We start from the raw sequence: 119,476 nt of genomic DNA on the forward strand, positions 1-119,476 counted from the left end.
GCCCTTAGTGTCTGGCAGTCAGTAATGATCTCTATCTACAACTGCTCCTGTTTGATTACAGTGCCAAGAAGTCACAAGTTTTAGAAATATGAACTATTGTTCTGGCAATAACAATTACACTATAAATTAGTTTCTGAAATCTCCATTACTGCCTAAGACTTTCAGTTAAGGATAGGATGCAGGAAAGGAAATGGCGTACAAACTCCTTTAAACTATAAAATACATAAAGGCCAAAGACTGAAGTGACCTCATTATAATCTTCTTTGCTGCATATGCCTACATAGTTAGACTACACCCTTCCCATTGTAAAATCCCTGGGTGGGCCTGGAAGCATCCCAAGCTTCAACTTTTTTTGTATTATAGGATTTTTTGTTTAGACAGACATTTTGACTCAAATCAATGCCCACAGTACCCCAGAAAAGTATTCTCTTAGAGAAAAGCAGGGGCCATTTCTACCACTCTCCTCTTGATGGACTGTGTTTGGAAAGGACAGCTGTAGTTTGCTTAAGGACCCCAGGTGGTAGAGACTGTTATAGGGATAAGCTGATTCAATACATATCCCAGTCATTGAGCTCCTCAGCCACAACAGCACCTTCTTTTCAGTTATGCTGGTATGTAGATGTCTGGTAAAAAGGAGGTTGGGGCCTCAGGTCCCTGCCAGGCTTGATGCAACCACAATGACGAGATAAACCAGGGGTCAACCTACCTGCATGAAATTAAAATACAATAAAATATATATTCTGCTAAAGAACAAGTGTAATAACAGGAAGAAATTAAAGTCAAAATCTTTTAGACTCTTTGGCACATGTTGGAGTAAAGACAGCAAACTTCTCCTTTGGTAATTAATACAGTGACTTACCACAGACTAATACACTTGGACCAGTAACTTAACCTGTAGAGTCTAACATCTTGGAGACCCACTGGTGGCAATTAAATATCTTTGAGTCTTGCAAGATAGGATATTCCAGAGATTAAGCTATTGATGTGAAGATCAGAGAAAAACTGCCAGACAAAAACCAATGTCGTGAGTGCCTGACGCCTCCTTCTTTGTTGCCATAATTCTAAACATCCCCAGAAGATAAACTGCGAGTAACCAACAGCAGCACAATTTGGTGGATACAAACTGCTGTCTCCAGTGGGCTTTGTAAGAAATCCCTCTTCACAGCTGTTATCTAGTTGCCCTAGTTTGCAATGTCAGGCACAGGGGCGGCTCTAGACATTTCACCGCCCCAAGCATGGCGGCATGCCACAGGGGGCGCTCTGCCGGTCACCGGTCCCGCGGCTCCGGTGGACGTCCCGCAGGCGTGCCAGCGGACCTCCGTAGGCATGCCGCTGAAGGCTGCCTGCCTACCGCCCTCCCGGTGACCAGCAGAGTGCCCCCCACCGCATGCCGCCCCAAGCACATGCTTGGCGTGCTGGGGCCTGGAGCCGCCCCTGGTCAGGCAGCAGAAAAAAAAAGAAAACCCATCACCACCTCATCAGCACTTAATCCAGACTTTATGAGGAATGTCATGTTAGACTGTGGTTTGGAATATGATTTTTGGATTAAATTCCACTCTGTGAGACACTCATTGAAGTCAATGGGATAAAGCAAGTGATTTCACTGAGGTTGCGTGGGTGTAACTAACAGCAGAATTTGACTCAATTTATCAAGATTCTGAAGCATATTTGTTAATCCAAATCCAGTTCAAATGTTTGCCTAGGTCTGATTTTGCAGTCATCATTTGCCTTCCTAGTGCTGTGATGCTTCCAATTGCTCCAAATTCCTCTTTGTTATGGTCTGTCATGACCTTATGGACATGCAACCACTTTCTTAATTTCTCAGTTCTCCACTGCTAGAAAACATTTTCATTTTTGTTTATTTATGCTGTTAGAACTTCTTTTCCACAGAGTTTAGTGGAGTTCCCAGGTTGTCAACATTCTCAGTAAGAACTTCGATAGAACTCTCCTAGTGAAGTTTTGTTTATGAATGTTCATGGAAAAGCAAAATTTCAAGTCTTTAAACAAAACTTGTTTGATCAGTACATTACATCAGTTTAAATGCTAATCTTACAAACCCTGGCATGGGTAAGTAATTTTACATCTGCGAGTACTCATTGATTTTTCTGGAACTGTTCATGAAGCTACTCACACAGTTTGCAGAATCTGGGTCTTGGTGACTAACTGAAGTCATTTTGGGAGGTAGCAATTTATAAAGGATAGGCTATCCAATCATGGAACATGAATACCACCATGTGACCAGTCAGACAGCTTGAACATTAATTCACAAGTATGCAATACTAAGTCTGCAAGTAACTATTGGGTAAAAGTGTTTCCACATAAAAAATTCAGACAATTTCAAAAAGCAAACAAATTCACAAAAAAGCAATGTCTTCTCACGAACAAAGGCTATTTTTCCAGGAAAGATGGTTTTAAATTGAATCTTGTTACTGAGCAACTGTGACACATCCCAAAATAGTAAACAAACTTCAAATTTAAAATGCATTTTAATAAATTAAGACTAATACTAACTCATAAAATCAGTTTTATGCAGTTATATAGACATCTGCCCCTTAGTCCTTTCAAGACAAAAATAGGATAGCAGCATGAAAAACTAATGTATAGAAATTATGAGTTTTTCACCAAACCAGTTTTCAGGGCTATGCTTTTGTCATCTTCCGTGCTGATTAACTCCCTGTGTAAACTCATTGAGCCAAATGTGGCCAAGGGTTTCTGTTATTCTCTTTCAACCTAAATTCTTCTCTTAAATATGCGGGTGATGCACAACTCCCATTGTTGTCAGTAAGGATTGCATGCCTATATCTTTAGGCAGAAGTTGGCCCTTTATGTTTGTGGATACTAATGTGTGTTTTAGGGTTATAGTGTGTTTTAGATTGGCCCCAAATTATTTCCAAACTGCACTTTTGGAGAAGACTAGCAGTTAAGTTATTTCTGCTCTGTGTGAATATTGAAAATTTCAAAGCACTTTTCAGAAGGGTGGAGGTTTTGCCCCGATGTTCTTGACTAAGCTTTTCCAAGCCATCCACTATTGTACAATGTGTTTTGTACCAATTAGTTGCCACCATTAACATCTAAGTGTGGCTGCATTTTGATGTTAGTATATTGGATAAAAATATAGATCTTTATTCTGACAAAGCCCCACTGATGTCAAAGGAATTTAACTAAGTGAGGACCTCAGGATTTGGCTCAATATGCACAGCTGTAAAGTACTTTGGAATTCATCACAAGGAGAGGTGCTAGAGAAATATAACATATTATTTTATCTCTAAAAAGCATATTTAGCATAAGAGCTATCACAGGACACACCACTCACCACCAGATTGGCATCTTCAGCTGATACTCTAGGGATCAGTTATAGGCCAACACTCTCTGTGTCTGCCCTTTTCTGAGTTCCAGCCCAGGAACCCTCAACTCAGCAGTCTGGGCCTTCTCCCTCAGGCCTCATGGCTCTATCCCTGGGCTTTTTCCTAACACTGGTTCCCATTTTCTTCCTGGGCCTACCAATTACCAAAGCTGCCTCCCTCTTCCCAGGGAGTGACTGCAGACTCCTCCCTCTCTCCTGAGAATAACTGACTTTTCCCAGCAATCTCTTCTCCTTTCAATGCCTGGGCTTTATAGGCCCCACCTACTCCTGCCCAGTCGACCCTCCTTAATCAGCTGCCTAATGTGTTAATTGGCCCATCTAGCCTGTATTGAACTTTGCAGGGTGATAGTCACCCCATCACAAGGACAAATAATGACAACCAGGAGCAATTGTTATTGTTCCATGTACTTGTTACCAAATGTTCAGTTAAATAATGTAGTTTTTGGCCAGACAACATTAAGGGAAGTTACAATTCACAGTAATACATGGGGTCAAACTACAAGCCTGTCATATCATTCTTGGGACCAGACACTCTCATTTCCACTGTATCTTCTTCATAATAAAGACTGTAGCACTGAAAAATAGTATGCAATTTATGCTTATTACAGAACTCAGTTCTGTATACATATATTGGCTCTCCCACCTCAAAAGTCCAATACATGCACACTTTGGCCCTGTTTATGCCCACCTGCTACCCAATTACACCTCATTAAGATGCACACCTGCAGCAACTTTAAACTCAGACCCTATGGCTTTTAACCCCCCCCATAATACATCAATTGTTTTCTTGTCATGCTCTCATTAACAACTGTCTTGTCATCAGGAGTTTTTCTAATATTATCCTTACTGCCAAAATTCTCTGACAAACCTCAAAAGTCTGATACCTCAGCAGGTTCCTAGTTATCAAATATTGAATATAATGAACACAGACAAGGAGACAGTCAATGATAATCCCAGTTCAGGTGGCAGGAATACATAGCCAAATGGTTTGCTCCAGAGTCTGAGGGCAGATTATGCTTTTGCTGTACAGTTGCATATAGTACATGTTATTTTTGTGTATCAAAAGGATGGGAAATATCAACTGAAATAATTTTCTATTTTTCTTTAATACCATATTCCAAACAGTATTTGATTAGTCATGTGATCCATCCCAGTGTAACACAGGGCTAGATCCACCATGGAACTTTTAGGCTTCCTGTCACCCAGTGCAATCAAGGGTCCCGAGTTAAGTGCCAAGGTCCCTATACAATGCAGGGGAAAGGTTAGTGGTGTGGTCCACAAATGTGTTAGGCATTTAAGTCCCTTTTTTAGGCACCCTGGTGATCCACAAAACTCCCACTCTGCTGCTTCCTATAGCTACTTAGATTCACTTTTACCTAAATTTTTGCAATAAACATTTTCTAGATGCCTATGTTTTGGCTTCTGAGCATGTGCACTGCTGCCTCACTGTAGGTATCTGAGTGCCTATGTCCTGCCTAATCCTCAAAGTGATTCACAGACTGGGGAAGATAGGCATTTGGCCACCTAAATTGTGCATGGGGGCCTGATCCAGTAAACTCAGAGGCTGCCCACCAGATTGGACCCCTGAGGTGTGTTCACACAAAACAGTGAGAGGGGGAGGGGCACTTACCTTAAAAACCTTTAGCCTACTGGATAGGGTACTCACCCAGACAGTGAGAGACCCCAAGTTCAAGCCCCCCCCTTCTTCTGAGAGGGAGAAGGGATCTGAGTGCCCTAACCACTAGGCTATAAAGTCATTCTCACTCTTTCACCAGCGTAATATTTAGTTATTCAAGTATTTAATTACAGTGGAACTATGAGAGAGATTGTGGGAGCTCCACATCAGAATATTCCACTGCCTAGGAGTTAGGGCACTCACCTGAGAGGTGACAGAGACCTGTTCACATTCCTTCTCCCCTCAGGCAGAGGGACCTGAACCAGTGAGTACCCTTTCCTCAAGGCTAAAAGTTATAAGGGAGCAGCTGCTCCTCTTCCCTGTCTCCCAGCTGTTTTGTTTCAGGCCCCTCATGAACAAAGGTGGCCTATCTTCCCCTGGTTTGTGGATTGCAAGCAGAAATAGGTACCTCCCTGCAACCTGGACTTAAGATGGGGCTTAGTACATACCCTTCTCTTTGGCATCTTCCATTGGCTAGCTTAGGCAGCTCTGTGCCTAGCATGTAGGCTTTATGGATTGCATTGTAAGGTGCCTATCTCTCCTCATTCATTGTAAAAAAGTCTAGGCCCCTAACTGAAGCTTTGTGGATAGCAGTGTTGTTTCTCTGCTTTTCTAGATGTTTAAAAGTTGGGCTCCACAATGCCCGGCATTGCAACGCCTATGTGTCTATGTGAATCTGGGCCCAGGTGCCTAAGAATGGGATCTACATAAATCAGCATGATAAGTGGAGAGCTGCCTAAACTAGCCAATAGGAATTGCCAAGGAGGGGTGTGACCGAAGGCCCATCTCTGTCAGGGAGTTAAGCACCTCTGATGTGTCTGTAACAGATATGGCAATTTCCTGCAATATCCTTGAAAAACCTTATTCTGTTAAGTTTAAGTATCTTTGGAGTCCATTGTACTGAATGCAAAGTTTATGTATTATTGTGGGCCGGGATTATATGTAACTTCTGTAGTGGGAGATGTGATGTAAAGCTTGGATGATCAAAGGACAATATTGAACAATGTGCCAGACACAACTGAACTTTTGGGACAATATATGTTAAGTGTTTTTCCTGAGAAATAACTGGGGGAGATGAATGCAAATTCTCCATCTCAGGTTATACAAATCCACAGCCCTTTGAAACTATGCCCTGAGGAGTGGGCCTTTGTCTGCTGATCATCTGTTACATGAGGCCAAGATCAAAGCCCCAAGCTGTATGAAGGAAAGACTGAACTCTTAATGGTTATTCTGGTTCCAAATCTGAGACAGTCATGAACCTGTAAGCAAGGGGAAAACCCAGACAAAATGATGACATGGACTAGCATAGTAGCTTTGAGGAGTACCCTATGGGGTACTTTCTTGAGAAAGTGTGTGTGTGTATGTGATGGGGTTCCCCCCTTCACTTTCTACAGAAGGAAAAAGCCCAGTTAGAGACATGTTTCATAACTGTGGGTGATTGGATAAAGATAAAGGACAAGCCAGTGCAATGCAGAGGGAGCAGTCAAAGGGGGTGTTAGAAGTGCAGATAAGTGCAACACCATGTCCTAACTCAAGGCGGCACTACCACAGTGAGTAAAACAGTCACAGGCTGCTGAAGCGGAGTGCACATAACTATTTAAAAGGGTATAGTAGTTCTTCTGAGTGTGTTCCGCTGGTATCTAGGGGTACAGTGCATCTGGCAGCAGCCACTCAGGTGCTACACTCTGCCCACTAGGCACTCATGGCTTTCATGTCCATAGTATTGCTTGCACAATGCAGTTGAGAGCTCATCTCTAGGAATTAGTTTGTCCAGGACTATTGCACTGTTTTCAGACCTCATTTTATATTGCCCATATAATTTATTTGCAGAAACAGTGTTAAAAGAATAACCCTGTCAAAGAAAGCTGTTAGGTTGGTTTGACACGATTTATTCTTGACAAATCCATGCTGACTGTTACTTATTGCCTTATTATCTTCTAGATGTTCCCAAATTGATTGCTTAATTATTTGCTCCATTATCTTTCCGGGTACTAAGTTAAGCTGACTGTAATTCCCTTGGTTGTCCTTATTTCCTTTTTTATAGATGGGCACTATATTTGCCCTTTTCCAGTCCTCTGGAATCTCTTCCATGACTTTTCAAAGATAATTGCTAATGGCAAGTTATCCTCCTCAGTCAGCTTCTTGAGAATTCTAGGATGTATTTCATAGGACCTTGTGACTTGAAGACATCTAACTTGTCTAAATGATTTTTAACTTGTTCTTTCCCTATTTTAGCCTCTGATCCTACCTCATTTTCACTGGCATTCCCTATGTTAGACATCTGATCACTACTAACCTTTTTGTTGAAAACTGAAACAAAAAAAGTCATTTAATACTTCTGCCATTTCCACATTTTCTGTTATTGTTTTCCCTCCCTCATTGAGTAACGGTCCTACCATGTCCTTGGTCTTCCTCTTGCTTCTAATGTAGTTATAGAATGTTTTCTTGGTACCTTTTATGTCTCTAGCTAGTTTAATCTCATTTTGTGCCTTGGCCTTTCTAATTTTGTCCCTATATACTTGTGTTATTTGTTTATATTCATCCTTTGAAATTTGACCTAGTTTCTACTTTTTGTAGGACTCTTTTTTGTGTTTCCGATAATTGAAGATCTCCTGGTTAAGCCAGGGTGGTCTCTTGCCATACTTCCTATCTTTCCTCTCAAGTCCCTTCCAGTCCTACGATTTTATGATTCTATGAAAATGAAATTCCTGTAATATTTAATTCAAACTTTCCTCTCACCACAAAGACTACAAACGTCCCTTTAATCATATCTTCAGTCCTGAAATCTATGCCAGTAATCAGTGGATTTGAACACTGAGCTTTGATAACTTTAGACACCAAGTTCCAAACAATTTTGTTCTAATTTATTATTAACATGCCACTAGAAAATGCCTTTGAAGTAGCAATATTCCGTATGATGCCCAGTATGCAAAAAATCTGCTACTGCAGCAAACAAATTAATATTGATTATCCTACTCTGAGAAGAATGAGGAAAATAATTAAAGTATAAAACTGCGATGAATCCTTGTATAACATGTAATTACTTCCATGTTTTATATACTTATTTTCTTAACATCCATGCAAATAAAGCTGATGTTAGGATACAGAAAAGAATTCCACTATGTGGTTTTGTAGCTATGCAAATGCAGGGAGGTGTTAAGTTATATGCAGGGTTTTAAATGTAAGGAGTCTTCCTGATCATCTGCTCCTGGCGCAGGGGTATAAATCGAGTCAAAATGGCTATTATAGAGTAGCAACCTATGCATATACAGTCTCTGTCTCATGCAGACTTGTGTTCATTCTTTCCTTTTAGTGATTTTCCTGAATATGAAATAAAAACTATGCAGGTTGAAAGCATACGTTGGCTCTTTGTGTGTGGATAACATAACATGCCACTTAATATTTAGCATGTAACTGAAAGGGAACATTTGAGTCTAAAATACATGCTCAAAATGAGAGATGGGAAGAATAAGCATGAGTGACTGTAACACGGTGACCGAAAGGTTTATTGCTCTGGATAAATCCACTATATTTCAAATAAATCCTAAATTCTAAATATGTTCGGCAGAGAGAGCTGAAGGGGCTAGGTGCTGATTGCTATCCAGGCACTAGAGGCCCTAAAAATCACAGTAGATTAATGATCAACTCAAATTTACATGGGAAGCTGCAAGAGCATAGGAAGCACATAACTTTGTTTTCAGACTGAAAGAATAAATCCTGGATAGAAAACATCATTAAGCTGTGTTAACTTTGTAAATATGTGCCATAACATAAAGAAAACCTTATGAAATGTTGCAATTTTATGACCAGCAAATTGTTAAAAGACTGGAAATTCTAAGGTATGATTAAACTCTGAAAAACCCAAATGTTTGAAAGTGCAGAACTGAGGCAAGTCCGCCAAAATAACTGTAACTCTGCCCCTACTTATGCACAGACATAAAACAAAACTTATACCCACACACCAGCATGAGACTGAGTATGGCTCATATAATCAGTACTGAATAGTGAATACCTTACTGTCCAGTATTTCAGGTACGAATATACACACTACACCCACTATATATGTACCAGCTACACAAGAAGAGAGATATCCTCTATTTCCCCTTCCCACTTTGAGGAAGCAATGAAAACATCTCCTCTTTTACATTGATATAAACACATGAAAGACTTGTCCAGTGCTCAGCCTGCGTTACCAATATAATTTGATCACACCAGACTTGTGAAATTTTACAGCCATTTGAAACTTGTAGGATCCCAGTACCTGCAGACATTGTAAACGTGAATGCCCTTGCCATTCAACTATGAACAACCTATTTTATTTTTATTTGTTTGTTTGTTTGTTTGTTTGTTTGTTAAGAACACAATGAAATTTGTTTCAGCTGTCCACAGCAACTGGCTGCAAGCTTCTTAAAGCCCCAAGATTAACTGTGTGGTATTTTCTAAAATGTTTAAATGTAATATTTCCCATCCCAACCATTCAAAAAGTCATGAAACTCGCTTAAAAATCATGATTTCTTCTTTAAATTATAAATCTGGAATTTTTTTTATTTGCCTTCTTTTTTTTTAACTTTAAGGATACACTTGGGTCATTTTATTTGTAATTTTTTCCCTGCAATTGCAAGGGTTAGAAACTTACCTTTTTAAATAAATGAAAGCTGAGAGTCTCATGTATTTACGTGGTTCCAGGAGTCAGGACTTCAGCGCCAAATATTATAACACTGTAAATGAGTTTGAGAAGTTTAAAGGAAAGCGCTGCTTTTTTCACCTCAACTTGTAGCAACATAATCATTATTTAATATTTATATGGTGATAGTGCCTAAAGTCCACAACCTATTGTGCTAGGCACTGGGACAACCTACTGTGCTAGGCTGGGACAATCTCTGCCCCAAAGAACTTACAATCTAAAGTAATATATTATGTAATGGTATTGATTTTCTTTTTTTAAACTAACATCAAAAGAAAGTTCTTCTCTTTCTCCTGGCAGCTGCCATCTCGCAGATCATAGAGCTAAATATTTTATCTTATTAATCCCTCCACACTCTTCTGGGAACACTGCTAACTTTCAGAAAGTGACATTCCTCATATTTCACAGCTGCTGGGTTTTTCCTCTCCCAGACCTGAAACATCTCTCCTGCTGTTGGAACATGATTTTCAGCTGACCTCATCTCCAGATTCTGTATGGTCTGTATGTCAAGGAGGAGCCTCTGTCTCACATTGACAGGGCACACAGAGAAAGTATACATTGAATTTTCCATCTGGACAGAACAGGGGGATTGGGAAGACTGGCCTTTCTGCCTGTGAGTGGAATAGCAGATGAAAGAATAGTGCTGTCTCTTGACTGTATATGGAAAATAAGATGGGATAGGAGTAGTTTCCTTACCAGAGTAAAAATTGACGCAGGGGAATGACATGGTAGTGGTTGTATAGAGAAGGCAGGAAGCGCAATGCTCATATTTCTGACCCATGCTGGAGAGGTCACCTAGGAGAGGTGACCTAGGAAATGGTTTGTGGATGGTAGATAATGTATGGGGGCTTGTTGCTTATATATTAGAAATGTATACTATGGTGTGGTGGTGTGTAAGAAATTTCTGAGATTAGAGACTGATGCTAGGCAAGGAGATAACGTTTTTTGGACTGTGCAATATGGTATTTTACCCAGGTACATTTTATTTACTAGACTGTGTGAACTGTATGAGCATTTTGAAATATCTATGTACAAACAACTTCCTCAATTGTTGGGTTCCATGGTTCTAAATGGCTAGGTTTACTTACCTGTTAGAATCTATGTGTTTCCACTTTAATTTTAACGGACAACCTTTAATTTAAAAGTGGAAAAGATATTTGTGTGTTTGCAAACAGGACTACTTTACCTACCACTGAAATGCAGCGAGAGAAAGATGAGCAGCAGCTGTTCAGCACTACACAACATTTCAGTAAAGAACAGAGTCATGTTATAACTCCAATTTCCACCAGCAGCATAGAATTATCTTGACCAGAGATATTACAGCACCATGTTATAACAGTTTACCTGCTAAATATATATATTAGAAATAAAATAAATGCATTTTGTTAGATCAAATGGGAAAAAAATCAACAATACTTCACCCACTCCCCGCTTCATTAATCCTTGCTTCTCCCTTCCTGTGAAATTGAATAGTCTGCAAGTTGCTGGTGCCAGCTCTTTGCAAATTGCCTGGGACAGGTCTCTTCATTTACAGTTCATTTTGCTTTTCTGTAGCTGACATGCATTGTTATTTCAATGAAGGCTTTTGAACTCAGATTTTTTTCATGCAAATCAGTAATGCTTCCCAGCTGAATTGAAGACATCACAACACTTTCTGTGAAATCCAGTAAAAAGAGCCATATTTTCTCATTAGACAATCTCTGAACTAACGGTGGCTAGGGATGTGACTAGTTCTGTGGGTAAAAGTGGAAAAGGTGCACACAGTGGTGATGCATCCAAAACATTGGCTATACACCAATTCTCCCCAAGATATGCTTTGGGCTATAGCATAGCTTTTAAAGCACAACTGAGATAGGGAAGGAGTCAAGATACAGCATACTAGTGTGTAACGGTGCTATGGGAGTGCACTCTGAAGTGGCAGATGGTACACAAAGAGCCAGCCTCCAGCCACTAGAGGATGCTACATCATATCTTCTTGTTTAATGGGACATCACTTATTTTAGTCCCGCAGCTATCTACATTCCATATAAATTTGGTGTCCCCTCATTTTTATTGTTGAAAATTATTTACATCTGAAACAAAGACTCTTGAAACAGTTATAACTTATAACAAAGAGGTTATTTAGACTAAAGGAATAATCTGGTAGCATTTTAAATGTCCTGCAGGAATACTTTTTCATGTCCCTCATTTAGGATCAGTCAGTATTGCAAACCCCAAGTGTTAACACATCATTAGTCAGGCCCCCAAAATCATAAGATTGGCTTAAAAGTCATGAGACTGTTAAAATAATATAATTTGGATTCTTTTTATTTTCTGTCTGGTTCCTGGACCTTAAAAAAAACTCGGTGTATGTTTTCAGGCTTTTTTCTAAAACTATAAGGCCTAGAAATATACATTTTCAAAAATTGAAGCAGAGATTCTCATATAATCACTTGCCTCCAGGAGCTGAGGCTTTAAGAAAATTACCAAATATCATACTCTCATTATAAAATTGTGATTTTGTCCCATATTTGGGCCTTGCCAGGTAGAAAGGCACATGATTCCACGGGATGTGCAGTTGATAGTCTCAGCCCATTTCCTATTCTCATCTCACAAAAACAAATGCCCCAGTCAGCACCAACTAGCACCCTTGTTAGTAGTATCAACAAAGAGGCCACAGAGACTCAGCTACCCTTTCATCCCCATAGGTGATCCTTTCAGATGAGTGTTGCAGCACACTGGTGGAAAAGCTTGCACTGTTGCTGCGCATGCAATATCTGATTTATGGACTCCAGTCTCCAGGTTTGATAATTCAGTACATTTTGCCAGCACTTAAATGACTAAAGACATAAATATTTATTACAAATAAAAATACCTATATATTCCAGAGTCAAGATGTTACTATGCAAACACATTTAGCTTTCAACATATCATGTGCATTCAACCCTTTGTTCAATTCAGTTTGTTATACAGGATATTCCGTGCTTAATAAGGATATTCTAAATTAGAATCATGTGTGCTTCTTGATTTCTTTTCCAAAACAGCATTTGCCTCCTTCTAGGGCACCTCTAACAGTTCCATGCAAAGTTTTGATTTGATAGGACAAGAACAGTGAGGGCATTAGGACCAAGAGAAAGACATGCACATTGCTTTGTATTATGTCTGGCAAAGGGTTCCTTGACTGAGTGCTATAGTTATGTGTGAAAGAAAGTCAGGGACTGAGTAGTTCTCATCTGTTGATCACAGTTAACTTGAAGCGTCAAAACAGGGGAAGCTGTCAGATCTGCTTGCAAAGATTATATCACTCCAGTCCAGACAGCAATTGGAAACTTTGCAGTGGCAGGAAATATTCTGGAAGGAAACTATGAAAAATGGAATTTATTTTTACTTTTTCTCAGAATTAAAAACGAAAATCAAAACTTCAACCACCTTTTAATGAGCTTTTTGGTCAACTAAATACATTTCATTCATAGACAATCTGGGATTCTGTATAACAAAGGATCTCCTTTATCTAATTGGATCTATGTTATCTCTTATAAGTAGGTATTTTTGATTTTGTCTACAAATATACGGGAAAGCATGGAACAACATCAGTGAAATGTGAGGGGGATGGGGGAACCTCTCAGCAGACAGTAATGACCAGTTTTTTGCTGCAAAGAAACCAGAGAGCTGGGCTGTAAGAAATAGCCAAGTGATATTTAGCGTGACCATCTGTATTGTTTTGTCACCAACAGTATGCTCTTAAAGAAGAGGTGCAGATATGGATCACGTAAGCTTCAGTTTCTCTTGTTGTTGCTGATGCTGAGTTTTTTGTTACTGATGGTTACAATCCTGACTCCACCATTCCGGGACCTGAACAAAGAGGGGACATCCCAGCCATTAAAGTTCAGTCCCAGAGAAGGGTATCAGCTGGACTTTCTGGAAACCCAAGAAATGTTGGAGACTCAGGAGAGCCAGCAGTACTACCCCATGGTGGGGTTATCCCCTTTCATTTCCCTCCGGGAGGATGAGCTGCTAGTGGCCATTGTGTCACCCACCGCCAGGAGAAACCACAGCAAGGCAAGAAAAGGATACCGAATGGTGAAGCAGCAGAGCAAAAGGCAGGAAGAAAAGACTGATGTCAAGCCAAGGGGAAACCCAGAGTCCCAGCTCATGTCCTTTCCCCTGCAGGATGCAGAAGAGGCTGCTGCGGGTGAGCAATTGGCAATCCTTGGCCTGGAAACTCATGGCTTTAATGAAGCGCTCAGTGAGCGGATTTCTCTGCGCAGGGAGCTGCCTGAGGTGCGGCACCCTTTGTAAGTAAAACATCCTAATTATTTCCTATGAGAAACCTGACCCCTCCCAATTGTTCCTCTAAAAAACATTTCCCTTGACCCCTGAGAAATCTGTCCCCTTTCTATCACATCATCTCCCTCAATTGGAACAACCAGCCCTCCTCCCCAAAAGAAAATGTATCCGTTCCCCCAAATTTATGTCCCTTTCCCAAACTCTATGCTATAAGCTAGGACCCTGAAACACAGATCAGAAATTGGACCTTAAACTAGCAAGACCCATCCTAGTTAGACAACACACACTCCTCTTCCCGTCTCCTTAAATAACTTAGGGTACAACAGCTTTCATTCCATTATATCATCCCCTGGGGATATTGAGAGCATAGCAAATGCTATAACAGGAGCCATGAGAGACCCTTGTCTCATTTTCTCCCTTTCTTAAATATTATAATTGTTTTCTTAAAACAATACTCTCAGACTCAAATCGAAAACACCAAGTGACTTTGGGGCTCTTGAGGATTGTGTGTCTGGTAAAAGAACTATAGGAAGTTATAGAAACTAGTAGGGTGTGGGGGGAATGGAAGGAAGAATGACTGCAATGTACCAGAGAGACAAGGTGGGTGAGGTAATATCTTTTGCTAGGCCAATGTACCAGTCACTCTGGGTGTTCCAGGCCCAGAAGAGGAGGACGAACAAGTGCACAATGAATTAGTGTACAAGGCTATGTTATTTGTAAAACTCTTTTGCTTCTTGTTTATGTACCGCTCCTGCCCTTTCACTCTCACTGGCAGAGGCAATCGTCCCACTTCACCCAGGTAGCCAACAAGTTCTGACTTTTCAACCTGTGAGCGCACTTATTTATTAGCCTGCTCATTTAATGAGGAGTATGGCGGCCTCTTCTGGCACATATCAGAATGGAAAAATGCTGCAGTTCTCTGCTTTATTTAACAGGTAGCAGGGTCAGTCAGTACTATTTAGCCATCTGTTGGAGTGTGAGAACTATGGGACTGACGGCAAGCCACACAGATGAATTGTGCTAGCCATAAGATGCCAATCTAAGGGCCTTATTTATGCTTGTTTAGGTGTCTTTTGTTAAGTAATCACATAACCTTATTTATTTACTGTATTCTATTCAGCTGATGTCATCCTTTGTTCTCAGAGTGCTTCATATGTAGGCAATGGCCCAGATTCTGCTCTGAGATTCACTTGTGTGAGACCACTGACTGCTTGGGACTGAAATAAGCAAAACAACTTAGGCCAAATTCAGCACTGAGTTACCCCTGTGTATAGTTATTGTGGGCTTGCTTGAGGGTCACTGTGGGCAGAATCTTGGTCTCAAATGACTTAGCTCCCTGACTGCTGAATATTTTGTAGTGCACTTGATGTGAACTTGCCAGGGCATTTGATGCATGTCCAAAGGGCTATAAAAGTGTTGATCTGTTGGGTGCCCATTGCCACTCAGTTAGTAAAGTGATAACATTATTTTCTATTATATTCTGTATTCGCAAGTGGATGGTTTTGTGTATTCCCTGCAAGAACTGAGGATACTACTAACACTGGGGAAAAGGAAGAGAATAACAGAAAATCTCTGGCCTCCTACACTTCATCTTGTTTGTTTAGATTGTAAACTCTCCTTTTTATGTTGTGGTATTCATATAACCTTCATCAACATAGTATCTGAATACCTTCCAGTCATTAATTAATTTTTATCTCACAACACCCCTGAGAGGTAGGGAAGGACTATTCCCATTTTACACCTAGGGGAACTGAGGTACAAGGTAGATTACAGGGCTATGGCCTGCTAAGAAGATCTAGTAAAAAGTTCACTGGTAGGTTAGTCTGTGCATCAGTTGGTCTTGATGAGTGAGGTTCTACCTGGTACCTAGCCAAGTAGGTAGTGGAGGACAAAGAAAGCATCAAGCCCCCTTCCTGCACAGATTCCTTAAGGCAGAATAGCAGCTCCGGAACTCACTCCTACTCCCATTATCATCGGGGGGGGGGAGACTCTGGAATGTGGTGGGGGTGGGGAGAGAAAAAGGTGGAGTAAGTGTAGGCAACCTATGGCACGGGTGCCGAAGGCGGAACGCAAGCTGATTTTCAGCGGCACTCACACTGCCAGGGTCCTGGCCACCAGTCCGGCGGGCTCTGCATTTTAATTTAATTTTAAATGAAGCTTCTTAAACATTTTAAAATCCTTATCTGCTTTACATACAACAATAGTTTAGTTATATATTATAGACTTATAGAAAGAGACCTTCTAAAAACATTAAAATGTATTACTGGCACGTGAAACCTTAAATTAGAGTGAATAAATGAAGACTCAACACACCACTTCTGAAAGGTTGCCAACCCCTGAGATAAAGCCATGACTCTGCCCCCCTCTGATCTGGCTAGCCACATGAGATGGGTTACGTAGCACATCTTAGAGGGATATAGCAGCTTCCATGCTCCCCAGAGCAATGGGGGAGCTCTGAGAGGGATTCTGTCTTTCTGAGGCAGACTATACTTTGAGTAGTGCAGCATGCCAAAAAGATAAGATCTGGCCCTACGCAAGCAACAGGTTTCACATAACATCTTTTGCAGTGGTCATTTTCACATGGCTAGAGACAAATGGTGGTCCATGTTTGAGGAGACAAACTTCAAGACTTGGAGGATGTTTTCCATATTTGGTAACAGTGTTTGATATGCATTATCTTTAATTTGTTTTTATTTCAGCTGAGTTACACTGAAGGAAAATTAGAGCAATGCAGGGGTAAATCAGGCCCTCTATAATTAACCAACCAAAACCAGCTAGAAGTATTCCAGAGAGTTATTTCTATAAAATCCCGCTTTGTTGCGGCCTGTGTGAAATTAGTTGGTAAACTGTTGTGGCAGGGACCATACCTGCTTATTGTGAGGCACCTAACACATACTTGCATGCTGCAAAATAATAATGATAAACCCCCACTTCTATATATTTCATCTACTAATAAATCAGCATTAAGATATATGGAGTTTGTCATAGTACATACTCTTAGAAGTGCTGTCCCTTAAAGCTGACAGTAAACCATTGCATTGTCCTTTGTATTAAAGCAGTGCACTGTAAAAACTAAATTCTTTTTATTTAAAGATTACATAGCTCGCACACAACAGAAATCAGTGCCTGCTGTTCACTGCAGCCTGCCACTCATGCGCTGTCCATAAAGTCCTGGACCTGACCATCCAATGTGGAAGGTGGCCCCTTTGACCTCTGCAGCCACACCCCACAACTTTACACATCAAGCATGGCTCCCTACAACCACTGTCTTTCCTGCCTATCCCTGGTAGATGTCGGTGGTACTTTTCAAAACATGTATGAATAGTCCTGGATCTCTGCCAGCATGCTCTCCACCCTTTCACTAAAACTTATTAATAGAACAAAATCATACTTCATGTAATCCCATTTACTTTTCTGGCTGGGGAGAGAGCATGGCCAAGTGACCACGCCTAACCCCTGGGAATCCTCCACTAATGGGGCCAATTGTACTTTAATGCTACTCTCGTTTACCAGGACCCTGAAGGTACAAATGCTCAACACCCTTCCATTATCATCCCCCAGAGGTGTATTTGCCACCTTTGAGAATGCCTGCTTTCAGCTTGCCCAAGTGCAGTTAGCATCCTCCTGGACATTGGGGGTGAGTCAAGCCTGTCATCTTGACTTTATGACAAGGCCTTGTCCACAAACCACAGTTCTTCTCTATTGGGATTAAATGTCAAATATTATGTACTCAGGCAAATGCAAACATACAAAATGTCCAAAAGGTTTTAAATTACCTCACAAAACTACAGCTCCCATTGAAGTGCTGCTGGGAATTGAATCTCAATAAGACATTTTTCTGGAGCCGAGCAGGAGTCTCCTTTGGCGGTGCCTTTGCCTTGTGTGAATTAATGTAGTGTTGACCACAATTCAGTATTGTTCATCAGTAAGATTAGACCCCTCTGTCCCTTATCAGTCATGACCTTTTCTTGTTTGAAATGATCAGCCAGTCATGGGCCCCAAAGTATAGAAAAGGAGTTTCATGTGCCAACAGCCCCTCTCATTTAACTGAAGACTAGTTATCTGTATTTTTATTCCTCGCCAATCACCATGGCAACTGAATGCTGCATCAGCTAGGCTTCATAGTCTAGAGCAGTCATTTTAAATCCTTTTCCAATCAACATCCCCCAAAATAGCATCAACTTTCTTGCCATGGCAACACTACTAGTTGCAAAGCATTATGGGATTGTGGAAAAAATCCACAGTTGGTTGTGTCAGTATTTGTTGCTCCTGGTTCAGAGGCTGTATCAGTTTCTTTCTTTCCCTTCCCTGTCTCTGGATATAATTGTTAAATCAGATACTTCTGCTTGGAAACACAAATTGCCCCCTTCAAGACACTAGGATTATCCCTTTTCTCCTATCTTAAGTGACAACACAAAGATATTTGAAAAAAAAACAACCTGGGCCAGATTGATCCCACTGCCTTTAATGAAATTACATCTTGAGTAGTTTGAGGAGAAGTAGAACTATATAATCTCCATATAATCTTTATGTAATGCTGTGGTGCTTCCACTGAGGATTTCTTTCTATTAGAGATTAAATTAGCTAGACAAATTAAAGGGAGTCCACATGGAAAACTGAATATTTTAGGCCAATTTTTCTTAGGTAAAACAAGTGCATATGCAAAATGTATGCAGACACACACTATCTGTAAAATATGTATTTGTGAACCCATGCTGGATAACTATGTTGCTGCCAGTTAGTGTGTGTAATCATCCACTTTCTACGAGACAAAATCAGCTTGTGTGTGCAATGGATGCATGAGTACTTATGTCTATCCACACATTGCATCCATTCTTGGAAATTTGTCCAATGCTTCACAAGATTTCATTAAAATGTTTGTGGTCCCTAAATACTCAGAGTTGTGTGAGGATGTAACCACCTAATTCTCACTAACTGTAATGCTATATGTGTGACTTCCATGAGTGGTAAAATTCCCATTAACTTCAATGGCATCAGGAATATACTCCATATCACCCCATGAGGGAATGCCACACCAGATCAGAACAGTGAGCCTAAGTCAGAAATCCTGTCTCTGAAACTGGTCAGTACCAAAAACCTGAAAGGAAAGAGCAAGAAATCTTGAAGTAGACAATTATGGAAACCTGCCCACTCAGGGAGTTTCTCCTTAACCCCCGTCCATCAATGGATGGCTTATGCCCTGACGAATAATCTTTTAGAAAAAAGTATATATTTAACCTATGTCATGTAATTATAAATGTTTTCATATATACTCTAGACAGTATTTGGTCCTGCCATGAGGGCAGGGGACTGGACTCGATGATCTCTCGAGGTCCCTTCCAGTCCTAGAGTCTATGAGTCTATGAGTCTGATCTTTCCTTGATCATCCTAAGTTTCAATAATATCTTGTGGCAATGAGTTACACGGGCTTATTAAGCATTGTATAAGTTAGTAGCATCCATTTAAAAGGTGTTGCTTTTCAATTTCTTTGGCTGTTCCTTGTTCTTGTTTTGTGAGAATGGGAAAATAGAAGCACCAGACTGATTTCCCCTATAGCATTAATTAATTAATTTCTATCTTAGTCCTTATTTACCACATCTTTAAAGTCTTTCCATGCTTCCAGTCCTCTTTGTCTGGACCCTTTCTATTTCAGCTCTGTCTTTTTCAAAGTAGGATAACCAGAACCAAGCACAATGTTCCAGGTGAGACCAAACTATTGTTTTCTATAATGCCATTATAATATTTTTGCTGTTATTCTCTATCCCATTCATTAGACAGCCTAACATTTTGTTTGCTTTTTTAACCATCACTTCACCCTGAGCAAAGATTTTGAGCTGTCTGCAATGAAGTTAAGGGTAGATTGTGACTTTCAGCCTCAGAGAAATGGATGTGTTCATAACAATAAGTAAACGAAAAAAAAGTGTTGCAACCTTCTATATTGTGCCGCTCTCATTCTATCACATACAGCTGTCTGCAACAGGACTATGACCCCAACCTTCCTACTGCTAGTGTCATCATCTGTTTCCATGACGAAGCCTGGTCTACTCTCTTGAGAACTGTGCACAGTGTAATGGACACAGCCCCAAGGGCATCTCTGAAGGAAATTATTCTTGTCGATGACCTCAGTCAACAAGGTAGCTCCCTTTTGCTCTCCCTAAATTCTATTTTCAAGCTCTTGGAAGGAAGTTGTAATACTGCATGGCAGGGATGGGGAGAATGGAACTATAAGAACCCTCCAAAATCAAGCTAAATATAGAGAAAACTGGTTGCCAAATTTTACTTTTCCTCCCCTAAAATTCAACTTCAGCCTAAGTTTGAAAGTGTTTATTTTTTCCTGTCATTTCCAATAGTTTAAAGCCTTTATTTTTAAACACAGTTCACCAGATTGCTATGCATGACTGTCCTCTCCTAGTCATTATGTCCCACTCCACCAATCTTTGTGTCAACCACAAATTTTAATCACCAGTGATTTTATATTTACTTTCAGATCAGTGATAAAGGTGCTGAACAATGGTGGACCTCAAACTAATCTCTCCACTGGAAATACCCCAATTTACAACTACTTTTTGAAATGCCTCATTTAGCCAGTTCTCAATCCATTTAATGGGTGCTTTTTTAATATTGGAAAGTGTTAATTTTTTTTAATGAAATTGGCATGTGGTACTAAATCAAACACTTTACAAAAATCTATTACAACCATGCAGTTACCATTATCAACCTAATTTATAATCTCAAAGAATGAAATCAAATTAGTTTGACAGGATCTATTTTCCATAAAACCATGTTGATTAATAAAGGATGGGAATATGATTAATGACAATCAGCTTTTCCACTATTTTTCCTAGGACTGATGTCAGGCTAACTGTCTTATAGTTAGCCAAGTCATCTTATTTGCCATTTCTGAATATTGGCACAACCTTAGCATTCTTCCAGTCTTCTGATTTAAAGATGTTTATCCCTAGTAGATGCTGCTTAAAGACTCCTTCGTTCCCAATGGAGTGGAAAGTACCGCCTTATCCTCATGTGACACAAAGTGCATCATCCTACTTCTTTCCAAATGCAGAACAATTTTTTTCCCAATGAAAGCTGAGATTCTTACAGAATTCCAGGAGCTGCAACTTTAAGAAAAAGAGCAAATGTCATGAGACTTGGGATAATTTGGGAAAGCTGGTGGTAACACTCAGAGATGACCTGTACTTGCTGACAGTGGGGAAGGCAGAGGGAGAGCAGTGACTTTAGCAAATGTTACTGAGCACACTCAGTCCATGTGAACATGCTCAGTACAAGCCAAGCAGCAAATCTGGGGGGCACATGATCCACGTTTCTTCCCCCCACGCATCATTTCTGATAACACTGGGCAGCACCCTTCTGCATGCATGGAGGTTTTCTTCCATAGATTGCTTCTGAGGCAACATGGATTCTTCACTGCTAGCAAATTATACTCTCACCTCAGAGTTTGCTCTTCCAGTCTATAGTTGAAGGACATATAAGTAGGCAAATATAAGAGAAGGTCACATTCTTTCTGGCTTGTCCCTATTGAAACAGAGGACATCGGTCTCCACAACTGTGTTAGTCCGGTATCTGTTACAAGTTCTAAATTCACTTCATTTTGCTTCTGTTTTTAAACTAACACCACATTAAAAATAAAATGCTAGATTGTGCCCTTAGCGCATAAGTTGGTGGTTAAGATTCACTGCCCAAGGAGTAGCCTCAAGAACTGTGACTGAGAAAGTCACCATTCCTTCCCACTTTCCCCTTTCACAATGATGTCATGTGTACTGCACTCTTTTCCAGGGGCCTGCACACACCTCCCAGTATGCCCAGCCAGTTCCCCTGGCTGACTTGTGGGGAGGCAAAACCGTGGTTCCATTGTTCCCTACACAATTTCCTTACAGCAGCGAGAAGGTTAGGGGGAGGGAAGGGGCAGCACAGCACATCCCCCATGCCCAGAACTGCAAGCTAGAAAGGTCTGACATAGTTAAATAGGAGCTGGAGGTGAGGCTCTGCTCCCCTTTACTCCCTGCATGACTGAGAAGGACAAATGCAAAACTAGCCCAGAAATCACTTTTCTAGCTGGGGAGTACCATTTTTGCCACAAACAGTTTTTTGTTGTTTGGGGGGGGCAGGTTTTGACAGATTGAATCAGCACTGAAATCTGAATGATTATTATATTTATTGCAGGGCATCTGAAGTCAGCCCTGAGCGAATACATCTCCAAGCTGGATGGTGTGAAATTGATCAGGAGCAACAAGAGGCTCGGGGTCATTCGGGGTCGTATGTTGGGAGCTGCACGGGCAACTGGGGATGTGCTGGTCTTCATGGACTCCCACTGTGAGTGTCACACAGGCTGGTTAGAACCCCTGTTGGGCAGACTAGCCACTGGCAGGTAAATATCCCTTTGGGCTTAGTGTACAAAATGTTTAGATGCTTGTTAGAAGGGAGTGGGTCACCATGAAGAACTGTGATCCTTGAACTATTTATATCGTTCATAATGCACAAGTTTATACTAATTCTTGAGAACAGGACAACACTCGTGATCTCTTAAAATTCATTTTTATCTTGGGTTTTCACGGTCTTTCATCCCTTTAGCCATACTGTGTTATTTTACTTTTACTCTATGTGCATTAACCTGAAAGTTAGAAGACTAGACAGACCAGGCATTTAATAAGACACACTACCAAACCCTTTCTCTCTAGAGCTGCCTTGAGGGAATACAGCCTGTGTCTGTAGTATCTGAAATACATTAGCATTGGAGCAAATGGTGGCCACCATGAAATGAATTGGCAATCCCAGACAGCGAGCAACGGACGACAAGCATCCATCAGAGAAACCACTACAACAGTTAGCATTATTTGCAGCACTTGCTGGCAGTCTCACAAGGATTGAATAGGCCCAGAGGCTGGATTATCTTCTCTTCCTGTGAGCTGCTCCTGTCACATCTGATGCACATTGACAGGACACTGTGGGAAGGGCTGCACTGCTCTCTCCCACGTTGTACCTGTGGCTGTTCTGTGGAAAAATAGAAGACTTTTCGGGCTGCCTAAATCCTAGCTATTTCACCAACACTAAGTTCACAAAGACAAACAGAGATACTGCATGGCTGTGCTCAGCATTCAGCAATCACCAAGCATCACAAAGAGGTTAGGGTACTGAAGTGTTTCAAGAATCATATGCAGTAAGTACATACTCTTTAATAAAGAAAGAATTCTGAAGCCACTGAAAAATAAATGTTTGAACATTAAATTATGTAACATTAATAGTAAACTAAAGCTGTTTGTAATACAATGAATTGCTGAGGGGGTGAGGGTGTATTTTGAAAAGAAAAGTATAATGCCTCCTTTAAAACACTTACTAGCTCAGTAAGTAACCAAAGTAAGAAGCTGCAAACAAGGTTGTTCCCAGGCAACGAAATGGGCTGCTTTTACTGCTGACAATGGCTGCTTTTAAACTCATTCATGTTCACTTTTAGAAATGATTGCATTGTTCAAATGCAAAATGAAAGATGCTGCAAGTATGTGGAATACAATACTGTTCTAGGTTTCCATGTCTGCCTTTTTCTAACAGGGTTTCCCAGTGAAAGCAGATTGCTTTGTCCTCTGGATTATTTGTGGTCCATGCTGCTGACGCTTCATTGCTGTAGTGACTCAAACTGGCTTTGATCTAGTATCCAACGTCTGCACATGCTGCAATCTTATCTCCTGATTGCAATGTAGACATACCCTAAAAGAGCTACAGAAAGCCTTAAAGGAGAGTCACAGTGATGCACTGCTCCATGGAAACTTTTTATATGCCACTTCACAGGAGAATTACAAGAGCAGGAGAGGAGGCATGGCCCATGGATCCAATGAAACAAATTCATGCCACACTGATTTACTGGCTAAAATTCACCATGGCAAGAGAGTGAGGAAGCCACCAATGCTACTGTCACCCTGAGGCTTCTATAGTGGTCATGGAGCAGCTTCACTAGTGCCTTGTGACCCATGGGAAAGGCTTCTGACACCTGCAGCACACACCACCAACCTTTGTGCAGAGCCAAAGTGTTCATTATTTACTCCTGTTTTGTACAGCGAGCCAGGATTTAGTCCTGAGTAAAGGCTGCAGGATTTCTGGCCCATGAATAGAAATGTAGCCTGATTTGAAAAACAGTGGAGGCCCTAATTATCCCTTTCTAAATACTATAGCAGAAGTGTTCCTACTCCAAGCAAAGGAGCTGTGTGTGGTAGTTAAGACCACAGGACTGTCAATCAAGTAGAGCTGGGTTCTAGTCCTGGTTCTGCATTGACTTGCTAAGACAGTTGGCAAATTGTTAAGCTCACTGTGTCTCACTTTTCCCTTCTGTAAAATGATGCTAATGCCATCTATCTGATGGTGAGGGTGTGGGGAGAGTTACAGCATTATTTTTCATAAAGTCTTTGAGATGCTATGGAAGTGCAAGGCATTAGTATAATAAACTTGAATTAATTAAGCAGGTGAGGAACTGTGAAATTGAATCCATATTCACCTTCTTATATAATAGTGAAGCAGAAAACAAAGTTTCACTGGCTCACGAAACACCCACCTCTCTTCTTCACTGTGCACTAAATAAGTTGTCACTCACTCACTTTAGCTGTAAAAGAAAGTGCTTTAGCGTAGGAGAGCACTTCATCAGCTACAGAAAGTGACTCAGCAACTGCCCAGGTTATATACAGCCTTTCTGATGTCTGAACCTTTGCATGAGTTCCAACCAACAACAATCCAATGCTCTCCCAGATCTAATGTTAAAAAGGGAAAGAAAGAAAACAAATTTATTATATATATAAAATAAAAATTCAAACTAACTTACTACAGGGAGACGGATGTGGTATTAATGTAATATACAACATGAAGGCAGAATCAGGTACTTTATCTACACAGACAGCTTCAACTCTAGTTAAGTTATACCTTTTGAAATACAAAATACAGGCTTCAGGAACAGCATCATACTTTTGGTCTTCTATTTCTGATATCAATGAAATAATCATAAGCAAACAATTTCAGATGTTTGTGAAAATCATGCAGTCTGCAGATTCAAAATACATTAGGAAATCAATAATGTTGCAAAAGTACATTTGAAGAATAAGCAGCAGAAAGATGTTTTAATAATACTTTGCACTTACAGTAGAACCTCAGGGTTACAAACACCTCGGGAATGGAAGTTGTTCATAACCGAACAAAACATCATAGTTGTTCTTTCAAAAGTTTACAACTGAACATTGACTTAATACAGCTTCGAAACTTTACTATGAACGCAGGTCTCCTGAGTTACATTTATTATCTTAACACAGTAGGAGCTGGTGAAATTAGTAACCTAATGCAGGCAAGCACAGATTTCTTGTCATATAAAATACTGACTAATTACATGGTAATCCCAAACCAGCTCACTTTCTGCACTGGAGTTTTAGACACCATTGTGACTACACTGTTCTAGCTGCTCTGGTGCAACAGAACAAGTTTCAAATCAGGAGCAAATCACAGTTTATGCCGGTGTAATACTTCTACATTGAGGGTTTGTATTAGTGTAGCTATATTGGTGTATCTACACCAGTTGATTAAACCTCAGAGTAAGATAAGGCCTCAGTCTCTTATGGAAAAGACCTATACAATTCAACAGGGATGAAACCAGTAGGGTTGTATAGAAATTATTCTAAAAAAAGCCATATTGAATTAAAACGTTTTCTGTAGACTTTTTAACCTTTAAAATAGAGAATATTGATAGGTTCTATCTATAGAAAGATTCCCATTCTCCAAGACTCCATGAGGATGGATGGCAGACTCCTAAGAAATACTTAGGTGCTCCGGGAAGTGGAGGTGATGAATCAGGCCGATTGTTTTCAAAAGTTCCCGCTAACTTTAGGATGCCTCAGTTTTTAGGTGCTCACCTTGGACACCTAGGGCCTGATTTTCAGACCTGCTGTGCACCTGCAGTTCCTACTGACTTGTAGGCAGTATGTAATTAATAGAATTATGCAGGATATCAGTGTTAACCTTATTTCTTGGGGAAAATGCCATGGGATCTTTAACTAAGACAAGTATATTTGTTTCATCCAAGATAAACTAATTTCCACAGTACAGTGCCCTCAGGTATCATGCTGGTAACTCTGCTTCCCCACACAAATGCCAGTGTCATGCTGCCCAGTGCCTGCCTACATTTCCCTAAAGATTTAGCTAGGTGTGTCATTTTCCAGTTCCTATCCTCAGATGTTGGGTAGTGTTACTGTGGGCCACTGAATTCCATCTCAGAGGGAGCTACATTTCAGTGGGGATCATCAAAGTGCTCCTTATAGGTAAGTTTCAATAGGAGAATGTTAGGCAAGCTAAACTATAGGTGTGACTGCCAGCTCTATCTATGAATGTAAAATATTATTTGCTGATTACATAGTTCTTCTCCCAAGGATTTCACAAATACCCATTTGAGGCAGATAAACACTGTTATTCCCATTTTGCAGATAAGGAAGTAGGGAAGTGAAGTGAATTTTTCTAAGGACACCTGTGGCAGAGCTGGGAATGGAACCCAGGGCTCCTGAGTCACCAGCCTATGGCTTACCGGGAAGAACATCCTGCCTAAAGTTATGTAGTCCTTTGGAATACCTTGTGATAAAAGGTGCTAGAGAAAGAAAAGATTATAGAATTCGTTCCATCCTTATTGAAAAAGGATCACTATACACCTTACTGGATTACTGAATTCACTTAGCAGGGACAGGGCTGCCCAGAGGATTCGGGGACTTAGGGAAAAGTGGGGGAGCTGCGGTGCTTGTACTCACCTAGCAGTGGTCCAGGTCTTCAGTGGCATTTTGGTGATAGGGAGCCCTTCAGTCGCTCTGCATCTTCAGCAGCACTGAAGGGCCCCCCGCCACCAAAATACCACCAAAGACCTGGAGCGACTGAAGGACCCCCCGCTACCGACATGCCACAGAAGACCCAGACCGCCGCCGGGCCACAGCTCATGGGGCATTTCAGCAATGGGGGGCCCTTCAGTCACTCCATATCTTTGGCAGCACTGAAGGGCCCATCGCTGTCGAAATGCCGGACAAAGACCCCGACCACTACCGGGCCAGGGCTCCCGGGGCTCCTGTGGGGCCCAGGGCAAATTGCCCCAATTGCCCCCCCGTCTGGGCAGCCCTAAGCAGGGGTACTTGACTACTTTGTGTTATTTTTTGGTTTTAGGGCTTTAGTTGATAAGCTTATCAAAATTCTTTTCCCAGAAACTACAAAATCTTCCTAAAATAATTACCATGTGCATACACCCTCAAGTAAGACTTGTTTAGGATGAATTCTTCTAACCATAAATATAGATTCACTGTGAAACAGTGCAGCAGTGAAAAGATAGGAGACAAAGGGTTAGAATAATGAGACTATGGTGAGTTTTTACCATTGAGAGAGGTAAATAGCGGGGTCCACCAAGGATCTGTACTGGCACAAGTGCAATTCAACATAAAATGATCTGGAAAAAGGGATAAACAGTGAGGTGGCAAAGTTTGCAGATGATACAAAATTACTCAAGATAGTTAAGTCCAAAGCTAACAAAACTAGGTGACTGAGCAACAAAATGGCAGATTAAATTTAATGTTGATAAATGCAAAGTAATGCACATTGAAAAGCATAATCCCAAATTATTTATACATACAAAATGATGGGGTTTAAATTAGCTGTTGCCACTCAAGAAAGAGATCTTGGAGTCATGGTGGATAGTTCTCTGAAAACATCCAGAGTGGAGCAGCAGTCAAAAAAGCTAACAGAATGTTAAGAACCGTTAAGAAAGAGATAGATAAGAAGACGGAAAATATCATATTGCCATTATATAAATTCATGGTATGCCCACACCTTGAATGCTGTGTGCCATTCTGGTAAGCTCATCTAAAAAAAGATGTGTTAGACCTGAAAAATATACATTAGGAGTATGGAACAGCTTCCATGTGCGGAGAAATTAATAAAACTGGGACTCAGAGTAGCAGCTGTGTTAGTTTGTATCCGCAAAAAGACTGTTCAGCATTGAAAAGAGATGACTAAAATGGGATACGATAGAGGTCTACAAAATCATGAATAATGTGGAGAAAGTGAATAAGGACGTGTTATTTACCCCGTCACGTAACACAAGAACTAGGGGTCACCAATGAAATTAATAGACAGCAGCTTTAAAACAAACATAAGTACTCATTCATACACAGTCAATCTGTGGAACCCATTGCCAGGGGATACTGTGAAGGCCAAAAGTATAACTGGATTTAAAAAAAGGATTAGATAAATTCATGGGGGATAGGTCCATCCATGCTATTAGTCAAGATGGTCAGGAATGCAATCTTATGCGCTGGGCATCCCTAAAACTCTGGCTGCTAGAAGCTAGGACTGGATAACAAGGGATGGATAACTCAATAATTGCCCTGTTCTGTTTATTCCCTCTAAAGCATCTAGCACTGGCCACTGTCAGAAGACAGGATAGTGGTCTAGATGAACCTTTGGTCTGACCCAGTATGGCCATTCTTATGTTAGCTACAATATATTGTCTTTCCTTGAAGAATGTGTCATTGATTTGTAAAGAATTTCTTGACAGTTGTTCAGGGATGACTAACAGAACAACCTGTACAGTGTTTTGGAAAACAGTTCAGATGCCCCTCAGATAGTTTCATCCTACACCAGTCTATATTTCAGTCTGCTTCCAGATCAATAATAATATATAGTTTAATAGCTATGTAATTGTGACTGTTTCTTGTGTATTGCACCTTTAAATCTCTAGGAGTCTGCTGGAGGCAGCTGCCATTTTGTATTCATATAGGTGGCACCCTGTTGCAGAGGGTGCACATACTGTGCTCCATCATGAAGATTTGGCTTTGGTTATTTCTTGTAGAAGAATGGATTCACTACTACTGTGCCCATTTGTGGCTAGCTGTGGCACAATTGCTTTCTTCTCTAGTACCCCTTGCTGACAGCTACACCAGTCCTGCCTCTCCTTGCAACTTGACGCTCCAGACATGTCATTTTAAAGTCTCTCCTCTTCCAGAGAACTCCTGTCCCAAGTCCACATAAAAAGATAACTAAAGTTCCATTCTCTTCCACCCCTCTTCCTGTGGAATTACTAAGCTCCACAGGTCCTCAGCTGGGATCCTCAACATAGACCATCCAAGGAAATCCCCATGCAAGTACTTCTAGTCACACTCAGCTGCCAGTACTTTGCTAAACCCTGTCATGAAGAGAGAACTCCGCATCTCCTGACATTTTGGTACTCCATCAGTCTCAGCTCCATATCAAACCCTTTTGGGGCCCACTGCAGTGAGAATCACCAGCTCTTGTAGTCTTTGCCATTTAACTGTCCACACACACGGTTTTCCTGGTCTCTGGTGGCCGGTCCTAACACCCTCAGCTTCCTGGGCTAACTTTCCAGGTCCCATGCCCTCCTTCCTCAGGACTTCCTGAAGTGGCTCAGCCTAATGACTGTGAAGTTCTTTTTTGCTCTTAATTCAGAGTGTGGGCTCTCAGATTTCTTCTTGGCTCAGGCCCCTCTAGTTCTGGCTGCAAGCTTCCAGCCTCTCAGCCATCTCTGTAGCCCAAGAGTGTGTCAAAGTTAGACTCAGGACTCATAGTTTGTCAGACCACTCTGTTTTATTAGCACAGCGCTCAGCTAATAACACCCAGATAATGTGAGCACCATGGAAGACATAAACTATCTTATTTATATAGATAAAAGGGCAAGCACTTAACAAGATAACAAAGGAAGCAGAATCTGATACGTTTACCTGGGCTAGGCATGCATATCTTATTTCCTTACTAACTATTACCGATCTTCTGTTAATGTTTCGCCATTAGTACCCTTGTTTATGCCTAATGTTTCTTTTCCTGGCACCTGTATTTCAACATTTCTTATTTCTGCTTAAAGGTACATACAACATTTCTTTAATCCATTCTTATTTTTACAATATAATTCATTCTACTTTCACAAGTGAAAACTCCCAACTTCCTCTCACCTAGTTATCCTCTCTGGGCCTTTTCCACTACTCTGTACTCCTTTCCTTTATGAAGGCCCAACTTCTCCCCCAGCTGGGCCTCCTCTTCAGTTGGTCCTAGCCCTCCCTCCAGGTGCAAGGAGGTGCCTTAGTTGAGCTCTCTAGCTCCAGGTAGCCCTTTCAGTGCGAATATAAAGTATATAGCCCACCTTAATCTAAAATAAAATTAATTCAGACTGAGAAGATATAGCTGCTTTTTTGCATATGGGAAAAACATATCAAGTAGGTTTGATGCTTGGCCCCTGAGAACACCAAACAAAGAAAAAATTAGCCTGGTTATTGTGGAAGGTTTGACTATAGAAGGGCACAGACTCCATCTTTAGAGTGTAGGAAGGCATGGTTTTCTCATCCCTTAGCAGTCAAAATGTCTCACACTACACCTCTTTCTGGATGCACCTCTCCCTCATCCCTTATTTTAGATTCAAATCTATCATCATGTGATATTTCCCTCTATTACTGTACACTATATATTAAAATACTGAATTAGGAACAGAAACTCAGATCCACAAAGGTACTTAGGTGCCTAAACACTAGATTTAGGCACCTATATTCAATTTTTAGACATTGCTGCAATCCACAAACCACCTGCTCAGCTACTGCTTAGCCTCGTAGGCACCCAAACTCACTAGCGCCTAAGCTTTTGCAGTAAGAGTTCCCTATGTGCCTATGTTTCTGCCTCTGGACATGAGTATTGCTGCCTCCCTCTAGGTGTCTGGATGCCCATCTCCTGCCTAACCCTCAGTGCAATCCCTGGACTGGGAGAAGATAGATGGGGAAACTCTTAATTCACGTCAGGGACCTAATCCTGTAGGCATGCTCAGAGGCTGCCTAACTCCATACAAAAAAGCTGGAGGGGGAACCTGCCTTATAACTTTTAGCCAGGTGGTTATGGTACTCACCTGAGATGTGAGAGACCTCCCAGTTTAAGTCCCCTCTCTGCCTGGTGAGGTGAAAGGATTTGCATAGGGATGTGCCACCTCTCAGCCGAGTGCCCTAGCCACCAGCTTATAGAGTCATTATCACTCTTTCTGGTGCCTAATTAATATTTAATTATTTAATGAAGTGAAATAACTTTCATAGGAGAGATTGAGGGAGATCCACATCAGACTAATCTATAATCTCGGACACTCTCCTGAGAGGTGGCAGATCCCTATTCAAATCCCTTCTCTTTGTCAGGTGGAAGGGGGACTTCAACCTGTGGTGTCCTATATCCTGGAAGAGTACCCTAACTACTGGGCTAAGTGTTACAATGGTGAGCCCCTTCATTTTGTTTGGCATTAGGCAGCCTCTGAGCATGTCTGCTGGATTGGACCCCAGAAGTGAGTTTAGCAGAGAAGCATCTATCTTCTCCTGGTTCATGGATTGCCAGCAGAGTGAGGTGCCTAAATCCAGGCTTCATGAGGTAGATGGAGCGTGGGACACATCCCTTTGGTCAGCATCTCCCATTGGCTAGGTTAAGCATCACACCTCCTGGCAGGCTGGATTTTGTGGATCACATGCTAAGGTGCCTATCTCTCCCCATGCATTGTAGAGGAAGCCTAAGCACCTAACTCAGGCTTTGTGAATTGCCTTGTGGTTCCTGTGATTTTTCGAGGTGCATAAAAGTTAAGTATTGCAACTCTGAGAGTTTGTGGAGCCTGGCCCAAAGGCTTCAAAATTGTTAAAAGATGTTAATTTATCTTCTAACAATCATGATCTCTTCATTTGGTTCTACAATGTAGATCACCAATTATTTATAAAATTGTTGTTAAATATAATTAAGAATTACTACAGCCACTGAAAATTGCCACATTGTCTGTCTGCTGCTTTTAAAAATCAGAGTTTTGCCAGGTGTGCAGGATCAGGCAAAAATGGTTCTATTGTTTAAAAGATTTGTGTGCATGTTAACTTTATGCTGATTTAGCATGAAGAATGTAAATATTTTCTACAAAAATCAAACAATGTCTTCATCTCTTCTCAGGACAACTACTGCAATTCCCTTCTGTAGGGCCTGCAAATCTCAGCTTTCCAGATTCCAAAATTAATAGAAAAAACTGCTGCCTGCCTCCTCACGCGCACAAAGAAACATGAACTCATCACTCCCATTCTAACACAATGCCACTAGCTCGGCATTCATTTCAGTATCCTGTTCAACACTGACTTTGCTTTTAAAACCTTCCACATACTTAGTCCCCTGCAACTAGGTAGCTGACGTCACGGACTTTGTCTCTCTTCCTGCTCTTCTTTTCATGCCCTCCACTTGTCTAGAATAACACTCATTAATATGTTTTGCATTTATATACTATGTTCATCTGAAGATCTCACAGCCCTTTACAAAGGTGATTTCAGTGGAAATGTAGGTGCCCAGACAGTGCCCAAAGGCAGATGCTTGCCCCAACTTTGGGCCTGAGCAAGAGTCTACATGGAGCTTGGATTCTCAAGCCATCTCATTTTTGTAGGAAAAGACCCACTGTGAGAGTGAATTGAGGACAATAGGAACATTTTTACAGTTGTTTTTGTTACCTGTGCTCATTTTAACAATCTATTCCTTTCCAGCAAAGCATGGTACAAATCAATACAAAGCCCTTCTAAAAGCTGTCTACAGTATATGAAACTTTAGGCAGATTGGTTAATTAATTCTTCTTTTTCACAAGAAAAGAACACAATGTCCACAGCTTATGTAAAGGGTAATGGGAAAACATTTCATTTGCAAGTTGTATTTGGTTTAGAAATCCCCAAACAGGAAGTTATGTTTGTTTGCTTTTTTGAAGGTCTCATGTGCTCCAGGCATTTGAAATATTCACAAATTAATAACGCCCCATTCACATTGGACAAAGCATTGTTGCCAGTTCTTTTCGAGTTTCCTTCCTCCCCCATACCCCCTCTTTCTTCAGATTCCATGGAATAAAATTAGCAGCTGTCTGCCAGTGTGAACATTTCATTTCAAAGTTCCGAGAAGGTGCTGACTGTCTGCCAGCTACTGAATTAAGAACAAAACAAATTATAAGCAACATCTTCCAACTTTCAATTACCTTTGGCTGAAAATGTGCATTTCTAGCCATGCAAACACTAAATCCACCATTGAACATGCAGAAAACAGATGTTTTAGAAAGGATACTTTAATATTGCAAGAAAGATAAGGCAACACTTGATTACAAGAAGAATTGGCTATTGATTAGTTTTACTAAAATCAAAGCTGCTAGATTCCTTATTTATGGTCAGAAGGACCTTCTAACAATCTGAAGTTCAAGCTGCTGTAAATCAGTGCAACTCCACTAATTTCAACAGAACTATGCTTATTTACACCATCTAAGGATCTGACTCTTATTTTTCTAAATGGTATCTTAAAACCCTGTGAAGCATGGAATTCTGAAGGTGTTATCATTTATACAGTAATACTTTTAAAACACAGATATCAGTTTGTGGTGCATATAATTCATTTGGAAAAGCAGATTACTGGTTCTTTTACTGAAAAATTTGAGGCAAAGTGCAATATGGCATATCCAATGATTTATCATCAATTGTCTTCAGTTCCATAATTTTCCACATGCAAACTTTTTATTTAATGCTTATCCAAAAGTCTTTTTTTAAAAACTTGCTTGTTTTAGTTTTATATCAATATTTCCACTGCTGAACAAATTTTAAACAGCCTCACTTATCTGCTTCTGATTAAGAGAGTAAGCTAAATTGTGCAAAATGTTCAGAATAGTAGGTTGTTTTGGAAGCATGTTTTTACCTGGTTTGGTGGTTGTGATTGGTTTGGTTCTGGTTTCCTGATTGGCTGAGCCCTGATTGGCTGAGCCTGGTGGTGCAGAAGTTTTGTTTGCATAGCACTGAAGGTCTGGATCCAATATTTAAAAACAAAACAACAACAACATATAGCTTAAAAAAGGGACTCTGTCCTGCAAACACTACTGGTTTTAGTGCTTATTATCATGAACAATCACATTAAAGTCAACAGTGTTATTGGAGGATTGGGCTGTGATATTGGCAACAAATTACAGAACTACATCCAGAAAGGATGAGATGTAAATGAATGGAAAATATAATAGTAGAAGAATTATGCCAATATCACACCCTTAGATCTAGAATTTAATCTCAGTTATACCAGTGTAAATCCAGAGTCACAATATTTACTTCAGTCCAGTTATTCTAGAACAGTGGTATTTAACCTGTAGTATGCAGACCACTGGTGGTCCACAGACTATATTTAAGAGGTTTTGGAAAGGTGACTATGAAAATAAAATTTCAGATCCCCAAAAAGGCATTCCATTTTTCTGATCAATCACTGGGTATGTGAATACCCCCACCTACAGGTCAAAACCAGGAAGTATTGTCATTACTAGAAAAGTCCACTGTTTAGCGCTCTGTCTCATGCTGTGTTAAATGCGGTGCTGAGCATGTGAAACATTTATAGTTAATTCTGTTCAGTTAGCTTCCAGTCTAAGACTTCTATGGTAGAGGTCCGCAGACCACAGGTTGAATTTCCAGAGGGGTCCGCACCTCCATTCAAAATGAATAAAGGTTGAAAACCCACAGTTCTAGATTTATACAACTATACATTAGATAAAAATCTGGCCTTCCTAGTCAAACATCTTTGAATTTTTTATTCTAAATAATTCCCCATTCATACTTCTCTTCCTAGTTTCTCTAACTCTAAAATGAAATCTTATTCTAAAATAAACTATGTTACAATTAGTTTATCAGTTCTAGCTATGTAAGAATATTTAGACTAGAAGCAATAGACTAGAGTGTGTAGCAGCAAAGTGAAGCAGGAGTGTCTAGTTCCAATTATAATTATCAATCTCATTTCCACCCAGGCAGCTGTAAGAGGCTTTCAAGTGTTTGTGCTGGAGAAGGACCTCAGTAGTGATTTTTATTCTAAATGGTGCACACTTTGCTATTGCTTGCCATTGAAATTGTAGTTTTATTGACTTGTATTGGAGTTATATGATGTTCTTTAGGTTTTGAAATTTAGTCATGCAAGATGTATCTGTCCTTCCAACCCCACATGAGGAGAGGCTGAGGGAACTGGACTTGTTTAGTCTGCAGAAGAGCAGAGTGAGGGGGGATTTGATAGCAACCTTCATCTACCTGAAGGGGGGTTCCAAAGGGATGGAGCTTGGCTGTTCTCAGTGGTGGCAGATGACAGAACAAGGAGCAATGGTCTCAAGTTGCAGTGGGGGAGGTCTAGGTTGGATATTAGGAAAAACTTTTTCACTAGGAGGGTGGTGAAGCGCTGGAATGGGTTAACTGGGGAGGTGGTGGAATCTCCTTCCTTAGAGGTTTTTAAGGCCTGTCTTGACAGCTCTGGCTGGGATGATTTAGTTGGGAATTGGTCCTGCTTTGAGCAGGGAGTTGGACTAGATGACCTCCTGAGGTCCCTTCCAACCCTGATCTTCTATGAATTACATTTTTTAGCTTTATCTGGCTTAGTAAAAAGAAAATAAAATGCCTGAACCAATTAAATAAATCCAGCTCTAAACTGTGTTCAGTTTTAGCACATCCCAGAAGATGGTGGTGACTTTCATTCTGCCTCTTCCCTTTTCCCTGGTTTTCTCAGTTGGAGAACAAGGATTGACACCAGCTTTCTTTGGAAAGACTGATATTGACTTTCATTTGAATGGAATAGTGTCATCCTGAATACAGGGAAATTTCTCAGCATATCTTCAAGGGATCCAATGAGAATTTGATCTTTATTATTTGTATTATGGTAATACCATAAAACTTCAGTCAGGATTGAACTCTATTATGTTAGGTGTTGTACAAACATATAGCCTATACAGTATAATGAAGCTTCAAAAGAAAGTGAAGCCCACCACCCCAGAATATTCCTGGCTGATAGTACAATGTTGTCATAGAGAGAGATTCCTTCCTGACCCCTACTGCAATTGACTCATGCCCTGAAGCATGACAATGAGTTACTTGGTCTTAATTTTATGACCAATTATAACATTTGTAATCATACAGGTTATCTAATCTAGTTTATAAATCCAGGCTTGTCTCTATGAGCCCCTAGGATTGTGAATTCCACAGACTGATATACTCCTTTATGAACAAGTATCTTCTCTTATTTGTTTTTAACTCATAAGGTGTCACTCCCTGTTCTCTTACTATGGAACAAAGGAGAGACTGAGCAGTTTTAACTATACTCTACATAATACTTCAACTCCCCTCTAGCCATTGAAGAGCCATGGACAGTTTTTCTCCACACGTTTCTAAAATCCTCACTAGTGAAATGACAACTGTAATAGAAAAAAGGATTGAGTCCCTCCCTACTTTCACTGAAAACCATCACTATAGTGATTGTAAATGCAGCGAAAATATGCCAAGGTCATACAAACATCACACAGAGTTGCCAGCTCCCGAAGCTGGCCTCAATCTCTCTTTCATTGCCATGGCAAACAGTGAACAGATAACAGGATAGTGGAGACTATGGTGTTGACCCTTTCCTATTGGCTGGAAGGTATTTAAACTCAGCTTCTCTCAAGAATGATATGAGATCAGCAGAGCTAAAACTTTTAAAGAGAAGGCCATTGGTGTCTCTTTGACAAAACATGCTGCTTTCTCCACAGAGAGGGCCAGATTTTTCTCTCACACCGGGCTTATCAACATGCTGAGTTATTTTGGATTAGATGGACACTCCTATTGCAGAATAACAGTATCTTTTTCTGGTTTACTTTAATCCACAACAGCTTTATACGCTTACCCTAACTTATTCTGGAATAGCTTCCCTGTGTAGACAAGCCATTATACTGAAGTCAATGGAAGTAGCTCCTAAGTAATAGAGCAGAAATGGGTTACTTTGCTCTTCCAAACAGCTTTCTTTGCTGCAGCTCTCAGATCTGTAATGCTGTAGCAGTTGAACTATTAAGATGGTTTCCAAATGTCATGCACCATTGACTAGGAAACAGAAGGTTTTGATACCATGGAACTTGTTCTTTTCTGAATTACTGATAATTTCAGGATGTCATGAGGCCCATTTTTAAGCATCATGATATTTCTGACATGGAAAATACAGAATATTCAGATAAATCCTGATTTAATTAACGTTAGAAACTAATTAAAGGATACATGCCCATAGGGTCAGGGCTCTATTCTGGCTATTACAGACAGATGATATATGGGAACAGTACAGTGGCGAGAAAATTACAAGTATATGCTAAGAGGGAGTTAAAATGGAGATGTTAACTACACAGATTGTTACAAAGCAACTATTATAATATAGTACAGAAAAAGGATAAATATACTATAAATTGAACACTTGTGTTTTCAATTTGATCTTATCAGATGAAAAATAGGTCTCTTCCAATGACCAGTCCACGGAAAATTATAAGCAAAATACACCTCCTAAATTCCACTTTTCAGGAATAGTTCTGCCCTTAGTCATACCCATGAAACCCTGTTGAAACTAGGGAGGTTGTGAGGGCAAAATTTTACCCTTTGTCCATGCAATTGAGATATCAGAAGGCAGAACAGTGGGCAGAATGTGTCCAGCTCTGTAAAAGACCCAGTGCAAGTGCTTTTTGGGGCAAGGACCATCTCTTGGTTCTGTGTTTGTACATTTTGATAGTGCAACCAAAGTAAGACTCAAATTAACAGTGAAATGACTGTGATTCATACATTCTTTATAAATTAGTGTTCCCTACTTTACTCACTATAGGTTCAATCTTCCAATTGGCAGAGCACACTCAACTCCCATCAGCAGAGGAGTTGAGGGCAATCAGTACCTCACAGGAGTGCTCAGGACCTTGCAGGGTCAAATCCTAGAACAAATGGTTTACTAACACACAGTCAACTTATTCTGCAACTTGGCCTTCAAAAAAACATAAATTATTTTCAGAAATCGAATCGTCTCCCCTGTCCTAGATGTCATTGACTGGAAGACTTTTCAGTATTATCACTCTGTGGATCTGCAACGAGGTGGTTTTGACTGGAAATTAGATTTCCATTGGGAGCCGCTGCCGGAGCATGAGGAGAAGGTACGCCAGTCTGCCATCAGCCCCATCAGGTAACAGTTCATCAGCCAATATGCTTACTCTCACCTCAGCAGCACAATCACAAAATCTAACACATCCTCCAGCTAATTGAGAAGAGACAGGATTACATTCACAGGTTTTTTTGGCTTGTATCTATTGAGAGGAGAGGATTATTGGTTTACATATCCAGTAGGTTTTAATTTATTAATAATATTATTAGACTACAGTCAGGCCTATGTTATGGCATGTGCTTTCCAGACATAGACACGGCTCCAAACAATGTACAATCTGACAGGGGTGCTGGAATCATTTGTAGAGTGGGGGTGCTGAGAGCCATTGAACCAAACTGTAAACCCTGTATATAACAGAAACCACTTTAAGCCAGGGGGTGTGGCAGCACCCCCAGTTCTAACACCTATGCAAACTGAAAAGACAAGAGGGAGGGAGATGCCACATACAACGTTATTAGGATAACGATAGTCACATGGCTTATTAATTACATGTTGGTATGTTTTATGTGTGTGTATAAGTTAAAATATGCTAATTTCCCCATCCCTTGACCCTCACTCAACAATTCCTCTCTTGCCTTTTTTTCCTGTACCAATTTCCAGCTTCAGTTCCTTATTTCCTTCCCTCCATTGAGATGAACAAGTCAGTCATGCAATAAATGAAATAGATTAATAGATTATGTACTCAATTAGGCCCAGATCCTCAAGGATACTTAGACACCTAACTCCAAATTGAAAGCAAAAGGATTTCATGTGGAGTAGAAGAAAGTGTGGAAATTGTGGTCAGAGAAGCAGATGACTGAAGTGGAACATGGGGGGACAGAGATGACAAAATAAGAGATAAGCAGGGAGAAGTAAAGTGTGGTAGAGTTATGCAGAGCCGTAAAGGCAGCCACAAAAAGTTTGAGCTTTAGTGGAGGTGGACAAGGGGGAGCCAGAGGAAGGCTTCAAATGGGGAGATGTGAACAGATCTTATCTGCTCTATTTTTATGGTCTGGAGGAAGTGATGATGAGAATCTGGGGGAGGTTTTAGCTGGGTGAACAGAGAAAAAAGATTAGAACCTCGAAATATTGTGCAGGAAGAAAAAAGGCTGCAAGATTTGGATATCACCTAGGAGTGTCTAAAGAGGGAGGAGCTGAAGTTCAGACCTAGTTTACTGGGTGACAGGAAGGATGGCGGTGTGGTCAGTAGTGACAGAGAATGGGGGGAGGGCAGAGGCATTCAGTGAAGGTGGCAGTGTCATGCTGGTTTGGCAAGAAAAATGGCAAATGAAGGGAGAGAGAACAAGTATGTAGTGGAACAAGTCTGTGCAACAATGAGAATGATTCCTGGGGCATTCAAGTGGCATGGATCAAAACCAGACAAACTGGAGGCTGAGGTGAGCCAGGGTTGGGGGATAGTAGGACAGAGGTTTACAATGGGGGTCAAGAAGGAGAAAAGAGTCAACAGTGGCAGAGAGAAGTGAAGGGATTCAGCAACAGTCAGTGGAGAAAGAGGAGTGAGCAGGGAGAATGGTGCGGGGGAGGGAATGAGTGTAGAAGAGCAGTCTTGGACATGAACGGATTGGAGGTCCCAGAGGGCAGGGGAATGTTGGAAGAGATAAGGCAATAACATGAGAGACAGAGATCTCTCAGCTTTTGAGAGATCAAAGGAGCACCAGCCTTTAGTGATTCCACAGTTTAGTTGACTTGATGCCAGACACATCACTTGGCTGGTCCACGCTGACCGCAAACTTATGACCAACATCAGGTCAGCTAATTCAGGTCTTCATAACCATGTTCAAACATGGGAAAATTGTAGGTGAGCCCTACAATCTAGGATAAAGGGTATGCTTTGTGGGAAGACTGAGGGCAGGACTCAAAAACAGAGAGGGTGTTAAGAGCAAGAGGGTCAGAGGGAAGGAAGCAGCTTCTTGTCTGCAAAGGTTTACACAATAATGTCTTATCTGTGGTTTCTGCAAGTGTAGTTTTGGCCATCTCCATTTAAAGTAAACAGCAGTTGTGTACATTTGTAAAATAAATAAATTACACTGAGAAATACCCTGAGCTGCATCTCTCTCCCACCAACAAAGTGGCTCACAGCAAAGTCCCAAAATCTGCCACCACTCAGCAAGTGGAAAGCAACACACACACACACACACACACACACACACATCCCTTTTAAACTAGAAACACAGCTGACATTTTAAAATTTACCTGCCACCCTCTCAGTGATTGCAAGGTCCACCACAGGATCATGCATTGTTTTACAGAGACCTCTCCATGATCAGAGTAAATCTCATTCTCTATTTAACTCTCCATCCTAGATTGCAGCAAGATTCACTTTTAAACTGTGCTCTGTCTAGAAGTCCTGTGGTGCCTGGTGGAGTAGTGGCAATGGACCGACATTACTTCCAAAATATTGGCGCTTATGATTCCGACATGACTCTGTGGGGGGCAGAAAACCTAGAATTATCTATAAGGGTAAGAATCTGAAGAGAAACGTCAAGTAACTATTGTGTGTTGAAGAGAGCAATATTTAAGAGCCCGGAGGCAACTTAGAAAACAAAAACTGAGTAGAAAACTGCATCAGGTAGAGAGAAATTTCTGTTTTCTCACAGAAATCTACCCCTAAAGTTCTTCAGCAAGATGTCAGGTGACAACACATAGAACCACTAAGTCTCATTGGCTGACCCTCACCTCATGAAAGGACAATATTTTTAGCACCTTCTGAAAGTTGCATTTTGCAAATGAACCCTAGCATGTATATAGTATTTGGAAAGTGTTAGTTGCAGAATCTTAACAACCAGAATGAACAAAGCAGTGTGTCTTTAATGCATGTTTAATGTTAAAGGCTCGAGTAAATCAACAAGTTAAGCACATGTTAAAGACACGCTGCCTTGTCTACACTAGGCTGTTAATACAGGTTAGCTAACACCTTCATATTCCTAGTCTAGATAAGGCCTCAGATCACAAGCAGCCAAATTATAGCTAGTATCAGAGGGGTAGCCATGTTAGTCTGGATCTGTAAAAGCAGCAAAGAATCCTGTGGCACCTTATAGACTAACAGATGTTTTGGAGCATGAGCTTTCGTGGGTGAATACCCACTTCTTCAGATGCATGTGGTGGAAATTTCTAGGGGCAGGTATATATATGCTAGCAAGCAAGCTAGAGATAGCGAGGTCAGTTCAATCAGGGAGGATGAGGCCCTGTTCTAGCAGTTGAGGTGTGAAAACCAAGAGAGGAGAAACTGGTTCTGTAGTTGGCAAGCTATTCACAGTCTTTGTTCAATCCTGAGCTGATGGTGTCAAATTTGCAAATGAACTGAAGCTCAGCAGTTTCTCTTTGAAGTCTGGTCCTGAAGTTGGCATCGAGGTTTGTTGCATGGATTGGTTCCTGAGCTAGAGTTATTATGGTGCGGTGTGCAGTTACTGGTGACCAGTAGCTCAGGAACCAATCCATGCAACAAACCTCGATGCCAACTCTGCCCACATATCTACACCAGTGACACCATCACAGGACCTAACCAGATCAGCCACACCATCACTGGTTCATTCACCTGCACATCCACCAATGTAATATACGCCATCATATGCCAGCAATGCCCCTCTGCTATGTACATCGGCCAAACTGGACAATCTCTACGGAAAAGGATAAATGGACACAAATCAGACATTAGGAATGGCAATATACAAAAACCTGTAGGAGAGCACTTCAACCTCCCTGGCCACACTATTGCAGACCTTAAGGTGGCCATCCTGCAGCATAAAAACTTCAGGACCAGACTTCAAAGAGAAACTGCTGAGCTTCAGTTCATCTGCAAATTTGACACCATCAGCTCAGGATTGAACAAAGACTGTGAATGGCTTGCCAACTACAGAACCAGTTTCTCCTCTCTTGGTTTTCACACCTCAACTGCTAGAACAGGGCCTCATCCTCCCTGATTGAACTGACCTCGTTATCTCTAGCTTGCTTGCTAGCATATATATACCTGCCCCTGGAAATTTCCACCACATGCATCTGAAGAAGTGGGTATTCACCCACGAAAGCTCATGCTCCAAAACGTCTGTTAGTCTATAAGGTGCCACAGGATTCTTTGCTGCTTTTACAAATTATAGCTGCCTCCTTCATGGATGTACTGGGAAAATGGACTTCCTCCTCCTTCTGATGACCTCCTCCTTGGGGCACCCATATTTTGGCCCCATCAGTCTTGCTATCAGATCAAATGAACCCAGAAGGCTACTAGCCAGAACAGATTTTTACTCGTGTCAGTCTCTATTTCACCTTGCTTTGCACACCTAGGTTACTTACCATTTGCTAAATGGTGTTGATAGTGATGTATTGCCTGCATAGCGGATACACCATGTTAGACCTCTTTTTGTCTTCATCTGTGTTGCAGGCATGGCTCTGTGGTGGTTCTGTTGAAATCCTTCCATGCTCACGGGTGGGGCACATTTATCGAAATCGTATCCCGCACACTTTTCCTAATGAAGAGGCTGCAGTGAGGAACAAAATCCGAATAGCAGAGACTTGGCTGGATTCTTTTAAAGAGATTTTCTACAAGCATGACACAGCAGCATTCCTAATTAGTAAAGTAAAGACATAAGTGATGTTCCATCTCAAGAGGGAGTAAAGTAAATCCTTACCATTTGGGGAAGGGGAAGAGAGAGAGTTTTTCTTTTTGTAGCTGATTAATGCTGCCTGTTAACATCCCACCTATTGTTTAGCCACTTCCAGAGGGAAATAATTTTGTCTGCAGAAAAACAGACACCCAGTACACCAGATTTAGGAAAGTGTTTATTAAGGTATAACACTCACTGAAAAGGTGACATCCTGTTAAGCTCATGGTTTTCCAGAAGAAATTGGCTGTATTCTCCCAAAAGTAGAGTGAAGGACACAGGAAGATAGCAGAAAAGTTCCAAGAGCAACAAACACCCCAATCACTATACCCCAATTAGATTTTCATTTGAGGAGTCATAAGGATGCATTGAAAAGAGGATTGGATACTAGCTGAAATTCTGTCTTACAGTTAGGGTATGGAACCGGAATGGCAAAGCATCACTACTCATAAATCTTCCTGGAGTGACTCGGCATGCTCCACAACCACAATTTAGCTGGTGGCTTTTTCGGTTCAGCACTGTGATTGAAATGTGTCATATACCCAAACATATGTTTCTTAAAATCTAAACAGCAGAGTTGTTGACAATGCTGCTGTTAGCCCTATTTCTTTAGCTTTGGTACATTTCATTATACCAGCAACCTTTTCCACTCACTGGGATGGCAGAAGTTTTGAGCAGTTTTAGCAAGCAGGTGAAAAAATAGACTCAGTAAAGGAGAGATGTCATTAATTTTAAAATGCTGTGCTTACAAAACTGAAGACTGATGAGAATGCTACAGCTAGGCAGCATGTGGGTTGGCTCTTAGCACTGTATGAGTTTCCTCAAACTATTTTGGCACTGCATTTCAATCCTGCCAAACCCCAGTTGCTGCAGGCCTGAGTTGCCTAATTATGTTAAATTTTATGACAAGTTTGAGACTGTATCAAACTAATTTTTTTCATCCGATTTTTCTCTTGTTACTTTTATTGCAGGACTTGAACCCCATTGGCCAAATTAGCATCTAATTTATACTCCTGCAGTTTCTTTGAGTCAATGAGCTAGCAATGTAACTGAGAGGAGAATGTGAGCCCAGGTCTGCAGAGATCAATGACTGGTTTCTTATTTCATTTAATAATTAACTGAAGGTGTTTCTTGTTAACTAGGTAATAACTTTATCCTGAGCTAGTAAACCCTTCAGCCTTCAGTGTTGCAGTTTATTTGCTATCAAAACCTTTGCCTTTGGCCTCAGAGTTTATTTTGTCCAGGTTACTGTTATTACCTCACAAATATGAAATACCCTCAAATAATATTCATGTTCAGCTAACGTAATATTAATCTATTACCTTCTTCCACATACAGTATTTTTGTGTCAGCATAGCATAGTGTTTTAATCCATAAAGGCAATGCATGAAATAATTTCCAGTGCATTTACTTGCAATCATCATAATAGTCTTGTCCCTCAGTGATTTGGTGAATTAATATGGTAAATAGGGCTATCTACTGGCCCTTGAAAAATCCAGGGAATATTAGCTGAACATTGACTCCTACTAAGTAATTTAAAAAAAATATAACCCCAATTTAGATTGTTTTATACATTTTTTCTGGGTCTGAGCTGTATTCTGCCCAGGATATCTATAGCATGAACATTAATATTGATGAATAAATCTTTTCACTTTCAATTTTTTAGCTAATTTTGTTTGTTTAAACTTATAACCACAATTTCATCTCAGACTGTTTGGGCTAGAGAGTGACCTGCTTCACGGTATTCTCCAGAGTTCTGCCTCCAGTGCCAAATCTAAACTGTAATTAATACGACAAAATGACCTGGCTGACATCTGCTTCCTAGACCCCAGTAATTCTCAGGTGTACTGTACCGTTTTAGGGAACCCACAGATAAATTTTACTCCCTGTTGATTTCTGTGATTCACTGGAGATCTCTTGAGTGATGGGTCTGAGTAACCCTGATACTTTTGAGTTAGTGATTTGAGTTGCTGGACTGGTATTAATGAGACAAATCCCCTGTGATTTACTGCTAGAGATGGGATTAGCAAGGCATTTCGGTGGGAGCTCCCTCAGTATAAATGACAGGGAGCTGCTAGCAGCATATTCTCCATGAGAGATCCTTGGTTTTGGAACTTACTCCTTCACTTGGTCTGCCAGAACCCAGTCTTGTAAGCTTTCTGGACATGCTGCAAATGTTCAATGTTTAATATTAAAGACTCAAGTAAATCAACAAGTTAAACACATGTTAAAGACACGCTGCCTTGTCTGCACTAGGCTGTTAATGCAGGTTGGCTAACACCTTCCAAATCCTAGTCTAGATAAGGCCTCAGAACACAAGCAGCCAAATTATAGCTGCCTCCTTCATGGGTGTACTGGGAGAATGGACTTCCTCCTCCTTCTGATGGCCTCCTCCTTGGGGCACCCATATTTTGGCCCCATCAGTATTGCTATCAGATAAGATGAACCCGAAGGCAACTGAGGAGTGGGTGGCCTGAGGGGAATATATTTATGGGCAGTCTTGTTTATGTTGCAATTTTTAATGTATGGCATAGGCACTCAAAGCAACAGGTGGGTGCCATGAGCTGAATTTTAAAAATCTGAAGAAATAAGTAAATCACTGGCCAGAAGGTTGCAATAGGTTGCTAAGAACTACGAGAGGTCCGACTTTGAAAAGTATTTAGACCAGGACACCACTGTGCTGGCCACTGTACAAACACAAAACAAAATGATGGTTCCTGCCCACAGAGCATCTGCAGAATCAAATTATTCACATAATATGATGAGCAATTGATGGAGAAAATAATCAAATCATATATAATTTGATCAGCATTACTGCATATGTTAGACCAACTTCTAGGCTCATTTACCCACACTGCAGGGGGATGTAAGTAAGAGCAGATTTTGGTCTGTTAAAGCCAGGGCATTAAATGGCAATCAATAAGCCAAATTCTTACAGCTCCATTGGTTTCAGTGCAGTTAGTGTAGAATTTGTTTTTTGTTAAAAAGAGGGTACAGAATTATTGATTTTGTAGGATAATTACATTTGTTATGGATGATGAAAATCCTTATTCCCACCCCATGTCTCATCTTTGAGACTCTCAATCCGCTTCCCACTCCAGACTATATATTATTTTAGTATAAATTTACAGGGGGTGTAGAAGTCGTCTTTCTCATTTGTGTAACACATACAAGAGACACGACACTAACTGTAACTTGCTGTATATAAGGGGTGGCAGAACTGAGCCATCCCTGGGCAGTATATTTCTTTTCCAGCTTCTCAAAAACAAATATATTAGTACTTGTTTACTATCCATTCAATTGACCTATGCTTTCTCATATAAGGCTGAGAAACCAGATTGCAACGAGCGCCTTCAGCTGCAAAAGCGACTAGGCTGTAGAAAATTTCATTGGTTTATATCAAACGTATACCCCGAACTCCACCCACCAGAGTACAAACCAAGATTCTCTGGCAAGGTAAGAGAGAAATTATTATTATTATTATTTGTATTACTGGAGTACCTAGAGACCCCAACTGAGATCAGAATCCTGTTCTGCTAGGTACTGTACAAACATATAGTAAGAGACAGTCCCTGCCCTGGAAAGTTTACTATTTAAATAGACATGGCAGATAAAGAATTGAAGGGAAAACAAAGGCACAGAGAAGTAAAGTGACTTGCCCAATATCACACGACAAGTATCAACTCAGGAAGTGAACCCACTTCTCCTGACTCTCAGTCCAGTACCCTATTCCCTAGCTCATGCTGCTTCCCCAAAAGTTATAGGATTTCATATTTAATAAGTATAACTTATTAAAACACACATTTAATAAAACTGTTTTATGAGCCAAATCCTGAGACTCGTAGTTTCTATTCAGTTCTTTCTCAGGACAGTTCCTATTGACATTGATGAGAATTTGCCCAAGAAAAGACTAAGTACTGTGTAAGGATCTCAGAATTTGACCCAATGTGAAAAGGCTTAGCTGTGCCTCAATGAGAGTGAGAGCGAGTATGGTACATGAGCAGGGGATCTCATCCTGAGCTCAGAGTGTAGACGTAGCTCTAGCATTCCGCTTGATAGATTCAGAAACTGTAATGTAATATACTACTATCCTCATATTGTATAGCATGATATATAATTCCACGTTTGTCACAACATACCAGCATATGTAGTAATGGTCACTATACTGAAAACATTCTTGTGACTATTGTATTAAATTCAGTACTGTATACACAAACAGGGCAATAATTAGAGCTCATCAGGAAATAGGTTTTTGTGTGGAAAATTGTGACCTTCTGTTGAAAACTGAACACCCAAGCCAAACATTTGGAGAGTTTTGGGTGTTCAGTTTTTCTGACAAAAACATCAAACATTTTCAGGGAATACAGAAAGTTTCTGTAAAAATTTTAATTTTCTCAAAAACCCAATTTTCCATAAAAAAAATTGTTGGAAAAAGTTCAACCAGTTCAACTAATTATAAACGGAAGGTTTAACATTAACTTTGCCAAATAGCATGATCTCTTGTGTCACTCTACTGTCAAGGCTCAGTTTCACTCCATATGCGAGTCTGTTTGATCTTGCCCATGAGTGAAAGGACTCTACCTGCTGAATAATTAGCCAAAGCATGTACAATAAAAAGGATACAATCCAAGCAACATTAAAAGTTAATTTAAAAATGTTTCCTTTTTAACTGATTGTACTTTATTTCAGTATAAATATTTATTTGCAGCTGTACAACACCGGTGTTGGTTTCTGCGCAGATTACAGATCTGCCTGGGATGCTGCAGAAGGTCTTATTGAGCTGTTTCCTTGTAGTGACAATATTAACCAGGTATTGTATATTTAAAGCTTGTGTGTACTGGCATCAAATTTAAGGCCCAGCTACAGAGAGGTATTAAAGCTAGTCCCTAACCAACTTTAAGCATTGTCTTCAATAAGAGTACTCATGCTTAAAGTATCAGAGCGGTAGCCGTGTTAGTCTGGATCTGTACAAAGCAGCAAAGAGTCCTGTGACACCTTATAGACTAACAGACGTACTGGAGCACGAGCTTTCATGGGTGAATACCCACTTCGTCGGATGCATGCTTAAAGTTAAACACATGCTTATGTACTTTTTTGAATCAGGGGCTAAATGATGAAAAGCTAAATTACTGCAACAATATGTCTTGCTGATTTTGTCCCATCCAAAAAATATGTTTTTTTGTTCCATTTGGGAATCAGTTCATCTGCACTGGACACTATTAAAATATTGAGGTTCACCACACTACTACCTCATGATATTTTCAGTATTCCCTATACTAAAAATGAGAAATGTATGTGACTGGACTGAGAACAAATACTGCAGCATATTGAATTATTGCAAATGGTAAATGTCAAGATTTTCATGATCTTGCCTGTTATTTTTTTCAATCAGTTTTTGGAAACTTAAAGGGAAAAATCATATTTTAGGTAATAAAACAGAATGGTTACTTAGCACACTGCTTGACTACAATAATTTAAAGCAATGATTTACAACACAGTAAAAATATTAATTCATTCAAATGAAATCTCACTAAGCAGTCTTTGTCTAATGAAAATACAACCAGCATTGTGACAGCTTTACTGCATTCTGCCCCTCTTTTAAAAATGATTTCCCCTTCAACCATCTAATATGCGAAGTGTAATTTAACCAGCAACACACCTAGGATATGTCTGTTCAATTTCCATGACAGATATTTAAAGCAGGCTACTGTTTTTTCACCTGAAATTGTTTGTACATTTTAGGTCATTTAGATATTTAAGTATTTGCTCTGCAAGCACGCTCAGACATCTACATTAACTAAAGTGTTTCTGTCCAGAGATTTGTGGATGCAAAAATGAAAGCCTGGTTTACATTAAGCTAAAAATGAGTTCTTTACTTTTTATCTCCATAGAGGTCAGTCAACAACACCGAGTTCTGGAATAATGTTAAACAATTAGAACTCTATGCTCTGATCCTTATACATCCAAAACCCCCATTAAAGATAGGGGAAGTTTTGGAAGCTCAAGAAATATAGGATTGTGTATGCAAATATTTGCATCCTGATTGGTTTGCAAAAGTTCTGCTTCCTGATTGACTCAAAGATAGATGTTTTCCTCCTGAACATTTAAATTCATCTCTCTTTTTGAATGCTGAGAATGAACTCAGTGGGAGTTCAAACTGTCCAGCACATCCGGATTGAGCCTATGAGTACAAAGTGATTATTTATTATTTTCAGTAGCATCTGGGGAAATGGAAGACTAGGAAGTTTAGGGCACAAATATATCAACTCTAGAATAACAGAAATGGATTTTTCCCATATTCTGATGTCTGGGAATGTCCCACCAGCTGGAGTACCTTTAAATAAATAAATAAATAAATAAATTGCCTATAAATGTTATATTCTGCATCTATTTTATACATATTATCCAATCCTAAAAACTTTTACTTATGGAAATAGTCCCAGGAAAGTAGTCATGCAAGGACCATTTGTAAGAGGATAGGTTTGCAGGATCAGGCCTATTGTGTCTCCTTCATTCATCTTGGAGTTCTATGTTAACAGACAGGAAATGATTTTGGATACTCGCAACTAAAAATGAATTGGAATGTTCTTCAACTTTATTAACGCAAACAAACCCTTCCTTTTCTAGCATTTTGAATATAACAGTATGAAGGAAATCCGGTTTGGTTCCACTCTGCAGTTTTGCTTTGATGTCAGACATGAGAAGGTTATCCTTCAAAACTGTACACAAGAGACAAAAAATAACCAGCAACAATGGGATGTCCAGGAGGTGTGTAGCCATTTTGTCATGAAGCTAGGCTAACTGAAAACAGTTCAAAAGTTGTGGGGAAGGGGTTACCAGAAGTTTTGGAGTGTGGTTTCACTGCATCATAGTTTGCATCCAAGGTACTGTGAAGCTATTTGTCCTATTCACACCAACTTCCTCATATAAATTTAGTTAAGAAAAAGAATTAAAGCAACCATTCTGTAGAACTTCATGCTCTAGATTTTTGCTGTTTTAGACTAACCTATTTATTTTACAGGGGATCCTGGAATATATGAACCAGTGATTATGAAATTAACCTAAGGGCAAACCCCACCCCACTTCTGTAGGCACAAAGGACCATGTACAGTCCTGTTATACAGGCAGGGAGAGATGTGAGAGGACACAGATTCTGGGAGCACATGAAGAGGGGGTTAACCCCTTGTTTGGCTTGAATTAGATCTCTTTTGGGAGTAGGGTAGGGCCTTAAAATTCCCCCTTCACTGCTGTATAGGAGTATCTCCTTCTATAAGAATTCAATATTATTCAGTGGAATTCACCCAGCAAGGTAGGAAATTATCTGCAGCATGCAAAATTGTAAGGTTCCAGGACAATATTTAGAACAAAGTGTTAAAAGAGATCTAGACAGATTTATGAGTGGGATTGTATGATGGGTTGCTTGTCATGGTAGGGGGCAGGGCTCAGCAGCCCTGGGACTCACGGTTTATGTCTCATGTTCTTAGAAGCTCGTGTGTCTAGGCTTCAGACAGCTATCTGCAGCGGTCAGGAAGGGATTCCCCTACCGCTACCAATGTATTCTGGTTTGGATTTTTTGTCTCCTTCCTGTGGAACATCAGAGATGCCCATGGCTGGAAACTGAACACTGGACAGGGTGGGAGAGGGCTCTGAGGTGGCATCAAGCATTCTCTGTCTCAGGTGCTTGGCTGGCTGGTTCTTGCTCATGTGCTCAAGGTCTAACTGATCACCATTTGTGGAGTCGGGAAGGAATTTCCCCCAGGTCAGATTGGTGGTGAGCTTGGGGTTTTTTCATCTTCTTCTCCAGCATGTGACTGAGAGTCACTTGCCAGGATTATCTGGGTATATCTCATCTAATCATTTCCTTGCCACTACAGGAGCCTCGGGCACTGGTGCATGTCGTTCCCACCTGTTCTCTCCCAGTGGCACATCATAGTCTAGTCCTCTGTGGACTGTAATACTTTGGTCTAATTTCAGTTGTTGGGTTTAGTGTGCATATGCTGGGTGATGTTGGTGGCCTGGGATACACACAAGGTTAGACTAGATAATCCGGTGGTCCCTCCTGGCCTTAAACTCTGACTCGATGAAATTCCAGTTATTCCACACACAGAACAGGTGCATGGCAGTCACACGGGTACTACAGCTCTAAGTCTATTATCACTGCAGTTATGGGGCAGTCCTGCTACCACTCTACTTCCCAAGGGGAGGATTCACTTTCCCCAGCATTGGACTAGGTTAGTCTTGGCATGACACAGCCCAGCAATTTATGCTGGGGACAATATTTACCCTCTAAAAAGCAGAAGGCACTGGGGGAAGGGCTAATCTTAATAGGTGCTGAGTATGTACAACTCCCATTGGCTCAACAGGAATTATGGGTACTCACCACCTTTCAAGATCAAACCTAAGGCTTTTACAGTAATCTTTAAATTTAAAGTACTACTCCAAACAAACAATCGTCAATCTCGACTGATTGCAGTTCTTTGTTAGAAGTTTAAAATACACATTCTGATCTGTATTGAAAGTCCTTTACTTTTTCTCCATTCCTTCTGCCCCTTTTTTGTCTTTTTGTAGGGTGGAATGATTGTTCACATCCTTTCTGGTAAATGTCTAGAGGCAGTGAAGAGTGAAGCTGAGAAGGACTTATCCTTACATGTATGTAACAAGAATGAGAATCAGCTATGGCAATTTGATCACTCACATGTGCTAGATGAGAGATGACTGACAGATCTATGTGAAGACTGTCTCACGGTCACTTTCATTTGGGATTCAAGACACACAGATTCCTGCATACAAAAGAAAGTTGTGTATATCTGCCAAGATCTTCAGGAGAAGATAGAAAGATCTTGCTTGGAAAGTCTTGCTCAAGGAATTGCAGCAGGCTTCTGGTTTAACCAACTCAAGCTAAAAATTACTATTTGTTCTCTTCAACCAGAGAATAAAAGTACTGTGAGTATCAGTAATGACTCTGCAGCTCTACTGCTGCAGAAGACAAGAAGTTTCGCCTTTTAAGGAAACTTGGAAGACTAATTGCCAAAGGGTCTCTCTTCTAAAACTTCTAAGAAAACAGGAAGATGAATCTTTGTGAAACTTTAGAAACACTCTCAAAGGAAGTCTGCCTTGTTAGGATGAGAGTTTAGCCAAGCTGTACAGTGCACTTGACCCATATAAAACAAAGTAGGTTTTATATCTATTAAAGTAGAACATAATTACTTTTGTAAGAAATAGTTAATATATTCCATTCCAAATACACTGAAACAAATACCCCACTCAGTGAGATTGCACAGTGTGTGTGAATTAGCACAAAATTGGGTTACATCTTATTCTTGTTAAAAATTCTCATTGATGTCAATGGGAGTACAACCAGGCTCTCTGTCTTTGGCCCATTGTCTCTTTCTGCCTTAATCCACAATCTAAATTGGATGGGACAATGACTCCAAAGAAATGAATAGATGTACAATGTTCGTGCTTTAGTTTCCATTGGGTTTTAATAACTACTTGTCAGCAAACTTTCTAGTAGTAGGCTTCAGGACACTCAATAAGAGCAGAGTACGAAAGATTTAAGAGAAAAAAATCTCGCAAACAACATGTATTTTGACATGTAATTTATTGGAGGCATTCAATTTTGGCTAATAAAATATTGAGATGAATTAATGTACTAAAGCAAAGTATCACTCAAGTTGTAAAACTTCCAGTTGAAAGCAGAAAATGAAAGGACTTTAGCTGCACAAGACTTTATAGCTACATAAGAAGAACATATTGGTGTCTGCTTCCTTTTCCTGCATCATCTGCTAGTTACTTTAAAGAATAAGAATGTTGACATTGTTGACCCTACACAAGAGGATTCCTATAGCCCCTTACTCACCATGGGTCTCATAGATGATCCTCAGAAGTAACTCAGCAAGGTTCTTTTACTGGGAGTGTGATCATGCATCCCTTCTGACCTCAAGTCTCCCACTGAAGTTAACAGCAATTATTATAATATGAGGAATATAGTGTCAGGCTCCCTGTGTCAGACAGTCTGACTTGCATGAACACTTTATCTGGAGTCCTTAAATTAGGAATGAAATCAAATAGGGCTGAAACCTTCAGGTGCTTCCAAAATAGGAGGGGGAAAAGCTTGGCAAGACAGAGAGGTGATTGCAGGATGGATCCTTTTCCTAATTACCTGGCTTTCCTTTAGATTGGCTCACAATTCATTTCCATATCAATCAAACACAGCTTTCATACAGTCATTAAGGGAGCAGCGCATCGCTATTGAAACCTAATTTATTGCTGACGTTTTAAAAAGAGACAGAGAATGTTACTTTTACTAAGATTTAGAGCTAATTGACTTTGCAGTGGGGCTTGGCACAAGGCTGAAAATAAGAGAATGTTCTGCTCAGAACAAGCCAGGTGTCAGCCTTTGGGAAATCCCAGAAAATAACATTCCACAATAGAAATCAGTCACAACAGAAGAAACGAGCATCATTGAGTGCTGTGTCATCGACAAAAACATTATGGTATGGGTCCTGTTTGGTTTCAATGCCACAAATTCCAACTCTTGTGCAGGCATTACTCCATCTACCATAATCCCCAAAGCTACCGCCTGTTCCTTCTATGACAGCACCACTGCTACAGCGGAATTTGATATTGTTAGCAGCTGTATCATCTAAAATTCCTTGTGGAACTTCAACTTTCAGCTGAAAGGCTGTTAGGAACCCTGTTGGACACCAAGTGATTCCTGACCATTGCCCAAACCTAGGAGGAGAAAGACAATTTCAATATATTTTTCTCTACTTGTTGCATAAATGCCAGTGAAATGTTAGTTTAATCCAGTCTGATCAATTTTTAAAATGGGAAGTATGCCAGATTTTTCTGAATTATTTTGAATGTGTTATTTATTATGTGTTGAACACCAGCTGTGTTTGGACTCTGCAGAATACCCAGGGGATACCATTCCTTCAACCCAGAGCTTACATTCCAAAAATAAAGTGACAGCACAATCACAGCAGGTTGAACTTATCACAAAGCAGCAAGGAGCTTTTCCTGTTTGAGAGCAGGAAAAAGTTGGAACAAAACTGAAGAAATGTGAATGTCCTGTTCACAGTGTATGTATCAAACTCAAGAAAACCTGAGAAAGCAAGATTCACTATAGATACATGCACACCAGAAAAAAGCCTTAAAGTAAATCCATTCACATCAGTGGAAGTAAGAGGAGAATATGTTTCTTAATAGCAATTAAAAATAGCTTGGAGTTTACTCTTTGTTGCCTGCAATAATTGTAAGTGTGTGCCTGGAAAAAAATTATACCCATACTTCAAAATCTGGATTTATGTTATGTCCACACTTTAAAACTTTGTTATTTACATGAATATTAAGACTATCTAGAGTGTTCATAATTAATGTCAACAAACATTTTGGAAGGGATATTAAACCTTGTGCTTCAGGACTCAGGCCAATCTCTAACTATCAGAAACTAGGATTAGACCTAAATTAAAGGAGATATCCTATCTCCTAGGACTGGAAGGGACCTTGAAAGGTCATTGAGTCTGGCCCCCTGTCTTCAGTAGCAGGACCAAGTACTGATTTTGCCCCAGATCCCTAAGTGGCCCCCTCAAGGATTGAACTCACAACCCTGGGTTTAACAGACCAATGCTTGAACCACTGAACTATCCGCTCCATGCAGAGTGCAGTCTCCCATCTGCCTGCTGAAGGATCATTGCATGTCTTCTGAAGCACCTAGTGCTGGTCACTGTAAGGAGAGGCTATTGCACACTAAATGGACCTTGAGTCTGATCTAGTATGGCAGTTCCATTATATAAACCCAATAAATGGCCGAGCCATAGGTTTCAGTGACCCATAGATCCTTTCATACACAAATTAAATTTAAAAAACAAACTCTTTACATTACATAAAGACATTGATACAAACTGATAGGGGGTGAGGCATTCAAAATTGAAACTGATAACTTGGCCCTTAAGGAGACATCATCAGTTTAAAAATAATCACATTTCTGTCTGAACATTTCCCTACTACCATTACTAGTAATGTCAAAGACTATTGTAAGTGAAAATTGAAGGGGAAATTTTTCTCTTTTTTTTTTCCCTGTTTCTTTTCCTTTGTGTATTTGGCAGAACTCTGTGTATAGTCACATTTGCTGTTTCCCTTCTGAAGTCAGCCAGGTCCTGATCCTGTAATCAGATCTATTAGCTGGACCCCTCCACTTATGCAGTGCCCCATTGGGGTGGAAAGGTCTACGCTAATAGATCTGATTGCAGTGTCAGGGCTTGGTGACTTCATTTCCCTTGCCTGTGCAGAACTTCTACACAACAAGGTGGGGGGAAAATATATATATATATATAAAAACAGGGAAATGTGATTGCCAAAATTTTGGCCTCAGGAGCAGGTAAAGTACCTGGAATTACTTTTAAGTTGTTATTTTTAAAGTGACTAGATTCCAGATTAACTGTGTTCCCATAACACAAGTTGTTACAAGAAAATTGTAGAGACCAAATATTCAAGTGAGGATGAGGTGTCAGTTTTAACTTTAAAGATCTGGAGCAAAAGGTAAGAAATTCAAACACAATACAAGCAATGTCTGCTATTTAAATTGTAGTCTTTTTTCTCTGAATTTTGCAAATCATGCATAATTAATACATTGAGCCAAATTCATTGGGCTACACTGGTGTAACACAGACAATAACTTTGGCCGCTTCCTCGGCAGTGGTAAACAATTATATTCCTAGCGTAAACACATAAAAAGAAAAACCTGGAGGAAATAACAGGCTGCACTCTGCTTGACAGTGCTACAAGTGCTCAGGTTCCTCCTCATCTGGTTTACTAGATCAAACGAAATATAAAAGATTGAAGTACCACTAAACTTACTTTCCAGAATCAGATTCAATAGTATAGACAACACTACTCGTACTGTTGATTTTTATGCAAAATAAACGGATCCCATTTAGTGCAGTGTCATCACTAGCTCCTCCATACTCCTCCATCTAAAATATACAGAAATACAGTAAGATCATTAACACGATAAGAACCTATAGCTCTGACAAGGGTATGGATAAAGTAATCAGGTTCAGTTACCTTTACACTATATCCCATAGCATAGAAATGTTCTGGGCACATATCAATCCATGTCCAAGTGCCCCAAGGTCCTCCATTACTCACATTTATTGAGCTGTAATACTGTCTGTTGGAGAAAGTGCCATTAGCGCTGATTTCTCTTTTACCAAAGACTGGGGAGACATAGGCTAAGCCAACCAATAGGAGAATAGGAATCGCTTGCATTTTATAACAGCTGGATGAAGTAGTGTGAGCCACAGCACTAGTTTCTGCACTCTGTCCTTTATACCCCATTTTATCTCTGCCAATTTGATTAAAATAACAAATGTGTTCAAGATTGTCACATGGGAAAGTAGAACAAACAATGTGTTTTGCAATGGTAATTTACTGGCTCGTGTTTTTAAATTAAATCTGGAAAGTCTGCAGCCCTCAGGTTCTGCCCTGAATGAAATATATCAGTGCACAGTAAAATCCCACAGTCCTTCAACATAACTTCCATTGAAGTCAATAGGAGTTTTGTCTCAGGAGGCACCTGTGATGATATGGCAATCTATGCACAGATTATGAATGCTATTTGATATTATGAACTCTGTGTATGGTTATCAGCCTTGCCAACCTCAGTGATTCAAACTCCAAAATCATGATTCAGACTTCTCCTCCTCAAAATTGTGAGATTGGCCCCAAAATACTGAGATGTTTAAAAAAGATGATGATGGGTTTTTTCAGTATTGACTATTGAACTGCCCTGGCCCATTCGGAGTCTGTATGGGACAATTAATGTTGCCCACAATCCCAAATGTAATAGGTAAGGTAATGTGGACCTCCTGGTCAGGATCTCTCACCACATCTAGCCATCCTCTGGCCAGCAGTTAATCTTATCCCCAGTCCTTTCATCAGTTCTGTCCCCACCCAATCCCCCCATCAGTCCCAGCCCCCATCAATTCAGCCTCATCCCTCCTGTTCAGCCTCCCACAGTGTGCTCTACTCCTCCTGGCGTTCTTCACTCTCTCTCCCATGCCTGGGTGGACTGCAGCCAGGTCCCTGCTCCTCCTGCCATGCTATGGGGGGTAAGCTCCAGGGCCTTTTCTCCCCCTTCTGTCCCTTCCTGGGCCAGGTGCTACACGGGAAGGAGGAGGAGCAGGAGAAGGAGAAATGCTACCCTGTCCATTTTTCTCACAGTAGGAGAGGGGGGACGAGGGAGCAGTGTTGCACTGAGCTGTTGAGCTCTTTGCTCCCTCCTTCCCCTGTGAGCATGGAAAGTGGAGAGGAGAGACTCTGTTGGCTTCTGGTGGGGCTGAGCTTTGTGAGGGGACTGGAGCTTCTTGCATCTCACAAGATGAGCTCCAGACACCTCTGAAATCCTGTCACTTGCACAAAACTCACAAGCATTGGCAATACCGCATTAGGCCCTTATGGTAGTCTTTACCATATTCTGCCATCACATTTGTTGTGCTAATGAGAGAGGGAGTGGGACCTGGCCAACTACCTCTGAATGTGATAGTCACTAATGGCCATCAACAACCAAACAGACCTTGCCCAAGCAGAGCAATGGCGTCACAGAAACCTAGGTAAAATCAGTCCTCTCCAGATTATCTATGGAGGACAAGAGAATGGAAAATTCCCCAAAGGGAACAAGGAGATATGTGTGTTAGTGCAAGCCTTAAAAAACACAGAGGCTGAGAAGATCAAGGGTGGAGACAAAGGAGTTTGGCTTTCTGGGCACGAGGGAACCTTTAGTTTGGCACACCAGCCAAAGCTGATGCAGGAGTCAGCGAGGAGACTCCATGATCTGGAGGAGAAGCCTGGGCTGAAGGAGTGAAGTCCAGGAGATGGGACTTGGAATTTTGAAAGGACACTGACCAAATCCCAAGGAACATTCAAAAGTGATTTAAAAAACCCAAGTCCTAGACTGGTTTACAGATGATTTACTATTTTACCTACACCTGTGCATCTTTTGTGCTGTCTATGAGTAAAGTGTGCTTTGTTTTAGAAATCCATCTGCAAAGATTGTGTCCATTTGCTTCAAATACATGTTCCCGAAGGGTTAAACAATAATTAATGTACCCATGAGGGTGAAGCTCTGAGGGAGGGTATGGTTAAGCTGCTGGTGTGTATTGGGATGGGTTGAATACTGGTCTTGGGGCTAGGGCAGCTGGACTGTTGGATCGCATGTATAAAAAGAGGGAGCAGGCAGAGTCTATGCCCAGGGAGTGAGTCTAGTGGCCAAAGAAAGGCCTGGAAGCTACCCAGTCCCTGGAGAACTTAAAAGCACAGAGATTCAGGGTGTGGATCCAAATACAGCAGCCTGGGGTGTATCCAGCAAGGGGGAGCTTGACCAGGTCTGTGAAACCACTGAAGCAACTAACCTCTAGAGACCACAACCTGTGAAACACCCCAAAGTCTACCTCAGGAACTTTTACCTTGCTGAATGACCACATATCTTGGACACTTACAGTGCAGAAACTATTTCCTAACATTATGATTACAGAGTAGGTGGATACAGATATTGCATATAATGTTCTTACCTCTCACCCAAGCAGTAGATGTCAGGCCTTGCAGGTTAGCTTGCCTTTGAAGGAGAAATCAGAGGTGTGGTGTCTGAGGCCTGGTTCACACTACAGCGTTAAATCGATTTAAACAGCGTTAAATCAATTTAACACTGTACCCGTCCACACTACAAGGCACTTTAAATCGATTTTAAGGGCTCTTAAAATCGATTTCTGTACTCCTCCCCAACAAGAGGAGTAACCCTAAAATCAATATTACTATATCGATTTAGGGTTAGTGTGGATGGAAATCGAAGTTATTGGTCTCATTCTTTTACTGAGCTACCCAGAGTGCACTGCTCCGGAAATCGATGGTAGCCTAGGACCATGGACGCACACCACCGAATTAATGTGCGCTAGTGTGGACGCATAAAATCGATTTTATAAAACCGGTTTTAATAATTTCGATTTTATGCTGTAGTGTGGACGTGGCCTGAGTACACAAACATACACCAGTTCTGGAAGAGAGATTCTCACAGATAGCCTGGGGCAATACCCTCTTCCCGGGTTCTCAGCCCACACACCAATGCCCAGTTTCCAGGAAACAACTCTGCCTCAAGAATGGACTGTAGTTAGAGATTAAAGCCAAGAGAAAACTCATTTGCTGCTTACCACATCTCCCCAAAAGAAACCCAGGCCCCAAAACCAACACAGCATTTTCTTTCAAGTTTAAAATTTCCTCACAAATGAAGAAAAAGTACTTGTCAAATGTTGTGTAACAGCACCATCTAGTGACCCATTACAACAATATATATTTTCAAAAATATAATCTCCACTGTTTTTAAAAAGTGATCTATAATTTATATTAGTCACCACAAAGCTGTATTATGCCAGGCTTCTGGATGATATAGAAAGGTAATCAGGATGATATCGAACAGATGTGAGACGTCAGCATTGATATTCTGTTCTATCTGGTGTGAACCTGGGTAGTGCACAGTACATCCAAAGGCTGAATAAGTCAATCTCTTTCTAAACAGCTGCAATATTTCTCTGCATGGACTTTGGTGTTTACTCTCATGATGTTTACACAAAGATAAGTTATTGCTATAAATACAAAGAGGAGAAGATAGATTTTCTACTCATTCTTAGGGAAAAAATACAATGAATATTTTTAAGAGACTGTTTTTAGTAAGCTACATTTCTGTAACTGTTCAAAAGGGCCAGGCCTAACACAAGCTACAGAGAGGCACGCAGCCCATGCAGATGCAGTAAGAGCACATTATTCCTTCTTTCTTCATCTAATCAGAAAGACAACCCTAAAGGGGATTTTCATTCTGCAGTCTTCAGGATGTGCACGTGGTGATTTGTTCCAGTGAGCTAGAGAACCTCTCCTACTAGAGCTCCTTTTTCTATTCCACAAAGCTAAGAGTGGAGGAGCCCAGAACTGTTCATTAATTGATATCCAAGAGCAATACAGATTTCTGCCACAGCTAAGAAAACTTGCTCTCTTAGTTTTGGGTTGGCTTGCATTGGACTGTTACGTAATGAAAAAATGATGGGATTTCCAAGAGCAAGTTAACAAAGGGGACCTTCATAATCATGCTTCAGAGCATAAAGGTGTTACCTACAATGCTCCATATAGCATTACACAACTGGCCAGGTGAATTGGATGTTTTTTGGGGGTAGAAGTTGTCATTTTCTTCTGAAATATCAAAAGAGGCCAATATTCTGATGCATTATGGCAAGTTATTACAAGTAACGGTGACTCTAGTCAAAAGAACTGAGACATTTGGAGGTTATTGTCACAACAGTTGTGGGATGTATCACTCTATAATGACTCATTGCACTGACTATCGAGCAAGAATACTGAGGACCTTCGGAGAGCTCAGTCAGAACAATGTTGTTGTGTTATAAGGCCAGGACCAGTGCAAGGATGTTTCATGCCCTAGGCGAAACTTCCACCTTGCACCCTCCCTCCCCCCCCCACATCCCCACCCTGAGGCACCCCCTTCCCCTCCACGGCAGCTCCGTCCCCCGCCCTGAGGCACCCCCCTTGCGGCAGCTCCCCACCCCCACCCTCCACCCTGAGGCACCCCCTCCCGTCCCAGCTCACCCCTGCTCCGCACATGAGCACGAGTACCCCAAGCACGCCGTGGCTGCTTCACTTCTCCCGCCTCCCAGGCTTGCAGCGCCAATCAGCTTAGGCACCGCAAGCCTGGGAGGTGGGAGAAGGGAAGCGTGCTAGGGGAGGAGGTGGGGCAGGGGTGAGCTGGAGCGGGGAGTTCCCCTGCATGCTGCCCCCACTTTTCTTGCTGCAGGCGGTCCTCCCCGTGCTCCCCTGCCCCAGCTTCCTCCGCCTAAATGCCGGCGGCAACCGGGGCAGCTGAAGATCCAGCTGCCGCGGTCGCTGCCGAAGAAAATGGCGCCCCCCAAATCCTAGCACCCTAGACAACTGCCTAGGTTGCCTAAATGGTTGCACCGGCCCTGTATAAGGTACAGACTTCTGTCCGCAAAAGTGATTGGTAATGTGAGCCCTTCTATCCCACATGTCCAACCTGCTCTTTCAGCTGACACATAGGCATCTGCATTCAGATTCAGATTAGGAATAGTTGTTATAGGCAGGAAACTCAGAATTTCCCTATTTGCCGCTGATGTCTTTTATTCCTTGATCTTGGGTAGTTCATCTGTTTGTAAACACCTAAGAGCAGTGATCAGGGGTCAGCTAATTTTACAGTTTTTAGGATTAGTTTTTGGTGTGAAACTATGTCGGTTTCAAATACAGACTAAGAGTAACATTCTACTTTTATTTTCATGGGTGTAAATCTGGAGTAATGTAATAAAAGGCTTGACTTACTCCAGATTTAGTTACCAAGGATTTATACAAATGTAACTGCAGACCTTGGCCCAAAGCATCATTTATAAAGTACTTTATATCAACTGTTTCTCAGAGGGCTTTACATGCCTAGAGAGCGGAATAGCCCCAGCCTGTTTAATCTTAATAAATTGCCTTTGCAATGCAATTTAGAAACCTGTTTACAATTCTGGCATGATAATTTCATGGTTCCTTGAGATGATTAATCCATCAATCCGTCTGAGCCTTTCTCCAGAACACTTTATTTTTGCAGGTGCTCCTGATATAACTAAATAGTACAAAAGCAAACTAGGCAAAATGTGCAGACGTTTTATTTGGCATGGAAAGAAATCAAGGACACAGCCCTGCTACAGTTGCAAAAATCAAAAGAGTATGGGGAATCTGGCCTTTCTAAGTGGAAATTCTACATTTGGGTGGCCTTGCTGCAATCTGTGTGGGATTGGCAGTCATTGTTTCTGAATGAAAAGCTTGGTTTAACCTAGCATGCTATCAAATTCTCCCTTTGTAAGAGCTCTCATGTAGCAAATGTACTGCCAGAATTTCTCTGGCTGAGAAAGCGCTATCAAATCCTGTTATGTATAATACCATGAAAGTGGGCCTCTTAGTTTAAAACATTGAGTCAGAAGAGGTTCTTCATGTTTTCTCCAACTGCTGATTTCATTGAATTGTCCTTTAGCTAGGAAACTCCCAGACTTGAAAAATTAACAGGAAAACAAACAAAAAGGACTTAAAAGGCTCAAGGAGTGTTTTGTAGGAAAACATATTAAATTATTCTAACAAGGTAATCTTCTGTATCAACCACAATGAAATGTCTGTGTGTACCTATACGTATGGCATTTCTTATTTTCAATCCTGAACAGATGGAATAACAGCTTTCAAGACAAGGCTGAACATGAAGAAATCACCCACATGTTCTAATGAAGGATAAAGGTATCATGCATAGACAATCAATATATTACACATCTATGCTCCTTCTGTATCTGGGTAGGTGTGCAGCACAGTACATGAAACTGCTCACTAGGCTTTACTAATAAAGGAGCAAACCCTGTGTCCAGTGCCTAGCATGAATAGCTGTGCTGGGGAGAGGAATCTTCCCCTCACAAACTGGAATAGTTTCCCCAAGCCCTTTTGCAGCCCCCAGGGAAGGAAGAACCCATATACCAGCATATCCTCCTGACCTGCCTCTGCCACAAGCCGTTCTCTCTTTGCTGCTGCAGGGTATGGAGCTGTGCACCAGTCCCCATTATCCAGGCCATGCTGCATGGCAGAATCACATCAATTCTACTGCTAAGCAGCTTTCTGTGGTTGTGGAGGAGGGGTTTCATTTGTCCCATTCTAGTGAATGGGAATCCTTAGTTGTTCAAAGAAGGGCTGCAGGGTCTGACCCTCTGACTAGCTGCCTGCAAAGTTTGTCAACATTCAGTTGTGTATCATATTCTCAACAGAGAAGGTCAGCGCTAAGGCTGAGAAGGCACTTCCATGCCAACCTCATTTTAGATGCTCTTCCTGGTGAGTTCCAAGAAGTAGCCTTTCCCTGAGTACCTAAGCAAAGGGAAGGGAAACTGAATTATAGTTAACCCCTTGCCCCTACACTCTGTTACAGTCATTATTAATGACTCATTAACAATCAGACTCACTATCCTTTTTTCAGGGCAGTCACTAGAATGTAAGCATCACACACTAATAAGCACTGAACTGGTCTGGTTTTCTCCTGTAAGGAGAGAGAGGTGGTACACAAGCCAATACATCATGGTAGGACCCCATTGTATAAGGCACATAACAGGCAGCATCCCCACTCTCTACAATAACGTTAATACAATATATTAAAACTAGAAATAAACATCTCCCAGCCTCAACAGGCCCACCGATCTCAGCCAAAGAATCTGGCACCAGGGCAACCAAATAGCCCTCAGGAAAACCACTGTACCAAAGCAAGCTTCTTGGGCAACAGCTTTAAAAGACCATGGACATTTATGGTGCCCAACGCAAAGAATATGAAAGAAAATGATTTAAAAGATCCAAACAAGTAAAGCCAAAGCAGTAGTGGGGGAAGGGGAGCATAAATCAGATGAGGACAAACCTGCCTAAATGCATCACCCTTTCATCATCTGCATCAGCTGCTAATAAGGGGTTTTGGTAGACTTCCTCTCGGAGATAGTTCCACTGCTGATGGCCCTAGACTCATGGCATGGCTACACTACAAAATTAAATCCATTTAATTTAAGTCGACATCTAGCCACTGCAGAAATTAAGTCAGTTGGGCGTGTGCACACCGGTCTCAGTGGAGTGCATCCTCACTAGTAGTGCTTTCATCAATGCAGAGAGCTGTGCACTCTTGTTGTGAGCATTACAAACACCTCACACCTTAATCTGCACTATTTCCAGAGCTGAGCCAGGAGCTACCATGCGGAACATTGCGATGTCCTGGGAGCAGTCCTGCTGCAAGCCAGAGAATGCTGGCAGCCATGCAGCGGCTGAACATATTTCTGGTCCCAGGAAATGCGCACTGACTGGTGGGATTGCATCATTTTGCAGTTATGGGATGACGAGCAGTGGCTGCAGAACTTTCGAATGGCCACTTTCCAGGAAATTTGTGCAGAGCTTTCCCCAGCCCTGAAGCACAGCGACACTAAAATGAGATTTACTCTGACAGCAGAGAAGCGAGTGGTGATTGGTCTGTAGAAGCTTGCAACGCCAGACCGCTACCGGTCAGTGGGGAATCAATCTGGAGTGGGTAAATCCACCATGGAAGCTTTTGTGATCCAAGTTTGCAGGGCCATTAATTGATTTCTGCTAAGAAAGATGTGACTCTGGGAAATATGCAGGACAGAATGGATGGTTTTGCCATGATGGGGTTCCCTAACTGTGGTGGGATGCTAGATGGCAAACATATCCCAATTTTGGCACCACCTTGCCAAAGAGTACATAAACCAAAAGGGATACTTTTCAATGGTGTTGCAAGTGCTGATGGATCACAAGGGGATCACCAACATCAATGTCGGGTAGTCAGGAAAGGTGCATGACACACATCTTTAGGAACACAGGTCTGTTCAGAAAGCTGCAATCCGTGACTTTATTTCTGGACCGCAAAATAACCATTGATGACATACAAATGCCAATAGCAATCCTGGGAAACCCAGCCTACACCTTGCTCCTACGGCTCATGAAGCTGTACACAGGCCACCTGGACAGCAGTAAGGAGCCGTTCAACAATAGGCTGAGCAAGCGCAGAATGGTGCTGGAATGTGCCTTTGGACATTTAAAGGGTTGCTGGCACAATTTGCTCACTAGATTAGACCTCAGTGAAAGCAATAGCCCTATTGTTATTGCTGCCTGCTATGTGCTTCACAATATGTGAGGCAAAGGCAGAGAAGTTTCTGCAGAGGTGGGGCTTGGAAGCAGATAGCCTGACAGCTAATTCTGAGCAGCCAAATATCAGGGCAATAAGAAGAGCTCAGCAAGAGCTCTGCAACCCCGGGATGCTTTGAAAACCTGTTTCAGTAATTAGCCACAGTAATGTGCGCTGCATATCTGAGTTGTGGCTTCCCATACCATCCCCTCCATCGCATCAGTTTCCCTGTACCTCCCCTTCCCCTCCCCCAATCCTTGGAATAAATAGAGTATTCAGCCTCAAAACAGTGTCTTTTTTTGTAGAAGATAAAAGATTATAGAAGATTAGGGTTGGAAGAGACCTCAGGAGGTCATCTAGTCCAACCCCCTGCTCAAAGCATCACCAACACCAACTAAATCATCCCAGCCAGGGCTTTGTCAATAACCTCCAAGGATAGAGATTCCACCGCCTCCCTAGGTAACCCATTCCCATGCTTCACCACCCTCCTAGTGAAATAGTTTCCTAATATCCAACATAGACCTCTCCCACAGCAGCTTGAGACCATCGCTGCTTGTTGTGTCATCTGCCACCACCATCTGCTTCATCCCCTTTGGAACCTCCCTTCAGGTATCATCCAGTACATAGGTCTGTATTCTTTTACTACCAGGCGTATAGACACAAACTGTATCAATGTATTGTCATTACTACAATAGCCTCATAAGATGCAGATCTCTTTTTAAGTCAGGGTCCCAAGAGGAAGAATCTATTGCAGGCCATTCACAGATTCAAGCAGACATTGCACATTGGTCTGTACTCCCTTCACAAACTTAAATGGCTAGAATATTTTTTGTAAAGGACAGTTTGAATTAATGAAACACAAGGGGTAGATTCTGGGGCAAATTCCACAGCCTGATAATAAGGTTTAGCATTATTTTAATTTCTGAGTTTAATTTAAAACAGACACAAACTTCCCATAAATAAGGAGATTTGGAGACAAGGCTGGCACACACCACAGTGGAAATCTTCCAATATCCTTCATATACCAGCTGGGCTATTGCTTCCAGCTCTGTATTTACAATCTCTCTGAAGCAGCATCATTTATAATTTATTGGTTTACTCCCAGTAAAAATACAAAACCTTGTTACTTTCTTGGAACAACGGTGGTGTCTAGAATCCCTCTCTTTGATTACTTTATTATAGTGTGTAGCTATAAAATAGGTATAATGATACAAGCAGAATTTAGTACAAACAAAAACTAAGGGCCTTACTTACATTACACTAGTGGGCAGCCAGTCACCAGTAGGGCTACTGTAATTATTGGACCTCAAAATGTACCTTAAGCTCAACTGTGTGAAGTACGTGAAAGTTCACAAAATGTAACAACCACCTAAGACTTTTTGCCTGCCTAGGACTTAACCACGGAAAACAACTTGACTCGTTTTCAATAAACAAATGTTATGGACAGATGCAAGAAAACCCAAATAGAAAAACTGAATTAGTCCAAACTAAAATGGCCTACTGATATAAGTCAAAGATTGTGGTGAGATATTTAGTGAACAAGAAAACGTGGGAAAAAAGTTATCTATGCCAAGTTTGGCTTTACAGAAATAGATTTAATTGGTGTACAAAACAATGAGGATAAAATGTGTCATTCACTATTACTCTTTTTTTGATGGGGAGTCGGGTGGGGAAAGGGTCTGAGTCTTAAAAAGCGACCATCCCCAGCTCATCTCCCAACTTCCCAGCATTGCAACTCATCTCAGCTTCCTCAGCCTCACGTCAGAAAGAGCAGATGAGGGTAAGGGACTTTCTTCTCAAGAGGAAAACCAGCTAGCCTTTTCCTGTTTAAGAAATTTTGTTCTCAGCCGTGAGTGCTGAAAGTCATTGCATCATCATGACATCCAGTCTCCACTCAATTTTGTGTGTGTTTCTAATTGCCTCATTCCCTTGTTGTATTGCTTTCTATCCTCCTTTCCTCCTCTCATTCTCTGGGCTTTTCACTGAATTCTGAAATCAACAATACTGCATTCATCCTTCCTTATTAAGGAGAAAGAATCCAATCAGATGACATCTATGACCAGAGCCTGAACCAGGGTTTAAGCAGCAGGTGTCATGGTTGACTTGCCAGCTAACGCATCCACTTGTAATGAACCAGCTGTCCAGTCTTCCAAAACATAACAAAAGATGTATTTCACCCATTTATTTTTTATCCTGTTTCTATGCTACCTTGCATGTGTCTGTTAACAGCAGGATAAGTGAATGCCCTTCACACATCAGGACTGAGTGTAAAATGAACTTTTTCCTTTAAATCAAAGATTATTAATGATGTTTCTATTCTAAAAGGAGGGAAACTGATAGGGTCTTAATACATTTGTTTTGTATAATGACTCAACCACAGTTTCAATATAAATGTTTGTTTTAATTCCTTGTTCTCTTTTTTTGTTTAATCAAACTGTCAACCTGAATGAATGCTTTTGCGTGTCTGGCAAGTAACCAAGTAAATCCAAGATTTCTGTAAAAATAACTCTGAGACTATCTTTCATTGTTTAATGCTGGACAGTGAAAGAGTTTACAAAGATCTTTAACTCCTTAGGCCATTAAAATCAGTATCAATACAACAGGGCCCCACTGTTCTAGGTGCTATACAATCAGAATAAATGATGGTCCCTTACAATTAATGATAGTTTTAAAAACTTTTATTTAAATAAACAAAATAAATATTTGTAAAAATATGTTTTAAATAAATTGAGACCACAGCAGTTTTTAAACATAGGAATCCAGCACCACCTTGTGGCCAACCAATGAAACAATTATTTGTTAATCAGTATCATCCAGTTCAGATTCAGAACTTGTAGTTAATGGATACATTTTGGAACCATCTAGGTTTGGCAAAAACAAGGTTTTACCAAGCCTCGTAACAATTTTTTCCCATGATTTTGTTTGGATTTAGTTCTCCTCCTCTAGCACATACAAACTAACTTATTGCAGGATTGGATTAACATAGGAAAGCTTGAAACAGTGAAACTGTCTATTTTATATTCAGTGCCCAAGCTGAGTGATATGAGTAGTAAACAAACCACATAAGTGTTATAAAGTATAAATCTGTAAAGCAGCCCAAGAATAAAGTACTTTGGAGTGTGTTCTTTCAAGGTTTTCTGTGTCTTAAAACCACCATTTAGTCATATGCAAATCTGCACTCATGCAAAGACTCCTGCTGGGAAAGCACTTACTGGACCAGGATCTACATTGGTAAAGAATAATACAAATGTTGAGATGTACAAATAGAAACATAGCTACACTATTCATACATTGACAAATAGCATTGAGAATAACTTGCAGCCTTATTGACTATTTGATGTAGTAGGGTCAGATGAGTTGTTGTTCAGGAAAAACTGGATCAAAAGTGGCCCCAGTTACACTCATTCACCCCACTGGGAGTGCAGGTGCATTCATGGGAAGTTACCATGACTGCATGAGTATTACTGAATGTGGCCACTGTGTCTCTCTTTGTGCAAACTAAATAATGGAATCAGAAGTTACCTAGTTTGTTTTAAGTAACTTTAGCTTGGTAGCCATTATCACATGATTGCTTAAGATTCTAGGACGAAAGATTTATTTACTTTAATGCAGCAAGCAACAGATATGACAGGTGCAACAAATAAGTTGTACCCACTGAAGGAAGAAACTGCCCTTCTATTGCCCAAACCAGAAAAAGTCTTCTACCATTCTAACAGTCCAAGCTTTTCCATGTGGCAAACCATTTTGTAATATACATCAATAGAGCCAATCTTTTCTTAAGACCCCACTGGTTGATGATCCAAGTATTTCATTCTGTGCAGCAACAAGGAGACTTTGCTGGTCCAGAGACTGGAGAATAACTACTCTTTAGCTAGGTTTAGCGTACAAATTTCACAACCTTATATGCAATGGACTGGGAAAAAAACGTTTGTTGATTTCCATCCTATCCTCAAGAGCTTCTCAAAGTCTTAAAACATTTTACAATAATTTAAGAATTATATGCTTTCAGGCACAAACCCACATGTTTTGGATTATTTCACATTACTAGAGGCTGTTGATAAATAGTAGCCAGTCGCTGCACGGGCATTAGAAGAGCAAACACCTCTAGAAGTACAGAACTCCGCGAGTTTTTCCATATCCACACATTGTTTTTTTTTGTTCAGAGAGCAGAGTCCACATAGCATTCATCAGCATTTAACCAATTCTTTGCTTGTAGGTGCTGAGACTACTTCACCGCACACAAACTGTTCCTAAAAAAAAAAAAAAAAAAAAAAAAAAAAAGAATAGTGTTATAACTAATTTCCACTGCTGCCCTCACAAGCAGTATAAAGTAAGATAATTTTGTTTTATCTGGCAAAACAGTTTTATTACAGCCACAGATGCAACTGAAGCCTGAAATTAAACTTTCATATAAAATTTGCAAGAACTGATAACATACAAGTATGTTTCAATAGGCTTGTCATTTGGCTAACTAAAAAACATCATTGCTAATTTGGATTACGGAGGCGGTGCAATTAAGGTTGTAACTAGCTTCCTATTATAAAGAACAATTTTATCTACTCCTCTTTTCATCTATCCTCCTACCAAAAAGGAGTTTCTTCTAAGGTATGTACGGACTGTGGGTAAGAGGGAATTGGGAGAAGCGGGAATATTATCATGTTAATTTTGGAAAAAAATTCTAATTCAATATTTGTTTTCAGTGTTTGAAAAATAGTATCACAACAACTAGCTCCTATATATGGCATAGAAACTTCACATTTGATTTATGTGAGCTCCTTAACATGATCTACTCAGCGCACAGGACTTTTTCTGCTAATTTGAAATGTTTATTCACTCTAGGTTTCTGAACATATGCATATACAATTAGATCTCAATTATCTTTACGAACGTCAAAGCTCTGCTGAGGGACTGCTGGGGCAGTGAAATGTGTAATACATAACAGAACAAAATTTATTTACAATATATGACTTTATCCTTAGAGTGCCCCTTTAACTTATAAAAAAGCCCAAAAGAATGCATCTACAATGATTTTTTTTTCCTGGAAAATCTCCCAGCATTGCTGGCAAGGGTGGCAGCATAAATGGCTTTTGGCATTACCATAAATGGCTGTTGGTAAACTGGCTGTTGGCATTACCACTGTTATGTCACATACTTGTCTGGACAGATTTATCCACATGAGGGAAAGACTGCCTGCAGCCATCTATACTAACACCTATGCGGGTGGTACCAGTGCAACCACACAGTTCCTGAAATACAGGGCCTGAGTGCAACTTCTCAGGAGACCTGAACCATTTATAGCTACTATTGGCAGCTGTATGCCTGCAATCAGATGTCCTGGCTCAGAACATGTCCAGACTAGAACAGTGTATCAACCAACATGTTATAATTAACATGTTTTTAAACTAGTGTGGAGGTTTAACATCTTAACGAGTGTTTTACACAGTCACAGTTGACCCTAGAGGGAGCATGGGGTCCTCTGCAACAAGCCAGCATGCTATTAAAGTGATAAACCCTGCTTACACTAGGGCAGGGGTTCTCAAACTGGGGGTCAGGACCCCTCAGGGGGTCACCATGTTATTACATGGGGGGGGGGTCATGAGCTGTCAGCCTCCACCCTAAACCCCGCTTTGCCTCCAGCATTTATAATGGTGTTAAATATATAAAAAAGTGTTTTTAATGTATGGGAGTGGGGTGTCACACTCAGAGTCTTCCTGTGTGAAAGGGGTCACCAGTACAAAAGTCTGAGAACCCCTGCACTAGGAACTGGATAGGATTTAAAGATGTACCAGACACCTGTTTGCCTCAATGGTGTCGCCCGCTGCCACAAAGCCACCGAGGGAGAGAGACACTTGTGTCCCCAGGCTCCCACTCACCCCTAGGCTCGCCCCATTCTCACCTGGTCATAGATCACTCTCACAATCAAGGAGCAGCTGGGGCAGGTGGCCACATCCTCCCCATTCTCCAAATCCTCCTGCAACAGAGCCAGGGACACAGTCATTGCTCCGCAACTGTGGTGCACTGTTGATGTAAAGTTGTATTCCTCCACCTGACCTGATGTGCTGCTTGGCTGTTATAAGCTTGCTCATACGAGCTAGAGTGCTCGCTAATATCTGCTATCCTCACTCTGCCCTTACTGCCTTGCTATTCATAGGGACTAAAGGGAGCAAACTGGAGGGGAGGGATGGGCAGAATCTGTGTGTGGGAAACAACACACAAGAGGATTAAACAGCTGGAAGGAAGGAGAAGGGATGAGGTGCAAAATCAGGGACAGGATGCAAAAATCAGGGTTAAGAACTACAGTAACGCACTCCCAGATAGTGGCGGAGGAAGATTCTGGGATAGGGAGGGGGAGAAGGGAAAACATTACCCCAAATGGGAGCCATTTGCAGTTGTTACAAAAATAGGGCAGGGGACTGCTGCTCCCACACCCTCCACAACACAGTATAATTCAGTACCCACTTCCCAGTCTATGTTCTTAAAAGCACAGAGCACCCAATGGCTAGACAAGGCAGCTCTTCCCATCTGATATGATGTATTGATCCGCTAAAGGAGTGAATTTTTTTTTTAATATATGCTCTCCTCCAAAAGTTATAATTATCACACGTTTTTAGTGTTTAAAAGAATCTCATACTAGTTTATATGTCTGCGTAAAGCCGCAACAGCAGTTCAGAGATTATCCTAGCTGCTGTTCTGAGTACTTGAATCGGACCACCTTTTTCTACATTTACAGTGGATTACAAGTTTCACTCCTTTAAATAATTTACTTTTAAAATGTTATTTTTATTACTCTTAGTTCTTCATCATTTATCTTTGTTAACACTGTGCAGATGGATGTTACTGTGTTACTTTATTTGCTATTAAATATAAACTAACAGTGAAAATATTAACAGTTGCTAATAGCTTCAGCAATCACGTCTCAACATTTCTAGTATTGTGATATTAGATTTTAATTCTAAATGTGTTTCTGGTCTTTTTTTTTTAATTAGACAATTTTATTCTTTGGGGTCAGATGACTTCAAGACTGACTGATTTCCTGGGTTCATGTCAAAACTTCTTCAGTTCCCTTTGATCTGCAAATGGGGACTGTTTTTGTCAACTGTTATTTAACTCCCTAGTACTTTTTCCACGAGTCAGCACTTCTGTATAGAACGTGACTCTAAAATAATCACTAAAGGCCAAGTTTTAAAAGGCTGAAAGCACCTAAATGCCTTTGAAAATCCCCCAAGTCACCTAAATACCTTTAAAAAACTGGTCCTAAGGGCACTGTTCTACCTTGTATGAAATCCTTCTCACAGGAAAATTTTAATGTAATTTTTATATGCAGTATACAATAATATACAATCCAAGATGGATTCTTGTGGTTGTCAGTCTAACAATCACGTGTTATGCACCTGAAAGTCATGAAATTAAACAAAAAAAAAATCTAGCAATTTATCTTTTTGTTTCTGTGCCTTCACGAATACTAGCTTCATGCTTTTGCTGTTACCTCTCCCAAACAATCCATATACAGTAAAAGCTGTTTCCATGTTGGGGGAATGGGAGGTGCCAGTAAGTGAAAGACACTGGTTAACTAAGAGGGAGGGAGTTTGGGCGTGGGGCTGGGGAGGAGGCTCAGGGTGCTGGATCCAGGGGACACTCACCTCAGGAGGCTCCCCACAAGCAATGACCTGTCCCAGCTCCCCCTAGGCAGAGGTGCGGCAGCCAGCTCTGCACACTGCCCCTGCCCCGAGCACTGGCTCCGCAGTCCCATTGGCCAGTAACCATGACCAACTGAAGCTGCAGGGGCAGCACCTGCCGGCAGGGGCAGCGCACAGAGCTGCCTGCCATGCGTTGGCCTAGGAGCAGCCGGGACAGATCGACGCTTGCAGGGAACCACCGAAGTTGAGCACCTCCCTTGGATCCAGCACCCTGAGCTCCCTCCCACACCCCAACTCCTCTCCCGTACCCAAACTCCCTCCCCACACATCCTCTCATGTCCCAACTCCCAGCCCTGCACCCTCTCTCTCACGCCGAACCCCTTGTGACCGTTCCTCTGCCTAGGAGCAACAGGGACATGTCACCATTTCTGGGGAGCCATGCAGAGCCAGGTAGGCAGTATGCCAAGCCCGCACCAACTGGACTATAAACTGAACTTTCTATGAAGATTAGAAATACTGGTTTATAGAGCTTTCCTGTTGGTACAGGGCCAGATAACACAGCTTTTACTGTACCTAAAATGGACGTTAACATTAAATACAGGTTTGGACCTCCAGGAATGTGACCCCCACCTTTTGTAACTGAAAATTTATTAAAAATCCTAATTTCTGTAAGTAATCTTCCATTCTCCGAACATTACGGGGTACAATTTACTCTTCTATTACTTCACTTGTTGAATACATAGATGCTGATTTTTCTAGTAGATCATTTATACTTCTAATTGCATATTTTAATTTCACAGCCTTTTATGTATGCTACATATTTTGTTATGATACATTTCAGTGAAGTTCTTTATTCTGACATATTTACTATTCTGTACCGTCAAAAATAAAGGATTCTTAAAACAGGAATGATCCTGTTACTGTTTTTCATTGATTGGGTGGGAGGTCATAGGGCTGATATCATCTAGTTTGCCTTTGGTGGAACTAAAGTATCTCGTCTGACTCCACACTACGTTTTTACAGCAAGATAGGTAATACATGTTAGGTACTCCATTGGAAAAATACACTTTTCTTAGCACTGAGAACACAGATTACAATGCTGACTCAGATGTTAATGAATCATTATTATTAACAGTTGACAACTCTAACACTGACTGTATGGCTAACACTGTTTCTAAGTCATCAGAAGTATTTGTCTTGGATGTCTGCATCCCCACAGTGGTTTGAGTGTTGGCCTGCTAAACCCAGGATTGTCAGTTCAATCCTTGATGGGGCCCTTTAGAGTTATGGGGCAAAAATCTGTCTGGGGGTTGGTCCTGCTTTGAGCAGGGTTGGACTAGATGACCTGCTGAGGTCCCTTCCAGCTCTGATATTCTAGGATTCTATTTGTACAGGTGTCTCCAGTTAAAACGGAGAGAAGGGACTGATGAGGAAAAGGCATGAGAAATGGTCTCTGAAATAAAATCAGAGGGCAACATGGTCAGATGTTTGTGCTGAAGTACAGAAGTGCAAGTTCAATACATGTAACAGTGACAATGAAGGTGCAAGGGAGGCTGGATAAGGAACAATGGTAGATTTTTCAGTCAATCAGCCTGGGTTTAAAAGGCGTTTGTACGCACTGCGAGTACTGGTTACACTGCTTCCCGCTGTTTTCAGCATGCTGGGTACGTTAAGAGTTCCCTCACTGCAGACACTCTGTGGCCTAACCTGCAGTGGAAAGAGGCTAAGGAGAACAGACACCACCTTTCCCCCGGGTGGTACGTACAATAGCGCCGCGGCTCACTCACCACAACGCCTGCCCATGTTACAAGAATACCTGACTCTGCCTGCGCCATGCCACGCCGGCCACCAGCACCCCCCCCCCATCGCAACGCGCCACCCGCGGCCAGAGCACGAGCGCGGCAGCCGCAGAGCAGTAACGGCTACCGCTAGCAAGCCGAGCCGGCGGCCGTTGGTGACGTGTGCCGAGCTCTGTGCACGGCCGCCCGCGCTGCGTACCCGGGTGATGAGGAAGCGGTCCCCGCACGGGCACGGGTAGCTGTAGGTCTCGGTCTCCTCATCATACTCGAAGTCCTCGATCTCCACCTCATCATGAAACACCGACATCTCCCCCACGCCGCCGGCTCTCAATTGCGCATGCGCCGTCCCTCTTTCCCCTGTACTCACATCAAGTACGCCGCAGCCCAGTTCCGGGCCGACTCTTCCGTGTGAGCCAATCGCCTGGCAAGCTGGAAGCGCACTGCGCGTGCGCCGAAATCCGTTTTCCGGCAGGCCATTGCCCATGCGCTATTCACTCGCGAGGGGGCGGGGATTTTTCTGGGACAGACCCCGGCCATACGTCACAACCCGCGGGGAGCCAATGGAGAGAGAGAGGAGGGAATTGCCTCAGCCCCAGCGAGAGGGGGAGATGGGGCTGTTGGTCCGTGTCGACGCAGCTCCAGAGGTGAGCACAGTGGTTTTCCCCAGCCCCCGCACCCTGGGGCACAGCTCCTCGCAGGGCAGGCGGTCGTTCTCTTGCCCTTCGGGCCACTGGGCCGTAGGCGCCTGGCGGGCGGCGGGGCGTAGCCTTTATCTCGTGACTAGGGCATTGGCTTCGCGGTAGGGGGCGCCCCCATCACATGATGCGGATGCGGCGCCGGTAGGGAAGCTGGGGTGCCGGGTGCACGTGCGGGGGAGGACGGTTGGGGGAATGAGTGAGTTGCCTGTGTGTGAAGGAGCAAAGCAGTCACGTAGTGGGCGCGCGGAGAAACAAGTCCCCGACCCCGCCTCTTCTTCCCGGGCTGGCGGCTGAGACTCGGCTGGGCTCCTCTTCTCTGACGCCGGCTGGGGGAGGCCTGTGCGCCCGGGACCTGCCTAGGCAGCCAGGCGCTAGCAGGGGCGGGGGAGCGGGGCAGGGCCCTGCCAGAGAGTGAGGGAAGAGAGGTGCGTCGTGCCGCGCCCAGAGCTAAGGGGGGCGGGCAGGACCCGTGCTCTGCCTGCGGGAGGTGGCGGAGTTATGTTTGGCTGCAGCTTTAGTCGGAGATTTCCTATGATGCGGTTTCGGCCAGATGTGACAGAAATCTAAGACAGGTGTAACCCTTCCACCCGTCTGAGTTGGCAGCAACAAGGGCAGGGTTCAGTGCTTAGGAGTTCAGTTTCAATAACAGGCAATAGCGGTTCAGAAAGTGACAGAGGAGGAGGGTGTGAGTGGCTGACAGCAAATGTTTAGACCTGGTGCAACAACCTTATCTAGCGATGTTGATCTCGTATAACATGTTGCACACGTATACACTATATAAAACATATTGCTTATATGCTTATTAATAGTGACAGCAATCAGCTTTAGGATACCCCTAAATAAGTTTGCAATTGTGACTCTTCTATAGAAGCGACAGTATGTTTATAAGGCCCTCGTGTTATGCTCTTAAGAAAAAAGAAAAGACTAGCAGCTTTTGGTAGGTACAGTAGAACCTTAGTTATGAACACATGAGTAATGGAGGTTGTTCATAACTCTGGAATGTTCATAACTGAACAAAACATGATTCTTTCAAAAGTTTACAGCTGAACATTGACTTAATACAGTTTTGAAACTTTACAGAAGAAAAATACTGCTTTTACCCATCTTAAATTAAATGAAATAAGCACAGAAACCATTTCCTTACCTTGTCATTTTTTGGAAACTTTTCTTTTTTTAGTAGTTTACATTTAACACAGTACTGTACAGTATTTGCTTTTTTGTGTGTGTCTGCTGCTGCCTGATTGCCTGCTCCTGGTTCCAAATGAGGTGGTTGATTGGTCAGTTCATAACTTCACTGTTCGTAACTCTGAGGTTCTACTGTATATTGTTTTCTAACAACATTAGTGGATTGACATTTACAGTAGTGCACTCTGCCAACATATTTTACTGTCATCTAAAATGGCTTGCTGGCCTTGAGAAACTTGAATACCATTTGGAAAAAAACATACTTACTGTGGTCAAATAGAATTTTAGCCCGCTCTGTTATTAGAAAAGGAGCAAGGAGACTGGATCCACTGTAGTGCTGTCTTGTGTGGAAAGAGAGGAACAAGGAAGTAGCACCACATGTCTAATAGGATGGAGAGGAAAAGGGAGGAATAGAGTGACTTGAACTGCTGCTGCTTTTATTGGAGGGAAGTGAGAGGAGAGAGAGAAATAAGGAATGGAGCAGTTCAAATGAAGAGGAGCTGGGCGAATGAAACCGCTCGTGCACATCTAGGAGGGCAGTAGCTCCTCAGTAACATCTGTTATAGAGTGTTTATTATCAAAGCACTTCACAATCTTTTTTTTTTTAAAGATGCACTGCAAAAGATTCAGTTTAGCAGGTTTGTTTTAAACAGTTATGTTTTGAATGTGTTTGCTTCCCTTCAGTAGTTTGATAAAATTGAAGTTAATCTTTTTTCCACCTTTAGCTGACAGTGCTATCGTTCATTAATAGGTGTGGGTCGTTGTCCTTAATTCATTAATGGGAACAGAAAACATCCAGAAGTTATTTCTAGGGTAGAGTGGGGGATAGTGCAGAATTCATTGACTTAGGGAGAGGAACTCCATTCATTTATAGGAGAGCATGGAGTTTATGAATTATAGGGTGATGTATTAGAATTGATTTTGTTGAGGGTGGGAAGTGATTACATGGCAATGTAAATTATATAGGGGTAGCTTTGAAGGAGCATGCTTGCTGGAACAGATTTTTTCCACCAACTAATAGGCTTAGCCTTGGTCTGCGCTACCAACCTACATCAGTATAACTTCGTCGCTCACAGGTATGGAAAATACACATCTCTGAGCCACAGAATTATACCCACCGAATTCCAGGCATAGACGGCACTATGTCAGTGGGAGAACACAGCTACTGCCTTTTGGGGAGGTAGAGTACCTGTGCCAATGGGAGGAGCTTTCCTCTCGGTGTAGATACCATCTTCACAAAGCACTACAGCAGTGCTGTAAGTGTAGACAAGCCCGAAGGTCATGTTTATGCTACCACTTGTGCTGGCAAAACTAATGTTAAGGGTGTGAAAGAAAACACCTCCTGAGGGACATAAGTTTTGCCAGCATACGTGGTAGTATGCATAGCATTATGTCGGCGGGAGAGCTTTTTGCTAAGTGGTTTTATTATGTTGACAGGAGAGCTCTCTCCTATTGATGTAGAATGGCTACACAAGTGATCGGTACAGCTGTGCCACTATAAGCTCGCTGGTATAGACATGGTCTTAGTCTTTAGGTGATTATTGTGTGTGTTAATGGAATCTTTCAAGCCCTGACTAAATATTGCACCTCTCACAGCAAAACTGTTTTCTTTGTGTTCAGTATAACTTTTACTATTCAGCTCATATTTTGGACTTGCCTTCCCCAGTTTTTAAACTCTTAATTTAAAGATAAAAACCACTGCCCTCTTGAAGGAAATGGCACTGTCAAGTGAAGGTAGAAAGAAGGTTAACTTCAACTTTATCAAACTACTGAAGGGAAGCACACACATTTGAAACACAGCTGTTTAAAACAAACCAGCCAAACTGAATCCCTAAAACTAAGTGGCAATGGGATTCTGAAGTTAGGCCATTTACCAGCAGATGTCATTATAGTCAGTAGAACTGGTTTTTAAGGATATGAGAGGATTAAACAAGAAGCATCTCTGAAAAGACAGACAGCTATGTTACTTGTTTTATAATTTTGTGGATTATGTCAAAAGCTTTAGGTATTCTGATATCTTGTTTATAGTTGGCTATTGATTTTCTGAAATGTACTTAGCATCTTTGCTATTGTGATGTTGTCACATGACGTTACAGTTATCTGCCAGTAGCAGGGTTTGATGTTAAGGAAAAAAGCTACCTGCTGCCATGACAGGTATTTTTAAAAAAATACCTGCCTATTCTATTCTTTTCCTTTGCAATTTAAATCAAGTCCCACAATCAGCAACAACATTGTGCTAAGCCTTCACAGAGTTTGGAAGTAATCTGTAGACGATATAAAACGAAACAAAACACTTATTTTCTTATTTCTTTTTCTCAGTTCTGACTTTTGGGAAAATATTTTGTCTTTAATATATATGAAAATAGTCCATTTGATATGGATTGCTAATCAACATCTTCTAAAAATGTGTGTACTGTAAAGTATTGAGTATTGTTGAAACCGAGTATTCTGTAGCGTATACTGCAGCAAAATTTTTATAAACCATTATTCAGTCCTGGTGCCTTATGACAAGACACTTTTATAGAATCCTATATTAAAAAGTTGCAGTGTACCGTGCAGATAAAAACTACCAAGTTATTACAAAAAAGTAGCAGCAGCAAACACTTAAGCCTGAAATTAGGCATTTTAAATAAATAAATGCATTCCATTTGAGGGATCTACATTCATTTTCACAAGATTGTGGACAGGAGACTTTATTCAGTAACCAGCCAAAGCAGTTCTTAGTGAAAGCCTAGGAACATACAATATAATCAGTCAGGCATACTGGATTGTTGCCATTTTAAAGAATTCACAGTGGAAAACAGAAAAAAAAAATACCTTCTAAAATCAATACATAAATCCAGTGTACGTCAAAGTCATATTTTTAAATGTGAATGAGAGATTAAGAATACTTGTAGAGATACAAGAAGCTGCGACATCAGTAAACTGCATCCTAAAAATGAGATCAAGAATTATGGTAATACAATCTCAAAAAAAAAAAAAAAAAAGACATGTACCAACAGAAAGATGTATTGTTTCATTAGGGAGCCCAATCCTGAAAGTGAAGCCAAGGGGGTTTCTTAGTTTGTTTTCATGTACTATTCTTGATTACTTCGCTTTTGTCTGGTTGGTGCAGCTGCTTGTTCAGATAGTAGGTGCTTTTGAATCAAAGCTATATTCTCACCGTACTATGTAACTGTCTGCACCTTCAGATGAAAATGTACTGTTTAGGCTTTTACAAACATGAGTCTTACGGAGGATATACAAATCACTATAGTGCATTATGCTTATTGCATCATCATGGTGTACATTCATTGTTTTCAAAGGTAGTTTTTGAATGGTTAGGAAAGATCAGGGTGCGTGCAAGTGTCCTAGGTGGTTGCTATATAATCTTTCCCTTGCTGTTCAACCAATTTGCCCCGTCAGTAATGACCTAGGGGGACAATTTGTAAGGGTGAGAATACAGTTGTCTCCATGCCTGTTCAATTCTTTGCTGTCTTTGATGAGATTACAATTTTGGTTGATTATCGTGCTGTGGGACCTGCCCATTGGGAGTGAACTGGGACCAATCAATTCCACATGGACCACTTAAAGAAAAATGTTTCTTTTGAAATAAAGTAATTAGTATTTGATGGATATAAAATATATACCCAAAATTAGCTGTGTTTTATAGTTTAAGATAAAGGGGAGATGTTCACTGGATATTGGAGGTTTTGAACCGTTTTCAAACCTGATGTCTGTTGGTTTACAGATGAAAGCAATCAAGCTGAATAATAACAAGTTGTTGAATAATTATTTTAAATTGAATTTTCAGGAGCTGGCAACTTTGACCAGGGAACACCATGACCCACACTACCATTTCTGCAGCTTTTGCTATTCCTCAGTTACTGAGAGGTACTGCTCGAATTTTCCCCCTTCATTCTGCATTGTTACAGTTGAAGTACTCTGCTTTGTGTTCCTGCACAATGAATGGGTAGGTTATCAGTCTACAAACACAACTAAATATTTTGTTTTTAAAGAGATTTTGATAACCGTGTCATGAGTGTCAGGCTGAACAAACTTTAAAGAACTATAGAAATACTCTATCAATCACCTGGTTGTATTTTAAAGACATTAGTAAGTAGGGCTGGTTGGCACACAATTCTATTCACAAGAAAACGTTGAGGTGTTCAAATTGGGTTTTTGAAATCTTTCAACAATTTTTGTGAAAAAAAACATGAGGGAGACAGAAATAACCTAGTGCTTAGGGCACTAACCTGAGTTGTGGGAAACCCTGGTTCAAGTCCGTACTCTCCATGACCCAGATGAGTGCCCTAACCACCAGTCTATAGAGTTAGTCTCTCTCTTTCTATCTCTGCTATTAGGCATGCATCTGACGAAGTGAGTATTCACCCCTGAAAGCTCATGCTCCAATACTTCTGTTAGTCTATAAGGTGCCACGGGACTCTTCGCTGCTTTTACAGATGCAGACTAACATGGCTACCCCTCTGATACTCTACTGTTCCATATTGTATAACTAGGTAAATACTCATGGGCGAGAGGTTGTACAGCCCAGTGGTTCTCAACCAGGGGTACATGTACCCTTGAGGGTACTAAGAGGTCTTCCGGGGGTACATCAGCTCATCTAGATATTTGCCTAATTTTACAACAGGTTAGATTAAAAGCAAAGTTAGTACAGACTGACAATGACTTGCTTATACTATTCTATTTACTATACGCTGAATGAAGTATAATTTATATTCCAGTGGATTTTATAATTATATGGTGAAAGTGAGAAATTCCAGTAATAGTGTGGCTGTGACACTTTTGTATTTTTAGGTCTGATTTTGTAAGCAAGTCATTTTTAAAGTGAGGTGAAACTTGGAGTATGCAAGACAAATCAGACTCTTGAAAGGAATACAGTAGTCTGGAAAGGTTGAGAGCCACTGCTATAGCCTGGTGGTTAGGACACTCACCTGGGATGCAGGAAATCCAAGTTCAAGTCTCTGCTCTTAATTAGGCAGAACAGAGACATGAACTTTGGCCTCCAAAATCACTGGTGGGTAATCACCAGACTTGGCTATGGTGATGGTGCTATCATCTCTTTCTCTGGTTTTGACCAGAATTTCCATCCTGGACCACAGAAACCTATGTGGTGAAAGTTTTGTCGAAACGAATGTTCCTGTGAAAAGTTTCGTTTTTGGCAAATGAGTATTTTCTGTTGAAAATTTCTCAACCAGCTCTAGTATTAGCATTCTAAGATTAAATCTGAGGTGAGATTAGTGTCTGACTTCATTTAATTTTTGTTTAAATTAACATGGTTTACAATGGCAGATTGATTAAAGTGGTTAAATTGTCAATAGAAATTCCTACCATTTAAGCGAAGCACTAATGCTTTGCAGTTGCAGTAATGACGTTAATCTTGATTTGCTTTTTGTTGAAGCATAATGAAATCCAAAAAGAAAACAGATCATCTGGCGAGAACGGCAAATAACTTTCGACAGGAGGTTAGTGTTCTGTTCTGCAGAACTGAAATGTTTTTCTTTGTGTTATGAAGAGACTGGATAATCGTATTTGATGGTGATTAGGCTTCTCTCTTTTTTTATGAGATTGTGCCATTTGTCATTTTTCTTTTTTGCATTTATATTCCAAAGATGCTGTTGTAAAAAGGCATGGTTTGGTTTTTGTGGTTTTTTTGGATGGGTGAAACAAAATGATGATAAAGAATGAATGGCTGTCATTCTTTTTTGACATTTTTAATCAGGAATTAGTAGTCTCCTAGTTCAGTTTGAATTGTTCTAGTTAAGGAAATCTTAGTCACTTATTATTTGTATTACCATCATTGATACATAGGCTTTTAAGGAACCATGGGATTTCACCGCCGCTCCCCCCCCCCCCCCCCAGAACATCTTCTAGAGATCTCTGATATGTACAGTAACTCCTCACTTAACGAAACAACATTAACTGGGACGATGTTATTAGGTTGCTGGTCTATTAAAGAACATACTCCTTTAATGTCCTGCACTGTTCCCTTATAACATTTGGCTCCTGCTTCTCTGCCCGCTGTTTCTGCAGGGGAGTGGGGTGGAGGGACGGGGGCTTGCCTTGTTCCACCCACCAGTGCTCCTGCCAGGGAGCAGGTGTGTGGACTTGCCCTGCTAGGAGCACTGGGCGGAGTGGGGCAAGTCCCCTTCCCCTGACCCCACTCTCCAGCTGGAACACCCGGTGGGCGGAGTGGGGCAAGCCGCCGCACCTCAACCCTGTTATGCCCCTCTCAACCAAGTTTCACAATCATCATTGGTGAGTACAGTATTAAGTTGTTTGTTTAAAGTTATTTAAAACTTACTGTATATGTATACAATGTCTTTTGTCTGACAAAAAAAAATTCCCTGGAATTTAACCCTCCCTGTTTACATTAATTCTTATGGGGAAATTGGTTTCGCTTAAGTTACATTTTTCAAGAACATAACTAGGATGTTAAGTGAGGAGTTCCCTACTCTTTGATTTAAGGGGTGAAAGTGCTGCATCTTTAACAGAAATTCTCTTGTTTTTAATGAATTAGTTTAAATAAGTTAACAAAAGAGTTGCAGATATTTTGAATATAAATAACTTGCTTTCTTCATTAATAGTTTCAGTAATGAAGTGATGCTACATCTTTTTTTGAAATTCAGTGCGGCTGGGAAGTGGAGGTGTGTTAAGGGATGGGGATTGGTTAGTTTGAAGAGGGAATGGAGAACTGTGTAGAGCAAGTAAAGAAAGGAGGGTTCAGTGCTGCTACCTCAACTTTCTGGAACATCTGGCAACTTATTTTTTTCCATGCTTAATTTATTCTTAGTTGTTACATGTTGTCACTTTATTTCTGACCAGTTAGAAATTGGTCTGTTCGAATCTCCTGTTTAGCTGGAAATCCTATGTAGTTAGTAATTGGTTTCCCTCTCCCCATTACCTTGCTTGGTTTTTGTAATCCTTTGGAACGGTTAATGGAGGATTTTTCTGTGTTGCAGCAATGTGGATAATTATCACATACTCAAGGATGTAGCACAAATAGCAAGTGCAAGAAAGACTGGCTGAAACTTTGTCCGTCTATAGTGAAATCCAGATGGAAAAAAAATGAATGTCTGGGTCTTTTATTCTGCCAAATCTTGATCTGGGCCAGTTGATTACTCTTACGGATGGTCAGAATCTTCTCTGAAGGTCCTTGATCACCCGGGCCTCCATCACACTTCATTTTCTGCACCAACTTACTATAGAGTAATAGTTAAAATTCCAGTGTTTTGTCAGAAATGTAGGCCAAAGAACAATTGGGAGGTAGGGGCTGGAAAGGGAAGGGGAGAAGGAATGTCAAAAGCGTATGCACATTTCCGGCACTAAGACCATTACATAAGAGAAACATTTAAATAGCCTACCTGACTCTCGTCTCGTTAACCAGTATGACCGCATTTCCTGTTTAATATTGTCTATTAAAGTGGAAAAGTATACTACTCTAACTTCATTTTAAGTTGGCGAGTGTCCTGTTTTACTGGACAGTAGACATGTTCAAATGTTGTTTTATGAAGAAATTCATTTCCAGCCATGTGTTTTAAATTTGAGCAAGACTGGTTAAAGTTTCATTTGTTAAATTATTTGATCTTGTGCAGATGAGAAATAGCATAATCATGTGTTGTAGGAAACATCAGATTGGGAGAGCTAATGTAGTAGATGGCATTCGACATTTTTTAAACGTTTTACAGCTTAGGACATAGACTGGCCTATTTACAAAACCAGTATTTCTGTTTCGCTGAATTTTCAACAACAACTAAAAAAAAGTCAGTGGGGAAAGGAGAATGGACAGGTATCGTGCAAGTTAGCTGTTGTTATAAAACAAGAATTGTACGTTTTGATACACATTGCTGACAGTCTGTTTCTATCCCTGTATATTGAACATTAATATGATTGTTTTATCCTGTAGATCAGGGGTCAGCAACCTTTCAGAAGTGATGTGCTGAGTCTTCATTTATTCACTTTAATTTAAGGTTGTGTGCGCCAGTAATACATTAATGTTTTTAGAAGGTCTCATATAGACTCTAGGACTGGAAAGGACCTTGAGAGGTCATCGAGTCCAGTCCCCTGCCATCATGGGAGGACAAAATACTGTCTAGACCATCCCTAATAGACATTTATCTAACCTACTCTTAAATACCTCCAGAGATGGAGATTCCATAACTTCCCTAGGCAATCTATTCCAGTGTTTAACTACCCTGACAGTTAGAAACTTTTTCCTAATGTCCAACCTAAATCTCCCTTGGAGCAGCTTAAGCCCATTGCTTCTTGTTCTATCGTTGGAGGCTAAGGTGAACAAGTTTTCTCCCTCCTCCTGATGACACCCTTTTAGATACCTGAAAACTGCTATCATGTCCCCTCTCAGTCTTCTCTTTTCCAAACTAAACAAACACAATTCCTTCAGCCTTCCTTCATAGGTCATGTTCTCAAGACCTTTAATCATTCTTGTTGCTCTTCTCTGGACCCTCTCCAATTTTTCCACATCTTTCTTGAAATGCGGTGCCCAGAACTGGACACAATACTCCAGTTGAGGCCTAACCAGCACAGAGTAAAACGGAAGAATGACTTCTCGTGTCTTGTTTACAACACACCTGTTAATGCATCCCAGAATCACGTTTGCTTTCTTTTGCAACAGTATCACACTGTTGACTCATATTAAGCTTGTGGTCCACTATGACCCCTAGATCTCTTTCTGCCATACTCCTTCCTAGACAGTCTCTTCCCATTCTGTATGTGTGAAACTGATTGTTCCTTCCTAAGTGGAGCACTTTGCATTTATCTTTATTGAACTTCATCCTGTTTACCTCAGACCATTTCTCCAATTTGTCCAGATCATTTTGAATTTTGACCCTGTCCTCCAAAGCAGTTGCAATCCCTCCCAGTTTGGTATTGTCCGCAAACTAAATAAGCGTACTTTCTATGCCAACATCTAAATCATTGATGAAGATATTGAACAGAGCCGGTCCCAAAACAGACCCCTGCAGAACCCCACTTGTTATACCTTTCCAGCAGGATTGGGAGCCATTAATAACTACTCTGAGTACAGTTGTCCAGCCAGTTATGCACCCACCTTATAGTAGCCCCATCTAAATTGTATTTTCCTATTTATCTATAAGAATATCATGCGAGACCGTATCAAATGCCTTACTAAAGTCTAGGTATATCACATCCACCGCTTCTCCCTTATCCACAAGGCTCGTTATCCTATCAAAGAATGCTATCAGATTAGTTTGACACGATTTGTTCTTTACAAATCCATGCTGGCTATTCCCTATCACTTTACCACCTTCCAAGTGTTTGCAGATGATTTCTTTAATTACCTGCTCCATTATCTTCCCTGGCACAGAAGTTAAACTAATTGGTCTGTAGTTTCCTGGGTTGTTTTTATTTCCCTTTTTATAGATGGGCACTATATTTGCCCCCTTCCAGTCTTCTGGAATCTCCGTCTCCCATGATTTCCCAAAGATAATAGCTAGAGGCTCAGATACCTCCTCTACTAACTCCTTGAGTATTCTAGGATGCATTTCATCAGGCCCTGGTGACTTGCAGGCATCTAACTTTTCTAAGTGATTTTTTACTTGCTTTTTTTTTTTTTTAATTTTACCTTCTAAACCTACCCTCTTCCTGTAAGCATTCACTATATTAGACATTCCTTCAGACTTCTCTTTCTATAAGTCTATAATATATAAAGAAACTATTGTTGTATGTAAAGTAAATAAGGTTTTTAAAATGTTTAAGAAGCTTAATTTAAAATTAAATTAAAATGCAGAGCCCCCTGGACCGTTGGCTAGGACCTAGGCAGTGTGAGTGGCACTGAAAATCAGCTCGCATGCCGCCTTTGGCACATGTGCCATAAGTTGCCTACACCTGCTGTAGATGGATAATGTGACAAATTTCCTTCTCTACCTTGGTGGGTCCTGCACTTATTGGTGGATTTGCTTGCCTCACAGATTCACCCTGTGGATTGGGAAACAGCCCAGAGACCACCTCGTCTAGTAGAAGCCACAGTCCAGGTCCATTCCTCCTGTATTTGATGAGGAGTTGGGAGTTTTGGGAGGAACCCGGGCCCACCTTCTACTCCAGATTCCAGCCCAGGGCCCTATGGACTGCAGCTGTCTAGAGTGCCTCCTGGTACAGTTGTGCGACAGCTACAACTACCTGGGCTACTTCCCCATGGCCTCCTCCCAACACCTTCTTTATCCTCACCACCGGACCTTCCTCCTGATGTCTGATAACGCTTGTATTTCTCAGTCCTGCAGCAGTATGCCAACTCACTCTTAGCTTCTTGCATGCCTCTTTCTCCCCGTTCCTCTCACACACTTCCTCTCCCCTGGCTCCCTCTGTCCTGACTGGAGTGAGCCCTTTTATAGCATCAGAGGGGCCTTAATTAGTCAGGTGCCTAATTGCCTCACCTGACTCTGAGCAGGTTAATTGGAGTCAGGTGTTCTCATTAGCCTGGAGCAGCCCCTGCTCTGGTCACTCAGGGAACAGAAAACTGCTTATCCAGTGGCCAGTATATCTCCCTTCTACTACTCTGCTGTTCCCAACTGGCCTGGGTCTATACTGCCAAATGCTTCCCTGAATTTCATCTGCTGCCAAATGCTTCCCTGAATTTCATCCTTACAGCCTCATTGAAGTCCAGGTTGTTGCATAAATATAGGGAAGAATTTGGTGTAGTGTGTTTGTGGAGAAAGCATTTATGATGCTGCAACAGGATCAACTTGCATGGACCCTAGCCCATTGAAGTCAAAAGGTGGAAGGTTCAGCCTCTGGCAGCCTCCATTGTAAGATCTGGCCCTTATTTAATATAGTGTTAATTCTTCGTAGCTCTTGTCCTTAGCCTTTTAGCTGTAATATTTAGTAAGTCAGAACTATGGCTTTCAGGTACTCCACTCACAACCAGAGTCTTTGCTTCCTGCCAGCAAGAAAAATATGCTTGTATAAAAGTTTCCCTCCATTCTCAGTGACATAGTGGGCCTTCGGCAAAATGCTGTTATGTCACAAGTGCTCTCATCAAAGCATAGAAGTATATTTTAACTCACTTTAGTGTTCAGCCATTTATCCGATGATAGAGTAGGACCACTTTCTCAAACATTAAATATCTCAGGTTTTTGGTTGTTTTAAGAAATCTTATTTTAGGAGGTATTGTGGCAGCTAAAGCATAAACACATACCCCTAGAATGAGGTTAGTTTCTGCCAGAACCAGGTATAGATGAGTTTGGTACAGTGAGGCAAGATGTATTAAATTAGACATTTACAACTGGATGGCATGTGTTCGTTGAGGAAAAAAATAAACTGAGGTTTAATATAGGAAACATAGCATGAAAACAAAATAGTGATATTGGCCACTGAACAACTTTTTTTAACTGTAGCTTCCCCCTCCCCCAAGCCTCAGAAGTAGGGCTCAAGATTTCCAAAATATTTTATTACTGACCATGCAAATAATGGTTCTTGGCTTCTCTGGTAATTGATTCACCTTATGTCTGTAGATTCCATAATGTAAATGTGTAAATTCATGGCTAAATGCAGGAGGTTAAACTGCATTTTGTACAATAATCAGGCCTATGACATGAGGCAAGGGGAAAGATATGCTACTAATGTAGTGGAGATATGCTACTAATGTAGTGGCCATTGTGGTTAAATTGTGTTTGACTGTCTTAAATGGAAACAAGTAAATATGTTAATCTAGAAATGAAAAGTAATTTTTCATTTAGAGCGACTGAAAAAACAGATTTAATTAAATGAAATGACAAGTTTTAGGTTTGTTTTTTCTACAGTAATCTTAAATATCCAATTATTTATGTAGAATAAATATTCACTCCAAACTTCTCCCAGTGATATTAGTCAGTTACTGGTCTCCTTTAAAAGGTTGCCTTTGTCAACATTTTTTACATGAAGATTTTCTACCCACTTGTTTTGATGACCTTTTTGCTCTCCAAAACCAAAAATAAACTAGACTTTGTTTTGGTCAAAACATTATGTAGCTGGGCCAATATTTTCAAAAGTGACTAGTGATTCTGGGTGCCTGTCTTGCCATAGTAAAAGGGCCTGTTTTCCAGTGTGCTCAGTACCCGCTTTATGCAAATAATGCCCCTTTAAGGTACCTTGAATTGGACACCCAAAATTCCTAGTCACTTTTCCCTGAGTCTGGTACTTACCATAGGTCTGTGGATAAATCAGATTTTACACTTTTTGGTAAACTGGAAGGATCACTTGTACATTAGAAGTGAACTATTTTCAGACAGTTTCTCTGTTGCAAACTTCAATGTGTAACTGGCAGAAATAACTAAGTGTAAAACTATGAAGTAGTAAAAAAACCCTAAAAGTTAAACTTTATTGTGAGGGGAGGAAAGATTATGGGTAAGGAATTGGGAACAAGCAATATATTAAGAGCACATTGTATTTGTTAAATCCACTAGACCAGGGTTTCTCAGAACAAATTATTTGGTGGTCTCAGAGTGCAGACACCAACTCTTGCTGATGGCCGCTCTGACAATTTTTCATAAAACAATTAACTTTAGGAAAAACCAATAAATATGCACATATACACGTCCAAAGCATTGTAATTTGTTTATTGGTAGCTAGTAAGTCTGCTGTGAAAAGTGATATTAACATACAAGTATCACTTTTCACAGCATACTTACTCAGCCCTAGCAAGTTTGTGGACAAATTAGGTCCTGGATTGTGTGTATGTGGGAGGGAGGCAGCAGGGCTGTAGAGCCCAAAGCCATGCAGCCAGAACCAGGGGCATGCTGCCATGGTGCCGAAGCCCAGGGATGGAGACTGAAGCCCTGGGGCCAGAGCCTGCCTCCCTACCACCCTAGGACTGAAGTCCAAAGCCTGAGTCTCACTGCCCCTGGGAAGTTAAAGAACTCACCAGCTGCTCCTCCAGTGTTGTGCCCCAGGTGTCTCCAGTGGAGGGCAGGGCCCAACCCGTGCTGGCGGACCCAGAAACCAACACCAAGGTGGTGTATCCAGGAGCACCAGGGAGGGGGAGAGGCCACTGCTTCCCTCCCCCACTCCAATCACAGCCCAGGAGGCTGTGGCTGCAAGAAAAGTCAAGAAAAAGTGGCCACAGTGGCTGTGTTTGAGAGTGAGGGGAGAATGCTTATTCTGTGAACAGCCTCATGATTCCTATTGGGAGATTTCACCTTCAGAGATACCATTCTGAACAGATCTTAGTTATATTTCTGTTAGAAAAACATTTTTACATAATGAGGTAACCCAGCAGTTTCCAAACAATAGGTCATGATCCCAGGTGGGGAAAATATCACTTTACAAAATGGCTTCCTTCACACAGCATGACTTTGCATGTAGCTTTTGTGCAAGGACATGCTGTGTGGAGGATGCCATTTTATGGCACAGATTGGCATCTCTGATGTGTGTGACCTCACACTGCGTCTTCCATGCTGTCTGGAGTCATGGGAAGCAATACCTCTGAAAATGGGGTCATACAGTGTGTAATGGTCAGGCCTCATTGGAGGCATCACCTAGTGATTAGGGGTTGGGCCCTTCTTAATGCAGACAGGGATGGTAGGGGAGCCCAGACTCTCCCACTCCACCAGGCTCTAGCCCAGGACTTGTAAGGGTTCAACATTCAGGAACACCTTAAGGCTCTCCTCCCTGGGACCCCTTTTACCATCCACTTTGTTGTCCAAGTTTTGTTCTCTGTTGTGAAATGGTAATAGAAAAAGGTACTAACAGTACCTTCATTGTGTCTGGGTCCAGCAGATAAGCTCATCCTCTCTAAAAGTTGGCTTCCGCAGCACCCCTCCTCAGGAGCTGGTAGGGCAGCCTTTTCCCTGCCTGGTAAAACCTTCTTCTGACCTGTTTGGCTTCCTTTTAAACTCCTGCTCAGTCTGGCTCATGCTCTGCAGGTGCGGCTGGGTGGGGTCATCAGAGCACAGAATTGCTCTTTAACCCCTTCAGTTCTAGTGTAAGGTTTCCCATCACACAGAGAAAAAGTTTGGGAACCACTAGTAGTAGCCCCAAATCACCTAACATCCAATTTAGCAAGCACAGTAATAGTCCCATGAAAACTGATAGAATCAGTACCTTGCTGAGTCAGGGCCATTGTGACTGTTTATAGTAATTCCATTTTAGAGATTTTTGGATATCTGAAAAGAGTCTTTATTTTGAAAATTACTTTACAAATTCCACTATCATTCAGTTCACACTGTTTGCTTGGTTTGCATGTTATACATTATAGATATTCAGTAAAAATAGCCAGATGGGGATAATGTTGCATGTTTGTTTCTAGAGATACCTTTTTTTTTTTTTAAAGTAATCTAGACTGTATATAGTTCAATTTAATCTGGATGAAAATAATTTAAATTTAAACACAGGTTTAGATTAACCCTGATTAAAATATCCAAAAAATCTTGGCGTTGGTGTATACATTTAATGAGGGGTGGTTTTCTCTGTGATTCTATTATAATTTTTTATTATTTTCCCACTGTGGTGGATACATGGTAATGTTTTTAAATTATGAAATGCTGTAATTAATGATGCATAACTTCCATGGACGGTCTCAAGCACATTTGCTGAAAATGACACTACTGTACTATAATGATTCATTCTCCTTTCTCTAGGTTATTTCTCCAGCAAAAGTGTGTGGCATCACCAATGAATCTGAAACAGTTAAAAGACTTCGCTTGGCTGTCACAAATAAGGATTTTACTTTTAAAGCAGGACAGTGGTAAGACTTCTCTCAGATTTTTGTGGGGTGAAATTGCTTACAGAAATCAGGATGATGAAATGTTAAAAGGAAGATACTGGGTTAATTCTTCTCCATTATATTTATATAACATACTATTTTAGTAATAAATGCTGTATAAAACAGCTGATAAATTCAACCTCGTAATTGTAAGTTATGCTTTATTAAATACATCCATATTCATACAAATAGAAAAAAAAATAATATTTGACAGTTTTCATTTTGCTTCCTTCAGTGATGACTTGTGGTTTATATCCATTAACTTATTGCTATATTAATATCTTTACACACTACTTGTATTCTATTACTCTGATAGCTAGCTGCACAGTGGAGCAGAGACTGAGTGCTGCAAATTTGAAAGTTAATTTTAATTTGGTTGTACAGTTTTACCATTAAATAACCCCCAAACGTGATGTTGACATTTGTCCCCCTAAAATTAGATCTGCTGGGTTAGTTTGGGTAGGTGTATACTTGAAAACAAACCCAATTCACTGCTTAGCCCATTATGTGGATTAACTGTTATGACACTTCCCAGGGATACCCAGAGCATTAAGATTCTTTGCTTCTATCTATCTTTAGCATGAAGAATCCTTGTCTGTGCCTTTTAGGAGTCAGCTCCCCAATTCCACTGGTCATGAGCAATGCAAGTATTCCCCTCTAAGCCTTGCAAGTCCCATAGTTACTCTATAGGTAACTATAGAGTAACTATGGTTACTCTATAGGTAGCCATTGGCACACCCCAATCCTCTAGCCCTCTAATCATCTCACTGGAGTGCCCAGCCCCTCTTTTGCTGGATGCTTGCAGTGTTTGCGGATTTGCTTCTTCCAAAGAAACAGTACACCCCAGTTTACCAATTCCACCTCCTCTGCTGAACATGGAGCTCTTAGATATATTTATGGTGAAATCAGGAATAAGTTTCTTTAACAAAGCAAGGAGATTCAAAGTAATAACAAATAGAAGTATTGGAAACAAAAATGATTACATATAAAATAAAACCATAACATGCTAGACTCTAAACATAATTAACAAGATATTCTCGTGTCTAAATAAGTTTTGCTCACCCAAAAATCCTTGCAGCGATTTATAGCTAGGCTGGCTGTGATTCTCCTTTTATGAGACAAGCATGCTGTCAGCTTGCCTTCTCGGTGAAGGACTTAGGGGTGTCCTTGCATCCCAATGTATAACAGACCAATCCTTTGTATTTATTCATAAACCAGAGCACCCGCTCACCTAGGTGTTTGTTTCCTACTGGGAATTCCCTCTCTCCTAGATTTTGCAATCTCTTAGCCTGTGACTCAGTAGGCAAATAGGCATCCATTGTGAGGTGTACAATACACAGATGACCAGACAAGGACATAGGTGTATGTTATCTCCTGCCTGAATGGAACATTTCTGAGTTGTCACCTGCCTTAATTCAAGACCTCAAGAACATAATTTTTGGTATAGATATATAACTCCTTAAATATTATCTTTGTGTACATTTCACAGTGAGTATGATGACCAGTAGGCTACTGACTCTCAGTAGAGACCTCACATGCCACCCTTCAGTGAACTATTATGCATACATCTGACAGTTGGCACCTATGCACCCTCTGTGCCCTCTGACAGTTTGCACCAAGCAGTCCCTGGGTCACAATTGCTATTTAAACAATGTTACAGTTTTAGGAGTGTTAGAATTTTTCAGCAAACAGCTCTCAGTGGTCCTTTAAAAAAAAAAAAAAAAAAAAAAAAAAAAAAATTTAAAGCTTCGTGTTGGCTTAATCCAGCTGGAAACTGTTTTTGCTGGAATCAAAGTTTAACTGCTAGGGTGTTAACAGCATATGTTACCAGTGTAGTCTTAATATCCAGACTCTTAAATTTAGAACCAGAAAACAAGATGTTAATTGCAGTAATTTTTGTTTGTGGAGCATTTTGTTGCAGTTTTTGCACGTGTGGAGTGACGCATATTAAATTCTTGCTTGCCAATTCTTTGAAAAACACATTTACCCATCAAAAATGTTTTAGCAATTATCACTCTGAAAAATGAAAGGTTTAATTATAATTACTCTTTTCATATTCTTTTTCCTTGAAAGTATTCTGAGGCTGTTTTTTGGCATGGTAACTTCTCTGTACTGGAAGCTATAAACTGTGGTCGTGTTTTCTAAGGAATAGTGCCAAGAATCAACAATTTCCTGAATAGAAAAGCCTAACATGTCAGTGAGATGCCAGAGCTAAAGTTTGTCTTCACAGTATTAACACAGAAAATGGAGCTTACATAATCTTGGTTTACATAAGCAAAAGAAGTTGATTTGTTGTCTATTGAGTTACAAATAATAATTAAAATGAACAAGAAGAGATTTGTTGCTGTAATAAGGAATTTTGAATGTGATAGATTGTCCATGCATGTGTTTGTTTCTAAGTATCATGAAGGGCTGAAGGACAAAGGACCAGTAACTTTAAGCTCATCTTAATACTTCTAACTTCTTATTCCAACAACTGTTGGATATTTATCTCTTTTCTGAATCTTTGGTTTTAAAAACTTTAACAGACAAAGGAGGATATGTGACTGAGACATACCTATAAGTTTACAAATTCTCTTTCCTCTTTTTAAAGGCAGCATCTTCCCTTATCTTGGCTTCCCCTTGTTGGATATATATATTTTTCTAGAATTACTCCACTTAAACCGTCACCAGTAGTGTATTACTTTGGAAGTCCTCCCACGTCATCTCACGCCCTGTTAAAGTAATGCAAGCCTTCAGAAGCAAAAGTCAGTTCAAGATATTATATTACAGCCCATTAAAACTTCTGCTGTCCGTAGTGAGCTAAGTTTAAAAAATTATGTACTTTTTAAAAAAGGTACACACTTTCGTAAAATCTTTACTTAAAATTCATGCTTTTTAATAATTTTTGTTTGAATTTGGTGTGATCTCAAACAGGGTTTTAAGAAACTAGTAATTTCCCCTGTCCATAACCAGAATACTTACTTTGGCATGACAGTGGACAGTGATTTGTGGTTTTAAGTGCCCTCCATTCTAGTCTGAGCATTCTAGTTTATTCTTTTCCTGTAGAGGGCGGTACAGAGCTTTAGTATCCTCAGTTGAGGTGTTCTTTGGTACAGTAAATATTGCAGCACAGAATTGGATCACCTTTACTCAACTTCCCAGTCTAATTACTTAGAACCTGTTCACCAAAGGTGCTGAGTACCCACAGCTCCATTTGAAGGCAATGGGAGCAGCAGGCACTGAGGACATCTGAAAGTCAGGCCCTTTATTTCTCTAGATTAGACAGTCTCCTCAGGCCTCCTGTCCTGTAAAACAATGTTTCTTAGCCTTTTCAGGTTGGCAACCCAAAAATGTCATGACCTCCTTACATTTACTATAAAAGAGTAAAAAATGTGTTAATGATAAGCCTATGTAACTTGTGTGTGTTTTTGAGAGATTGATGGAGAATACTTCTCTCTGAAGGGTAAGGGTGTGCTGGGAGTGGAGGAGAAAGACTGTCTGTGCTTTAGATAATAACATTTCCAGTGCCTTGCCCCCTAGCCTTACCCAGCTGCCATTCATAATCTTAGGGATCATAACCCATCAGTTGAAAACACTGCTCAAAAACATCCATGCAATAGAAGCTAAACCACACTCCTCCTACCATCCTCATTTAACTAGCTAACTTAATGACTCATTGTGCATTATCTGGGGCTATTAAAGAAGCTGACACATAATTTTGATCAGAACTGAATATTTACTTTACAGCATTTTGTGCAGGGTGTCATCTCAGGCCTTAATTGACTAACCAGTCATTCTCCCATATTTAGCCGTCTTTACCACAGTGCTCAGTTCACAAAGAGAGCAGCCCAACTGACCTTAACATAAAATTTATTAAAAAGTCAGAATTTTGATATTTGCAGCAGAGTAGTGAGAATATTCTTGACTGCTTAAATATTAAGGCCGCTCTCTTTAGGAGTTTGAAAAGCACCAATAGAAGATTCCGAGTTAAAACCTGATTTTCAGAGATGATGGAACATTGCAACTCCCACTTACCTTGATTGATGCCCATCACTTCTGAAAATTACCCCTAGCTTTCTGAAGTTATTTAAACTGAACTATGAGGTATCTGTCTCTTTCTTTTGTGAGTGCAACTGGATGAAAATGGAAGAATTTTAATGTTGTTGAGCATTGAATTTGACTTTTAGCTGCTCTGAAAGTAACATGACCATATTTTGCAATATGATGTGAAGCACATTTACTAAGACTCCAAATATTTTTAGTAGGCTTCTTATATTTTTTGATATATTGTTGTTCTGTAGCTTTACTAGCATTATTTGGGAATGATCCACGTGCAAGTGATCCGATGGCAAAGGCTTATCTTGTAATTTGCCAGCCACTGATATACCTAGCCTTTTACAACATGTTATTTTCTGAACCTTAAGTTCTTAGGTGTGTGTTCTAAATTTAGTTTAGACCAACACACATTATAAAAATGCTTCTTGTACATTATCAAAATGTTGTATGTCACTAGAGGGTGCTGCAGTTTAGCATGTAAAGCAGTATCACTTCTTTTAATGGCGTTCATTTTTTGTCATAGAAAAATAAATAGGCATGTAAAGAATTTTTTAACAGTCATATTTCTTACTCTCAGAAGAGTGCATGTATATGTAATTAAAATCTGTTTTCCAATCCCTTTCCCAGTAAGGTACAATAGTTTGAAAATCAAAGGGAGTATCTGTGATGCTGAAAACGGTGGGAACTGAGTCCTCTGGCTGGACCATATTGACTTTTTAAATACGTAGCTAGACTTAAGTAAATGACTAATAATGTAAGATAGTAGTACCCCTTTTTTATACATTGCACTTAAGCCTCAAGAACAACCTAGAAATGTGCCAGTATAATACAGATGTATTTTACTTTTTGGCAATCTGGAAAGAAAAAGAAATAATCCTGCCCGTTTACAGTCGTAAGTGAAAAGAATTCTGATTTGATAGCATTACTCAGGCTGTGTGTTCGAATGCCAAACGCTTCTTATTGTTAAGCTAGTAATAAAAAGTGGTTACTCAACTTTGTAAAAAAGTTTTGTTCAGTTATTTTGTTATCAAAATATACAAATACAAAAACTGCTAGTGTACCCTCTCTGTTGGGTTCTGAACCTTATAGAAATCAAAATGCACATGGTTTGAGTAGCTGAGATCAAGCCAGCCATTTTGAGTTGGAGGAACGTTGGTGAACGTTCTCTTGCCTTGTTTTTAAAGTTTCTTTTATTTAACTATTTCTTAGGGTAGATTTCTTTATTCCTGAAGTTGCCATAGTTGGTGGGTTCTCAATATGCTCCAGCCCTGGTCTACTGGAACAAGATGGAGTATTGGAACTGGCAGTAAAACATACTGTACATCCTCCTGCTCACTGGATTCACACTCAGGTAAATGATATCTGCAGATGATTACACACTGTACAAGTTATTTTTCACCTAGAATTTGATTCTGTCCAATTGAAGTCAGTAACAAAACTCTCATTGACTTCAGTGAGTAGGATATGGGCCCTTATTAATACACAATTTCTAAACATCTCATTTAATTGACCTTAACATTTATCTTAAATAAAATAATCTGCTTTGTAAGAAGCCGTGAAATAACATAATAGGCATGTGGTAACCTGAGTCTAAAGTTGTGATCTTCTAACTTGTTGGTGCCTCTCTTCTGAGTCTTAGATACAGCTCTGTTATATTACTTAGCCATATCTAACATCCTGTGTTTGTGGAACTTTCCAGCAATCATGTCTAACTGAAAGGTCATAGTTAGTAAGTTTAAATGTTTATACAGTTACATATGGTTGACAGACAAAAATCATGTTATAAAAGGGACCCTTATGTCAGTAAAACATAATCAGTAAACCAACACAATACTTCAGAGATGACAACATCCCAATACTCTGGATTACACTTTGAGACAAATTAAGGTCTTTTTTTTGGTCATGCTAAGAGTAGTCTGATTCTTTCCCCCCCCTCCTGTTTTGTGATGGGTACTACTTGAGGACTTGGAGCATTTTTATCATACATTCTCCTATTTACCACAGTTTAATTGTGGTCACAAGATTTCCTTCCACGCTGTCTGTTCAGATATCATCCTTCCTACTTACTATCCTATGCCTATCGTCCATAGTTCTCTAAGTGTGGCTGCAAGGTCTAGGCTAACAGATTCTTCCAAGGTTACAGCCATTGCTGCTCTGTTTATTGACCAAAAGAGTCACAGTAAAAATCAAACAGTGAGAATCCCCAGGTTGATCCTAACCCAGCAGTCACCATGTGACCTTGCACTACACTTCTGCTGCTGTTAAATCAGGTTAGTTTCATGCATCACTGGACTTTAAATGAAATGACTTGTTTTGAAAAGCTGTGTAGAAAATGTAGGACCAATGTCATTGTCTACACCCTTAATGAGAGTACACAGGGACATTTCCTATTTCTTTGGTGTTGCTCAGTAATCCTACTGAAAGCCTAACTAATCTTCCATCTCTGCAGCATCTCTGAAGCTGTTATCTGTCCTTAACACCACTGTTGAATTTTCTAGGTGAATTCACAGGAAAATACTCGGTTCACCTGTAAACTAGTTCAAAAGCTTGATGCTGCAGAAGAATCCTCAGAATATGAACTGTGTTTTCCATTAAGCAAGTGGTTTATTTCTGTAATGAGGAAAGGAGAAGGAAAAAATGTAATAACCTCATTGAATCCTTTGACACTTATTTGGTAGGGAAGCTATGAGACTTAACTGATTAAATTTAATTTGTAATGCATATTGAGATTCCAGATTCTAAAGGATGCTTTAGAAATGCTATATATTATTTGTCATATTTACTTATTGCACCTGATTTTTCAAATTGATTTTTTCATAATTAACCTTTAATACCTTATTTATAATAGTATATTTCATCCTCCGTGTTTCCAATACACTTTATAATCTTAACAACTTCAAGACGACACATTTCTCTGGATAAAGTTGCAGCGTAGTTTTTTTGCTGTTGAATCCATCTTTTTCTCTCAGGCTATGCCATTGCAATGCAATGCTTGCAATTTTAGTAGAATATGCTAGTTCTGTGCTACAGAGTGATGCTTCCCCACCGAATCACCCCAGAATTAATAGTCTTCACTAACACGGTGACTCTTAATAATAAGCTTCTTCTCTAATATGTTTTCCATTAGTATGGCTGCATAGGTGTGTCTTTCTCAGCTGTCAGTCAGGTTATTGCATTGGTCCCTGAACTGCACAGGGGGCTGCTGGTGTAAAAAACAGTTGCCTAACTCAGAGCCCCATCCCCCTCCCCACCCTGAGGCCTGACTGTGCTCATTCTACAAGAGGCCAAGATGGTGAGGGATACAAAGTGGACAGGGGCGGGCACTTTTGTCTCTTCCTGTTTTATTTTCTGGGAGAAAGTCTGTCTACCCCTATTCCAGGTACTTCTTGACATCTTCTGAGGCCTGGAAGAAAGAAGGTGCCTCTGTGAGGCATGGAAAAACGGAAAGAGCTTGCCAGTGTGCTGGGAAAAGGAGGAGGAACTGGGCTCAAAAACAAGGCATACAGATTGCCTAATACCACTTGACTGGAACTCACTCATTTGTCCATATTACACAATGCAATTAGCAAGGAAAGAAACCTTTTCGGTTTTAGGGTGATGATGGTAGTTAGTTTATGGGCCTCCTGCTTCCTTACAATCCCAGTTGTGTGTAACACTCTGCTTCAAATGATCTTCTTTCCTCATCTTGGTACAGGTAGTCTTTTGGGGCTTGGACCTTTACTAAATATATGCCTGTCACTGATGGAAATCCACTCTTCCTGGTAGACCTGGTTGAGACAATGTCACTTAACTCTAAGCCCAAGATTTGCCTTTTTGATTTTGCTGTACGTACTGTTTTGTAAAGCACTCAAGACAGTAATTTCTCGGTCTGCTGGAGCCTGACAAGTGTCTAGCTTAATCTTCAGGTTCACTTCATAAATGGTTTGTAGTAGTAGCATCCCACCAAAATGACAAATAAGGGTCAGTCTTCTAGCTCCTGTCTCAACGTTTTCTTTTTTGTTTTTTCTCACCTTAACATGAAGTGATTTGGCCTCGTTGCTTCAATTGCTATGTCCTGATAATAGAAGAGACGTTCTGGAGGCAGCACTTCTTGTCTGTGACTGATGAATTGCTGTTCCTAGTGGATTTTTTTCCCCTCTGTTCTTGTATATTTACCCCTCCTCCTTTTTCTGTTTGTCCCTCTTTCTTATTTGTTCTTCCCCATCTATGTGGTCTAGAGTGAGAACATAAGATTCTGATCAGGAGTTCTGTCTTCTAGTCCTGGTTCTGCTACTAACTTGTGACCTCGGAAAACTTGCTTAATTTCTCTATCTCAATTTCCCCCTTCATGCAAGGGTGTCAGTCTGGAATTGAAAAAGCTTCCTCATATTCCAAGAGGACATTACCCCAGTGTGATATACTCAGGGCACTTTCACTTTTCCATGTATTCGACTTTCTTTGCAGAGTTGCTCTCAGAAACTACCTCTATTTGTATATGACTGAAATTTTGATTTTGAGGGGGAAAGGGTAACATTTTTACCCTGTGGTTTTTGTAGTTGTTTAATAAAGAAGATAGAAATATCAGTGTAAGAGACATTTCTTTTAGGGGGTTCTCTCCTTTTTTGGAGTGGCAGTGGGGAAGACAGCCCTTTTTAGGTCCACACAAGTGCAGCATTACTTCCTCCCATGGCCTGGCTCCTTTCCCCTTAGCAGAGCCTTTCTGAGAATAAGGGTCCTGGACTTAATGGGAATCTCAGACTTTAACCTTAGGTCTTCACTACAACACACATTTTCATTGTGTAAAAATCCTAACATGAATCACTCCTTACTGTGAAATATCCTGCATCAGCCTTCATCGGGGAATGTCATCAGTCCTTTATCAGGGCCGTGCCTTGACCTGAGGGCAAAAAATAGGCCCATTCAGGGCACTCAACCAATTGACTTCAGATAACTGGGTTAATTTTGAGTGTGTGTTTTTTAAAATATTTGAGCTTTCCTTCATGGGTAAAATATGTAAAAACTAACAATGACAATCTTATTCTGAAGCCCAGCTTATCTTATGACTCAGTGATGTATGAGGACTTGTATTTTGTCCTTTGCTTTTAGTAAAACTTAAAATATTATCTTTTTTTTCTGCCCCTAGTGCTCTCTTGACTCAGAAGTGGCTCTGCGAGTGGGAGGCAATTTCTTCTTTGATCCTCAACCTGCTGATTCCCCTGTAAACCTTGTGCTGATAGCAGGGGGAGTAGGAATCAACCCATTGTTTTCCATACTGCTACATGTAGCAGATTTTCATAGAAATCAAGAGAGTGAAAAAAATGGGTATAAAATGGGAACAGTGAAGCTGTACTATAGTGCAAAAAACACAAGTGAACTCTTATTTAAGGTAAGTAGAAGGAAAGTAGCTTTCTTGAATTGTTCTTTTCAGAAGGCTTATTGTTCAGTTGGTTTGTATCAATGTAGTGAGGAGAAGTGCTGCTTGGAGACCAGGCCCCTCTTGTTCCAATTGCTCTACAAACACAGAACAAAAAGCCTGTCCCTGCCTCAAGAAGCTTATATACCATTTTTCCTGCTCCCATTGACTTCTGTGGTGCAGAATCAGTGTAAATTTTGTGCCTTTCCCCTTTATTGCTGTTTTATTGAACTTAAATACCTCTGATTTGCTTTCTGTTTGGGAACATCTGACCTTATGATCCGGTTTAGTGGTTGCCAAAGAGACAATTGAAAGTTAGTCACAGGTTGTCAAGTTGATCTGTAAAATCAGTTCTAATGGAAAATTCTTGCTAAAATTACACACAGGCCCATACATGTTCATGCACCTTCAAGGTGCCCACAAAATGCAAAGATTACATACTCAGGAAGCAGCATCAGTACATGCAGGGGAACTTCTAAACTAATATAGTCTTGTGGCATTAACCACAGTTGCAGTTAAAGCACAAACATTTCCAAAATAAGCCTTCCAAATTTCTAGTCAAAAAGCTATGATTGTTGTACAGATCTAGACAGATTACCTCCTCAAAGACAGTTAGCCAATTTTTCAAAAGTTGCATCTTATTTTTGATGCCTCTGAGTACTCTTCTTAAGATACTGATTTTTCATTCTTTTCAAGAGCACTCCTTGACTTTAGTTGGAGGTGTGGGTTCTGATCATCATCCCTGATAATCAGACCTTTAGTATTTAAAGCTGAGTATATGAAACTCGTGACCACTCTTGAAAACAAATTGTATAGTTATACGGATGGAATTTCAGAGAAGCTAGGATTCAACTTTTTTCAGATTGTTATTCACATTCCTGGCTTGTACAATAAGAATTTATCAAACTGATCAAAATTGTTGCTTCAAAACATTTTTGCTCCATGTAAACTGTAACTGAATGTTGAAGTATTACACCCTGTTGAGTGTGTCTGTGCACATTGAATGGCTGAACATATTTATTGGTATTGTTTCAAAAGATTTGGTGATTGTAGTGCTAATGACTGTTGTTGGATTGATAGCCCTGCAGATTGACGTCCTTTTCCCACAGAACAGCAACGTGTTATGCAACGTTATTTTTCAGCATGCAGAAGAGGTACAGATATCCTGTGTGAAGTGGCACTGCAAGTTTGCCAACAGTATCCCACTAATGTGTATCAGAATCCTGGTCCAGAGATTAAAGGGTTATTTGGTCTCCTTTGGCTCCTTTACATCTGGGTGTAAAAATTGTATGGCGGGCCATGAATGCTTACAGATTTGGGGGTGGAGTGCAGGAGGGGGTGAGGGCACCAGCTGGGGGGGTGGGCTCTGGGGTGGGGCCAGAAATGAGGAGTTCAGGGTGTGGGATGGGGCTGTGGGCTTGGGCAGGGGGTTGGGGTGAGAAGGGATGCAGGCTTTGGGGTGGGGCTGGGAATGAGGGGTTGAGGGTGCAGGAGGGTGCTCTAGGCTGGTTTGGAGGATGGAAGGGGGATCAGGGTTGGGGTAGAAGGTTGGGGCCACCAGGGTGGGGGGGCCTCAGGGGTGCAGGCAGGCTCCGGGCAACACTTATCTCAAGCAGCTCCCGGAAGCAGCATCATGTCCCCCCTCCAGCTCCTACGCGGATGCACAACCAGGTGGCTCTGCCTGCTGCACTGTCCGCAGGCGCCACCCCCCCACGCACACAGCTCCCAGAAGCAGCGGCATGCCCTCCTACAGCTCCTACATGGAGGCGCAGCATCGGCCAGGTGGCTCTGTGCACTGCCCCGTCCACAGGTGCCATCCCTGAAGCTCCCATTGGCCACGGTTCCTGGCCAATGGGAGCTGTGGGGGGTGACGTTTGGGGCAGGGGCAACATGCGGAGAGACCCCTGGCTACCCCTACATGTAGGAGCTGGAGGGGGGATATGCCACTGCTTCTGGAAGCCAAGTAGCAAGCACCTGACCCTGCTCCCTGGCCGGAGTGCCGGAGCAGGGCAAGCCCCTGACACCACTCCCCAGCAGGGTCTTGGAACTGGAGTAAATTATACATAGGCCACTAAACAGCTGTCATATCGTCATGACTTGTTCATTACAGAACTGGGCTGGATTTAGTGACCTAATGGTGAAAAGTTCTCATTAACAATCTGCTCATTGCTATTGATACATTAAAAATAATACTATTTCAACCAGTGGAAAGAAAATTTTTCATAGAAGTATAGTGTATTTTTATCTCTATGCTCTGCCTTAGTGATGTACCCTGTATTTTTTTTACAGTACCATTGTTGACCTGCTATGTCAGACATGCCAACCCTCCCTTATTTTCAGTATTCTCTTGATTTTTCAAAAAAGTAATTACAAAATTACTATTCCAGGCTTAAATCTATCATTTTTGCAAGTGCACACATATATGTATAATAAAAAACATATGCCTGTGTCACTAACAACCACTCAGGTCCTACGAATATAGCAAATAACATTGTGGCTACTGTAAGGATCAGTAGGAGGCAAGCCGTGATGGTTTAGAATGGGTGGGGGCCCTGCTGAATTAACTGACCAAACCACAGGCTGCGTGTTTTGCTCTAGCTGCCCCATGTATACCGTGCTGGACTATGGCCTTGGCTACACTGGCGCTTTACAGCGCTGCAACTTTCTTGCTCAAGGATGTGAAAAAACACACCCCTGAGCGCAGCAAGTTACAGCGCTGCAAAGCGCCATTGTAAACAGTGTCCCAGCGCTGGGAGTGTGGTTCCCAGCGCTGCAAGCTAATCCCCACGGGGAGGTGGAGTACCTGCAGCGCTGGGAGAGCTCTCTCCCAGCGCGGACGCCGCGACCACACTTGCACTTCAAAGTGCTGCCGCGGGAGCGCTCCCGCAGCAGCACTTTGGAGTTTTGAGTGTAGCCAAGCCCTATGTTAATGTGCTGTAGGTACCAAGAGCACGCCAGGGGGGTCTGCATGGGGCAGTTAGAGCACAACACGTAACCTGTGCTGTGGCCCTACAGATAATCACTGGAGCTTGTCTTCTATTAAACCCTTACCAGGAAGTCTGCAAGGGAGGAGAAGCCAGAGGGGTGGGAGGAGGCAATGACAGTAGAGAAGGAACATTACAGAGAAGAGGGCAGGATCATCCTGGGAAGGAGGTCCAGGGCAAGGACTGACCAAGATAATTGAGGGCCCTAAGTGCCTGGGCAGCTTTCCGCTTCCCTATGCCTGCCTTTGACCATAGACATGGAGGGGATGGTGGAGGTCCTGGTTTCTTTTAGGTGGAGGGGAAGGGAAGGGAGATGGAGAGAGAGGTCCAAGCAACTTGCCTAATTTTTTTTCCATAAACATCTCAAAGTCTCAGAGCAAAGTTGGCATCTCTACTATGTTTTGATTATGTCTGGATGAAATAAGCTGAATTTTATAACTTTTTTTAAAATGTAACTTTTTTTATTTGGTTACATAATTTTCACACCCTGAAACACCAAGAGACTGAGAATTTCTTGCATAATTTGAAAACACAAAAAGTCACTTTTTTGCATGAAATTTTATGTGAATTTCAAATAACTGGATTTGGTCAAATTTATACTGAAGAGTTTTGACAAAATTAAGAAGTAGAGATAGTAGCACAGGGCTGAGAATAATGCTTCCTTATATCAGAGGGGGGTGCTAAGGATAAAAAACATTAGCAATTATGAGGTGCTCAGAATTTGCTAATGCTAGGTGTGTAAGTACCTATATAGATTTGCTTCAAACAACATTTAATTGCTTCTGTTTTCCTAACTCAAAAATGTGAAAACACAAATTAAATGAGGGGAAAAAACTGTTAGTTCTGAATTTTTGCCAGCCCTAGTTTTGATCAACTATCATGTTGCTGGTACATCTCATAATACTATGTTGGTTGTTTAGTATAATATAGTCCTTGTGATAATACTTTGCCATCATCTCAGTGTTTATGGGACAGTCTAAGGATTGAGTAGTATAGCACTTGGATGTACGGTCACTGATAACACTGTTAGTGTCAAATCAGCACAGCTTCCATAAGGGAAAATTGTCTCTCTCTAATGACTTAGGTTATTTGAAGAAATCAGTGGCTTTTGGTCATAAGTGATTGAAGAAAATAAACACTAGGTAAAGGGCAAAGATCTATGTGGATATTAAAAATGGCTGATCAGTATGATCTGCTCCTCTGAATCTAGATAAGTAAATGGGTTGAATGCCTGAGGCCGAGGTCACTACTGAGTTTGGTTTAATATATTAATGCCTTGGGGGACGTAGACAATGAATGGGTGAAACCTCCAGGTGAAACAATATTTTGGTTTGCAAAGACTGAAGTATAGGAAACTCTCAGATGTATTTAAACACATTAGGGGATTGAGCATCAAGATGGCTGATGTACAGGTTATCCAAGGTAAAATGTAAGCCTGTTAGTATAATATTGTCTAAAGTGCTCACCTCTGCTGGTAGATTCTGACTTCTATTATTCTCCTGAGTGAGAAAAAGGAAGTCAATCTATGTGGGTCACTGAAGGTATCTACCCATTGCATAGCCAAACTAGAATAAAATAATTTCTTGAATATGAAATTAGTAAAATAATGCAGGAGCTGTTGTGACATTTGGCAATGATTTGCCCTCATCTAATGGAATGTCTGAATGTTTGATCACAGCACTTTAATAATATAGTTACAAAGTCAAGGAAAACAGCTATAGGAATGTCAGGACTACTTTTATCCAGTGATTGTATAGTGAGGATGTTTAGTGTCTCAGGGACAGGAGTTACGGGCTTAATATATTAAACTATGCAAAGAACTGATGAGTCCCTCTTCTTAGTTACTAAAACCCTGTTGCATACAATGAAATTAAAAGGCAAGATATTTGGATATAAAAGGTAATGTTTCTTTCTGTGTCTGTAAGAAAAAAATCTGGAAACGGTGTGATGCTTGCCAGCAAGCCCTCTGTTTGTCATGTCTATTTAGATTACAAGTTCTTTAGGATTCAGACCATCTCTCACAATGGGTCTGTATAGTGTCTAACACTGCAGTGCCCCTCATTGGGGCCTATAGACTTCATTGTAATACAAACAATAAGCAATAAATTGGGGGGGGGGGAAGTGGGTAATTACATGATCCTTGTTTCTTAGTTGTGCTAGGCAAGTCAAAATTAATCAAATCTTGTGCATCCAATTGAAAGGTGAATTGTCTGCAGGACTCAGTAAAGAATTTTCTTTCTACATGCAGTGTTGCATAATTAAGCCAGATGCATCCTGCATGGCAGAGAAGGTGTTTGCTTCCACTAAAGCATCTGATGTTCTTTGCTGCTGGGGGCAGAATAATACACTTGCACCAATAGCTTCATTCAGTAGAGCAATTACTAATGTTCCTGTGTGTTTTATAAATAAATATATACCATTTTTAATGGGGATGGGGGTGTCAATATTTTCTAAAAAAATCTTTTTTCTGCAATTTTGTGAGAGCATAGCCTTTTATATTTGAGCATTCTGCAAGGGAACAGAGTGTGATAATGAGCTGTGACTAGAGATTGCATTGCTACGTTTGAATGATTTATTATGTATGCTCTTTCTTTATGATCTCTTGAAATTTATCGTTCAGAATATGTATGAAAAATCTTTGATAAATACGTACACCGGGATGAGGCACACATGATCATTGCTTGGCACTCCTTGTTATCATGAGACAGCTCCATATTAAACTCCCCAGGAAACCTTTAGTGCTTCAGCAAGGATACAGAGGACCCTTTAATCCCCAAGAAAAAATTACTTGCGAAGTAGACCTTCCTTTCTATCACCTTGTCAAGTTACAGTAAATCATTGCTCTGACACTTATTCTTTTGCGTGCTCTTCAGCAACTTCATAGGCAGTTACTGTTGCCCAGCTCTTTGAAAATGTAGCTCTATGGTATGTTACCCACTATATACATTATACCATATTAATGTAATTACTGCCAGTCTCTGCTTAAATAGCTGTCTCAAGTTTCTTTTAATGTGAACGTGACTGTTCTTTCCCTCCCATCTTCCAGTCACTATGAGAAGAGAGATCTTTTCCCCAGTGGGGGTCTCATTGTCCAGCTGCCATATCCATTTTGTACATTAGTTGTCAACTGGCAGATTCAGATAGACAGACAATAAAAAAACAAAACACCTCTGATGCATGAATGCTGGGGAAGCACTGCCTTTCTCTGCACCAGGTTTTGGCACTGAGATGTGTGCAGAATCATGGCCTGCACTCCTTGAGAGTGAACATCCAGGCAATATGTGTACAAGTAAGAGGAAAGCCTGTGAATCTGCTTGGGAACCTGCTTAGCCAGGTCCTGATGTCTCTAATCTTTGGGAGAAGATCTGACTGAAAAGTACCCCAGAACACTGCACCGTTCCACATTATTGCCAACTTCTGTTGAGAAGATACTCAGGGAAGTAAAAATGAGTCAGTACAAGGGGTATTGGCAGAGTTGTTTGCAGAATTGTCTGTCTGTAGGCCTTATCCTATTTGAAGTCCTCTTACTTTCATGAGCACTAAAGTTCACCCCCAAAATTAAAAATAAGTCTTCAAAGTGAGTTCAAGAACTTCTCTGGTTACCTCTCTGAACATACACTGGAGTAAGGCTTGTTCTCATTGACTGGGAGACCCATGACAGATTACTCATACTAGTGTGTAAACAAACAAATAATAAAATAATCCAGGATACTATATCACAGAATATAGTTCAGTTTTACTTCATAATAATCTGGCAAATATCCTATAATATACTTTCTTTAAAATGAATTTGTAGAGCACTGCTAATGCCTTTTACAGTTATGAAAACCCCAAGTAGCTTAGAATCTAGATCAGGGGAGGGCAAACTACGGCCGATGGGCCAGATCCAGATCACCAGCTGTTTTAAGCCAGCCCTGGAATTCCCGCTGGGGAGTGGGGTCTGGGGCTTGCTGCGCTCCGCTGCTTCAGCCGGGGAGCAGGCTTGGGGGCCTCTCCATGCTGCTTCCAGAAGCGTAGGAGCTGGAGTGGGGACATGACTGCTGCTTCCAGGAGTTGCTTGAGGTAAGTGCTGTCCAGAGCCTGCACCCCTGAGCCTCTCCCTGCACCTCAACCCCAGCCCTGATCCCCTCGCCTGCCTGCCAAACCCCTCAATTCCAGCCTGGAGCATCCTCCTGCATCCCCAGAGCCAGCACCCCCAGCTGGAAGCTGAATCCTTTCCTGCACCCCTGCCCCAGCCCTGTTCCCCCTCCTGCCCTCCGAACTCCTCGGTCCCAGCCCAGAGCACCCTTCTACACTCCAAAATCCTCATCTCCAGCCCCATCCCAGAGCCCTCCCCCCACAGCCTACTCCCCAACCCCAGCCTGGAGCCCCCTCGTGCATCCTGAACTCCTCATTTCTGGCCCGATCCTGGAGCCCTCACCCCCTCCTGGACCCCAACCCCAATTTTGTGAGCATTCATGGCACGCCAAACAATTTCTATTCCCAGATGTGGCCCACAGGCCAAAAAGTTTGCCCACCCCTGATCTAGATAGTAACTAATGAAGTCGTAGTCGTGAGACTTCATTACAGCACTGGTCTAGTAAATTTTCACTGAGAATTGGCATGAGGCCACTGGGGTTTTGGTGAGAATGACCACGCTTGTGGATTACAGAATTGAGAATTAGTGAATTTCTACTCAGGGTATTAATAGGATTAAAATTTATCCTGTAGGTAGTTCTGGTGTTTTTTTTTAAAATAGGCCAGTAACATTACCAAGGGGAGGGGGTTCCAGGCTTAGACCGAAAGGTCTGGACAACTGAAATGCACAACTTGTTCATTTTAAAGTAAAAACATCAGGTTTCTGGAAGGTGGAGGGAGGAAATGGGGACCAGTTTGCCTTTTTTGACAGCTTCACAGCTGCAAGAGGAGAAGCCACAAACGAGCGGAAATAGTCATAAGATGCAAGTGTGGTTTAATTACAAACAGTTGCAGAAACGGAGAAAAACATCAGCAGTATAATTGGTAGCATATTCAGATTCCAGATAAAGAAGTCCTTAAAAAGTTCTGGCTTGTTAAACTCAAACCATCAAATTCTTAAATAGAGAGAATTTGATGTGCTGAATCTTAGCAGATAATACAATCAGCCGTGTTCTGTGCACACATCTGCTTTGATTTAATAGACTCTGTGGTATGACCAAGTATGTTTGACATTCCAGAATAATATCTTTGGTTTGATGAACGAATTTCCTGGAAAGATCACATGCAGTTTCCATGTTACTCAACAGAGTTCACAAATCTGTGAAGAACTTCAGCCATATATCACTGGTACGTACTCTGGTGATGCCTAGAGATGTTAAAGTAATTGGTTCAGTGGGAGTTCTGATTGTAGTGTGTTTCAGCCTATACTTTTAGAGAGGTTTGATGTGCATAATGTTTTATAATATCTGAAAAAAAATCATCATACAAGATGGGGTAGAAGCCCAGTGGATAATTGGGAAAATTTGTACGTGAGAAACATGAATGATTTAATTGTATGTACTTTTTGGTCCTCTGAATCATCTCAAGTATGCTTGCACAAGTTCTATGTTAAACTTATGGCTGAATTGCTTTTACTTGTCGTTAATACCGAGTCCTCACCTCTGTGTGTTCAACACTTGTATTTACTTTGCTTAAAGCTGTAATGACAAAGCAGGATAAACCCACAGCCTTTAAGGTGTCCTTGGCATGGAGAGAGAAAGAAAGAGAGAGAGATCTATTCTCAACAAAATATGGGATATTTTAGTTGTACAGTATTGTGTTACTGTTAATGACAATTGAAGAACTAATGTCCTATAAATTGACACTGCTTTCTTAAACACTATCTAAGTTTTCAGGTGACTAAGTCATTTTGAATGCATGCGTGTGTATATGTGTGGTTTCCTAACTTTAGAGGGCCGGCGTTGAAACACCAGAATCACTACTCCATATTAGAAACTTTAAGCCACTGCCTTTTGACTATATAAATATCTGTCTTCATATGAATTTCTGTTCTTAACTACGTGTGTTCTCTTTGGTAGAGGGAAGAATATCTGAAAAGGAACTAGAAAAACATGTGTTTAAGGATACTTTATGGTACATCTGTGGTCCACCTCCAATGATAGAATCTATATCCAAACTACTAGAAAACTTTGGTGTTCCTACAGACTGCATTTACTTTGAAAAGTGGTGGTAGCAACAGCTACTTAGCAGAAAATAAAAACTGAAAACAACTAATCTATGTATTTTGATGAATAAAAAGTGCCTGAAATGCACAGAAGATGGACTTTACTATGACCTCACTGACTGCAAGATTTCACTATACACACATGAAATCTTTACGCACATGAAATCTTCTTGTATCTAGTAACAATTCCCAAATTATCCTATAATGCACTCTGATTTGGGTCATTATTGCTTTTGGAAAAAAAACTGTGTATTTTATATTAAAGACATGAGCCATTTGTTTTTTGTATTTCACTTATTTGCTACTGATTTGTGTAGTACTCTTTTTTTTGTTAATTAGGCAGCTTTTTAAACATTCAAATACTATTTTCATTATGACTATAACTTAACTTGCAATTAACTAAATGTGTAAAAATGACCAGATGTAATCTGTAATGTATTAATTCTGACTATAATTTTGTAAGCTAAGCAAGGCCAGACTGGGTCACTAGTTGGTGAGGGTCTCATCTCCCTGCTGTTGCAGATAGTGATATTGACACAGTATTAATATTGGCACAATTCCCAGAGTCCTATTTAGATGCTGCAGCCTGATAGGGTGCTGTTTTCCTGAGATTACTCTTCTTTGAATGAGATATAAAGCAGGTCTTGACCACTTCTGGGTATTAAAGATCCTATAATATTTTCAAAAGTCTAGAGCAGTCTCACCTTCTCTTGGGCTAATTCTAAATTACATTCTGCTTACCTAAACTTACTTTTATTTAATTGGATAAATTTACCCATTCACTTTCTGTTGTACAAGGGGAAAAAGCCATTTAGAAGGACTTCTGTATGCCACTGCCAACTGTGTTGGTGGTAAGTGAAAAGAGCGGTATATTCTGGTATGAGTATAGTTTGTAATTATGTGAAACATTTTGAGGTTAACAAAGTGCTAAGTAAATTGCATAATACAGTACAACTTCAGAGTTATGAACTAACCAGTCAATCACACCTCTCATTGGGAACCAGAAGACTCAAGCAGCAGCAGAGACAAAAAAAAAAAGCACCGAATACAGTACAGTACTGTTAAATGTAAACTACTAAAAAAAATAAAGGGAAAGCTGTATAGTAAAGTTTCAAAGCTGTATCAAGTCAATGTTCAGTTGTAAACTTTTGAAAGAACAACCATAATGTTTTGTTCAGAGTTATGAACAACCTCCATTGAGGCCCGAGGTGTTCATAAATCTACTGTGGTATGATTTAAGATATTTAAATAAGCATGTGATTTGTTTGTTGAAGACTTCTCTTAAGCTTGATAATGAGCTTACTGATTTTCTCAGCATCCATGCAAAAGAGAGGACTCCTTGAAAAGGAATCATACAGGACTCAATTATTACAGAAAAGACACACACTCACTTACTTTTCCTGCAGTACACTCACATCCCTTCTTAAAGATAAATGGAAACAGAGGTCACCAAGATCCATCTTGCATTTGCTTCCCCACATTCATGTAGGAGAGTTACGTATCAATTCTTTTGCTGTTGTTCATATGGATTCTACTCATGCTGTTTGTACACTCCATGCTTTTGAGATCAGATGCTTTTGGCCATCAGTTTCACGTGGTGGCCATACCTGTGCCCTAAATGTCCTTGCACCTCCAAGTCAAAGGGCATAAAGGGTGGAGCAGGCCCAACCATTCTTCAGTTCCTTCTTGCTGCCTGTAGCAGTGAAAAAGAATCCTTGCCATGTCCATCTGCTACTCAGCACCATGTGCTACTATTAGTTAGTAGACTTTAGTTGTTAGATTCTAAAGCCAGAAAGGACCACTGTGATCATCTTGTCTGACCACTTGTATACACAGGTCATAGAAATTCCCCAAAAATAACTCCTAGAACATGTCTTAGAAAAACAGCTGATCTTGATTTAAAAATGACTGGTGATGGAGAATCCACCATGACCTTGGTAAATTGTTCCAAGGGTTAGTTTATAGAGATAGTTCTCTGCTCATAAGCTCTCTTTAGGCTAGTGTCGTCCCAGTACAGCATTATGGGAGAAGTAAAATCCCTGGGGTTGAAAATGTGTCCCCTCATTCAAAACTTCAGTGCCATTTAATGACAAGCACTTCCGATGCCTCTCTTGCCTGGTGGAGGAACATATTCCTGAGTAATATTATATATGTTGCTCCTCTCGGCAAACTCAAAGGTGGAGGTGCCTGCCCAGTGTTGTTCCTCCTCAAACTTTCAATGCAAGGTCTTGAAAGGAAAGATGCAACTTGACCACAATCCTCCAGTTAGTCCCTCTCCATGAGCGATGGATGAGTCAGCCCCAGTCATTCCAGTATCAGCAACACATCAGTTCAGGTGGGTCCAGTACCAACAACCAACGTCCGTTCTAGCATCAACAACAACAAGAGGCATAAAGGAGCACTACTACAGAGATGAGCCACGGCCCAGTAACTTCCAGTGCCTACCACGTGGATAAACAACAGTCACAAAACTTCTTACTTATCTTAGTCTCAACATTCTTAAGGCTAAAAATCAGCAAAAGGGCTCCTCTGGAATCTTGGTACTAAGAGTGTCAGTGGTCCCTACTAAATCTACTGACCAGCCTGCATATTCGTATGAGTATTGGCCTGCTAAACCCAGGGTTGCGAGTTCAATCCTTGAGGGGGCCATTTGGGGAACTGGGGTGAAAATCTGGGGATTGGTCCTCTGAGCAGGGGGTTGGCCTAGATGACCTCCTGAGGTCCCTTCCAACCCTAATAGTCTATGATTAGATTCTCCTTCCCCAAAGAGGCAGTACAGACCATCCCAGCCAGGTCAACTAGTGCAGCCTCAGGTTCTGGAAAGACAGGAGGAGGAAAGCAAAGAATAGCCTTCTTTCACATATGTTCATCCTGCCCACAGGAAATGCATCAGTTTTCTAGTATGGATCTCTTACTAGTCCTGTCCTTTGGTCTTTCCACAGTACTGAGGATATGCACCGACTGCTTGATAGTTGTGGCAACTCTTCTAAGAAGACGAGATGAGGGTTTACCATGGCCCATACATTCATTAATACCTGATCCAAGGAAGATCACCCCAAAAGGATTCAAATAATCTTAAATCTTTTCCACTCTGGGCCTCAAAGACTGAAAAGAAGTCTCACTGACTGCAGAGGTTTTTCGCTTTCCCCTGCAGCGTAGGGCACGGGTCGCTTGCTGGTGGTTTCTCTGCAGCTTGAGGTCTTCAAACCAATTTTGAGGATTTCAATAACTCTGTCCTGGGTTAGGGGTTGTTATAAAATTGGATGGGTGGGGTTCTGTGGCCTGCCTTGTGCAGGAGGTCAGACTAGATGATCAGATTGGTCCCTTCTGACCTATGAGTCTATGAGTCTAACTTAAAGCACAGAGTTCATAGGAGCAGTGTTCGATTCTAGATCAGTAAAGCTTACCTTCTACCAGGAGCGATTCCAAGTTATAGTGACTCTCATCGACTGACTTAAAGCTCACTTAGACACCAGGAGGGCATGCCTCAGACATTGAGAAGAGTGGTCTCAAGAACTTATGTGACACAGTTTGTCACACTTAGCCTACACTCCACAGATGGGCGGTTCAAATCAGCAGATTAGCGGGCACCACATTGATGTATTGGGCACAGTCCCTCAAGAAGTCTTCTTGTTAAACTGGTGGAAAGACCACCTTCAGGTGTACAACGGAGTAGCGTCTGCACCTCCACCTATGAAGCCTGGCAGCTGATGGCTCGCCTTCAAATTTAGGAAATTTCCTTCTTCCAGATTCTGTGGTCCCTGCAGGACACACAACTACACATAAACCACTTGGAGCTTAGTGCCATCCACTTGGCATTCAAAGCCTTCCTACTTCCATCCCAGATAGCCACAAGCCAGCTACTAACAGATAGCACATTATGTTAGGAGACAGGGAGGAGCTCGTCTATTTACCACCAGATCACACTACTGTTTCTGCATCTGCCAGAGATTCAGAACTCACTAACAGAGTCTTTCACAAACAGAGCTCTAGGCCTATTTATTTGCCACAGACTAGAACAAGCAATGCCAAGTGTTCTGCTTGAGTGAGGGGCTCCACTCAGACACTTTTGTTGTCATCTGGATACTAGGATTGAGGTATTCCTGCCCCCTGATCTCCATGATACTCAAGGACTTGAGGAAACTGACGCAAGAGGCAGGGTTGATGATCATGAGACCTCTGGCCAGTGGCCAAGCAGTTCCCATATTTGGATCTGATGAACCTCTCAGTACCTTGCCTCTATGGTTCTCAACCTTTCTGGACTATTGTACCTCTTTCAGGAGTCTGAGGCCAAAGTTCTGCCACCTGGGGCTCAAGCCCAAGCTCCGCTACCTGAGGCTGAAGCATGTAACTTAGCTTCGTGGGTCCTGGGCAGTTGCTACCCCCTAACACCAGCCCTTCACTTGCAACATGCATAAACTCATCCCACTACCTCCCTGGGGGGGGGTCGCAGCCCACATGTTGAGAAACATTGAGCAAGAGTTGATGTACCCCCGGAAGACCTCTGCATACTCCCAGAGGAATATGTACGTCTGGTTGAGAAACACTGTTTTACGTGATCTAGCTGACAGATCCTACACCCAGATCCAGCTTTGTTACACTTGACTGTCTAGATGCCTGGCTGGATGATATCACCCAAAAGAGTCTGTTCACCTAAAGTTCAGAACATTGTGCTGCAAAGCAAGAAACCCTTAGCTGGAATGACTTAGAAAACTCTCTTCCACTTAGCTTTATATGTGAGCATATCAGCACCAGTTCCTTTAACACCCGTATCAGCACTATTGACCTATTTGTTATCCCTGAAGCAGTCTGGACTTTCAGTAAGCGACAGAAGTGTTCATTCAGTACTGATAGCTGTGCATTACCCACCTAGCCAGTGCCATGTATTTTCTCACCCTACAAGGTCTAGATTCTTTAATGGCTCTATTCATGTTTTTCCTCCTGGCAGAACCCCTCTCCCCTGAACCTCAATATCATAGTAACAGTATTGATGAGTCCCCAATTTCAGCCATCAGCAACCTATTCCCTTAACCTCCTATTGATGAAAATTGCCTTTTTAGTAGCCATTATATCAGTTTCAGAGGTAGAGGAAATTCAGACCTTCATGGCAGGTTCCCCTTATACAGTGTCTTATAAAGATGAGGTTACTTTCAGGCCTCTGCCCAAGTTCTTGGCCAAAGTGGTTTCAATGTTCCAAATGAATGGAGGATGGAAAATTCGTTACTAATTTCCTTTCTGGGACTGACTTCTCCCCCAGTCAATTACTAATATGCTGTAGGGAACAGTAAGGAGAAATAGTAGGATACCACTGCTTTCACCTGAATCATCTTGTTTCCAAAGGATGTGTCACAGTAATAAAGAGCTAGCTAGTAGTGTATTGGTATGGGACTATCTAGCAACCTTGGCAATTTCCTGTGCGGTAGTTGCTCTTTGGGTTCAGGTTGCTGCCATAGAGCACTGAGCTAGTTAGTTAGGGCTTTCTATTATCACCTGTCACAGTAATAACTGATTCCTGTAGCTCCTATTGCTTTTCCTGGGGCCAGATACGGTTCTCTGATGCACCATTTTCTTCTGGCAGCACCATCTCTATCTAACAGCATCCACAAATGGGGGTTTCCTGCTACCCCTGACAACGTTGGAGCCCCTGGAAAAATTAACCACACCACCTCCCAGCACTCTGGGAGAATTGATTAGAAATATTTGCTGGCTGTGGGAAGGCATCAGGTGTGGGCTATGCATTTGACAGCCAGAATTCCCACAGACAGCAAATGTAAGTTTAAATGGGTCAATGTGGCAGCCTGATGTTGCTGTTTTAAAGAAAAATAGTTGCTGGTTTGCTCACACCAGAAGTGCAGCGGGAACAAAGCAGTTGTCCACATAAATAAATGTCAGGATGTGGTGTGTTAAAGAGATCAGAACTGGCATTTCAAAGCTTAGTTTGGAGAGAAGCCATCATCTTCCTGAAAAGTGAGATTCTGTGCCTTTGGCAGTGCTAGAGCCCTAAAGAAGAGGCCAGAAACCAGTTTCCAACATGCTTTCCATTTCCCAATTAAAAGTCAATCTTTAAACATAGATTCCCTATATGGCTTTTAAGCCATTAAACTGGTTTACACTATACCAATAGGGCATATTCTCCCTGTATCACAAATACCATCCCTTTCACACCCTGCTCCCTCAAACTTAAATATTAACAGAAAGTTAAACCAAGCTGGCCACTTGACATTTCATATCATTTTGCTTTTGTAATTAGCACCTTCCCACACACCTCTGGCATCCCATGGTATATGCAGATTGAGACAGGGACAAGGCCATGTCTTGTTTAGTGTACTTGGTTATTTACATCTAAAGTATTACAAAAATAATTTCAGCAATATGAGACCATCTGCACTAATAGCCTTAGAACTAAGATGTAATTAAAAAAAATTAATCAGATTAATAATACATTTTCTTACCTTGTGACCTTTTAGCCTGTTGGCATGCGTGCAGGTTTCCTTTAATTACACCGAGCACAGAACATCTTAAATTCATATACAACATGGTTGTAAAAAGTCTGACCTACCTGGAAAAATTTCTTATGGTCCGAAAATCCCCATGGAATTGCTACACTATATTATGTTCATTGGCCTCATCACTAACTAGTTGTTTGTGGTGATTCTTTACTTATGAATAGTTGGGCATCTTTCTTCTGCAGCTTAGTGGTCTAATAGTGAAACACCAGCATTTTCATACCACATAGTAATTTATAATTCATTTGCTCTGAAGCCATCTTAATGGAAGAATTATTCATGCAGCGTAGAGACATGCAGGCCAGTAACAGGAGTGTTTATTTAGCCTATAGTGATAGGAAACAGGAAGAAGCCTCTGCTAGTTAAAGGGCACGAATTTAAAGAGAAACACCAATCATCCTGTTGATTGTGTTGAAGAAGCAGTTTCACTTTGGAAAAGTGTTCTTCAAGCTTTGTGTGATAAATGGATGGGCTGTTACTAGAAAAAGTGAGACACTTGAAAAGACAATTTTGATGAATTCTTATGTCTTTTTAAAAGAATGGCTTTCAAGGTACCCTTGTGTTGGTACTATATTAAACTAAACATATTCCTCATTTCTTTTGTATCACTCACCATGAGCTCATTTAGTATTGTGGGTATGATGCAATACTCTTATAGGCCTTCCATTAATTAACTAGCAAATGGTTTCTGGCTAGTTACCATTAGCACAATACAGATATCCACTGCCTTCTCTGACAGGGGTTTTTAGAACAAACAAAAGAAAGCTCTTAAATTGTGAAGACTTTTTCCTCATATGGATGAGGTGCAGAACATGGTAATTGACTCCCGTCACCAGTATAGGTAGACTGTTGCTAATGAAAATTTTTGCACTGGCAGTCAGCCCCACTTAAATGAGACTCACGTCACCATTAGCAGCACTGGACATGACTTAAACTGTGAGTAAAATCTGTGAAAAGTTTGCTGGTTTAAGAAAGGTAAATGTAATGTGAAAATAGTCACATCAGACTGGTGCATCACTGGCCTAGTGAGGTATTAGCACATCCTTTGGCTGAGCTTTCACTGCTCCAAGCACACACAGACCAGGATTTAACTCACCTGGAAGTCCTTTCCTAACTGCAATCAGTTTTCTCTGTTGTGATGTCAGCCCACTACAAGGCACACAACTCACCCTCTGGCATGGAGCAAGTCCCTGGGTTGCTCAAATTTGGTCTTCCCTTGGCTTCTTGTTCAAGACATAGGCATAACAGGTGGCAGACAGGCCTGTCCCACTGCATACTAGAATCTGTTGACCACAGAAAGGTAATTTGCCTCTGTGCCTGCTAGATCTAGCTACTCTCCCTGCCTCTTCCCTTTGAGAACCAAATTGGTTTGGGGAGAACTATCTGAAGCGGGGGGACACTACTGTAAAGCTGGGTGCTTGTAGCTGATTATGCTCCTCTGGCTAAGAAGCAAACTGGAGCTCTCTCGCCTACACTGCACAAAGCAACAGAGAGGCCTTATCTCCTGCAGCTGGAAGCCAATTCCCTTATCTTGCCCCAAATACCATGCTTGTTTGGACTGGATACCCAGCCATTTGCAGGCTAGACTGAGTATGATTGGTTTTTCAGGAATGTCAGTCAGGCTCCTCACCTAGCAATTCCTTTTCTTGTCTGTGCCCGGGCAGCCCCCATAGTCCCGGTTTCAAGCACAGCACCTGGGCAGTCACTTTCACTTTCTTGGCCTCTGTCCACTCTCTTTCAAGCCTCTAAATGGCAAGGAGGGCTAACACCGACTAAATTAAACAATTATACGATCTTATTATTGGAACCTTGCCCTCTCTCCCCTTCTCCACTCCCATCACAGCTATCTTGGGATAATGAGTGAGAGTTTTCAAAGTCAACTAGGGGATTTACCCAAACAAGTCCTGTTCATTTGAGTGGAACTTGTGTGACAAAAGCTCTACTTTCCTTTGAAAATTTCAACCATTGCACTTGGGTACTGGTAAGTAATAAAAATCTCTGACTATGAGGTGTCTTGGAGTGGAAATCATTGCCAAAATTGGCCCTCTGAATATTTCAGGATTTGGAAATAGTGTACGCAAACCACTAGAGTGTAAAGAGGTCAAATGCTCCGAGAGAAAGGGTTTTTAAATGTTCAGTATAGTACTTATAACCCAATAAGAGAATAGAGAACTGTTTTTTCAAGATTTTTCTAATAATCACTTTGATCCTGCAAGAGACTGAAAAATGCATCCATTGAAAAAAAAATGTATTGTACCTATTGGCATGATATTTCCTCAGCCTTGTCTACATGGAGGAAGTGACATCAGTTTAACTGAAGGTATTGTTTTAAACCAATATAGTTAAACTGGTGCAAACTCTTTGTGGTTTCAAAGTGGTTTATTGCAGTTTAGATTAAACAATTTCCTAATTGATTTAATATACACCACATTAGCCTAGTTTAAGATCCTGATTAATTTCAATTTAATTAAATCAGTTTTAAATCACCCCTTTCATTAATCTGGTTCAATTTTCTTTATTTACCCTGGTACAAGGGTTTAACTCAGATCCTCATGGATATTTAGGCTTGTCAGGGTTCCTTCCTTACTCTGACCTCTGGGGTACAGCTGTGGGGACCTACACCTACATGAACCCCCCCCCCAGCTTATTTCTACCAGCTTAGGTTTAAAACTTCCCCAAGGCACAAATTCCTTCCTTGCCCTTGGTATTGCTGCCACCACCAAGTGATTTAAACAAACATTCAGGAAGGGCCAGTTGGAGCCCTGTCTCCCCCAAAATATCCCCCTAAGCCCGTACACTCCCTTTCCTGGGGAGGCTTGGGAATATATCCTAACCAATTTGTTACAAAGTGAGCACAGATCAACCCCCCTGGGTCTTTAGGACACTGAAAACAATCAAGTTCTTAAAATAAGTTTAAAATCAGCATTTCCTTGATCTTACTATTTCTGTAATATTAGATGCTTAGTTCAGATATGGCTTAGGGAGATGCATTTTCCCGGCCATGGTTCATCGCTGACCTGGAGAGAATAAAGGAACACAAAACAAAAACCTTCCCCCACAGATTTGAAAATATTTTCTCCCCTTATTGGTCCTTTGGTCAGGTACCAACCAGGTTATCTGAGCTTTTTAACCCTTTACAGGTAAAGGAGGGATTTTATGCTACCCTTAGCTGTATGTTTATGACAAGGGTCCTAACTTCCATTAAAACCAGTGAAAATTAGGAGCCTCAATATCACTCAGGATCTAAATCTTATTAGTCTCTCCTTAGTTCTTTCAAATAGGGGCCAGTGAACTAGTTAACTAGATTTGTAACATCAGCAACTAATGCTAATAGAATATTGCTTTAACCACCCACCAGCGTGACTGATCACGCTTGTTTCTAGGCCAAGCTAATAGCAAGAGTGTGAAAAAAGATGCCTCTCACTCACATTTGTTTCTTCTTTTAGCTTTGTAAATGTTTGGCATCCAATTAGAGCAAAGTAGGTCATCATGTGCAACCAAACACGTTTTCCAGTGGAAATTCACTATTTAACATATATAGTCTCTATATCAACTATTTTCCTAGAATGCTGGTTGACTTATTTTTTAATTCAGAGAAACTTAGTAAGGCACAGGCTTTAAGGACCAGCTTTATACTCAGTTAGTGAAAAGATACTGTGCCATTAAATCTGCAAACAAATGTTGCTAACTATCCAGAATACAGTGTTTATATTAAAATAGCAAATAAATGAAGGAATATTTACGGTCTGGGAACATACCTTTGCCTCAGGGTACAGAATGAACTCACGGTAAAGTACCATAAGTTATTATTATTTATAGACCTTTTTTAAAATATTATGTTAAAATAAATACTCTTCAGTTATTGTGGAAAAAAAATACAAGAAGTTTTCTCAAAAAGAACAGGAGTACTTGTGGCACCTTAGAGACTAACAAATTTATTTGAGCATAAGCTTTTGTGGGCTACAGCCCACTTCGTCGGATGCATAGAATGGACCATATAGTAAGGATATATATACACACACT

The 119,476-nt window shown here is 41.0% G+C and overlaps 4 protein-coding genes across 16 annotated transcripts; 2 read left to right on the plus strand and 2 right to left on the minus strand.

Annotated features, from left to right (window-relative positions):
* The first annotated feature begins 12,947 nt into the window (after positions 1-12,947).
* Positions 12,948-52,071, plus strand: GALNT15 (polypeptide N-acetylgalactosaminyltransferase 15). Its single transcript, XM_030550885.1, has 10 exons — positions 12,948-13,997; positions 19,957-20,123; positions 22,171-22,375; positions 37,825-37,992; positions 40,314-40,431; positions 42,347-42,541; positions 45,891-46,022; positions 47,275-47,376; positions 49,194-49,334; positions 51,135-52,071. Exons 1-10 carry the CDS (start codon positions 13,438-13,440, stop codon positions 51,279-51,281), a joined length of 1,935 nt encoding a protein of 644 aa, XP_030406745.1. The 5' UTR covers positions 12,948-13,437; the 3' UTR covers positions 51,282-52,071.
* An 80-nt stretch (positions 52,072-52,151) lies between these two features.
* On the minus strand, positions 52,152-56,214 carry LOC115645787 (vitelline membrane outer layer protein 1 homolog). The gene is made up of 3 exons (XM_030550886.1): positions 55,635-56,214; positions 55,428-55,543; positions 52,152-53,300 (listed from the first exon to the last, which is right to left on the minus strand). Exons 1-3 carry the CDS (start codon positions 55,905-55,907, stop codon positions 53,003-53,005), a joined length of 687 nt encoding a protein of 228 aa, XP_030406746.1. The 5' UTR covers positions 55,908-56,214; the 3' UTR covers positions 52,152-53,002.
* Positions 56,215-66,982: 10,768 nt separating this feature from the next.
* Positions 66,983-74,196, minus strand: DPH3 (diphthamide biosynthesis 3). Of its 3 annotated transcripts, XM_030550899.1 has the most exons (3): positions 73,956-74,168; positions 70,217-70,291; positions 66,983-68,570 (listed from the first exon to the last, which is right to left on the minus strand). In XM_030550899.1, the coding sequence occupies exons 1-3, from the start codon at positions 74,061-74,063 to the stop codon at positions 68,508-68,510; spliced, it is 246 nt and encodes an 81-aa protein (XP_030406759.1). In that variant the 5' UTR covers positions 74,064-74,168; the 3' UTR covers positions 66,983-68,507. The 3 variants fall into 3 exon arrangements, with proteins under 3 accessions (XP_030406759.1, XP_030406761.1, XP_030406760.1); XM_030550901.1 differs by lacking the exon at positions 70,217-70,291 and having other exon boundaries at positions 73,956-74,182; XM_030550900.1 differs by lacking the exons at positions 66,983-68,570; positions 70,217-70,291 and adding an exon at positions 73,293-73,664 and having other exon boundaries at positions 73,956-74,196.
* A 90-nt stretch (positions 74,197-74,286) lies between these two features.
* OXNAD1 (oxidoreductase NAD binding domain containing 1) lies at positions 74,287-110,008 on the plus strand. 11 transcript variants are annotated; one of them, XM_030550896.1, is made up of 9 exons: positions 74,311-74,595; positions 75,264-75,391; positions 79,433-79,512; positions 81,041-81,104; positions 90,228-90,334; positions 95,600-95,741; positions 99,513-99,755; positions 107,962-108,070; positions 108,802-110,008. In XM_030550896.1, exons 4-9 carry the CDS (start codon positions 81,045-81,047, stop codon positions 108,954-108,956), a joined length of 816 nt encoding a protein of 271 aa, XP_030406756.1. In that variant the 5' UTR covers positions 74,311-74,595; positions 75,264-75,391; positions 79,433-79,512; positions 81,041-81,044; the 3' UTR covers positions 108,957-110,008. The 11 variants fall into 11 exon arrangements, with proteins under 11 accessions (XP_030406753.1, XP_030406752.1, XP_030406756.1 ...); XM_030550888.1 differs by having other exon boundaries at positions 79,433-79,591; positions 108,802-109,738; XM_030550890.1 differs by having other exon boundaries at positions 75,323-75,391; positions 79,433-79,591; positions 108,802-109,738.
* The last annotated feature ends 9,468 nt before the right edge of the window (positions 110,009-119,476 follow it).

Source organism: Gopherus evgoodei, chromosome 2 (assembly GCF_007399415.2).
Source record: "Gopherus evgoodei ecotype Sinaloan lineage chromosome 2, rGopEvg1_v1.p, whole genome shotgun sequence".
NCBI classification, from domain to species: Eukaryota; Metazoa; Chordata; order Testudines; family Testudinidae; genus Gopherus; species Gopherus evgoodei.

What these genes read in the sequence shown, in the direction of transcription:
- OXNAD1 (XM_030550893.1), top strand. Translation starts at nt 79,461, where the DNA reads ATGACCCACACTACCATTTCTGCAGCTTTTGCTATTCCTCAGTTACTG. An exon ending in ACTTTTAAAGCAGGACAGTG is followed by an intron (nt 90,335 to 95,599) that starts GTAAGACTTCTC and finishes ACTATTTCTTAG; the next exon opens with GGTAGATTTCTTTATTCCTG. An exon ending in CAAGTGAACTCTTATTTAAG is followed by an intron (nt 99,756 to 107,961) that starts GTAAGTAGAAGG and finishes TTGACATTCCAG; the next exon opens with AATAATATCTTTGGTTTGAT.
- DPH3 (XM_030550899.1), bottom strand. Translation starts at nt 74,063, where the DNA reads ATGTCGGTGTTTCATGATGAGGTGGAGATCGAGGACTTCGAGTATGAT. An exon ending in ACCGCTTCCTCATCACCCGG is followed by an intron (nt 70,292 to 73,955) that starts GTACGCAGCGCG and finishes GCTCTGTTGCAG; the next exon opens with GAGGATTTGGAGAATGGGGA. An exon ending in TGAGAGTGATCTATGACCAG is followed by an intron (nt 68,571 to 70,216) that starts GTGAGAATGGGG and finishes TTTTTTTTTTAG; the next exon opens with GAACAGTTTGTGTGCGGTGA.
- LOC115645787 (XM_030550886.1), bottom strand. Translation starts at nt 55,907, where the DNA reads ATGGGGTATAAAGGACAGAGTGCAGAAACTAGTGCTGTGGCTCACACT. An exon ending in CTATGGGATATAGTGTAAAG is followed by an intron (nt 55,544 to 55,634) that starts GTAACTGAACCT and finishes TGTATATTTTAG; the next exon opens with ATGGAGGAGTATGGAGGAGC. An exon ending in ATTGAATCTGATTCTGGAAA is followed by an intron (nt 53,301 to 55,427) that starts GTAAGTTTAGTG and finishes TTCTCCTCCTAG; the next exon opens with GTTTGGGCAATGGTCAGGAA.
- GALNT15 (XM_030550885.1), top strand. Translation starts at nt 13,438, where the DNA reads ATGCTCTTAAAGAAGAGGTGCAGATATGGATCACGTAAGCTTCAGTTT. An exon ending in CCTGAGGTGCGGCACCCTTT is followed by an intron (nt 13,998 to 19,956) that starts GTAAGTAAAACA and finishes TATCACATACAG; the next exon opens with CTGTCTGCAACAGGACTATG. An exon ending in AACCAAGATTCTCTGGCAAG is followed by an intron (nt 46,023 to 47,274) that starts GTAAGAGAGAAA and finishes ATTTATTTGCAG; the next exon opens with CTGTACAACACCGGTGTTGG.